Here is a 144,179-nt window from a genome sequence, read left to right as displayed (position 1 = left end):
CTTCTACACTGCCCGCAGCTGTCACAACCTTTGTACACTGCCCGGAGCTGTCACATTTTTTATACACTGCCCGGAGCTGTCACATCCCTCATACACTGCCCGGAGCTGTCACATCCCTCATACACTGCCCGGAGCTGTCACATCCCTTATACACTGCCCGGAGCTGTCACATCCCTTATACACTGCCCGGAGCTGTCACATCCCTTATACACTGCCCAGAGCTGTCACATGCCTTATACACTGCCTGCAGCTGTCACCTCCCTTATACACTGCCCGTAGCTGTCACCTCCCTTATACACTGCCCGTAGCTGTCACCTCCCTTATACACTGCCCGCAGCTGTCACATCCCTTAAACACTGCCCGGAGCTGTCACATACCTTATACACTGCCCGGAGCTGTCACAGCCCTTATACACTGCCCGGAGCTGTCACCTCCCTTATACACTGCCCGGAGCTGTCACATCCCTTATACACTGCCCGGAGCTGTCACATCCCTTATACACTGCCCGCAGCTGTTACATCCCTTATACACTGCCCGGAGCTGTCACAGCCCTTATACACTGCCCAGAGCTGTCACATCCCTCATACACTGCCCAGAGCTGCCACATCCCTGTTACACTGCCCGGAGCTGTCACATCCCTCATACACTGCCCAGAGCTGCCACATCCCTGTTACACTGCCCGGAGCTGTCACATCCCTCATACACTGCCTGGAGCTGTCACATCCCTTATACACTGCCCGGAGCTGTCACATCCCTTATACACTGCCCGGAGCTGTCACATCCCTTATACACTGCCCGGAGCTGTCACATCCCTTATACACTGCCCGCAGCTGTTACATCCCTTATACACTGCCCGGAGCTGTCACCTCCCTTATACACTGCCCGCAGCTGTCACATCCCTCATACACTGCCCATAGCTGTCACATCCCTCATACACTGCCCAGAGCTGCCACATCCCTCATACACTGCCCGGAGCTGTCACATCTCTCATACACTGCCAGGAGCTGTCACAGGCCTCATACACTGCCGGGAGCTGTCACGTCCCTCATACACTGCCCGAAGCTGTCACCTCCCTTCTACACTGCCCGCAGCTGTCACAACCTTTGTACACTGCCCGGAGCTGTCACATTTTTTATACACTGCCCGGAGCTGTCACATCCCTCATACACTGCCCGGAGCTGTCACATCCCTCATACACTGCCCGGAGCTGTCACATCCCTTATACACTGCCCGGAGCTGTCACATCGCTTATACACTGCCCAGAGCTGTCACATGCCTTATACACTGCCTGCAGCTGTCACCTCCCTTATACACTGCCCGTAGCTGTCACCTCCCTTATACACTGCCCGCAGCTGTCACATCCCTTAAACACTGCCCGGAGCTGTCACATACCTTATACACTGCCCGTAGCTGTCACAGCCCTTATACACTGCCCGGAGCTGTCACCTCCCTTATACACTGCCCGGAGCTGTCACATCCCTTTTACACTGCCCGGAGCTGTCACAGCCCTTATACACTGCCCGGAGCTGTCACATCCCTTATACACTGCCCGCAGCTGTCACATCCCTTATACACTGCCCGGAGCTGTCACATCCCTCATACACTGCCCGGTGCTGTCACATCCCTCATACACTGCCCGGAGCTGTCACATCCCTCATACACTGCCCGGAGCTGTCACAGCCCTTATACACTGCCCGGAGCTGTCAAAGCCCTTATAGACTGCCCGGAGCTGTCACATCCCTTATAGACTGCCCGGAGCTGTCACATCCCTTATAGACTGCCTGGAGCTGTCACATCCCTCATACACTGCCCGGAGCTGTCACATCCTTTATACACTGCCCAGAGCTGTCACATCCCTTATATACTGCCAGGAGCTGTCACCTCCCTTATACACTGCCCGCAGCTGTCATATCCCTCATACACTGCCCGCAGCTGTCACATGCCTCATACACTGCCCGCAGCTGTCACATCCCTCATACACTGCCCGCAGCTGTCACATCCCTTATACACTGCCCGCAGCTGTCACCTCCCTTATTCTATGCCCAGAGCTGTCACATCCTTTATACACTGCCCGGAGCTGTCACCTCCCTTATACACTGCCCGGAGCTGTCACATCCCTCATACACTGCCCGGAGCTGCCACATCTCTCATACACTGCCCGGAGCTGCCACATCTCTCATACACTGCCCATAGCTGTCACATCCCTCATACACTGCCCATAGCTGTCACATCCCTCATACACTGCCCAGAGCTGTCACATCCCTCATACACTGCCCAGAGCTGTCACATCTCTCATACACTGCCCGGAGCTGTCACATCTCTCATACACTGCCAGGAGCTGTCACAGGCCTCATACACTGCCGGGAGCTGTCACGTCCCTCATACACTGCCCGAAGCTGTCACCTCCCTTCTACACTGCCCGCAGCTGTCACAACCTTTGTACACTGCCCGGAGCTGTCACATTTTTTATACACTGCCCGGAGCTGTCACATCCCTCATACACTGCCCGGAGCTGTCACATCCCTCATACACTGCCCGGAGCTGTCACATCCCTCATACACTGCCCGGAGCTGTCACATCCCTTATACACTGCCCGGAGCTGTCACATCCCTTATACACTGCCCGTAGCTGTCACATCCCTTATACACTGCCCAGAGCTGTCACATGCCTTATACACTGCCTGCAGCTGTCACCTCCCTTATACACTGCCCGTAGCTGTCACCTCCCTTATACACAGCCCGCAGCTGTCACCTCCCTTAAACACTGCCCGGAGCTGTCACATACCTTATACACTGCCCGTAGCTGTCACAGCCCTTATACACTGCCTGGAGCTGTCACATCCCTTATACACTGCCCGGAGCTGTCACATCCCTTATACACTGCCCGCAGCTGTTACATTCCTTATACACTGCCCGGAGCTGTCACAGCCCTTATACACTGCCCAGAGCTGTCACATCCCTCATACACTGCCCAGAGCTGCCACATCCCTGTTACACTGCCCGGAGCTGTCACATCCCTCATACACTGCCCAGAGCTGCCACATCCCTGTTACACTGCCCGGAGCTGTCACATCCCTCATACACTGCCCAGAGCTGCCACATCCCTCATACACTGCCTGGAGCTGTCACATCCCTTATACACTGCCCGGAGCTGTCACATCCCTTATACACTGCCCGCAGCTGTTACATCCCTTATACACTGCCCACAGCTGTCACATCCCTCATACACTGCCCGGAGCTGTCACCTCCCTTATACACTGCCCGCAGCTGTCACAGCCCTCATACACTGCCCGGAGCTGTCACATCTCTCATACACTGCCCGGAGCTGCCACATCTCTCATACACTGCCCATAGCTGTCACATCCCTCATACACTGCCCATAGCTGTCACATCCCTCATACACTGCCCAGAGCTGCCACATCCCTCATACACTGCCCGGAGCTGTCACATCTCTCATACACTGCCCGGAGCTGTCACATCTCTCATACACTGCCAGGAGCTGTCACAGGCCTCATACACTGCCGGGAGCTGTCACGTCCCTCATACACTGCCCGAAGCTGTCACCTCCCTTCTACACTGCCCGCAGCTGTCACAACCTTTGTACACTGCCCGGAGCTGTCACATTTTTTATACACTGCCCGGAGCTGTCACATCCCTCATACACTGCCCGGAGCTGTCACATCCCTCATACACTGCCCGGAGCTGTCACATCCCTTATACACTGCCCGGAGCTGTCACATCCCTTATACACTGCCCAGAGCTGTCACATGCCTTATACACTGCCTGCAGCTGTCACCTCCCTTATACACTGCCCGTAGCTGTCACATCCCTCATACACTGCCCGCAGCTGTCACATCCCTTATACACTGCCCGGAGCTGTCACATCCCTCATACACTGCCCGCAGCTGTCACATCCCTTATACACTGCCCGCAGCTGTCACATCCCTTATACACTGCCCGCAGCTGTCACATCCCTTAAACACTGCCCGGAGCTGTCACATACCTTATACACTGCCCGTAGCTGTCACAGCCCTTATACACTGCCCGGAGCTGTCACCTCCCTTATACACTGCCCGGAGCTGTCACATCCCTTATACACTGCCCGGAGCTGCCACATCCCTTATACACTGCCCGGAGCTGTCACATCCCTTATACACTGCCCGGAGCTGTCACATCCCTCATACACTGCCCGGAGCTGTCACATCCCTCATACACTGCCCGGAGCTGTCACATCCCTCATACACTGCCCGGAGCTGTCACAGCCCTTATACACTGCCCGGAGCTGTCACATCCCTTATACACTGCCCGGAGCTGTCACATCCCTCATACACTGCCCGTAGCTGTCACCTCCCTTATACACTGCCCGCAGCTGTCACATCCCTTAAACACTGCCCGGAGCTGTCACATACCTTATACACTGCCCGGAGCTGTCACAGCCCTTATACACTGCCCGGAGCTGTCACCTCCCTTATACACTGCCCGGAGCTGTCACATCCCTTATACACTGCCCGGAGCTGTCACATCCCTTATACACTGCCCGCAGCTGTTACATCCCTTATACACTGCCCGGAGCTGTCACAGCCCTTATACACTGCCCAGAGCTGTCACATCCCTCATACACTGCCCAGAGCTGCCACATCCCTGTTACACTGCCCGGAGCTGTCACATCCCTCATACACTGCCCAGAGCTGCCACATCCCTGTTACACTGCCCGGAGCTGTCACATCCCTCATACACTGCCTGGAGCTGTCACATCCCTTATACACTGCCCGGAGCTGTCACATCCCTTATACACTGCCCGGAGCTGTCACATCCCTTATACACTGCCCGGAGCTGTCACATCCCTTATACACTGCCCGCAGCTGTTACATCCCTTATACACTGCCCGGAGCTGTCACCTCCCTTATACACTGCCCGCAGCTGTCACATCCCTCATACACTGCCCATAGCTGTCACATCCCTCATACACTGCCCAGAGCTGCCACATCCCTCATACACTGCCCGGAGCTGTCACATCTCTCATACACTGCCAGGAGCTGTCACAGGCCTCATACACTGCCGGGAGCTGTCACGTCCCTCATACACTGCCCGAAGCTGTCACCTCCCTTCTACACTGCCCGCAGCTGTCACAACCTTTGTACACTGCCCGGAGCTGTCACATTTTTTATACACTGCCCGGAGCTGTCACATCCCTCATACACTGCCCGGAGCTGTCACATCCCTCATACACTGCCCGGAGCTGTCACATCCCTTATACACTGCCCGGAGCTGTCACATCGCTTATACACTGCCCAGAGCTGTCACATGCCTTATACACTGCCTGCAGCTGTCACCTCCCTTATACACTGCCCGTAGCTGTCACCTCCCTTATACACTGCCCGCAGCTGTCACATCCCTTAAACACTGCCCGGAGCTGTCACATACCTTATACACTGCCCGTAGCTGTCACAGCCCTTATACACTGCCCGGAGCTGTCACCTCCCTTATACACTGCCCGGAGCTGTCACATCCCTTTTACACTGCCCGGAGCTGTCACAGCCCTTATACACTGCCCGGAGCTGTCACATCCCTTATACACTGCCCGCAGCTGTCACATCCCTTATACACTGCCCGGAGCTGTCACATCCCTCATACACTGCCCGGTGCTGTCACATCCCTCATACACTGCCCGGAGCTGTCACATCCCTCATACACTGCCCGGAGCTGTCACAGCCCTTATACACTGCCCGGAGCTGTCAAAGCCCTTATAGACTGCCCGGAGCTGTCACATCCCTTATAGACTGCCCGGAGCTGTCACATCCCTTATAGACTGCCTGGAGCTGTCACATCCCTCATACACTGCCCGGAGCTGTCACATCCTTTATACACTGCCCAGAGCTGTCACATCCCTTATATACTGCCAGGAGCTGTCACCTCCCTTATACACTGCCCGCAGCTGTCATATCCCTCATACACTGCCCGCAGCTGTCACATGCCTCATACACTGCCCGCAGCTGTCACATCCCTCATACACTGCCCGCAGCTGTCACATCCCTTATACACTGCCCGCAGCTGTCACCTCCCTTATTCTATGCCCAGAGCTGTCACATCCTTTATACACTGCCCGGAGCTGTCACCTCCCTTATACACTGCCCGGAGCTGTCACATCCCTCATACACTGCCCGGAGCTGCCACATCTCTCATACACTGCCCGGAGCTGCCACATCTCTCATACACTGCCCATAGCTGTCACATCCCTCATACACTGCCCATAGCTGTCACATCCCTCATACACTGCCCAGAGCTGTCACATCCCTCATACACTGCCCAGAGCTGTCACATCTCTCATACACTGCCCGGAGCTGTCACATCTCTCATACACTGCCAGGAGCTGTCACAGGCCTCATACACTGCCGGGAGCTGTCACGTCCCTCATACACTGCCCGAAGCTGTCACCTCCCTTCTACACTGCCCGCAGCTGTCACAACCTTTGTACACTGCCCGGAGCTGTCACATTTTTTATACACTGCCCGGAGCTGTCACATCCCTCATACACTGCCCGGAGCTGTCACATCCCTCATACACTGCCCGGAGCTGTCACATCCCTCATACACTGCCCGGAGCTGTCACATCCCTTATACACTGCCCGGAGCTGTCACATCCCTTATACACTGCCCGTAGCTGTCACATCCCTTATACACTGCCCAGAGCTGTCACATGCCTTATACACTGCCTGCAGCTGTCACCTCCCTTATACACTGCCCGTAGCTGTCACCTCCCTTATACACAGCCCGCAGCTGTCACCTCCCTTAAACACTGCCCGGAGCTGTCACATACCTTATACACTGCCCGTAGCTGTCACAGCCCTTATACACTGCCTGGAGCTGTCACATCCCTTATACACTGCCCGGAGCTGTCACATCCCTTATACACTGCCCGCAGCTGTTACATTCCTTATACACTGCCCGGAGCTGTCACAGCCCTTATACACTGCCCAGAGCTGTCACATCCCTCATACACTGCCCAGAGCTGCCACATCCCTGTTACACTGCCCGGAGCTGTCACATCCCTCATACACTGCCCAGAGCTGCCACATCCCTGTTACACTGCCCGGAGCTGTCACATCCCTCATACACTGCCCAGAGCTGCCACATCCCTCATACACTGCCTGGAGCTGTCACATCCCTTATACACTGCCCGGAGCTGTCACATCCCTTATACACTGCCCGCAGCTGTTACATCCCTTATACACTGCCCACAGCTGTCACATCCCTCATACACTGCCCGGAGCTGTCACCTCCCTTATACACTGCCCGCAGCTGTCACAGCCCTCATACACTGCCCGGAGCTGTCACATCTCTCATACACTGCCCGGAGCTGCCACATCTCTCATACACTGCCCATAGCTGTCACATCCCTCATACACTGCCCATAGCTGTCACATCCCTCATACACTGCCCAGAGCTGCCACATCCCTCATACACTGCCCGGAGCTGTCACATCTCTCATACACTGCCCGGAGCTGTCACATCTCTCATACACTGCCAGGAGCTGTCACAGGCCTCATACACTGCCGGGAGCTGTCACGTCCCTCATACACTGCCCGAAGCTGTCACCTCCCTTCTACACTGCCCGCAGCTGTCACAACCTTTGTACACTGCCCGGAGCTGTCACATTTTTTATACACTGCCCGGAGCTGTCACATCCCTCATACACTGCCCGGAGCTGTCACATCCCTCATACACTGCCCGGAGCTGTCACATCCCTTATACACTGCCCGGAGCTGTCACATCCCTTATACACTGCCCAGAGCTGTCACATGCCTTATACACTGCCTGCAGCTGTCACCTCCCTTATACACTGCCCGTAGCTGTCACATCCCTCATACACTGCCCGCAGCTGTCACATCCCTTATACACTGCCCGGAGCTGTCACATCCCTCATACACTGCCCGCAGCTGTCACATCCCTTATACACTGCCCGCAGCTGTCACATCCCTTATACACTGCCCGCAGCTGTCACATCCCTTAAACACTGCCCGGAGCTGTCACATACCTTATACACTGCCCGTAGCTGTCACAGCCCTTATACACTGCCCGGAGCTGTCACCTCCCTTATACACTGCCCGGAGCTGTCACATCCCTTATACACTGCCCGGAGCTGCCACATCCCTTATACACTGCCCGGAGCTGTCACATCCCTTATACACTGCCCGGAGCTGTCACATCCCTCATACACTGCCCGGAGCTGTCACATCCCTCATACACTGCCCGGAGCTGTCACATCCCTCATACACTGCCCGGAGCTGTCACAGCCCTTATACACTGCCCGAAGCTGTCAAAGCCCTTATACACTGCCCGGAGCTGTCACATCCCTTATAGACTGCCCGGAGCTGTCACATCCCTTATAGACTGCCTGGAGCTGTCACATCCCTCATACACTGCCCGGAGCTGTCACATCCTTTATACACTGCCCAGAGCTGTCACATCCCTTATATACTGCCAGGAGCTGTCACCTCCCTCATACACTGCCCGCAGCTGTCACATGCCTCATACACTGCCCGCAGCTGTCACATCCCTCATACACTGCCCGCAGCTGTCACATCCCTTATACACTGCCCGCAGCTGTCACCTCCCTAATTCTATGCCCGGAGCTGTCACATCCTTTATACGCTGCCCGGAGCTGTCACATCCTTTATACACTGCCCGGAGCTGTCACATCATTTATACACTGCCCGGAGCTGTCACATCCCTTATACACTGCCCGCAGCTGTCACCTCCCTTATTCTATGCCCGGAGCTGTCACATCCTTTATACGCTGCCCGGAGCTGTCATATCCCTCATACACTGCCCGCAGCTGTCACATGCCTTATACACTGCCCGCAGCTGTCACATCCCTTATACACTGCCCGGAGCTGTCACCTCCCTTATACACTGCCCGGAGCTGTCACCTCCCTTATACACTGCCCGGAGCTGTCTCATCCCTTATACACTGCCCGGAGTTGTCACCTCCCTTATACACTGCCCAGAGCTGTCACCTCCCTTATACACTGCCCGCAGCTGTCACATCCTTTATACACTGCCCGGAGCTGTCACATCCCTTATACACTGCCCGCAGCTGTCACCTCCCTTATACACTGCCCAGAGCTGTCACCTCCCTTATACACTGCCCGCAGCTGTCATATCCCTTATACACTGCCATCAGCTGTCACCTCCCTTATACACTGCCCGCAGCTGTCACCTCCCTTATTCTATGCCCGGAGCTGTCACATCCTTTATACGCTGCCCGGAGCTGTCATATCCCTTATACACTGCCCGCAGCTGTCACATTCCTTATACACTGCCCGCAGCTGTCACCTCCCTTAAACACTGCCCGGAGCAGTCACCTCCCTTATACACTGCCCGGACCTGTCACATCCCTTATATACTGCCCTCAGCTGTCACCTCCCTTATACACTGCCCATAGCTGTCACCTCCCTTATACACTGCCCGGAGCTGTCACATCCCTCATACACTGCCCGGAGCTGTCACATCCCTTATACACTGCCCGGAGCTGTCACATCCCTTATACACTGCCCAGAGCTGTCACATGCCTTATACACTGCCCGGAGCTGTCACATCCCTCATACACTGCCCGGAGCTGTCACATCCCTTATACACTGCCCGGAGCTGTCACATCCCTTATACACTGCCCAGAGCTGTCACATGCCTTATACACTGCCTGCAGCTGTCACCTCCCTCATACACTGCCCGCAGCTGTCACATCCCTTATACACTGCCCGGAGCTGTCACATCCCTCATACACTGCCCGCAGCTGTCACATCCCTTATACACTGCCCGCAGCTGTCACATCCCTTAAACACTGCCCGGAGCTGTCACATACCTTATACACTGCCCGTAGCTGTCACAGCCCTTATACACTGCCCGGAGCTGTCACCTCCCTTATACACTGCCCGGAGCTGTCACATCCCTTATACACTGCCCGGAGCTGTCACAGCCCTTATACACTGCCCGGAGCTGTCACATCCCTTATACACTGCCCGGAGCTTTCACATCCCTTATACACTGCCCGGAGCTGTCACATCCCTCATACACTGCCCGGAGCTGTCACATCCCTCATACACTGCCCGGAGCTGTCACATCCCTCATACACTGCCCGGAGCTGTCACAGCCCTTATACACTGCCCGGAGCTGTCAAAGCCCTTATACACTGCCCGGAGCTGTCACATCCCTTATAGACTGCCCGGAGCTGTCACATCCCTTATAGACTGCCTGGAGCTGTCACATCCCTCATACACTGCCCGGAGCTGTCACATCCTTTATACACTGCCCAGAGCTGTCACATCCCTTATATACTGCCAGGAGCTGTCACCTCCCTCATACACTGCCCGCAGCTGTCACATGCCTCATACACTGCCCGCAGCTGTCACATCCCTCATACACTGCCCGCAGCTGTCACATCCCTTATACACTGCCCGCAGCTGTCACCTCCCTTATTCTATGCCCGGAGCTGTCACATCCTTTATACGCTGCCCGGAGCTGTCACATCCTTTATACACTGCCCGGAGCTGTCACATCCCTTATACACTGCCCGCAGCTGTCACATCCCTTATACACTGCCCGGAGCTGTCACCTCCCTTATACACTGCCCGGAGCTGTCACATCCCTTATACACTGCCCAGAGCTGTCACATCCCTTATACACTGCCCTCAGCTGTGACCTCCCTTATACACTGCCCGGAGTTGTCACCTCCCTTATACACTGCCCATAGCTGTCACATCCCTTATACACTGCCCTCAGCTGTCACCTCCCTTATACACTGCCCAGAGCTGTCACCTCCCTTATACACTGCCCGCAGCTGTCATATCCCTTATACACTGCCATCAGCTGTCACCTCCCTTATACACTGCCCGCAGCTGTCACCTCCCTTATTCTATGCCCGGAGCTGTCACATCCTTTATACGCTGCCCGGAGCTGTCACATCCCTTATACACTGCCCGCAGCTGTCACCTCCCTTAAACACTGCCCGGAGCAGTCACCTCCCTTATACACTGCCCGGAGCTGTCACATCCCTTATATACTGCCCTCAGCTGTCACCTCCCTTATACACTGCCCATAGCTGTCACCTCCCTTATACACTGCCCGGAGCTGTCACATCCCTCATACACTGCCCGGAGCTGTCACATCCCTCTTACACTGCCCGCAGCTGTCACATCCCTCATACACTGCCCGCAGCTGTCACATCCCTCATACAATGCCTGCAGCTGTCACATCCCTCATACACTGCCCAGAGCTGCCACATCTCTCATACACTGCCAGGAGCTGTCACATCCCTCATACACTGCCAGGAGCTGTCACATCCCTCATACAATGCCCGCAGCTGTCACATCCCTCATACACTGCCCAGAGCTGCCACATCCCTCTTACACTGCCCGGAGCTGTCACATCTCTCATACACTGCGAGGAGCTGTCACCTCCATTATACACTGCCTAGAGTTGTCTCTTCCCTTATACACTGCCCGGAGCTGTCACCTCCCTTATACACTGCCCGCAGCTGTCTCATCCCTTATACACTGCCCGCAGCTGTCACATCCCTAATACACTGCCCGCAGCTGTCTCATCCCTTATACACTGCCCGCAGCTGTCACATCCCTTATACACTGCCCGGAGCTGTCACATCTTTCATACACTGCCCGCAGCTGTCACATCCCTCATACACTGCCCGCAGCTGTCACATCCCTTATACACTGCCCGGAGCTGTCACATCCTTTATACATTGCCCGCAGCTGTCACATCCCTCATACAATGCCCGCAGCTGTCACATCCCTGTTACACTGCCCGGAGCTGTCACATCCCTCATACACTGCCCAGAGCTGTCACATCCCTTATACACTGCCCGGAGCTGTCACCTCCCTTATACACTGCCCGGAGCTGTCACATCCCTTATACACTGCCCGCAGCTGTTACATCCCTTATACACTGCCCGGAGCTGTCACCTCCCTTATACACTGCCCGGAGCTGTCACATCCCTCATACACTGCCCAGAGCTGCCACATCCCTGTTACACTGCCCGGAGCTGTCACATCCCTCATACACTGCCCAGAGCTGCCACATCCCTGTTACACTGCCCGGAGCTGTCACATCCCTCATACACTGCCTGGAGCTGTCACATCCCTTATACACTGCCCGGAGCTGTCACATCCCTTATACACTGCCCGCAGCTGTTACATCCCTTATACACTGCCCGGAGCCGTCACAGCCCTCATACACTGCCCGCAGCTGTCACATCCCTCATACACTGCCCGGAGCTGCCACATCCCTGTTACACTGCCCGGAGCTGTCACATCCCTCATACACTGCCCGGAGCTGTCACATCCCTTATACACTGCCCGAAGCTGTCACATCCCTTATACACTGCCCACAGCTGTTACATCCCTTATACACTGCCCGCAGCTGCCACATCCCTCATACACTGCCCATAGCTGTCACATCCCTCATACACTGCCCGGAGCTGTCACATCTCTCATACACTGCCCGGAGCTGTCACATCTCTCATACACTGCCCATAGCTGTCACATCCCTCAAACACTGCCCAGAGCTGCCACATCCCTCATACACTGCCCATAGCTGTCACATCCCTCATACACTGCCCAGAGCTGCCACATCCCTCATACACTGCCCGGAGCTGTCACATCTCTCATACACTGCCAGGAGCTGTCACAGGCCTCATACACTGCAGGGAGCTGTCACGTCCCTCATACACTGCCCGAAGCTGTCACCTCCCTTCTACACTGCCCGCAGCTGTCACAACCTTTGTACACTGCCCGGAGCTGTCACATTTTTTATACACTGCCCGGAGCTGTCACATCCCTCATACACTGCCCGGAGCTGTCACATCCCTCATACACTGCCCGGAGCTGTCACATCCCTTATACACTGCCCGGAGCTGTCACATCCCTTATACACTGCCCAGAGCTGTCACATGCCTTATACACTGCCTGCAGCTGTCACCTCCCTTATACACTGCCCGTAGCTGTCACCTCCCTTATACACTGCAGGAAGCTGTCACATCCCTTAAACACTGCCCGGAGCTGTCACATACCTTATACACTGCCCGTAGCTGTCACAGCCCTTATACACTGCCCAGAGCTGTCACATGCCTTATACACTGCCTGCAGCTGTCACCTCCCTTATACACTGCCCGTAGCTGTCACCTCTCTTATACACTGCCCGCAGCTGTCACATCCCTTAAACACTGCCCGGAGCTGTCACATACCTTATACACTGCCCGGAGCTGTCACCTCCCTTATACACTGCCCAGAGCTGTCACCTCCCTTATACACTGCCCGGAGCTGTCACAGCCCTTATACACTGCCCAGGGCTGTCACATCCCTTATACACTGCCCGGAGCTGTCACATCCCTTATACACTGCCCGGAGCTGTCACATCCCTCATACACTGCCCGGAGCTGTCACATCCCTCATACACTGCCCGGAGCTGTCACATCCCTCATACACTGCCCGGAGCTGTCACATCCCTTATACACTGCCCGGAGCTGTCACATCCCTCATACACTGCCCGGAGCTGTCACAGCCCTTATACACTGCCCGGAGCTGTCAAAGCCCTTATACACTGCCCGGAGCTGTCACATCCCTTATAGACTGCCCGGAGCTGTCACATCCCTCATACACTGCCCGGAGCTGTCACATCCTTTATACACTGCCCAGAGCTGTCACATCCCTTATACACTGCCCGGAGCTGTCACATCCCTCATACACTGCCCGGAGCTGTCACAGCCCTTATACACTGCCCGGAGCTGTCAAAGCCCTTATACACTGCCCGGAGCTGTCACATCCCTTATAGACTGCCCGGAGCTGTCACATCCCTTATAGACTGCCTGGAGCTGTCACCTCCCTTATACACTGCCCGCAGCTGTCATATCCCTCATACACTGCCCGCAGCTGTCACATGCCTCATACACTGCCCGCAGCTGTCACATCCCTCATACACTGCCCGCAGCTGTCACATCCCTTATACACTGCCCGCAGCTGTCACCTCCCTTTTTCTATGCCCAGAGCTGTCACATCCTTTATACACTGCCCGGAGCTGTCACATCCTTTATACACTGCCCGGAGCTGTCACATCCTTTATACACTGCCCGGAGCTGTCACATCCTTTATACACTGCCCGGAGCTGTCACATCCTTTATACACTGCCCGGAGCTGTCACATCCCTTATACACTGCCCGCAGCTGTCACCTCCCTTATTCTATGCCCGGAGCTGTCACATCCTTTATACGCTGCCCGGAGCTGTCATATCCCTCATACACTGCCCGCAGCTGTCACATGCCTTATACACTGCCCGGAGCAGTCACCTCCCTTATACACTGCCCGGAGCTGTCACCTCCCTTATACACTGCCCGGAGCTGTCACCTCCCTTATACACTGCCCAGAGCTGTCACCTCCCTTATACACTGCCCAGAGCTGTCACCTCCCTTATACACTGCCCTCAGCTGTCACCTCCCTTATACACTGCCCGGAGCTGTCATATCCCTTATACACTGCCATCAGCTGTCACCTCCCTTATACACTGCCCGGAGCTGTCACATTCCTTATGCACTGCCCTCAGCTGTCACCTCCCTTATATACTGCCATCAGCTGTCACTCCCCTTATACACTGCCCATAGCTGTCACCTCCCTTATACACTGCCCGCAGCTGTCACCTCCCTTATACACTGCCCGCAGCTGTCACCTCCCTTATACACTGCCCGGAGCTGTCACCTCCCTTATACACTGCCCGGAGCTGTCACAGCCCTTATATACTGCCCGGAGCTGTCACCTCCCTTATACACTGCCCATAGCTGTCACATCCCTTATACACTGCCCGGACCTGTCACATTCCTTATACACTGCCCTCAGCTGTCACCTCCCTTATACACTGCCCATAGCTGTCACATCCCTCATACACTGCCCGCAGCTGTCACATTCCTTATACACTGCCCTCAGCTGTCACCTCCCTTATACACTGCCCATAGCTGTCACATCCCTCATACACTGCCCGCAGCTGTCACCTCCCTTATACACTGCCCGCAGCTGTCACCTCCCTTATACACTGCCCGGAGCTGTCACCTCCCTTATACACTGCCCGGAGCTGTCACAGCCCTTATATACTGCCCGGAGCTGTCACCTCCCTTATACACTGCCCGGACCTGTCACATTCCTTATACACTGCCCTCAGCTGTCACCTCCCTTATACTCTGCCCGGAGCTGTCACCTCCCTTATACACTGCCCGGAGCTGTCACATCCTTTATACACTGCCCGGACCTGTCACATCCCTTATACACTGCCCGCAGCTGTCACATCCCTTATACACTGCCCGGAGCTGTCACCTCCCTTATACACTGCCCGCAGCTGTCACCTCCCTTATTCTATGCCCGGAGCTGTCACATCCTTTATACACTGCCCGGAGCTGTCACATCCCTCATACACTGCCCGGAGCTGTCACATCCCTCATACACTGCCCGGAGCTGTCACATCCCTCATACACTGCCCGGAGCTGTCACATCCCTCATACACTGCCCGCAGCTGTCACCTCCCTTATACACTGCCCGCAGCTGTCACATCCCTTATACACTGCCCGCAGCTGTCACCTCCCTTATTCTATGCCCGGAGCTGTCACATCCTTTATACACTGCCCGGAGCTGTCACATCCCTCATACACTGCCCGGAGCTGTCACATCCCTTATACACTGCCCGGAGCTGTCACATCCCTCATACACTGCCCGGAGCTGTCACATCCCTTATACACTGCCCGGAGCTGTCACATCCCTTATACACTGCCCGGAGCTGTCACATCCCTTATAGACTGCCCGGAGCTGTCACATCCCTTATAGACTGCCCGGAGCTGTCACATCCCTTATAGACTGCCCGGAGCTGTCACATCCCTCATACACTGCCCGGAGCTGTCACATCCTTTATACACTGCCCAGAGCTGTCACCTCCCTTATACACTGCCCGGAGCTGTCACCTCCCTTATAGACTGCCCGGAGCTGTCACATCCCTTATAGACTGCCCGGAGCTGTCACATCCCTCATACACTGCCCGCAGCTGTCACATCCTTTATACGCTGCCCGGAGCTGTCACATCCTTCATATACTGCCCGGAGCTGTCACATCCCTTATACACTACCCGGAGCTGTCACATCCCTTATACACTGCCCGGAGCTGTCACATCCCTTATAGACTGCCCGGAGCTGTCACATCCCTTATAGACTGCCCGGAGCTGTCACATCCCTTATAGACTGCCCGGAGCTGTCACATCCTTTATACACTGCCCAGAGCTGTCACCTCCCTTATACACTGCCCGCAGCTGTCATATCCCTCATACACTGCCCGCAGCTGTCACATCCCTTATTCTATGCCCGGAGCTGTCACATCCTTTATACGCTGCCCGGAGCTGTCACATCCTTTATACGCTGCCCGGAGCTGTCACATCCTTTATACGCTGCCCGGAGCTGTCACATCCTTCATATACTGCCCGGAGCTGTCACATCCCTTGTACACTTCCCTCAGCTGTCACCTCCCTTATACACTGCCCGGAGCTGTCACCTCCCTTATACACTGCCCGGAGCTGTCACCTCCCTTATACACTGCCCATAGCTGTCACGTCCCTTATACACTGCCCATAGCTGTCACCTCCCTTATACACTGCCCGGAGCTGTCACGTCCCTTATACACTGCCCATAGCTGTCACCTCCCTTATACACTGCCCGGAGCTGTCACATCCCTTATACACTGCCCGGAGCTGTCACATCCCTTATACACTGCCCGGAGCTGTCACATCCCTTATACACTGCCCGGAGCTGTCACATCCCTTATACACTGCCCGGAGCTGTCACATCCCTTATACACTGCCCGGAGCTGTCACATCCCTTATACACTGCCCGGAGCTGTCACATCCCTTATACACTGCCCATAGCTGTCACCTCCCTTATACACTGCCCGGAGCTGTCACATCCCTTATACACTGCCCGGAGCTGTCACATCCCTTATACACTGCCCGGAGCTGTCACATCCCTTATACACTGCCCGGAGCTGTCACATCCCTTATACACTGCCCGGACCTGTCACATCCCTTATACACTGCCCGGAGCTGTCACATCCTTTATACACTGCCCGGAGCTGTCACATCCCTTATACACTGCCCGCAGCTGTCACATCCCTTAAACACTGCCCGCAGCTGTCACATCCCTTATACACTGCCCTCAGCTGTCACCTCCCTTATATACTGCCCTCAGCTGTCACATCCCTTATACACTGCCCGGAGCTGTCACATCCCTTATACACTGCCCGGACCTGTCACATCCCTTATACACTGCCCGGAGCTGTCACATCCCTTATACACTGCCCGGACCTGTCACATCCCTTATACACTGCCCGGAGCTGTCACATCCCTTATACACTGCCCGGAGCTGTCACCTCCCTTATACACTGCCAGCAACTGTCACCTCCCTTATTCTATGCCCGGAGCTGTCACATCCTTTATACACTGCCCGGAGCTGTCACATCCCTCATACACTGCCCGGAGCTGTCACTTCCCTTTATGCACTGCCCGGAGCTGTCACCTACCTTTATGCACTGCCCGGAGCTGTCAGATCCCTTATACAGTGCCCAGAGCTGTCAGATCCCTTAAACACTGCCCGCAGCTGTCACATCCCTTATACACTGCCCGCAGCTGTCACATCCCTTATACACTGCCCGCAGCTGTCACATCCCTTATACACTGCCCGGAGCTGTCACATCCCTTAAACACTGCCCGCAGCTGTCACATCCCTTATACACTGCCCGTAGCTGTCACTTCCCTTATACACTGCCCAGAGCTGTCACATCCCTTATACACTGCCCGCAGCTGTCAGATCCCTTATACACTGCCCGGAGCTGTCACATCCCTTATACACTGCCCGGAGCTGTCACAGCCCTTATATACTGCCCGGAGCTGTCACATCCCTTATACACTGCCCGCAGCTGTCAGATCCCTTATACACTGCCCGCAGCTGTCACATCCCTTATACACTGCCCGGAGCAGTCACAGCCCTTATACACTGCCCGAAGCTGTCACCTCCCTTATACACTGCCCGGAGCTGTCACCTCCCTTATACACTGCCCGGAGCTGTCACATCCCTTATACACTGCCCGTAGCTGTCACAGCCCTTATACACTGCCCGCAGCTGTCACCTCCCTTATACACTGCCCGGAGCTGTCACATCCCTCATACACTGCCCGCAGCTGTCACATCCCTTATACACTGCCCGGAGCTGTCACATCCCTTATACACTGCCCGGAGCTGTCAGATCCCTTATACACTGCCCGTAGCTGTGACCTCCCTTATACACTGCCCGGAGCTGTCACATCCCTCATACACTGCCCGGAGCTGTCACATCCCTTTATGCACTGCCCGGAGCTGTCACCTCCCTTTATGCACTGCCCGGAGCTGTCACATCCCTTATACACTGCCCGGAGCTGTCACATCCCTTAAACACTGCCCGCAGCTGTCAGATCCCTTATACACTGCCCGGAGCTGTCACATTTTATACACTGCCCGGAGCTGTCACCTCCCTTATACACTGCCCGGAGCTGTCACCTCCCTTATACACTGCCCGGAGCTGTCACCTCCCTTATACACTGCCCGGAGCTGTCACATCCTTTATACACTGCCCGGAGCTGTCACAGCCCTTATACACTGCCCGGAGCTGTCACCTCCCTTATACACTGCCCGCAGCTGTCACCTCCCTAATACACTGCCCGGAGCTGTCACAGCCCTTATACACTGCCCGGAGCTGTCACAGCCCTTATACACTGCCCGGAGCTGTCACATCCTTTATACACTGCCCGGAGCTGTCACATCCTTTATACACTGCCCGGAGCTGTCACATTTTATACACTGCCCGCAGCTGTCACAATCTTTATACACTGCCCGGAGCAGTCACATTTTATACACTGCCCGAAGCTGTCACCTCCCTTATACACTGCCCACAGCTGTCACATTTTATACACTGCCTGAAGCTGTCACATCCCTTATACACTGCCCGGAGCTGTCAGATCCCTTACACACTGCCTGGAGCTGTCACTTCCCTCATACACTGCCCGCAGCTGTCACCTCCCTTATACACTGCCCGCAGCTGTCACATCCCTCATACACTGCCCAGAGCTGTCACATCCCTTATTCTCTGCCCGCAGCTGTCACATCCCTCATACACTGCCCGGAGCTGTCACATCCCTTATACACTGCCCGCAGCTGTCGCAGCCCTCATACACTGCCCGGAGCTGTCACCTCCCTTATACACTGCCCGTAGCTGTCACCTCCCTTATACACTGCCCGCAGCTGTCACATCCCTCATACACTGCCCGCAGCTGTCACATCCCTTATTCTCTGCCCGCAGCTGTCACATCCCTTATACACTGCCCGCAGCTGTCACATCCCTCATACACTGCCCGGAGCTGTCACATCCCTCATACACTGCCGGGAGCTGTCACATTCCTCATACACTGCCCGGAGCTGTCACATCCCTTATACACTGTCCGGAGCTGTCACATCCCTTATTCTCTGCCCGCAGCTGTCACAGCCCTTGTACACTGCCCGGAGCTGTCACATCCCTTATACACTGCCCAGAGCTGTCACCTCCCTTATACACTGCCCGGAGCTGTCACAGCCCTCATACACTGCCCAGAGCTGTCACCTCCCTTATACACTGCCCGGAGCTGTCACATCCCTTATACACTGCCCGGAGCTGTCACATCCCTTATACACTGCCCGGAGCTGTGACCTCCCTTATACACTGCCCGGAGCTGTCACCTCCCTTATACACTGCCCGGAGCTGTCACCTCCCTTATACACTGCCCGGAGCTGTCACATCCCTTATACACTGCCCGCAGCTGTCACCTCCCTTATACACTGCCCGCAGCTGTCACCTCCCTTATACACTGCCCGGAGCTGTCACCTCCCTTATACACTGCCCGCAGCTGTCACATCCCTTATACACTGCCCGGAGCTGTCACATCCCTTATACACTGCCCGGAGCTGTCACCTCCCTTATACACTGCCCGGAGCTGTCACATCCCTCATACACTGACCGGAGCTGTCACATCCTTTATACACTGCCCGGAGCTGTCACATCCCTTATACACTGCCCGGAGCTGTCACCTCCCTTATACACTGCCCGGAGTTGTCAGATCCCTTATACACTGCCCGGAGTTGTCAGATCCCTTATACACTGCCCGGAGCTGTCACATCCCTTATACACTGCCCGGAGCTGTCAGATCCCTTATACACTGCCCGCAGCTGTCAGATCCCTTATACACTGCCCGCAGCTGTCACATCCCTTATACACTGCCCGGAGCTGTCACATCCCTTATATACTGCCCGGAGCTGTCACATCCCTTATACACTGCCCGCAGCTGTCACATCCCTTATACACTGCCCGCAGCTGTCACATCCCTTATACACTGCCCGGAGCTGTCACATCCCTTATACACTGCCCGGAGCTGTCACATCCCTTATACACTGCCCGCAGCTGTCAGATCCCTTATACACTGCCCGGAGCTGTCACATCCCTTATACACTGCCCGGAGCTGTCACAGCCCTTATATACTGCCCGGAGCTGTCACATCCCTTATACACTGCCCGGAGCTGTCACATCCCTTATACACTGCCCGGAGCTGTCACCTCCCTTATACACTGCCCGGAGCTGTCAGATCCCTTATACACTGCCCGCAGCTGTCAGATCCCTTATACACTGCCCGCAGCTGTCACATCCCTTATACACTGCCCGGAGCTGTCAGATCCCTTATACACTGCCCGCAGCTGTCAGATCCCTTATACACTGCCCGCAGCTGTCACATCCCTTATACACTGCCCGGAGCTGTCACATCCCTTATATACTGCCCAGAGCTGTCACATCCCTTATACACTGCCCGGAGCTGTCACCTCCCTTATACACTGCCCGGAGCTGTCACCTCCCTTATACACTGCCCGGAGCTGTCACCTCCCTTATACACTGCCCGGAGCTGTCACAGCCCTTATACACTGCCCGCAGCTGTCGCAGCCCTCATACACTGCCCGCAGCTGTCACATCCCTTATACACTGCCCGCAGCTGTCACCTCCCTTATACACTGCCCGGAGCTGTCACATCCCTCATACACTGCCCGCAGCTGTCACATCCCTTATACACTGCCCGGAGCTGTCACATCCCTTATACACTGCCCGGAGCTGTCAGATCCCTTATACACTGCCCGTAGCTGTGACCTCCCTTATACACTGCCCGGAGCTGTCACCTCCCTTATACACTGCCCGGAGCTGTCACATCCCTTATACACTGCCCGGAGCTGTCACATCCCTCATACACTGCCCGGAGCTGTCACATCCCTTTATGCACTGCCCGGAGCTGTCACCTCCCTTTATGCACTGCCCGGAGCTGTCACATCCCTTATACACTGCCCGGAGCTGTCACATCCCTTATACACTGCCCGGAGCTGTCACATCCCTTAAACACTGCCCGCAGCTGTCAGATCCCTTATACACTGCCCGGAGCTGTCACATTTTATACACTGCCCGGAGCTGTCACCTCCCTTATACACTGCCCGGAGCTGTCACCTCCCTTATACACTGCCCGGAGCTGTCACATCCCTTATACACTGCCCGGAGCTGTCACATCCTTTATACACTGCCCGGAGCTGTCACCTCCCTTATACACTGCCCGGAGCTGTCACCTCCCTTATACACTGCCCGCAGCTGTCACCTCCCTAATACACTGCCCGGAGCTGTCACAGCCCTTATACACTGCCCGCAGCTGTCACAGCCCTTGTACACTGCCCGGAGCTGTCACATCCTTTATACACTGCCCGGAGCTGTCACATCCTTTATACACTGCCCGGAGCTGTCACATTTTATACACTGCCCGCAGCTGTCACAATCTTTATACACTGCCCGGAGCAGTCACATTTTATACACTGCCCGAAGCTGTCACCTCCCTTATACACTGCCCGGAGCTGTCAGATCCCTTATACACTGCCTGGAGCTGTCACTTCCCTCATACACTGCCCGCAGCTGTCACCTCCCTTATACACTGCCCGCAGCTGTCACATCCCTCATACACTGCCCGGAGCTGTCACATCCCTTATACACTGCCCGCAGCTGTCGCAGCCCTCATACACTGCCCGGAGCTGTCACCTCCCTTATACACTGCCCGTAGCTGTCACCTCCCTTATACACTGCCCGCAGCTGTCACATCCCTCATACACTGCCCGGAGCTGTCACCTCCCTTATACACTGCCCAGAGCTGTCACATCCCTTATTCTCTGCCCGCAGCTGTCACATCCCTTATACACTGCCCGCAGCTGTCACATCCCTCATACACTGTCCGGAGCTGTCACATCCCTTATTCTCTGCCCGCAGCTGTCACAGCCCTTGTACACTGCCCGGAGCTGTCACAGCCCTTATACACTGCCCAGAGCTGTCACCTCCCTTATACACTGCCCGGAGCTGTCACATCCCTCATACACTGCCCGGAGCTGTCACAGCCCTCATACACTGCCCAGAGCTGTCACCTCCCTTATACACTGCCCGGAGCTGTCACCTCCCTTATACACTGCCCGCAGCTGTCACATCCCTTATACACTGCCCGCAGCTGTCACCTCCCTTATACACTGCCCGGAGCTGTCACCTCCCTTATACACTGCCCGGAGCTGTCACCTCCCTTATACACTGCCCGCAGCTGTCACATCCCTTATACACTGCCCGCAGCTGTCACATCCCTTATACACTGCCCGGAGCTGTCACATCCCTTATATACTGCCCGGAGCTGTCACATCCCTTATACACTGCCCGCAGCTGTCACATCCCTTATACACTGCCCGCAGCTGTCACCTCCCTTATACACTGCCCGCAGCTGTCAGATCCCTTATACACTGCCCGGAGCTGTCACATCCCTTATACACTGCCCGGAGCTGTCACAGCCCTTATATACTGCCCGGAGCTGTCACATCCCTTATACACTGCCCGGAGCTGTCACATCCCTTATACACTGCCCGGAGCAGTCACAGCTCTTATACACTGCCCGGAGCTGTCACCTCCCTTATACACTGCCCGGAGCTGTCACATCCCTTATACACTGCCCGGAGCTGTCACCTCCCTTATACACTGCCCGGAGCTGTCACCTCCTTTATACACTGCCCGCAGCTGTCACAGCCCTTATACACTGCCCTCAGCTGTCACCTCCCTTATACACTGCCCGGAGCTGTCACCTCCCTTATACACTGCCCATAGCTGTCACCTCCCTTATACACTGCCCGGAGCTGTCACAGCCCTTATACACTGCCCTCAGCTGTCACCTCCCTTATACACTGCCCGGAGCTGTCACCTCCCTTATACACTGCCCATAGCTGTCACCTCCCTTATACACTGCCCTCAGCTGTCACCTCCCTTATACACTGCCCGGAGCTGTCACATCCCTTATACACTGCCCGGAGCTGTCAGATCCCTTATACACTGCCTGTAGCTGTGACCTCCCTTATAGACTGCCCGGAGCTGTCACATCCCTCATACACTGCCCGGAGCTGTCACATCCCTTTATGCACTGCCCGGAGCTGTCACCTCCCTTTATGCACTGCCCGGAGCTGTCACATCCCTTATACACTGCCCGGAGCTGTCAGATCCCTTATACACTGCCCGCAGCTGTCACATCCCTTAAACACTGCCCGCAGCTGTCACATCCCTTATACACTGCCCGGAGCTGTCACATCCCTTAAACACTGCCCGGAGCTGTCACATCCCTTATACACTGCCCGCAGCTGTCACATCCCTTATACACTGCCCGCAGCTGTCACATCCCTTATACACTGCCCGCAGCTGTCACATCCCTTATACACTGCCCGCAGCTGTCACCTCCCTTATACACTGCCCACAGCTGTCACATTTTATACACTGCCTGAAGCTGTCACATCCCTTATACACTGCCCGGAGCTGTCAGATCCCTTATACACTGCCTGGAGCTGTCACTTCCCTCATACACTGCCCGCAGCTGTCACCTCCCTTATACACTGCCCGCAGCTGTCACATCCCTCATACACTGCCCAGAGCTGTCACATCCCTTATTCTCTGCCCGCAGCTGTCACATCCCTTATACACTGCCCGCAGCTGTCACATCCCTCATACACTGCCCGGAGCTGTCACATGCCTTATACACTGCCCGGAGCTGTCACATCCCTTATACACTGCCCGCAGCTGTCGCAGCCCTCATACACTGCCCGGAGCTGTCACCTCCCTTATACACTGCCCGTAGCTGTCACCTCCCTTATACACTGCCCACAGCTGTCACATCCCTTATACACTGCCCACAGCTGTCACATCCCTTATACACTGCCCGGAGCTGTCACATCCCTCATACACTGCCCGCAGCTGTCACATCCCTTATACACTGCCCGGAGCTGTCACATCCCTTATACACTGCCCGGAGCTGTCAGATCCCTTATACACTGCCCGTAGCTGTGACCTCCCTTATACACTGCCCGGAGCTGTCACATCCCTCATACACTGCCCGGAGCTGTCACATCCCTTTATGCACTGCCCGGAGCTGTCACCTCCCTTTATGCACTGCCCGGAGCTGTCACATCCCTTATACACTGCCCGGAGCTGTCACATCCCTTAAACACTGCCCGCAGCTGTCAGATCCCTTATACACTGCCCGGAGCTGTCACATTTTATACACTGCCCGGAGCTGTCACCTCCCTTATACACTGCCCGGAGCTGTCACATCCCTTATACACTGCCCGCAGCTGTCACATCCCTCATACACTGTCCGGAGCTGTCACATCCCTTATTCTCTGCCCGCAGCTGTCACCTCCCTTATACACTGCCCGGAGCTGTCACATCCCTTATTCTCTGCCCGCAGCTGTCACATCCCTTATACACTGCCCGCAGCTGTCACATCCCTCATACACTGTCCGGAGCTGTCACATCCCTTATTCTCTGCCCGCAGCTGTCACATCCCTTATACACTGCCCGGAGCTGTCACATCCCTTATATACTGCCCGGAGCTGTCACATCCCTTATACACTGCCCGCAGCTGTCACATCCCTTATACACTGCCCGCAGCTGTCAGATCCCTTATACACTGTCCGGAGCTGTCACAGCCCTTATATACTGCCCGGAGCTGTCACATCCCTTATACACTGCCCGCAGCTGTCACATCCCTTATACACTGCCCGGAGCTGTCACATCCCTTATACACTGCCCGGAGCTGTCACAGCCCTTATATACTGCCCGGAGCTGTCACATCCCTTATACACTGCTTGGAGCTGTCACCTCCCTTATACACTGCCCGCAGCTGTCACCTCCCTTATATACTGCCCGGAGCTGTCACAGCCCTTATACACTGCCCGCAGCTGTCGCAGCCCTCATACACTGCCCGGAGCTGTCACATCCCTTATACACTGCCCGGAGCTGTCACATCCCTTATACACTGCCCAGAGCTGTCACATCCCTCATACACTGCCCGCAGCTGTCAGATCCCTTATACACTGCCCGGAGCTGTCACATCCCTTATACACTGCCCGGAGCAGTCACAGCCCTTATACACTGCTTGGAGCTGTCAGATCCCTTATACACTGCCCGTAGCTGTGACCTCCCTTATAGACTGCCCGGAGCTGTCACCTCCCTTATACACTGCCCGCAGCTGTCACCTCCCTTATACACTGCCCGGAGCTGTCACATCCCTTATACACTGCCCGTAGCTGTCAGATCCCTTATACACTGCCCGTAGCTGTGACCTCCCTTATAGACTGCCCGGAGCTGTCACATCCCTCATACACTGCCCGCAGCTGTCACATCCCTTTATGCACTGCCCGGAGCTGTCACCTCCCTTTATGCACTGCCCGGAGCTGTCACATCCTTTATACACTGCCCGGAGCTGTCACAGCCCTTATACACTGCCCGGAGCTGTCACCTCCCTTATACACTGCCCGGAGCTGTCACATCCCTTATACACTGCCCGGAGCTGTCACATCCCTTATACACTGCCCGGAGCTGTCACCTCCCTTATACACTGCCCGGAGCTGTCACCTCCCTTATACACTGCCCGGAGCTGTCACCTCCCTTATACACTGCCCGCAGCTGTCAGATCCCTTATACACTGCCCGGAGCTGTCAGCTTCACCGTCCAGGTTTATCAGCTCCACCATCCAGGGTTGTCAGCTCCTCCATCCCGAGTTGTCACTTTCACAGTACAGGGTTATCAGCTCCACCGTCCAGGGTCGCCAGCTAAACTGTCCATGGTTGTCAGCTGCATCATCCAGGGTTTTCAGCTCCACCATCCAGGCTTGCTGCTCCACTGTCCAAGGTTGTCAGTTCCACCGTCCATGGTTGTCTGCTTTACCATCCAGGGATGTCAGCTCTACAGTCCAGGGATGTCAGCTCTACAGCCCAGGGTTGTCAGCTCCACAGCCCAGGGTTGTCAGCTCCACAGCCCAGGGTTGTCAGCTCCACCTCCAAGGTTGTCAGTTCCACAGTCAAGGGTTGGCAGCTTCACCTACAGGGTTGTCAGCCCCATGCTCCCGGGTTGTCAGCTCCACCGTGCAGGGTTGTCACTTTTCGTTATTGTCCAGGGTTTTTATTTCCACCCTCCAGGGTTGTCACTTCCACAATACAAGGCTATCAGTTCCAACGTCCAGGGTTGTCACTTTTTACTGTCCAGGTTTATCAGCTCCACCGTCTAGGGTTGTCAGCTGCAACATCCAGGGATGTCAGCTCCACCGTCCAGGGCTGTCACTTCTACAGTCCAGGGTTGTCAGCTCCACCGTCCAGGGTTGTCACTTTTTACTGTCCAGGTTTATCAGCTCCAACGTCCAGGGTTGTCAGCTCCACCATCCAAGGTTGTCAGCTCCACCGTCTAGGGTTGTCAGCTGCAACATCCAGGGATGTCAGCTCCACCGTCCAGGGCTGTCACTTCTACAGTCCAGGGTTGTCAGCTCCACCGTCCAGGGTTGTCAGCTCCACCGTCCAGGGTTGTCATTTTCACAGTACAGGGTTGTCAGCTCCACCGTCCAGGGTTGTCAGATGCATCATCCAGAGTTGTCAGCTCCATTATCCAGGGTTTTCAGCTCCACCATCCAGGGTTGCTGCTTCACTATCCAAGGTTGTCAGTTCCACCGTCCAAGGTTGTCAGCTCTACAGTCCAGGGATGTCAGCTCTACAGTCCAGGGATGTCAGCTCCACAGTCCAGGGTTGTCAGCTCCACAGTCCAGGGATGTCAGCTCTACAGTCCAGGGATGTCAGCTCCACAGTCCAGGGATGTCAGCTCCACAGTCCAGGGATGTCAGCTCCACAGTCCAGGGTTGTCAGCTCCACAGTCCAGGGTTGTCAGCTCCACAGTCCAGGGATGTCAGCTCTACAGTCCAGGGATGTCAGCTCCACAGTCCAGGGATGTCAGCTCCACAGTCCAGGGATGTCAGCTCCACAGTCCAGGGATGTCAGCTCCACAGTCCAGGGTTGTCAGCTCCACAGTCCAGGGTTGTCAGCTCCACAGTCCAGGGATGTCAGCTCCACAGTCCAGGGTTGTCAGCTCCACAGTCCAGGGTTGTCAGTTCCACTGTCCAAGGTTGTCAGCTCCACAGCCCAGGGTTGTCAGCTCCACAGCCCAGGGTTGTCAGCTCTACAGCCCAGGGTTGTCAGCTCCACAGCCCAGGGTTGTCAGCTCCACAGCCCAGGGTCGTCAGCTCCACAACCTAGGGTTGTCAGCCCCACTGTGCAGGGTTGTCAGCTCCACCGTCCAGGGTTGTCAGCTCCACCGTCCAGGGTTGTCAGCTCCACTGTCCAGGGTTGTCAGCTCCACCGTCCAGGGTTGTCAGCCCCACAGTCCAGGGTTGTCAGCCCCACCTTCCAGGGTTGTCACCTCCACCATACAGATTGTGTGCTTCCATATTTACGCCACACCCCCCCGCTTCTCCTCCCTCCCCCATCACTAGACTCCAGTTTCTGACCTTCCCTTATTGTGACATCCAGTAAGTAAACACCAGCGGCTCCGGGAATCACTTGTGTACGCAGCGGCTTCGGAGCGCAGAGTTCTTGGCAAAAACCTAATTCCACTGAAATTCTAAATTTATATTTAAAGCAAAACGAACCCTGGATGTGAAGCAGAGATGTCAAGGAGGCGGAGCCACGAAGAGCGCAACGTGCTGCAGTATCCAACGAGAGCGCATCAGCCTCCCCTCCAACCATGCTGGGGACCTAAGAACTGAGGCCATCAATGAGTGGTGGCACTTGTACAGTTGCCATTTGGTGGTTGTCTTCGTGTACAGTCAGCGTTTGGGGGGATGTCCACGTGTGTAGTCGGCATTTTGGGTATATCTTTGTGTACAGTCAGTGTTTGGGGGATTCCAGGTGTAGAGTCAGCATTTGGGGGATGTCCATATGTGCATTTGGCATTTGGGGGATGTCTATATGTACAGTCAACGTTTGAGGGATGTCTTCATTTACGGTGTTTGTGGATGTCCACTTGTACAGTCTGCGTTTGGGGGATATCTTTGTGTACAGTTGGCGTTTGGTGAATGTCCATGTGTACAGTCAGCATTTGGGAGATTTCCACTTGTATAGTCGGCGTTCGGGCGATGTCTACATGTACAGTCAGTGTTTCATGTATATCTTTGTGTACAGTCAGTGTTTAGGGGATTCCAGGTGTCAGCATTTGGGCGATGTCTACGTGTACAGTCGGTGTTTGGGAGACGTCTTAGTGTACAGTCAATGTTTGAGGGATGTCTTCATTTACAGTCAGCGTTTGGGAGATGTCCACTTGTACAGTCAGAGTTTGGGGGATGTTTACACATTAAATCAGTGTTTGGGAGATGTCTGCATGTACGGTCCATGTTTGGGGGATGCCAATGTTTACAGTCAGAATTTGGGAGATGTCCGCGTGTACAGTCGGCGTTTTGGAGATGTAGACAGTTATAGGGTGAAGTTGTGGATGGAGTATATCTCCCTCCCAGGCTCTTAATCTGGACAGGGTGGAGATCCAGTCCATAACTTCACCCTGGTTCTCAGGAACCTCAGCTGTAGGCACTGACCCCGTTACTGGGGCATAAAAGACTGCAGGTCTTTGGGGTCAGTGTCTGACAAGCTGAGGAGGGAGTACAACCTTACAGTGTGGACATTGAATGGACTTTTCTGTTGCTTTGCCTGGAGTGTACTTTAAATAATAAAACTGAAGTAAGTTTTATGCATCTTCCAGTTCCAGAGTGTCATTGCCGCCCCTACCCCCTGGAGGACTTTGCTACATATGGTGTTTGGATGCGGGCAGCAATCCTGACTGCTGAGGGCAATGGCATGACATCTGGTGAATGTCCTGCGTAAAGCCTGCGATCACGATGCAAGCGCCAACCCCAGCTATGGAGGAGCTGTTGGCGAGGATAGACCGGCTGACGGATGTCCACCTGAAACATCCTGCTTTGAGGAGGGACGGAGCTCCATCTACCGCCAAGCCCAGAGAGACTGCGCAGAAATTTCTGTAAAAGATGACTCCTGAGGATGATATTGAGGCCTATCTGACTGTGTTTGAGAGAACCGCCAAACAAGAGAAACTCCCTGAGGCTGAGTGGGTCGAGGTTCTAGCACCGTTCCTCACTGCGGAACCACAGAAGGCATACTGCGACCTCAGTAGTCACGAGGTAAACGACTATGCCAGGTTTGAAGCAGAGATCCTGGCTCATCTGGGTGTTACAGCGACGGTCTGGGCTCTAAGATTGCATAATTGGAGCTACAGGTCCGACCAATGAGCCAGGTTGCAAATGTTTGACCTGTACCATCTGGTAAAGAAATGGCTGGAACCGGAAGTTTGCACACCCACCCAGATGATCGATAAAGTCGTGGTGAATCATTATACCCATGCCCTGCCGGCAGATCTGCAACGCTGGGTCGGCCATGGAGGACCCAAGGATGCTAACAAGCTGGTAGATCTGGTCCACCGCTACAATGCGACTGAGAACTACCTCCAGGACGTCCATTCCATCCAGACCCCTGCTACAAGTTTCAGGCCTACACAGGGTAAGAGACCACTAGATGCCGGAGGAAAGCGGTGGCATGGCTGGAAGGAGGTAGGGCCACCGGAAGGGGCACCGTTGGAGTTAAAAGGCTCTGATAGCCCCAACCAGTCTCCTAAGCCAAAGAAACCAAGGCCTTTGAGGTGCTGGGGATGCCCAAGGCTCGGGCATGTGTTGGCTCAGTGCCCTATCACCAATGAGCCCATGGACTATGATGGTGCTTGGCACCAGTCGTTGTTCACAAGTCCTATCTGCAATGCCTCACAGAGACTAAAGAATGAGCCACAACTGTGTCACATAAGTGTAAACCACCATTCTGTGGAGGCTCTACTGGACTCGGGTAGCCTGATCACCTTAGTGCATGCCAGCCTGATAGCAGAAGGCTTCATACCGGGTAGGCACATGAGTGTGGTATGTATACACGGTGACACAAGGGTGTATCCTATGGCACAGTGTAACTTTGTAACTCGTGTCGGAACTGTGACCTACGATGTAGGTGTTGTCAAAGGGTTGATGCACAGCGTGATATTGGGGCGCGATGTTCCTGTATTCTGGGACTTGTGGGGAAAAATGATAATCCCTTCTAAAGAGACTGACGTAAACCCAGCTGACCTTACACCTCCGCAGGATAGCGGGGTAAATGTGGACGTTGAAACAGAGAATGTAACTTTTCCTTTACAGGTCTTGGCTGGAGATGACGCTGAAGAGGAAGCCTACCCCTCGGTTCAGGATGTGTCCGATCTGGAGGATGCGCCTGGGAACTTTGGGACAGCCCAGTTAAGGGACCCCACTCTTATCAATGCTAAAGAAAATGTCATAGTGATAAATGGTGTGTTACAGGCACCAGGTTCTGACCAACGGTTCCCCCACTTTGCCATGAATGATAACTTGTTGTATAGAGTAATAAAAATAACCGGGAAAGTGGAGGAACAGTTGGTCATGCCGAAGCCGTACAGGCATAAGGTGCTAGACTTGGCACATAACCATGTATTAGGGGGACATTTAGGAACTGATAAAACGCAGGATAGAATTCTTCAAAGGTTCTTCTGGCCAGGGGTGTACAAGGACATAGAGGAGTACTGTGAGCCGTGCCCCACCTGTCAGAGCACCGCTCCTGTGTCGCACGTCCGCAGTCCCTTAGTGCCTCTCCCGATTAGAGGTTCCCTTTGAGAGAATTGGAATGGATTTAGTGGGTCCCATAGTCTAGTCAGCTAGAGGGCATCAATACATTTTGATTGTGTTAGATTATGCCACCCGATACCCTGAGGCAATCCCTTTAAAAAGCCCTACTGCCAAAAACATTGTCCCTTATGTTCTCCAGAATAGGTCTTCCCCAGGAAATCCTCACGAACCAGGGGACCCCGTTTATGTCCAAAGTAACAAAAGAATTGTGTCACCTCTTTAAAATTGACTACATACGAACCTCACTATACCACCCTCAGATGGATGGGTTGGTGGAGAGGTGCAATAAGACCCTGAAGCCAATGCTAAAGCGGGTAGTAGAGAAAGATGGTCGGGACTGGGACCGTCTGTTACCTTATCTCATGTTTGCCATACGGGAGGTACCACAGGATTCTCGCCATTTGAGTTGCTATATGGTCGGCACCCCAGAGCTTTGTTGGATATAGCCAGAGAAACCTGGGAGACAGAGTCTACTCCCTATAGGGGTGTCATAGAGCACATGGCTCCGATGCAGGACCGCATCAATACTGTAATGCCCATTGTCAGGGAACACTTGCAGAGTGCCCAAGGGCCCAAAGCAGAGTGTACAATCGTTCTGCCAGGGTGAGAACTTTTTGCCCCGGTGACCGAGTTCTCATCTTGGTGCCTACTGTAGAGAGTAAATTCCTCACTAGATGGCAGGGTCCCTACGAAATCATTGAGAAGGTAGGCGACGTAAACTATAGAGTGCATCAGCCGGGGAAAAGGAAGCCGTATCAGTTGTACCATGTTAATTTAATAAAATTCTGGTAGGATAGAGAAGCGCCGCAGCCCTCCCTGCCCGATGTTAGAGTGGGTGAGGCCCTCTGGGTGTGCCAACGGCAGGAGGCAAAAGAGTTCCTACAAAGAAACAGAGACAAATTCTCTAACCGGCCCGGTCGTACACACATCATAACACAGGATATCATAACTGAACCCGGGAAGAAGGTAAACTTAAAACCATATAGGATTCCAGAAGCCCGTAGGGAAGCAGTTGCTGCCGAGGTGAAGCTCATGCTGGAATTAGAAGTGATAGAGGAATCAAAAAGCGAGTGGTCAAGCCCCATTGTGTTAGTCCCCAAACCAGACGGTACTTGGAGGTTTTGTAATGATTTCAGGAAGTTAAACGAAATCTCCCAATTTGATGCATATTCCATGCCCAGGGTTGATGAATTGAGAGACTGGGTAATGCCAGATATATCACCACTCTTGACCTCACCAAAGGGTACTGGCAAATCGCTCTGACTGACAAGGCAAAAGAGAAAACGGCCTTCTCAACCCCAGAGGGCTTGTTTCAGTACAAAGACATGCCGTTTGGGTTACATGGCGCGCCTGCTACCTTCCAAAGGCTAATGGATCGGATTTTGAGGTCTCACCGTAATCATTCTGCCGCATACCTAGACAATGTCGTAGTCTATAGTACCGGTTGGGAGAGTCAGCTTGGGAAGGTACAGGTGGTGATGGATGCCATAAAAGGGGCAGGTTTCACCTTAAAACCGGGAAAGTGTGCACTAGCCCTGGAGGAAGCCAAGTACCTTGGCTATGTTATTGGCCATGGCGTCATTAAACTCCAGGTCAACAGGGTGGAGGCAATACAGGCATGACCTAGACCTTTAACAAAAAAACTGGTCCGGGTACTACCATAGGTTTGTGCCTAACTTTGCCTCCATGGCAGCACCACTTACGGACTTGACAAAAGGAGACAAGTCAGTAATGGTGGCATGGACAGCCGAGGCCGAGCAGGCCTTTCAAAATTTAAGGTCATCCCTTTGCCAACAGCCGGTGTTGATAACGGTGGACTTCTCAAAAGAGTTCATTGTGCAGACGGATGCTTCTAATGTAGGGTTGGGTGCAGTGTTGTCCCAGTCCATAAATGGGGAAGAACATCCAGTACTGTATTTAAGCCGGAAACTGTCTCCTGCGGAGAAGAATTATGCTATTGTTGAACGGGAATGTTTAGCGGTAAAATGGGCACTAGAGACGTTAAAGTACTACCTCTTGGGGAGAGAATTCAAATTGGTGTCAGACCAGGCCCCCCTGACCTGGATGAAGCAAAATAAGGAAAAGAATGCGAGGGTAACAAGGCAGTTTCTCTCACTTCAGAACTTCAAGTTCACCCTCGAGTATAGACCAGGCAAGTCACAAGGTAACGCTGATGCCCTCTCTAGGGTGCATTGTCTGAAAACCCAGCCTGGAGAAGAGGGGGGGGGGGGGGATGTAGGCATTTAAAAGGTGACGTTGTGGATGGAGAATATCTCCCAGGCTTTTAGTCTGGACAGGGTGGCGCTCCAGTCCACAACTCTATCCTGATTCTTAGAAACCTCCGTTGTAGGCACTGATCCCGTTGCTGGAGCATAAAAGACTGCAGGTCTTTGGAGTCGGTATCTGAGAAGCTAAGAAGGGAATACAACCTTACAGCTTGGACCTGAGGAAACCTCTGAGCACCCTGCGTGGTGCATTATTGCATATGTTACGTTGAATGGACTTTTCTGTTGCTTTGCCTGGAGTGTACTTTAAAGAATAAAACTGAAGTAAGTTTTATGCATCTTCTGGTCCAGAGTGTCATTGCCCCCCCCCCCCCCCCCCGGAGGACTTTGTTACATGTACAGTCAGCATTTGGGGGATGACTACATGTACAGTTGGCGTTTAGATTGCATGAACCATGTGTTGGCTATCACAAGCTGATTTTCTTGGCAGAACTGTACTAGGTGATCACCGTCTTCGTTTCTTTTACTGATCCTGACTCATCTTGTGATGGCTGAATCTGAAGTCGCCCATAATGTAAATGACGTCCTCCTTTGGTGCTTCGTTTAGGGTTTTCTGGACGTTGGCATAAAAATCTTCAATGACTTCCTCATCGGCATCCATCATAGGGCATAGACCTGTGAGATTGGGATTTTCACTGGTTTACCATGTATCTGGATAGCAGTGTACGGTCGCTGATTGTTCTAGATCTTTCTACTACCTTTGAGGTCTGCTTGTTTGTTATGAGGGCTACTCCATTCCTCTTAATGTCCTATATCTGGGCTTGGGACCGGCGTATAAGGATGACTGCTACACAGCTGGGATAAATGGCCCTTTACAGAGCTTAGATCCTGGCAGATGAGCCTGAGAGTTGTCTGCGTCCGTCCGCTACACAACAGCTTCTATTCCAGGTTTCAGACATTTCCTTGTTTGTTGAGGAATATTCAATGTAACAAATGGGTTGAGTTATGCAAATTCTAAGATGGAAGCGCCACCTATTGGAAGGCAGCTCCCTGGCAGAGAACATCAGTCCAGAACACCGTGGTTCACAAAGAGTCGAGGGTCACAGTAAAACAGCACAAAGAACCAGACAGGCAGTACTGAGAAATGTATTAATCACTCAAGTTATTCAAAGCCTTTCAGATAAATCTCCGGTGTTTCTGGCTCACAGGATGAGGTCCGCTGCCAGAAACCACAAACACGGCAAACAGAGAAACAAAAAGCCCAGCAAGTCATCAAAGTAAAAAGGTCACCTGGGACAAACAATGGGCCTATTGAGAAAGGGATTACAGTAAATGCAAGCAGGGAAGGGGGAAGGAGGGGAACCAATACTTCACTTATTACTCCTAGTAGTACTTCTAACATTACGACTGTCACAATGCAATTACCACTGCTAAAATCAATGGCCACCTGCCCAATGGTACAATAATAAAGGATAACAGTTTACTAAATGCTTCACCCAGATGCTGCATAGCGAAGGCAAGGATGGTGATGGAGAAAAGAACATTGCCACTGGATGGTGGATGAGAACAGTACTAGATGGTGGAGGAGAACAATGCTAGACAGTGGAGAAAAACAATTATGGACCATGGTGGAGAATAATAATAATGGATGGTGGAGGAGAACAATGCTGGACCATAGTGAGGAACAATACTACTAGATGGCAGAGGAGAACAATACTGGATGGTGGACGAGAACAATGTTGGACCATGGTAAAGAACAATACTACTGGATAGTGGAGGTGAACAATGACAGTCAGGGGGGAAGAACAATGCTGGAACATGGAAGAACTGTACTATTGAATGGTGGAGGAGAACAATACTGGATGGTGTAGGAGGACAATGCCAGTCCGTGGAGAAGAACAATGCTGGACTATGGTTGAGAACAATACTACTGGATGATGGAGGAGAACAATACTAGATGGTGGAGGAGTACAATGCTGGATCATGGTTGAGAACAATACTACTAGGTGGTGGAGGAGAACAATGCCGGAGCGTGCTGGAGAACAATAATACGAGATGGCGGTGGAGAACAATGGAAGTCAGAGGGGAAGAACAATTTTGAACCACAGTGGAGAATAATACTACTGGATGGTGGAGGAGAACAATTATAGGCAATGATGGAGAGCAGTACTATTAGATGATGGAGGGGAACAATACTGGATGGTGGAGGAGAACAATGCCAGTCAGTGGAGAAGAACAATACTGGACCATGGTGGATAACAATACTACTGGATGATGCGGGAGAACAATACTGTATGGTGGAAGAGAACAATGCTGGACCATGGTGGAGAACAATACTACTGGATGGTGGAGGAAACAAATATTGGATGGTGGAGAACAACAATAATGGATGGTGGAGGACAATAATATTGGATGGTGGAGGAGAACAAAGCTGGACCATGGTAGAAAACAATACTACTGGATGATGGAGTACAACCATACAGGACTATGCTGGAGAACAATACTACTAGATAGTGGTGGAGAACAATGTGAGTCAGTGAAGGATAACCATGCTGGACCATGGTATAGAACAATGCAAATAGATGGTGGAAGACAGCAGTACTGGATTGTGGAGAAGAATGCTGGACCGTGATGGAGAACAATACTATTAGTTGGTGGAGGAGAACAATGCAAGTCAGTGGATAAAAACAATGCTGACCATGGTGGAGAACAATATTACTGGATGGTTGAGAACAATACTACTGGATAGTGGAGAAGAACAATACTAGATGTTGGAGGAGAACAATGCTGGATGATGCTGAAGAACATTAATACTTGATAGTGGAGGACAACAATACTGGACCATGAAGTTGAACAATACTACTGGATAGTGAAGGAGAACATTACCAGTTATGGGAGGAGGAGAAAAATACTACTGGATGGTGGAGGACAACAATATTGGATGGTGGAGGACAACAATACTGGATGGTGAAGAAGAAAATTGTTGGACCATGGGGTAGAACAATACTACTTGAACAGAACAATGCCAGTCAGTGGAGAAGAACAATGCTGGACCATGGAGGAGAACAATACTATTGGATGGTGGAGGACAACAATACTGGATTGTGGAGGGGAACAATACTGGATGGCGGAGGAGAACAATGCTGGGCCATGGTGTAGAACAATACTACTGGAACAGAACAATTCCAGTCAGTGGAGAAGGACAGTGCTGGACCATGGTCGAGAACAATACTACTGGATGCTGGAGGAGAATAATGACAGTTAGTGAAGAAGAACAATGCTGGACCATGGTGGAGAACAATACTACTGTATGGTCGAGGGGAGCAATACTGGATAGTGGAAGTGAACGATGCCAGTCAGTGAAGTAGAACAAAGCTGGACTATGGTGAAGAACAATACTACTGGATGATGGAGGAGAACAATACTAGATGGTGGAGAAGAACAATGCTGGATCATGGTTGAGAACAATACTACTAGATGGTGGAGGAGAACAATAACAGTCAGTGGAAAGAAACAATGCTAGACCATAGTGGAGAACAATACTACTGGACGGTGGAGGAGAACAATGCTGGAGCGTGCTGCAGAACAATACTATGGTGGAGAACAATGTAATTCAGAGGAGAAGAACAATTTTGAACCACGGTGGGGAATAATACTACTGGATGGTGGAGGAGAACAATGCTGAACCATGGTGGAGAACAATACTACTGGACGGTGGAGGACACCAATATTGGATGGTTGAGAACAACAATAGTGGAGCATGTTGGACCATGGTTGAGAACAATACTACTAGATGCTGGACCATGGTTCTCCTCCACCATCCAGTATTGTTGTCCTCCACCATCCAGTAGCATTGTTCTCCACCATGGTCCATCATTGTTCTTCTACATTGACTGGCATTGTTCTCCTCCACCATCTAGTGGTATTGTTCCCCATCATGGTCTTGCATTGTTCTCCTCCATCATTCAGAATTGTTGTCCTGTACCATTCAGTAGCATTGTTCTCCAGCATGGTCCAGCATTGTTCTCCTCCGCCATCCAGTATTGTTGTCCTCCATGACAATATTTCCCCCATGACAGTGTGACTGCAGCACCTCAGGCGGGCGTGTACCCTGCAGGCGATGCCATCTGATGAGCCTGGCATAGCGCTATCCCCAGTATGACAGTGTGACTGCTGCACCTGAAACGGAGCGTGGGCCCTACGGGCGCTGCTGTCTGGTGAGCCTGGCATAGCCCAATCCGCAGTATAACAGGGTGACTGCAGCACCTGAGGCAGGCGTGTACCCTGCAGGTGATGTCATCTGAAGAGCCGGGCATAGCTCTGTCCCCAGTATGGCAGTGTGACTGCAGCACCTAAGGCGGAGCAACACCCTGGTTACGCCCGAGGACGATGGGGATATAAGAGGAACGGTGTGGCGTGTGACCGCAGAGAGCCGAGTGCTAGTGATTTGTTGTCAATGAGCGCCAATGACCTGGACGGAGGACAAGGTGTAAACACCTGCAAAAAGGGGGCAGGTTGGCAGAGAAATACAGCCAACAACTACTGCAAGGGGTGGAGCAAGCCGATGCCAGGCTGATCTCATGGCAGCGCCCGCCGAGCCCACGCTCCGCTTTAGGTGCTGCAGTCACACTGCCATAATGGGGACAGAGCTATGCCAGGCTCATTAGATGGCATCACCTGCAGGGTACACGCCTGCCTCAGGTGCTGCAGTCACACTGTTATTCCTCGGATTGGGCTATGCCAGGCTCATCAGATGGCATCACCTGCAAGGTATACGCCTGCCTCAGGTGCTGAAGTCACACTGTTATACTGCGGATTGGGCTATGCCAGGCTCATCAGATGGCATCGCCTGCAAGGTATACATACGCCTGCCTCAGGTGCTGCAGTCACACTCTTATACTGTGGATTGGGCTATGCCAGGCTCACCAGACAGCAGCACCCGTAGGGCCCACGCTCCGCTTCAGGTGCAGCAGTCACACTGTCATACTGGGGATTGGGCTATGCCAGGCTCCTCTGATGGCAGCGCCAGCAGGGTACACGCCTGCCTTAAATGCTGCAGTCACACTGTTATACTGCGGATTGGGCTATGCCAGGCTTACCCGACGGCAGCGCCCGCCGGGCCCATGCTCCGCTTTAGGTGCTGCAGTCACACTGCCATACTGGGGACAGAGCTATGCCAGGCTCATCAGATGGCATCACCTGCAGGGTACACACCTGCCCCAGGTGTTGCAGTCACACTATAATTCTGCGGATTGGGCTATGCCAGGCTCATCAGATGGCATCACCTGCAGGGTACACGCCTGCCCCAGGTGCTGCAGTTACACTGTTATTCTGCGGATTGGGCTATGCCAGGCTCGCCGGACAGCAGCGCCTGTAGGGCCCACGCTCCGTTTCAGGTGCAGCAGTCACACTGTCATACTGGGGATTGGGCTATGCCAGGCTCATCAGATGGCATCGCCTGCAGGGTACACGCCCGCCTGAGGTGCAGCAGTCACACTGTCATACTGGGGATTGGGCTATGCCAGGCGATTTAGCAGCCAGAGGAGTTTATGTGCCCACATGGTGCCTCAACAGCAGCTTTACTGCAGAACTTGGTAGTGTCTGCCGTTGCAGTAAGAGCGCAGGCGGGTGGATGGCACACAGGAATTTGGCTGTCTTGGCACAACTCTGTTCCGGTCAGGCGCCAGTCTAGTACTGATCACCAAATATACAACACAGAGCAAAAATATCATCTTTCTGAAATAGTAAAATTAATCATTAACCCCTTCCCACCCCGGGGTGATTGTGTAATCAGATGGCGTATATATAGCGGGTCAGCGGAGCGAGCGGCCAGAACCGCAGCCCAGCATGAAGCTCTGCGCCATCGTACCCGGCATCCTCCTCGGCCTCCTGCCCCCGCTCCTCTCCTACCCACTGTGAGTACCACCAGCGGCCACCTATGGTGTATCTAATGTGTGATACCGTCTGCAGAGCCGTGTATCTAATCCTATCCTGTGTGATACTGTCTTCTGAGCTATGTATCTAATCCTATCCTGTGTGATACCGTCTGCTGAGCCATGTATCTAATCCTATCCTGTGTTATACCGTCTGCAGAGCTGTGTATCTAATCCTATCCTGTGTGATACTGCCTGCTGAGCCGTGTATCTAATCCTATCCTGTGTGATACTGTGCTGAGCCGTGTGTCTAATCCTCTGCTGTGAGATACTGTCTACTGAACCATGTATCTAATCCTATCCTGAGTGATACTGCCTGCTGAGCCATGTATCTAATCCTCTCCTGTGTAATACTGTCTGCTGAGCCGTGTATCTAATCCTCTCCTGTGTGATACTGTCTGCTGAGCCGTGTATCTAATCCTCTCCTGTGTGATACTGTCTGCTGAGCTGTGTATCTAATCCTCTCCTGTGTGATACTGCCTGCTGAGCCGTGTATCTAATCCTCTCCTGTGTGATACTGTCTGCTGAGCTGTGTATCTAATCCTATCCTGTGTGATACTGTCTTCTGAGCTGTGTATCTAATCCTATCCTGAGTGATACTGTGTGCTGAGCCGTGTATCTAATCCTATCCTGAGTGATACTGTCTGCTGAGCCATGTATCTAATCCTCTCCTGTGTGATACTGTCTGCTGAGCCGTGTATCTAATCCTCTCCTGTGTGATACTGTCTGCTGAGCCGTGTATCTAATCCTCTCCTGTGTGATACTGTCTGCTGTTGTTTTGGATACCAGTTTCTCCAGCAGGTTTCGGGGTGTTCTGTAGCATCCTAATTGTGTAGTATGGCATGCGCACGCCTTGCAACAACCAGTCAGACACAAGCTATAGGTCTCGGGTCTAAACCGTATCTGGGCGTACAATGCTCAGAGCCTCAGGTTTATTAAAACACATAATACCTGCCCATTATGGGCGTATAACATATGACATCGATAACATATATAGGTTTTCATTCGTTGGGCCATATAGAATCCCACACCCCTCTCAAGTCCAGTGTATGAGCCAGTCTTTGTCTCCTCAACATGTGGTCAGTCAAATTCTAGCTTCTTTGTCTCAGAAGTTGAGGGTGGGGGAGCGCTGGGAAAATACCCAAGGTGGATACAGTTCTTCAGTCTTACAGTATAGCAATGTGACTTTAATCCTTAAGAGGCTAAAGAGGAGCTTTACATTAGGGTAACCTTATAGAACACATCTTTCACCATGCCATTGTCCAGCAATTACCATAATGAAATGATGCCTCTACAGAGTTCAATCACTACAGCTGCGTAATACATCTAGTTTATACAAATCAATAGACATATTACACTAACTAATCATCATGTCTACGACACTGTATCTAATCCTCTGCTGTGTGATACTGTCTGCTGTATCTAATCCTCTCCTGTGTGATACTGTCTGCTGTATCTAATCCTCTCCTGTGTGATACTGTCTGCTGTATCTAATCCTCTCCTGTGTGATACTGTCTGCTGTATCTAATCCTCTCCTGTGTGATACTGTCTGCTGTATCTAATCCTCTCCTGCAAGATACTGTCTGCTGTATCTAATCCTCTCCTGCGTGTTACTGTCTGCTGTATCTTAACCTTTCCTGTGTGATACTGTCTGCTGTATCTAATCCTCTCCTGTGTGATACTGTGTGCTGTATCTAATCCTCTCCTGCGTGTTACTGTCTGCTGTATCTTAACCTTTCCTGTGTGATACTGTCTGCTGTATCTAATCCTCTCCTGTGTGATACTGTCTGCTGTATCTAATCCTCTCCTGCGTGTTACTGTCTGCTGTATCTTAACCTTTCCTGTGTGATACTGTCTGCTGTATCTAATCCTCTTCTGTGTGATACTGTCTGCTGTATCTAATCCTTTCCTGTGTGATACTGTCTGCTGTATCTAATCCTTTCCTGTGTGATACTGTCTGCTGAGCTGCTGTAACATAGTAACCGCCTGCAGGATGCTGTAAGACGTGTAATCGGGCCGTATCCCCGCTGACCGCTTGCCTGCGTCCAGTGAACGGGGCGGCCGCACCGATCCCCGTTGCTCCGCCTCTACCCACTGTAGGAGCACCCAAGACGCCTGGCTCTCCTCTCTGTGATGTCAGCTGAAAACAACTCCTTCCCGACTCCAATCTGATATTCCATGATGGAACGTAACATTATTACGCTCCAGGACCAACTAGTGAGCCCCCCATCACCGCGTCCTCCGGAGAGACATCCGTAGTCTCGCTGCTATTAGGCACGGCTCACACACACAATCCGGATTTCCCATGCGGGTTCCGGCAGTGTTATCTGCCTGTGACCCCGGCTGGCCACCCTGCGTACTTCCTTTTATGGTACTGCGGGTGACAGCGGACGCTCGCCGCCGGACATGCGCGGCACAGATTTATTCTTCTAAACATTTGTATTCCCCGCTAGGTGATGATGCAGGCGCCGCAGCCATCCACAAAGTCAACCGCAGGCGGTCTGCGGGTCAGATGGCCGTCCGCGTGGCGTCTGCAGCAAAATAGAGCATGCTGTGTTTTTCCCTCCGCTGGTGGACATCACAACTTGTTTCCTCCGGTGTGAAGGAAAGTGATTTCTACATATCAATGCACGCCGCTTGCTGCGGACACTAACCACGGATTCCACAGAAGAAATCAGGTCATATGACACAACCCTTACCGTAAAGAACGCCTTCTATGTTGTGTAGAAACCTTCTATCCTCTAGATGTAGAGAGCGCCCCCTTGTTACAGTCCTGGTATAACAGATGATAGGAGAGATCTCTGTACTAACCCCTGATATATCTATACATAGTTATTAGAGCGCCCCCTTGTTACAGTCCTGGTATAACAGATGATAGGAGAGATCTCTGTACTAACCCCTGATATATCTATACATAGTTATTAGAGCGCCCCCTTGTTACAGTCCTGGTATAACAGATGATAGGAGAGATCTCTGTACTAACCCCTGATATATCTATACATAGTTATTAGAGCGCCCCCTTGTTACAGTCCTGCGTATAATAGATGATGGGAGAGATCTCTGTACTGACCGCTGATAAATTATACATAGTTATTAGAGCGCCCCCTTGTTACAGTCCTGGGTATAATAGATGATGGGAGAGATCTCTGTACTGACCCCTGATATATCTATACATAGTTATTAGAGCGCCCCCTTGTTACAGTCCTGGGTATAATAGATGATGGGAGAGATCTCTGTACTGACCCCTGATATATCTATACATAGTTATTACAGCGCCCCCTTGTTACAGTCCTGGGTATAATAGATGATGGGAGAGATCTCTGTACTGACCCTGATATATCTATACATAGTTATTAGAGCGCCCCCTTGTTAGAGTCCACGGTATTATAGGTGATGGGGGAGATCTCTATACTGACCCCCGATATATCTTTACATAGTTATTAGAGCGCCCCTTGTTACACTCCTCTGTATAATAGATGATGGGGGATATCTCTGTTGTGACCCCTGATATATTATACATAGGTATTAGAGCGCCCCCTTGTTACAGTCCTGGGTATAATAGATGATGGGAGAGATCTCTGTACTGACCCCTGATATATTATACATAGTTATTAGAGCGACCCCTTGTTACAGTCCTGGGTATAATAGATGATGGAAGAGATCTCTGTACTGACCCCTGATATATTATACATAGTTATTAGAGCGCCCCCTTGTTACAGTCCTGGGTATAATAGATGATGGAGAGATCTCTGTACTGACCCCTGATATATCTATACATAGTTATTAGAGCGCCCCGTTACAGTCCTGGTATAATAGATGATGGGAGAGATCTCTGTACTGACCCCTGATATATTATACATAGGTATTAGAGCGCCCCCTTGTTACAGTCCTGGGTATAATAGATGATGGGAGAGATCTCTGTACTGACCCCTGATATATTATACATAGTTATTAGAGCGACCCCTTGTTACAGTCCTGGGTATAATAGATGATGGAAGAGATCTCTGTACTGACCCCTGATATATTATACATAGTTATTAGAGCGCCCCCTTGTTACAGTCCCGGGTATAATAGATGATGGAGAGATCTCTGTACTGACCCCTGATATATCTATACCTAGGTATTAGAGCGCCCCCTTGTTACAGTCCTGGGTATAAGAGATGATGGCAGAGATCTCTGTACAGACCCCTGATATATATATATATATATATATATATATATATATATATATACACTGTTATTAGAATGCCTCCTTGTTACAGTCCTGAGTATAATAGATGATGGGAGAGATCTCTGTACGGACCCCTGATATATTATACATAGTTATTAGAGCGCCCCCTTGTTACAGTCCTGGCTATAATAGATGATGGGAGAGATCTCTGTACTGACCCCTGATGTATCTATACATAGTTATTAGAGCGTCCCCTTGTTACAGTCCTGGGTGTAATAGATGATGGGAAAGATCTCTGTACTGACCCCTGATATATTATACATAGTTATTAGAGCGCCCCCTTGTTACAGTCCGGGGTATAATAGATGATAGGGGAGATCTCCGTACAGTCCTGGGTATAATAGATGATGGGTGAGATTTCTGTACTGACCTCTGATATGTCTATGCATAGTTATTAGAGCGCCCCCTTGTTACAGTCCGGGGTATAATAGATGATAGGGGAGATCTCCGTACAGTCCTGGGTATAATAGATGATGGGTGAGATTTCTGTACTGACCCTGATATATCTATACATAGTTATTAGAGCGCCCCCTTGTTACAGTCCTGGGTATAATAGATGATGGGAGAGGTATCTGTACTGACCCCTGATATATTATACATAGTTATTCGAGCGCCCCCTTGTTACAGTCCTGGGTATAATAGATGATGGAGAGTTCTCTGTACTGACCCCTGATATATCTATACATAGTTATTAGAGCGCCCCCTTGTTACCGTCCTGGGTATAATAGATGATGGGAGAGATCTCTGTACTGACCCCTGATATATCTATACATAGTTATTAGAGCGCCCCCTTGTTACCGTCCTGGGTATAATAGATGATGGGAGAGATCTCTGTACTGACCCCTGATATATTATACATAGTTATTAGAGCGCCCCCTTGTTACAGTCCTGGGTATAATAGATGATGGGAGAGATCTCTGTACTGACTCCTGATATATTATACATGGTTATTAGAGCGCCCCCTTGTTACAGTCCTGGGTATAATAGATGATGGGAGAGATCTCTGTACTGACCCCTGATATATCTATACATAGTTATTAGAGCACCCCCTTGTTACAGTCCTGGGTATAATAGATGATGGGAGAGATCTCTGTACTGACCCCTGATATATCTATACATAGTTATTAGAGCGCCCCCTTGTTACAGTCCTGGGTATAATAGATGATGGGAGAAATATCTGTACTGACCCCTGATATATCTATACATAGTTATTACAGCGCCCCCTTGTTACAGTCCTGGGTATAACAGATGATGGGAGAGATCTCTGTACTGACCCTGATATATCTATACATAGTTATTAGAGAGCCCCCTTGTTAGAGTCCACGGTATTATAGATGATGGGGGAGATCTCTATACTGACCCCCGATATATCTTTACATAGTTATTAGAGCGCCCCTTGTTACACTCCTCTGTATAATAGATGATGGGGGATATCTCTGTTGTGACCCCTGATATATTATACATAGTTATTAGAGCGACCCCTTGTTACAGTCCTGGGTATAATAGATGATGGAAGAGATCTCTGTACTGACCCCTGATATATTATACATAGTTATTAGAGCGCCCCCTTGTTACAGTCCTGGGTATAATAGATGATGGAGAGATCTCTGTACTGACCCCTGATATATCTATACATAGTTATTAGAGCGCCCCGTTACAGTCCTGGTATAATAGATGATGGGAGAGATCTCTGTACTGACCCCTGATATATCTATACCTAGGTATTAGAGCGCCCCCTTGTTACAGTCCTGGGTATAAGAGATGATGGCAGAGATCTCTGTACTGACCCCTGATATATATATATATATATATATATATATATATATATATATATATATATATATATATATATATATATATACACTGTTATTAGAATGCCTCCTTGTTACAGTCCTGAGTATAATAGATGATGGGAGAGATCTCTGTACGGACCCCTGATATATTATACATAGTTATTAGAGCGCCCCCTTGTTACAGTCCTGGCTATAATAGATGATGGGAGAGATCTCTGTACTGACCCCTGATGTATCTATACATAGTTATTAGAGCGCCCCCTTGTTACAGTCCTGGGTGTAATAGATGATGGGAAAGATCTCTGTACTGACCCCTGATATATTATACATAGTTATTAGAGCGCCCCCTTGTTACAGTCCGGGGTATAATAGATGATAGGGGAGATCTCCGTACAGTCCTGGGTATAATAGATGATGGGTGAGATCTCTGTACTGACCTCTGATATGTCTATGCATAGTTATTAGAGCGCCCCCTTGTTACAGTCCTCTGTATAATAGATGATGGAGAGTTCTCTGTACTGACCCCTGATATATCTATACATAGTTATTAGAGCGCCCCCTTGTTACCGTCCTGGGTATAATAGATGATGGGAGAGATCTCTGTACTGACCCCTGATATATTATACATAGTTATTAGAGCGCCCCCTTGTTACAGTCCTGGGTATAATAGATGATGGGAGAGATATCTGTACTGACTCCTGATATATTATACATGGTTATTAGAGCGCCCCCTTGTTACAGTCCTGGGTATAATAGATGATGGGAGAGATCTCTGTACTGACCCCTGATATATCTATACATAGTTATTAGAGCGCCCCCTTGTTACAGTCCTGGGTATAATAGATGATGGGAGAGATCTCTGTACTGACCCCTGATATATCTATACATAGTTATTAGAGCGCCCCCTTGTTACAGTCCTGGGTATAATAGATGATGGGAGAGATCTCTGTACTGACCCCTGATATATCTATACATAGTTATTACAGCGCCCCCTTGTTACAGTCCTGGGTATAACAGATGATGGGAGAGATCTCTGTACTGACCCTGATATATCTATACATAGTTATTAGAGCGCCCCCTTGTTAGAGTCCACGGTATTATAGATGATGGGGGAGATCTCTATACTGACCCCCGATATATCTTTACATAGTTATTAGAGCGCCCCTTGTTACACTCCTCTGTATAATAGATGATGGGGGATATCTCTGTTGTGACCCCTGATATATTATACATAGGTATTAGAGCGCCCCCTTGTTACAGTCCTGGGTATAATAGATGATGGGAGAGATCTCTGTACTGACCCCTGATATATTATACACAGTTATTAGAGCGACCCCTTGTTACAGTCCTGGGTATAATAGATGATGGAAGAGATCTCTGTACTGACCCCTGATATATTATACATAGTTATTAGAGCGCCCCCTTGTTACAGTCCTGGGTATAATAGATGATGGAGAGATCTCTGTACTGACCCCTGATATATCTATACATAGTTATTAGAGCGCCCCGTTACAGTCCTGGTATAATAGATGATGGGAGAGATCTGTGTACTGACCCCTGATATATCTATACCTAGGTATTAGAGCGCCCCCTTGTTACAGTCCTGGGTATAAGAGATGATGGCAGAGATCTCTGTACTGACCCCTGATGTATCTATACATAGTTATTAGAGCGCCCCCTTGTTACAGTCCTGGGTGTAATAGATGATGGGAAAGATCTCTGTACTGACCCCTGATATATTATACATAGTTATTAGAGCGCCCCCTTGTTACAGTCCGGGGTATAATAGATGATAGGGGAGATCTCCGTACAGTCCTGGGTATAATAGATGATGGGTGAGATCTCTGTACTGACCTCTGATATGTCTATGCATAGTTATTAGAGCGCCCCCTTGTTACAGTCCTCTGTATAATAGATGATGGAGAGTTCTCTGTACTGACCCCTGATATATCTATACATAGTTATTAGAGCGCCCCCTTGTTACCGTCCTGGGTATAATAGATGATGGGAGAGATCTCTGTACTGACCCCTGATATATCTATACATAGTTATTAGAGAGCTCCCTTGTTACAGTCCTGGGTATAATAGATGATGGGAGAGATCTCTGTACTGACCCCTGATATATTATACGTAGTTATTAGAGAGCTCCCTTGTTACAGTCCTGGGTATAATAGATGATGGGAGAGATCTTTGTACTGACCCCTGATATATCTATACATAGTTATTAGAGCGCCCCCTTGTTACCGTCCTGGGTATAATAGATGATGGGAGAGATCTCTGTACTGACCCCTGATATATCTATACATAGTTATTAGAGCACCCCCTTGTTACAGTCCTGGGTATAATAGATGATGGGAGAGATCTCTGTACTGACCCCTGATATATCTATACCTAGGTATTAGAGCGCCCCCTTGTTACAGTCCTGGGTATAAGAGATGATGGCAGAGATCTCTGTACAGACCCCTGATATATATATATATATATATATATATATATATATATATATATATACACTGTTATTAGAATGCCTCCTTGTTACAGTCCTGAGTATAATAGATGATGGGAGAGATCTCTGTACGGACCCCTGATATATTATACATAGTTATTAGAGCGCCCCCTTGTTACAGTCCTGGCTATAATAGATGATGGGAGAGATCTCTGTACTGACCCCTGATGTATCTATACATAGTTATTAGAGCGTCCCCTTGTTACAGTCCTGGGTGTAATAGATGATGGGAAAGATCTCTGTACTGACCCCTGATATATTATACATAGTTATTAGAGCGCCCCCTTGTTACAGTCCGGGGTATAATAGATGATAGGGGAGATCTCCGTACAGTCCTGGGTATAATAGATGATGGGTGAGATTTCTGTACTGACCTCTGATATGTCTATGCATAGTTATTAGAGCGCCCCCTTGTTACAGTCCGGGGTATAATAGATGATAGGGGAGATCTCCGTACAGTCCTGGGTATAATAGATGATGGGTGAGATTTCTGTACTGACCCTGATATATCTATACATAGTTATTAGAGCGCCCCCTTGTTACAGTCCTGGGTATAATAGATGATGGGAGAGGTATCTGTACTGACCCCTGATATATTATACATAGTTATTCGAGCGCCCCCTTGTTACAGTCCTGGGTATAATAGATGATGGAGAGTTCTCTGTACTGACCCCTGATATATCTATACATAGTTATTAGAGCGCCCCCTTGTTACCGTCCTGGGTATAATAGATGATGGGAGAGATCTCTGTACTGACCCCTGATATATCTATACATAGTTATTAGAGCGCCCCCTTGTTACCGTCCTGGGTATAATAGATGATGGGAGAGATCTCTGTACTGACCCCTGATATATTATACATAGTTATTAGAGCGCCCCCTTGTTACAGTCCTGGGTATAATAGATGATGGGAGAGATCTCTGTACTGACTCCTGATATATTATACATGGTTATTAGAGCGCCCCCTTGTTACAGTCCTGGGTATAATAGATGATGGGAGAGATCTCTGTACTGACCCCTGATATATCTATACATAGTTATTAGAGCACCCCCTTGTTACAGTCCTGGGTATAATAGATGATGGGAGAGATCTCTGTACTGACCCCTGATATATCTATACATAGTTATTAGAGCGCCCCCTTGTTACAGTCCTGGGTATAATAGATGATGGGAGAAATATCTGTACTGACCCCTGATATATCTATACATAGTTATTACAGCGCCCCCTTGTTACAGTCCTGGGTATAACAGATGATGGGAGAGATCTCTGTACTGACCCTGATATATCTATACATAGTTATTAGAGAGCCCCCTTGTTAGAGTCCACGGTATTATAGATGATGGGGGAGATCTCTATACTGACCCCCGATATATCTTTACATAGTTATTAGAGCGCCCCTTGTTACACTCCTCTGTATAATAGATGATGGGGGATATCTCTGTTGTGACCCCTGATATATTATACATAGTTATTAGAGCGACCCCTTGTTACAGTCCTGGGTATAATAGATGATGGAAGAGATCTCTGTACTGACCCCTGATATATTATACATAGTTATTAGAGCGCCCCCTTGTTACAGTCCTGGGTATAATAGATGATGGAGAGATCTCTGTACTGACCCCTGATATATCTATACATAGTTATTAGAGCGCCCCGTTACAGTCCTGGTATAATAGATGATGGGAGAGATCTCTGTACTGACCCCTGATATATCTATACCTAGGTATTAGAGCGCCCCCTTGTTACAGTCCTGGGTATAAGAGATGATGGCAGAGATCTCTGTACTGACCCCTGATATATATATATATATATATATATATATATATATATATATATATATATATACACTGTTATTAGAATGCCTCCTTGTTACAGTCCTGAGTATAATAGATGATGGGAGAGATCTCTGTACGGACCCCTGATATATTATACATAGTTATTAGAGCGCCCCCTTGTTACAGTCCTGGCTATAATAGATGATGGGAGAGATCTCTGTACTGACCCCTGATGTATCTATACATAGTTATTAGAGCGCCCCCTTGTTACAGTCCTGGGTGTAATAGATGATGGGAAAGATCTCTGTACTGACCCCTGATATATTATACATAGTTATTAGAGCGCCCCCTTGTTACAGTCCGGGGTATAATAGATGATAGGGGAGATCTCCGTACAGTCCTGGGTATAATAGATGATGGGTGAGATCTCTGTACTGACCTCTGATATGTCTATGCATAGTTATTAGAGCGCCCCCTTGTTACAGTCCTCTGTATAATAGATGATGGAGAGTTCTCTGTACTGACCCCTGATATATCTATACATAGTTATTAGAGCGCCCCCTTGTTACCGTCCTGGGTATAATAGATGATGGGAGAGATCTCTGTACTGACCCCTGATATATTATACATAGTTATTAGAGCGCCCCCTTGTTACAGTCCTGGGTATAATAGATGATGGGAGAGATATCTGTACTGACTCCTGATATATTATACATGGTTATTAGAGCGCCCCCTTGTTACAGTCCTGGGTATAATAGATGATGGGAGAGATCTCTGTACTGACCCCTGATATATCTATACATAGTTATTAGAGCGCCCCCTTGTTACAGTCCTGGGTATAATAGATGATGGGAGAGATCTCTGTACTGACCCCTGATATATCTATACATAGTTATTAGAGCGCCCCCTTGTTACAGTCCTGGGTATAATAGATGATGGGAGAGATCTCTGTACTGACCCCTGATATATCTATACATAGTTATTACAGCGCCCCCTTGTTACAGTCCTGGGTATAACAGATGATGGGAGAGATCTCTGTACTGACCCTGATATATCTATACATAGTTATTAGAGCGCCCCCTTGTTAGAGTCCACGGTATTATAGATGATGGGGGAGATCTCTATACTGACCCCCGATATATCTTTACATAGTTATTAGAGCGCCCCTTGTTACACTCCTCTGTATAATAGATGATGGGGGATATCTCTGTTGTGACCCCTGATATATTATACATAGGTATTAGAGCGCCCCCTTGTTACAGTCCTGGGTATAATAGATGATGGGAGAGATCTCTGTACTGACCCCTGATATATTATACACAGTTATTAGAGCGACCCCTTGTTACAGTCCTGGGTATAATAGATGATGGAAGAGATCTCTGTACTGACCCCTGATATATTATACATAGTTATTAGAGCGCCCCCTTGTTACAGTCCTGGGTATAATAGATGATGGAGAGATCTCTGTACTGACCCCTGATATATCTATACATAGTTATTAGAGCGCCCCGTTACAGTCCTGGTATAATAGATGATGGGAGAGATCTGTGTACTGACCCCTGATATATCTATACCTAGGTATTAGAGCGCCCCCTTGTTACAGTCCTGGGTATAAGAGATGATGGCAGAGATCTCTGTACTGACCCCTGATGTATCTATACATAGTTATTAGAGCGCCCCCTTGTTACAGTCCTGGGTGTAATAGATGATGGGAAAGATCTCTGTACTGACCCCTGATATATTATACATAGTTATTAGAGCGCCCCCTTGTTACAGTCCGGGGTATAATAGATGATAGGGGAGATCTCCGTACAGTCCTGGGTATAATAGATGATGGGTGAGATCTCTGTACTGACCTCTGATATGTCTATGCATAGTTATTAGAGCGCCCCCTTGTTACAGTCCTCTGTATAATAGATGATGGAGAGTTCTCTGTACTGACCCCTGATATATCTATACATAGTTATTAGAGCGCCCCCTTGTTACCGTCCTGGGTATAATAGATGATGGGAGAGATCTCTGTACTGACCCCTGATATATCTATACATAGTTATTAGAGAGCTCCCTTGTTACAGTCCTGGGTATAATAGATGATGGGAGAGATCTCTGTACTGACCCCTGATATATTATACGTAGTTATTAGAGAGCTCCCTTGTTACAGTCCTGGGTATAATAGATGATGGGAGAGATCTTTGTACTGACCCCTGATATATCTATACATAGTTATTAGAGCGCCCCCTTGTTACCGTCCTGGGTATAATAGATGATGGGAGAGATCTCTGTACTGACCCCTGATATATCTATACATAGTTATTAGAGCACCCCCTTGTTACAGTCCTGGGTATAATAGATGATGGGAGAGATCTCTGTACTGACCCCTGATATATCTATACATAGTTATTAGAGCGCCCCCTTGTTACAGTCCTGGGTATAATAGATGATGGGAGAAATATCTGTACTGACCCCTGATATATCTATACATAGTTATTACAGCGCCCCCTTGTTACAGTCCTGGGTATAACAGATGATGGGAGAGATCTCTGTACTGACCCTGATATATCTATACATAGTTATTAGAGAGCCCCCTTGTTAGAGTCCACGGTATTATAGATGATGGGGGAGATCTCTATACTGACCCCCGATATATCTTTACATAGTTATTAGAGCGCCCCTTGTTACACTCCTCTGTATAATAGATGATGGGGGATATCTCTGTTGTGACCCCTGATATATTATACATAGTTATTAGAGCGACCCCTTGTTACAGTCCTGGGTATAATAGATGATGGAAGAGATCTCTGTACTGACCCCTGATATATTATACATAGTTATTAGAGCGCCCCCTTGTTACAGTCCTGGGTATAATAGATGATGGAGAGATCTCTGTACTGATCCCTGATATATCTATACATAGTTATTAGAGCGCCCCGTTACAGTCCTGGTATAATAGATGATGGGAGAGATCTCTGTACTGACCCCTGATATATCTATACCTAGGTATTAGAGCGCCCCCTTGTTACAGTCCTGGGTATAAGAGATGATGGCAGAGATCTCTGTACTGACCCCTGATATATATATATATATATATATATATAATATATATATATATATATATATACACTGTTATTAGAATGCCTCCTTGTTACAGTCCTGAGTATAATAGATGATGGGAGAGATCTCTGTACGGACCCCTGATATATTATACATAGTTATTAGAGCGCCCCCTTGTTACAGTCCTGGCTATAATAGATGATGGGAGAGATCTCTGTACTGACCCCTGATGTATCTATACATAGTTATTAGAGCGCCCCCTTGTTACAGTCCTGGGTGTAATAGATGATGGGAAAGATCTCTGTACTGACCCCTGATATATTATACATAGTTATTAGAGCGCCCCCTTGTTACAGTCCGGGGTATAATAGATGATAGGGGAGATCTCCGTACAGTCCTGGGTATAATAGATGATGGGTGAGATCTCTGTACTGACCTCTGATATGTCTATGCATAGTTATTAGAGCGCCCCCTTGTTACAGTCCACTGTATAATAGATGATGGAGAGTTCTCTGTACTGACCCCTGATATATCTATACATAGTTATTAGAGCGCCCCCTTGTTACCGTCCTGGGTATAATAGATGATGGGAGAGATCTCTGTACTGACCCCTGATATATCTATACATAGTTATTAGAGCGCCCCCTTGTTACCGTCCTGGGTATAATAGATGATGGGAGAGATCTCTGTACTGACCCCTGATATATTATACATAGTTATTAGAGCGCCCCCTTGTTACAGTCCTGGGTATAATAGATGATGGGAGAGATCTCTGTACTGACTCCTGATATATTATACATGGTTATTAGAGCGCCCCCTTGTTACAGTCCTGGGTATAATAGATGATGGGAGAGATCTCTGTACTGACCCCTGATATATCTATACATAGTTATTAGAGCGCCCCCTTGTTACAGTCCTGGGTATAATAGATGATGGGAGAGATCTCTGTACTGACCCCTGATATATCTATACATAGTTATTAGAGCGCCCCCTTGTTACAGTCCTGGGTATAATAGATGATGGGAGAGATCTCTGTACTGACCCCTGATATATCTATACATAGTTATTACAGCGCCCCCTTGTTACAGTCCTGGGTATAACAGATGATGGGAGAGATCTCTGTACTGACCCTGATATATCTATACATAGTTATTAGAGCGCCCCCTTGTTAGAGTCCACGGTATTATAGATGATGGGGGAGATCTCTATACTGACCCCCGATATATCTTTACATAGTTATTAGAGCGCCCCTTGTTACACTCCTCTGTATAATAGATGATGGGGGATATCTCTGTTGTGACCCCTGATATATTATACATAGGTATTAGAGCGCCCCCTTGTTACAGTCCTGGGTATAATAGATGATGGGAGAGATCTCTGTACTGACCCCTGATATATTATACACAGTTATTAGAGCGACCCCTTGTTACAGTCCTGGGTATAATAGATGATGGAAGAGATCTCTGTACTGACCCCTGATATATTATACATAGTTATTAGAGCGCCCCCTTGTTACAGTCCTGGGTATAATAGATGATGGAGAGATCTCTGTACTGACCCCTGATATATCTATACATAGTTATTAGAGCACCCCGTTACAGTCCTGGTATAATAGATGATGGGAGAGATCTGTGTACTGACCCCTGATATATCTATACCTAGGTATTAGAGCGCCCCCTTGTTACAGTCCTGGGTATAAGAGATGATGGCAGAGATCTCTGTACTGACCCCTGATGTATCTATACATAGTTATTAGAGCGCCCCCTTGTTACAGTCCTGGGTGTAATAGATGATGGGAAAGATCTCTGTACTGACCCCTGATATATTATACATAGTTATTAGAGCGCCCCCTTGTTACAGTCCGGGGTATAATAGATGATAGGGGAGATCTCCGTACAGTCCTGGGTATAATAGATGATGGGTGAGATCTCTGTACTGACCTCTGATATGTCTATGCATAGTTATTAGAGCGCCCCCTTGTTACAGTCCTCTGTATAATAGATGATGGAGAGTTCTCTGTACTGACCCCTGATATATCTATACATAGTTATTAGAGCGCCCCCTTGTTACCGTCCTGGGTATAATAGATGATGGGAGAGATCTCTGTACTGACCCCTGATATATCTATACATAGTTATTAGAGCGCCCCCTTGTTACCGTCCTGGGTATAATAGATGATGGGAGAGATCTCTGTACTGACCCCTGATATATTATACATAGTTATTAGAGCGCCCCCTTGTTACAGTCCTGGGTATAATAGATGATGGGAGAGATCTCTGTACTGACTCCTGATATATTATACATAGTTATTAGAGCGCCCCCTTGTTACAGTCCTGGATATAATAGATGATGGGAGAGATCTCTGTACTGACTCCTGATATATTATACATAGTTATTAGAGCGCCCCCTTGTTACAGTCCTGGGTATAATAGATGATGGGGGAGATCTCCGTACAGTCCTGGGTATAATAGATGATGGGGGAGATCTCTGTACTGACCCCTGATATATGTATACATAGTTATTAGAGCGCCCCCTTGTTACAGTCCGGGGTATAATAGATGATGGAAGAGATCTCTGTACTGACCACTGATATATCTATACATAGTTATTAGAGCACCGCCTTGTTACAGTCCTGGGTATAATAGATGATGGGAGAGATCTCTGTACTGACCCCTGATATATCTATACATAGTTATTAGAGCGCCCCCTTGTTACAGTCCTGGGTATAATAGATGATGGGAGAGATCTCTGTACTGACCACTGATATATCTATACATAGTTATTAGAGCGCCCCATTGTTACAGTCCTGGGTACAATAGATGATGGGAGAGATCTCTGTACTGACCCCTGATATATCTATACATAGTTATTATAGCGCCCCCTTGTTACAGTCCTGGGTATAATAGGTAATGGGGGAGATCTCTGTACTGACCCCTGATATATCTATACATAGTTATTAGAGCATCCTCTTGTTACAGTCATGGGTATAATAGATGATGGGAGAGATCTCTGTACTGATCCCTGATATATTATACATAGTTATTAGAGCGCCCCCTTGTTACAGTCCTGGGTATAATAGATGATGGGAGAGATCTCTGTACTGACCCCTGATATATCTATACATGGTTATTAGAGCACCCTCTTGTTACAGTCATGGGTATAATAGATGATGGGAGAGATCTCTGTACTGATCCCTGATATATTAAACATAGTTATTAGAGCGCCCCCTTGTTACAGTCCTGGGTATAATAGATGATGGGAGAGGTATCTGTACTGACCCCTGATATATTATACATAGTTATTAGAGCGCCCCCTTGTTACAGTCCTGGGTATAATAGATGATGGGAGAGATCTCTGTACTGACCCCTGATATATTATACATAGTTATTAGAGCCCTCTTGTTACAGTCCTGGGTATAATAGATGATGGGAGAGATCTCTGTACTGACCCCTGATATATTATACATAGTTATTAGAGCGCCCCCTTGTTACAGTCCTGGGTATAATAGATGATAGGAGAGATCTCTGTACTGACCCCTGATATATCTATACATAGTTATTAGAGCGCCCCCTTGTTACAGTCCTGGGTATAATAGATGATGGGACAGATCTCTGTACTGACCCCTGATATATTATACATAGTCATTAGAGCGCCCCTTGTTACATTCCTGGGTATAATAGATGATAGGAGAGATCTCTGTACTGACCCCTGATATATCAATACATAGTTATTAGAGCGCCCCCTTGTTACAGTCCTGGGTATAATAGATGATGGGGGAGATCTCCGTACAGTCCTGGGTATAATAGATGATGGGGGAGATCTCTGTACTGACCCCTGATATATGTATACATAGTTATTAGAGCGCCCCCTTGTTACAGTCCGGGGTATATTAGATGATGGAAGAGATCTCTGTACTGACCACTGATATATCTATACATAGTTATTAGAGCACCGCCTTGTTACAGTCCTGGGTATAATAGATGATGGGAGAGATCTCTGTACTGACCCCTGATATATCTATACATAGTTATTAGAGCGCCCCCTTGTTACAGTCCTGGGTATAATAGATGATGGGAGAGATCTCTGTACTGACCACTGATATATCTATACATAGTTATTAGAGCGCCCCCTTGTTACAGTCCTGGGTACAATAGATGATGGGAGAGATCTCTGTACTGACCCCTGATATATCTATACATAGTTATTATAGCGCCCCCTTGTTACAGTCCTGGGTATAATAGGTAATGGGGGAGATCTCTGTACTGACCCCTGATATATCTATACATAGTTATTAGAGCATCCTCTTGTTACAGTCATGGGTATAATAGATGATGGGAGAGATCTCTGTACTGATCCCTGATATATTATACATAGTTATTAGAGCGCCCCCTTGTTACAGTCCTCTGTATAATAGATGATGGGAGAGATCTCTGTACTGACCCCTGATATATCTATACATGGTTATTAGAGCACCCTCTTGTTACAGTCATGGGTATAATAGATGATGGGAGAGATCTCTGTACTGATCCCTGATATATTATACATAGTTATTAGAGCGCCCCCTTGTTACAGTCCTGGGTATAATAGATGATGGGAGAGGTATCTGTACTGACCCCTGATATATTATACATAGTTATTAGAGCGCCCCCTTGTTACAGTCCTGGGTATAATAGATGATGGGAGAGATCTCTGTACTGACCCCTGATATATTATACATAGTTATTAGAGCCCTCTTGTTACAGTCCTGGGTATAATAGATGATGGGAGAGATCTCTGTACTGACCCCTGATATATTATACATAGTTATTAGAGCGCCCCCTTGTTACAGTACTGGGTATAATAGATGATAGGAGAGATCTCTGTACTGACCCCTGATATATCTATACATAGTTATTAGAGCGCCCCCTTGTTACAGTCCTGGGTATAATAGATGATGGGACAGATCTCTGTACTGACCCCTGATATATTATACATAGTCATTAGAGCGCCCCTTGTTACATTCCTGGGTATAATAGATGATAGGAGAGATCTCTGTACTGACCCCTGATATATCTATACATAGTTATTAGAGCGCCCCCTTGTTACAGTCCTGGGTATAATAGATGATGGGACAGATCTCTGTACTGACCCCTGATATATTATACATAGTCATTAGAGCGCCCCCTTGTTACAGTCCTGGGTATAATAGATGATGGCAGAGATCTCTGTACTGACCCCTGATATATTATACATAGTTATTAGAGCGCCCCCTTGTTACAGTCCTGGGTATAATAGATGATGGCAGAGATCTCTGTACTGACCCCTGATATATTATACATAGTTATTAGAGCGCCCCCTTGTTACAGTCCTGGGTATAATAGATGATGGCAGAGATCTCTGTACTGACCCCTGATATATTATACATAGTTATTAGAGCGCCCCCTTGTTACAGTCCTGGGTATAATAGATGATGGCAGAGATCTCTGTACTGACCCCTGATATATCTATACATAGTTATTAGAGCGCCCCCTTGTTACAGTCCTGGGTATAATAGATGATGGCAGAGATCTCTGTACTGACTATTGATATATCTATACATAGTTATTAGAGCGCCCCCTTGTTACAGTCCTGGGTATAATAGATGATGGGACAGATCTCTGTACTGACCCCTGATATATTATACATAGTCATTAGAGCGCCCCTTGTTACATTCCTGGGTATAATAGATGATAGGAGAGATCTCTGTACTGACCCCTGATATATCTATACATAGTTATTAGAGCGCCCCCTTGTTACAGTCCTGGGTATAATAGATGATGGGACAGATCTCTGTACTGACCCCTGATATATTATACATAGTCATTAGAGCGCCCCTTGTTACATTCCTGGGTATAATAGATGATAGGAGAGATCTCTGTACTGACCCCTGATATATCTATACATAGTTATTAGAGCGCCCCCTTGTTACAGTCCTGGGTATAATAGATGATGGGACAGATCTCTGTACTGACCCCTGATATATTATACATAGTCATTAGAGCGCCCCCTTGTTACAGTCCTGGGTATAATAGATGATGGCAGAGATCTCTGTACTGACCCCTGATATATTATACATAGTTATTAGAGCGCCCCCTTGTTACAGTCCTGGGTATAATAGATGATGGCAGAGATCTCTGTACTGACCCCTGATATATTATACATAGTTATTAGAGCGCCCCCTTGTTACAGTCCTGGGTATAATAGATGATGGGAGAGATCTCTGTACTGACCCCTGATATATTATACATAGTTATTAGAGCGCCCCCTTGTTACATTCCTGGGTATAATAGATGATAGGAGAGATCTCTGTACTGACCCCTGATATATCTATACATAGTTATTAGAGCGCCCCCTTGTTACAGTCCTGGGTATAATAGATGATGGGACAGATCTCTGTACTGACCCCTGATATATTATACATAGTCATTAGAGCGCCCCCTTGTTACAGTCCTGGGTATAATAGATGATGGCAGAGATCTCTGTACTGACCCCTGATATATTATACATAGTTATTAGAGCGCCCCCTTGTTACAGTCCTGGGTATAATAGATGATGGCAGAGATCTCTGTACTGACCCCTGATATATTATACATAGTTATTAGAGCGCCCCCTTGTTACAGTCCTGGGTATAATAGATGATGGGAGAGATCTCTGTACTGACCCCTGATATATTATACATAGTTATTAGAGCGCCCCCTTGTTACATTCCTGGGTATAATAGATGATAGGAGAGATCTCTGTACTGACCCCTGATATATCTATACATAGTTATTAGAGCGCCCCCTTGTTACAGTCCTGGGTATAATAGATGATGGGACAGATCTCTGTACTGACCCCTGATATATTATACATAGTTATTAGAGCGCCCCCTTGTTACAGTCCTGGGTATAATAGATGATGGCAGAGATCTCTGTACTGACCCCTGATATATTATACATAGTTATTAGAGCGCCCCCTTGTTACAGTCCTGGGTATAATAGATGATAGGAGAGATCTCTGTAACTCTATTTTATTAGAAAAATGAAAAACATAACAAAACAAGCCTTTTGGACTAAGCCAAGAAAACAACAGAAATGTCCAAGACAACATAAACAGGTTTGCTTCAAACTGTATCCATCGGACCTCCAGTATGCGCCCACTTCAGACTTCCTGGTAAGCCAGATCTTTTCTGGTTAGGGACCTTTTTTTCGGACTCCAGGTGTTCCTCAGGTATTTACCGTCCGTCTGGAAGCAGAATAGAAAAGGATGCAATTACTAACGAGGTCATACCCCACCAAGACCGATGCTGCACAAAGATGTGTTACAGAAATTGTAGCAGAAGCCACAGCAGGAGCTGCACCGACCATCTCTATTACAGCGTGAATATATACATCATTTGTGATCATTATACTCTCCAGAATACACTTTACTATACACAATATATATAGATTTTTTTTCCCTTCTTTCCCCTCCCCCGCTCTCTCCCCATGTGGCCTAAATATAAAACCCAAAAACAAAACCAGATCTCAAAAAGAAAACAACCCAAATACCCGCCTACAGAAATAATGGGCAGAAACAGAAACCTTTTTATTTAGTTATTTTAATATATATTTATACACATTTTTTTTTACTTTCTTCTTCTTTGTTTATACTAATACCGCACACCTTATACCCTACATACCACACACCTTATACCCTACATACCGCACACCTTATACCCTGCATACCGCACACCTTATACCCTACATACCATACACCTTATACCCTACATACCACACACCTTATACCCTACATACCACACACCTTATACCCTACATACCACACACCTTATACCCTATATACCATACACCTTATACCCTACATACCACACACCTTATACCCTACATACCGCACACCTTATACCCTGCATACCGCACACCTTATACCCTACATACCATACACCTTATACCCTACATACCACACACCTTATACCCTACATACCACACACCTTATACCCTACACACCACACACCTTATACCCTACATACCATACACCTTATACCCTACATACCATACACCTTATACCCTACATACCGCACACCTTATACCCTACATACCGCACACCTTATACCCTACATACCACACACCTTATACCCTACATACCACACACCTTATACCCTACATACCACACACCTTATACCCTACATACCGCACACCTTATACCCTACATACCGCACACCTTATACCCTACATACCGCACACCTTATACCCTGCATACCGCACACCTTATACCCTACATACCATACACCTTATACCCTACATACCACACACCTTATACCCTACATACCACACACCTTATACCCTACACACCACACACCTTATACCCTACATACCATACACCTTATACCCTACATACCATACACCTTATACCCTACATACCGCACACCTTATACCCTACATACCGCACACCTTATACCCTACATACCATACACCTTATACCCTACATACCGCACACCTTATACCCTACATACCATACACCTTATACCCTACATACCACACACCTTATACCCTACATACCGCACACCTTATACCCTGCATACCGCACACCTTATACCCTACATACCATACACCTTATACCCTACATACCACACACCTTATACCCTACATACCACACACCTTATACCCTACATACCACACACCTTATACCCTACATACCGTACACCTTATACCCTACATACCATACACCTTATACCCTACATACCACACACCTTATACCCTACATACCACACACCTTATACCCTACACACCACACACCTTATACCCTACATACCATACACCTTATACCCTACATACCATACACCTTATACCCTACATACCGCACACCTTATACCCTACATACCGCACACCTTATACCCTACATACCACACACCTTATACCCTACATACCGCACACCTTATACCCTACATACCGCACACCTTATACCCTACATACCACACACCTTATACCCTACATACCACACACCTTATACCCTACAGACCACACACCTTATACCCTACATACCACACACCTTATACCCTACATACCGCACACCTTATACCCTACATACCATACACCTTATACCCTACATACCACACACCTTATACCCTACATACCATACACCTTATACCCTACATACCGCACACCTTATACCCTACATACCGCACACCTTATACCCTACATACCATACACCTTATACCCTACATACCGCACACCTTATACCCTACATACCACACACCTTATACCCTACATACCACACACCTTATACCCTACATACCACACACCTTATACCCTACATACCGTACACCTTATACCCTACATACCATACACCTTATACCCTACATACCACACACCTTATACCCTACATACCACACACCTTATACCCTACATACCACACACCTTATACCCTACATACCACACACCTTATACCCTACACACCACACACCTTATACCCTACATACCGCACACCTTATACCCTACATACCGCACACCTTATACACTACATACCACACACCTTATACCCTACATACCACACACCTTATACCCTACATACCACACACCTTATACCCTACACACCACACACCTTATACCCTACATACCATACACCTTATACCCTACATACCATACACCTTATACCCTACATACCGCACACCTTATACCCTACATACCGCACACCTTATACCCTACATACCACACACCTTATACCCTACATACCACACACCTTATACCCTACATACCACACACCTTATACCCTACATACCACACACCTTATACCCTACATACCGCACACCTTATACCCTACATACCGCACACCTTATACCCTACATACCGCACACCTTATACCCTACACACCATACACCTTATACCCTACATACCATACACCTTATACCCTACATACCATACACCTTATACCCTACATACCATACACCTTATACCCTACATACCACACACCTTATACCCTACATACCACACACCTTATACCCTACATACCACACACCTTATACCCTACATACCACACACCTTATACCCTACATACCACACACCTTATACCCTACATACCACACACCTTATACCCTACATACCACACACCTTATACCCTACATACCACACACCTTATACCCTACATACCACACACCTTATACCCGACATACCACACACCTTATACCCTACACACCACACACCTTATACCCTACATACCACACACCTTATATCCTACACACCACACACCTTATACCCTACATACCATACACCTTATACCCTACATACCATACACCTTATACCCTACATACCATACACCTTATACCCTACATACCGCACACCTTATACCCTACATACCATACACCTTATACCCTACATACCACACACCTTATACCCTACATACCACACACCTTATACCCTACATACCACACACCTTATACCCTACATACCACACACCTTATACCCTACATACCACACACCTTATACCCTACATACCACACACCTTATACCCTACATACCACACACCTTATACCCTACATACCACACACCTTATACCCTACATACCACACACCTTATACCCTACACACCACACACCTTATACCCTACACACCATACACCTTATACCCTACATACCGCACACCTTATACCCTACATACCGCACACCTTATACCCTACATACCGCACACCTTATACCCTACATACCACACAGCTTATACCCTACATACCGCACACCTTATACCCTACATACCGCACACCTTATACCCTACATACCATACACCTTATACCCTACACACCATACACCTTATACCCTACATACCATACACCTTATACCCTACATACCGCACACCTTATACCCTACATACCGCACACCTTATACCCTACATACCACACACCTTATACCCTACATACCACACACCTTATACCCTACACACCACACACCTTATACCCTACATACCATACACCTTATACCCTACATACCGCACACCTTATACCCTACATACCGCACACCTTATACCCTACATACCACACACCTTATACCCTACATACCGCACACCTTATACCCTACATACCGCACACCTTATACCCTACATACCGCACACCTTATACCCTACATACCGCACACCTTATACCCTACATACCATACACCTTATACCCTACATACCGCACACCTTATACCCTACATACCACACACCTTATACCCTACACACCACACACCTTATACCCTACATACCATACACCTTATACCCTACATACCGCACCTTATACCCTACATACCGCACACCTTATACCCTACATACCATACACCTTATACCCTACATACCACACACCTTATACCCTACATACCATACACCTTATACCCTACATACCACACACCTTATACCCTACATACCGCACACCTTATACCCTACATACCATACACCTTATACCCTACATACCACACACCTTATACCCTACATACCACACACCTTATACCCTACACACCACACACCTTATACCCTACATACCATACACCTTATACCCTACATACCGCACACCTTATACCCTACATACCGCACACCTTATACCCTACATACCGCACACCTTATACCCTACATACCACACACCTTATACCCTACATACCGCACACCTTATACCCTACATACCATACACCTTATACCCTACATACCGCACACCTTATACCCTACATACCGCACACCTTATACCCTACATACCGCACACCTTATACCCTACATACCATACACCTTATACCCTACATACCATACACCTTATACCCTACACACCACACACCTTATACCCTACATACCGCACACCTTATACCCTACATACCGCACACCTTATACCCTACACACCACACACCTTATACCCTACATACCGCACACCTTATACCCTACACACCACACACCTTATACCCTACACGCCATACACCTTATACACTACACACCACACACCTTATACCCTACATACCACACACCTTATACCCTACATACCGCACACCTTATACCCTACATACCATACACCTTATACCCTACATACCACACACCTTATACCCTACATACCATACACCTTATACCCTACATACCATACACCTTATACCCTACATACCACACACCTTATACCCTACATACCGCACACCTTATACCCTACATACCACACACCTTATACCCTACATACCATACACCTTATACCCTACACACCACACACCTTATACCCTACATACCGCACACCTTATACCCTACACACCACACACCTTATACCCTACATACCACACACCTTATACCCTACACACCACACACCTTATACCCTACATACCATACACCTTATACCCTACATACCACACACATTATACCCTACATACCGCACACTTTATACCCTACATACCGCACACCTTATACCCTACATATCGCACACCTTATACCCTACATACCACACACCTTATACCCTACATACCACACACCTTATACCCTACATACCATACACCTTATACCCTACATACCATACACCTTATACCCTACATACCACACACCTTATACCCTACACACCACACACCTTATACCCTACATACCGCACCTTATACCTTACATACCGCACACCTTATACCCTACATACCACACACCTTATACCCTACATACCGCACCTTATACCTTACATACCGCACACCTTATACCCTACATACCGCACACCTTATACCCTACATACCACACACCTTATACCCTACATACCACACACCTTATACCCTACATACCACACACCTTATACCCTACATACCACACACCTTATACCCTACATACCGCACACCTTATACCCTACATACCGCACACCTTATACCCTACATACCGCACACCTTATACCCTACATACCGCACACCTTATACCCTACATACCGCACACCTTATACCCTACATACCGCACACCTTATACCCTACATACCACACACCTTATACCCTACATACCGCACCTTATACCTTACATACCGCACACCTTATACCCTACATACCGCACACCTTATACCCTACATACCGCACACCTTATACCCTACATACCGCACACCTTATACCATACATACCGCACCTTATACCCTACATACCACACACCTTATACCCTACATACCACACACCTTATACCCTACATACCGCACACCTTATACCCTACATACCACACACCTTATACCCTACATACCACACAGCTTATACCCTACACACCACACACCTTATACCCTACATACCACACACCTTATACCCTACATACCGCACACCTTATACCCTACATACCACACACCTTATACCCTACACACCACACACCTTATACCCTACATACCACACACCTTATACCCTACATACCACACACCTTATACCCTACATACCGCACCTTATACCTTACATACCGCACACCTTATACCCTACATACCGCACACCTTATACCCTACATACCGCACACCTTATACCCTACATACCGCACACCTTATACCCTACATACCGCACACCTTATACCCTACATACCATACACCTTATACCCTACATACCACACACCTTATACCCTACATACCGCACACCTTATACCCTACATACCATACACCTTATACCCTACATACCGCACACCTTATACCCTACATACCACACACCTTATACCCTACATACCATACACCTTATACCCTACATACCACACACCTTATACCCTACATACCACACACCTTATACCCTACATACCGCACACCTTATACCCTACATACCGCACACCTTATACCCTACATACCGCACACCTTATACCCTACATACCGCACACCTTATACCCTACATACCACACACCTTATACCCTACATACCACACAGCTTATACCCTACATACCACACACCTTATACCCTACATACCGCACACCTTATACCCTACATACCACACACCTTATACCCTACATACCACACACCTTATACCCGACATACCACACACCTTATACCCTACATACCACACACCTTATATCCTACATACCACACACCTTATACCATTAAGAAGCTCAGGTTCAGTGCTTACAAGCCCTCTTTTCTTCCTCTAGTAAATAAAACAAAAAGCTGTCAAGTGAAAAGAATAAAATTAGCCCATCACCGGGAAAGGAGACCCCAGGCTAGGGCACCCCAAAAGAAAGACCCCTCCATAGGCGAGAGGCCCTGAGTGCACCCAACCTGTTGAACTCCAAAGAACGCACCTTCACCAGGTCACCGAGGATGTCCCTACACACCACATCCACAGGAAGGATTTTTTGACGCGTCGAAACTAAACACTGCGCGTGCCACGTGTAGTACCTAACCACTAGACTAACTAGATATAATGTGCACCTGTCCCGTCCACCCAGATCTCTGAATGCCCCATAGGCCCACTCAGGATAGGAGAGGACAGCCAGCCTAGGCCAACCGATGGAAGCCCCTACCCTTCTGTAGACCTCTGTATTAAAGAGACACTGAAGTAAGAAATGCTCCATAGTTTCCACTACAGAGCCACACTCCTCCCGGGGACAGTCCCTCTCCTCCACCTTTCTGTACTTCAAGTTATCCCTCACATACAACTTACCATGGAAGGAGCGCCAGGCCAAATCCCAAAACTTCAATGGGACCCTTACTGAATTTAACAAAACTAACCCTACCTCTAGGTCCTGACCTGGGCAGTCCCTGAGGGCCAGTGGATTTTGGAAGCGGGTGACCAGAACCCTATTGTCAAGGAACCTCCTTGACAGAGTCCTAATCTCCTCAGCTCCCAAGCCCCAGCGACGGATAACCTTCAGAACCAGTGCAACGTAAGCCGGGAGATGTCCATGGGTTGAACGAAAATCTTTCACACGCCCTCCTGTCTCCCATTCCTGGAAGAAAGGCTGAAACCATGCCTTAGAGGAGACTACCCACAAAGGAGCCCTTCCTGTATTCCAGAAGTTTGCTATATTGGTTTTAAGAAAGGTATCCACTAGGAATACCACGGGGTTGACCATGCACAACCCCCCTAGGCTCCTTGTGCGGTATGTGACCTCCCGCTTTACTAGGTTCAGTCGGTTCCCCCACAACAGCTGGAAGAACAGACTATAGACCTGTGTCCAGAGAGGCTCCGGCAAGATACATACACTGCCCAAATAGATTGACAACGGGAGCAGGAAAGTCTTGATAAGGCTAACCCTTTCTCTCAGGGACAAAGACCATCCCTTCCACTGGTCAACCTTCTGACTGGCATCTTTCAGTTTACCGTCCCAATTTCTCCCTGGGTAATCACCCTGGCCAAATTGGATGCCTAAAACTTTTGCAAATTCTTGAGGCTCCAGGAGAGTGTCCGGGAGACTGAAATTAGGATCTCCTCCACCAGCCAGAGACTTTCACACTTGTCCCAATTGACTCGAGATCCAGAAGCCTCCGAATACCTAACCACCTACGACATCATCCATCCAGCCTCCTCCTTGGACAAGACAAAGACAGTGACATCGTCAGCGTAGGCCACCGCCCTAAGTGCAGACTCCGGCCCCTCCAGGCCCATCCCGACCCCCGCCAATGGTCTGCCACTCAACCGCCTTAAAAAGGGGTCAATTGCGAACGCATATAGCAACGGGCTCCACCCCAAAGGGGCGCCCGACCCAACCGTTCACCAGCCGGAAACTCTCAGCCCCTGCATAAAAAACTTTAAGCCAATCAATAAACCCTATTAGTAAACCATATCTCAGAGGGAATGACCAGAGGTACTCATGGTCAACCATCAAAGGCCTTGGCCTGATCCAAGGACAGCAAGAACCCTTTCAAAAGACTGGCCCTACCTTGTTCCACAGCCTCCCGGACACCCAGTACAGCACTAAAAGTACTTTGGCCAGGAACAGAGCAGTGCTGGTCCCCCGAAAGTAGTTTGGGTGCAAAATGCACCAGCCTGTTAAAAATGATCTTTGCAAGAACCTTCCGGTCCGTACTGAGAAGCGCTATGGGACGCCAATTCTCAATCTGGGATGGATCTTTACCCTTTGACAAAATGATCAGGGCCGACCTCCTCATTGACTCTGGCAGAATGCCCGAGGATAGACATTCATTAAATATCTCGGTCAACAGGGGAGCCAACAGCTCCTTAAAGGTTCTTTAAAACTCGGATGTTAGGCCATCCGGACCTGGCGTTTTCTTGAGCGCAAGCCCATCAAAGGCCAGTCTCACTTCCTCTTCCCTGATCGGTTCTGTCAAAACGTCAAGCGACGACACCACCCCCTGCTCAGGGATGGTATCAGCCAGGAAAGCCGACATCTTGACTCGATCTAGATCCTTCCTTGCCAAAAGGTGTGAGAAGAAAGATCTGACAACCTCCAGGATCCCTGAACAGGACCTTTTCAGAGATCCTGTACTATCAACCAGACCTGTTACCAACCTACTATTCACTGACAACTTACAGTTTCTGTAAGGGTCGGGGCGAGCGGAATTTCCCGAAATCCCTCTCAAAAACTAAAGCTGTGTGCCTATCATACTGACATCCCTTCAGCAAGGCTTTCACCTTGGTGGCCTCCTCACAGCTGCCCCCAGTCGAGACAATTTGCTTGAGTTTCCTCCTCAAAGGTTGATATAAACGGTACTGGTCAAACTTCTGAGGTTTGAAAGTTCACGGAAATACTTTGCAACCCGTTTCTTGAAGATCTCCCACCACTCTGACTTACTGTTACAAAGGCCCATCAGTGGAAGCTGGCTCTGCAGAAAATCCTCAGAGGACTGTCTTATTTCCTCCTCCTCCAGGAGTGCCGAATTTAACTTCCATAAACCTCTTCCCATCCGAGGGGTTTCTGAAACATTCAGAGAAAACATAATTAAACAGTGATCGGAGAATTCCACCTCCACCACCAGAATTGGTGAGGAGACAGCCTCCTCCTTAAAATAAAACCTATCTATTCTAGATCTACAACTACCCCGATAAAAAGTGAACCCCGTGTCGCCTGTGGTGTGCCGAACGTGGACATCCACCAGGCGAGCCTCACTCACTATATTATTCAAAGCGACGCTGTCGTAAGCCAACTTGTCTCTGGCACCTCCCCTATCACAGAGCCTCGAGACATTATTGAAATTCCCACCAAAGATCACCAGTCGGCTCGTAAAAAAAAAAGGGCTTGATCCTTATGAAGAGGTCCTTCCTCTCGTTCTTGCTCTGAGGACCATAAATATTTATGAGCCGAAGCTCTTGACCTCTCATAAGGACGTCCAAGACCAAGCACCTCCCCATTTCCACCTCGATTACCTGTCTGCATTCAACCGCTGCGGTTTTAAAAAGAACCGCCACCCCGCTATATGGCTCGGCCGCAAGAGACCAATAGGAGGGCCCATGCGTCCACTCCCTCTTTGCTTTATGGATACTGGCCAGGTCTGTTAGCCTGGTCTCTTGCAAAAACAAAATATCAGCTTCATTCCAGCTGAAAAAAATCAAAGGCCATAAAGCGAGCCATATCAGACTTAATGCTAGCGACATTAATGGTCGCCAACGTCAACGGGGTGAGTGCCGCCATCAAGGGTGATCGAGCTGGACAGCTCTCTTCTTTACACTACCCGATTCCCCACCAGAATCCCTACCATCCCTTTTTAAACACTCCGACATATCCATTTCTACAATATTTATATTTTTTTACATGATTGTTTATTTCTTTTTGCGAACCCCCCTCCAGATTCGGAGAGGAGCCCTCACCTTTGTCCCGTGGCACTGAGTCTCCCCTAACCCCCGGAGGAACTTGTGGCCCCCCAGGGGGGAGGGGAGCGACGTCCCCCACCAGCACTACTCTATTCCTTGGCTTCCCCCTCCTCCTCCTCCTCCTCCTCAGAGGGGAGCCGGTTTGGCCCTCCTTTAGCATCTGACCTGGAGGGGGAGAAGATTTCTTTTTCCCCTTCTTTTTATTCTGTTTACCCTTCTTACGTTTTTCCTTTTGCCATTCCCTACTCTCCTCATCTACACTCTCTTCTGGATGGGAACCTGATAGGGAACTGGACCTTTCCTCCTCCTCTCTCGCCAGTCTCCTGACCTCTTCCTCCAAATCGCTGCCCCTTATGTCCTCAGAGGTGGTCACTGGCCCTTGGGAAACAGGGACCAAGGTCATCCTACTGGATTCCCCCCCTTCCCCTGCCTCCTTTCGGGATATCTGGTGGGGGGTGTCTGGTCTTACTCTTCCACCTTTTTCCATCACCGGACCTCCAGACCCCCTAATTCCGCCCACCCCCTCTCCAGCTGAGGCCCCGCTGCCCCGGGGTACCCCAGTCGGATCAGGAGCAACATCAGCACGGGCACGCTGAGGATAGCGACTGAAGGGGTGTCCTAGGACACCACACAGGTTGCAGCGAATGTCTGTACACGAGGCGGCATGGTGACCCTCTCCCCCACACAATGTACACATCAGTTTGGTACATGCCGCACTGAAATGTGTGGGGTCACCGCACTTGTGACAGACCTTCGGCTGCCCCTGGTAAAAGGCCAGGATCCTATCTCTTCCCAAGAAAGCAGAGGAGGGAATGTGGGTGACAGAATTTTCGGACTGCCTCAATTTCACCAGGGAAGTCCAGGCTCCAGACCAGATGCCGTACTCGTTACGGTTCTTTGTGGGGTTGCCCTGCACCGCCCCATAACGAGATATCCAGGTCATGATGTCAATGAACGACAGTGACTCATTACGGGTTAAAACAGTCACTGACTTAACCGTGTCCTGGCGGGAAACGGGAATCGCCTCGAAATCCCGCCAGTCGGGCCTAGTCTGAACCAGCTCATAATTCGACCAGAAAACTTCAAGACCTTCTGACCGAACAAAGCTGATATCAAACTCCGAGGTGCCAAAAGGATGGATCAGGGCAAAGATGTCATATGCCCTGAAGCCCATATTCAGCAGGAGCTCAACCACCTTTCCCCGTTTTGGGCATGTATCTCTGCTACCTGTATGCCAAAGACAGACTACATTCCTTCTGGCCCCTGGTGGCTCGCTTGTTGGGAGCGACCAATTCCCTCTATTCTCTCGGAAGGCCCCAAGCCCGTGCCGCTGGATCCAGAACTCGAAGTTAACCTGCTCACCCTCTATATTGGCTGTCTTTTCTCCCCGCCTCAGGGCCTCCAAGAGACGCCGCTGTCAATTTCCCTTTCCAGCCCCACGGAAAAAGGCCTCTCTGCCCCCCGGTAACCGCTCCAGCATAACTTTTGGGGCCAGGCACCACCGGGAGGGGAGATGGGACAGACACAGCCCCTACCGCACCCCCCACTACGGCAACATCAGCCCTGGCCTGTTCCTGGGCACCAGTCCTATTATCTGTAGATAATGCAGCATCTTCACCAAAACCATCTGAAGACACAGCACCACGAACCATAGCACCAGATGGGTGGGCAATCATCCCCACAGCATCCCCACACCTTTCTGGACAAACCTCCCTCCCATCCCTAGACTCCTGCCTTTGTACCTCGGCAGAAGAGGTGACCAGGTTTTGAGCCTCCCCCCACAATCTAGGACCGACTACACCCTGCATGGACCCCTCAGTCACCATTATAATGGCCGGGCTAGTCTGCACAGCCGGACACCCTCCTGACTTTCCTAATTCAGAAGAAACACTCTTTACATCACTCACGGTTTCCCTTCCCACTGCATCTGCCACTACCATTCCCGACATCCTCTCCTCCCCTCCTGTGACTCCGGATCCACTACCATCCCCAGCATTCCTACTACCACCCTCCTCCTCTGCAACCACAGTAGATATTCTACACCCACCCTTATGTAGCCCCTTCCCCTGGACCTCCTTCGCACCTCCATGTCCCACCACCTGCATCCCTGTTGACACTAGTACCCCTGAAACAGGAGAAGCCTTCTTCACTCCAACTGCTATTTCACCTCCATGACCTGATGTCACCGATTTTGCCACTGTAACGTCACTAGGCTCCGCCCCCTTCCTAGATGCCGGCACCGCCGCCGATGCCCTTGTGTCCCATGCTGCCGAAGCAGCTGTGATCCCGTGCCCAGACTCTGACACCGCCGCTGATGTCTGCCTGCTCTGGGCATCAGGATTCACCTCTGATAAGGTGATAGCCTGCACCCCCTCCCCGGATGCCTGCGTGCTCCGGGGGGCGTGGTCTATCTCGGAAGACGGCACGCCACCCGCGAGCGTGCAGTCCATGGGAGTCTCAACACCCACCACAGCTGCCTGACTAAAAACGGATGCCATACCTTTCCCTCCCTGCTCAGCATCCAACACCATTTCTGGTACCGGGGTCGGCTGAGCAGGGGGGTCTTTCCCATCCTCCCCCTGGGTGCCACTGGGAAAGATTCTCTCCCTCTGATCCATTCCCGGGACCACCACAGATGCCGAGTCTGTTTGACCAGAGAGGCTAGGAAATGGTACAAAACGGGTGCATACGACCTGTCATTGCTGCTTGTTCTTCTGCTTGCCTTTTCCTGATGTTTCTTTGCACTCCTCAGGTAGGTCGTCCCCCGAAGAAAGATTAGACATATTAGTGGGGGGGATTCCATTCTTTTAATTTCTGCCATTAACCCTTTCCAATCCAATGTTGGGCCTGCCCTGACATCATAATTTCCCTCCAAAGCTCCGATGTCGGGGCAGGCCCGACACTGCAGTGCAGGAGTGCATCTTCACCCGATCATCAGACACATCGGGTGCAGATACACTCCTGCACTGGTCCTCATCGAAGACCCCTGAGGAGAAGGCACAAATACGCCATTACACCTGCCTCATCCTCCTCACTGTCAGACACAGAGCTTACTGCTAACTCCTTCCCAGAGAGGTTCCTCATGCTGTCCAATCTCTCTTGGTTGCTCAGTCTTTTTTAGATCCACCAGCATTCTGTAAAATGTACTCTTTTCTTGTGAGATGAAGCTTAATGGCCTCTCTCACCTTCCCCATCTCTTCTGATATTGTAACACGGTCCTTTCTCCTTGTAGCAGTCTCGGCCCGAGCCTTCAAAGATTTCAGCTCCATCTGCAGCTTCTTAAGCTTCTGACCGCATGCCTCAAATTCATTAGTACATAGATGAATTCTGGTACTATACTTGTTGGTGGTCTCCCCGGGACGGCGCCCACCCCACCCCTTGTACTGGATAAGGGAATCGCCACCATCCCGTCCTTGGGAAGACTCACCTTTCTTTCCAGGATGGCCTGCACTCTCCATGGAGTCTTGCTGCATCTGTCTCTAGGATCTTCTAAGGCCGGCTGCACACGGCCGTGACGGGCTCCGGCTGCACACGGCGCCCCCCAGAGACCCCATAATTACCTGGGTCCCGCATGAAGCTTCGGCGTGACGTGCCGAAGCGTCATGTGATACGCCGGCCACATCACAAGACACGCCCACAGCGTCACATGAAACGGGGCCGCGTCATATGACGCGGCGGCGGTGGGCGGAGAGGCGATTTCACGCTATCTTCCGCTGTGCTATAGCGGAAGATATCGTGAGCGGACGGCTTCCATTGACTGCAATGGAAGCCGACACGCCACGGGTGAGGACGGGAGATTTCACGGTGCGGAATTCCGCAATGGAATTCCGCACCGTGAGCATTGAGCTAGTAGGTTCGATAGAACCTAATAGCTGTGGGAAACGCGACGGATTTTCACCGCGTATTACACGGCGGAAATCCGTCCGTGGGAAGGAGGCCTAAGTCTCTCTCCTCCTGAGACCAGAAACACACCGCCATTCCCCGCTGGTCTCACCCGAGGAACGATGGAGGATGTGCTAGATTGCTAGAGCCTCTGCTAGATCCAGGGAGAGGGAGAGGCTCCAGACACGTCTGCTCAGCAGCTCAGCTCTGCTCAGACTGCAAGGCTCCACCTACTCCCAACCTACTCCAGCCCCCTTCTTGCAATCCAGGATAGAATAGATGATGGGGGAGATCTCTGTACTGCCCCCTCATATACATAGTTATTAGAGCACCCCCTTGTTACAGTCCTGGGTATAATAGATGATGGGAGAGATCTCTGTACTGACTCCTGATATATCTATACATAGTTATTAGAGCACCCCCTTGTTACAGTCCTGGGTATAATAGATGATGGGAGAGATCTCTGTACTGACCCCTAATATATTACACCTAGTTATTAGAGCACACCCTTGTTGCAGTCCTGGGTAGAATAGATGATGGGGAGATCTCTATACTGACCCCTGATATATTATGCATAGTTATTAGAGCGCCCCCTTGTTTCAGTCCTGGGTATAATAGATGATGGGAGAGATCTCTGTACTGACCCCTGATATTATACATAGTTATTAGAGCGCCCCCTTGTTACAGTCCTGGGTATAATAGATGATGGGAGAGATCTCTGTACTGACTCCTGATATATCTATACATAGTTATTAGAGCACCCCCTTGTTACAGTCCTGGGTATAATAGATGATGGGAGAGATCTCTGTACTGACCCCTAATATATTACACCTAGTTATTAGAGCACACCCTTGTTGCAGTCCTGGGTAGAATAGATGATGGGGAGATCTCTATACTGACCCCTGATATATTATGCATAGTTATTAGAGCGCCCCCTTGTTTCAGTCCTGGGTATAATAGATGATGGGGGAGATCTCTGTACTGACCCCTCATATACATAGTTATTAAAGCGCCCCCTTGTTATAGTCCTGGGTATAATAGATGATGGGAGAGATCTCTGTACTGACCCCTGATATATTATACATAGTTATTAGAGCGCCCCCTTGTTGCAGTCCTGGGTAGAATAGATGATGGAAGAAATCTCTGTACTGACCCCTGATGTATCTATACATAGTTATTAGAGAGCCCCCTGGTTATAGTCCTGGGTATAATAGATGGTGGGAGAGATCTCTGTACTGACCCCTGATATATTATACATAGTTATTAGAGCGCCCCTTGTTACAGTCCTGTGTATAATAGATGGTGGGAGAGATCTCTGTACTGACCCCATGATATATCTATACACAGTTATTAGAGCGCCCCCTTGTTACAGTTCTGAGTTTAATAAATGATGGAAGAGATCTCTGTACTGACCCCTGATATATTATACATAGTTATTAGAGCGCCCCCTTGTTACAGTCGTCTGTATAATAGATGATAGGAGAGTTCTCTGTACTGACCCCTGATATATCTATACATAGTTATTAGAGCGCCCCCTGGTTATAGTCCTGGGTATAATAGATGGTGGGAGAGATCTCTGTACTGACCCCTGATATATCTATACATAGTTATTAGAGCCCCCCTTGTTACAGTCTTGGGTATAATGCGTGATGAAAGAGATCTTTGTACTGACCCCTGATATATTATACATAGTTATTAGAGCGCCCCCTTGTTACAGTCCTGGGTATAATATATGATGGAAGAGATCTCTGTACTGTCCCCTTATGTATCTATACATAGTTATTAGAGCGCCCCCTTGTTACAGTCCTGATTATAATAGATGATGGGAGAGATCTCTATGCTGACCCCTGATATATTATACATAGTTATTAGAGCACCCCCTTGTTACAGTCCTAGGTATAATAGATGATGGGAGAGATCTCTGTACTGACCCCTGATATATCTATACATAGTTATTAGAGCGCCCCCTTGTTACAGTCCTAGGTATAATAGATGATGGGAGAGATCTTTGTACAGACCCCTGATATATCTATACATAGTTATTAGAGCGCCTCCTTGTTACAGTCCTGATTATAATAGATGATGGGAGAGGTCTCTGTACTAACCCCTGATAAATTATACATAGTTATTATAGTGCCCCCTTGTTACAGTCCTGCGTATAATAGATGATGGGAGAGATCTCTGTACTGACCTCTGATGTATCTTTACATAGTTATTAGAGCGCCCCTTGCTACAGCTCTGAGTATAAGAGATAATGAGAGAGATCTCTGTACTGACCCCTGATATATCTATACATAGTTATTAGAGCGCCCCCTTGTTACAGTCCTGGGTATAATAGATGATGGGAGAGATCTCTGTACTGACCCCTGATATATCTATACATAGTTATTAGAGCGCCCCCTTGTTACAGTCCTGGATATAATAGATGATGGGAGAGATCTCTGTTCTGACTCCTGATATATCTATACATAGTTATTAGAGCACCCCCTTGTTACAGTCCTGGGTATAATAGATGATGGGAGAGATCTCTGTACTGACCCCTGATATATCTATACATAGTTATTAGACGGCCCCCTTGCTACAGTTCTGAGTATAATAGATTATGAGAGAGATCTCTGTACTGACCCCTGATATATCTATACATAGTTATTAGAGCGCCCCCTTGTTACAGTCCTGGATATAATAGATGATGGGGGAGATCTCTGTACTGACCCCTGATATATCTATACATAGTTATTAGAGCGCCCCCTTGTTATAGTCCTGCATATAATAGATGATGGGAGAGATCTCTGTACTGACCCCTGATGTATCTATACATAGTTATTAGAGCGCCCCCCTGTAACAGTACTACATATAATAGATGATGGAAGACATTTTTTTACTGACCCCTGATGTATCTATACATAGCTATTAGAGCGCCCCACTGTTACAGTCCTGCATATAATAGATAATGAGAGAGATCTCTGTACTGACCCCTGATATATCTGTACATAGTTATTAGAGCGCCCCCTTGTTATAGTCCTGGGTATAATAGATGATGGGAGAGATCTCTGTACTGACCCCTGATGTATCTATACATAGTTATTAGAGCGCCCCCTTGTTACAGTCCTGATTATAATAGATGATGGAGAGATCTTTATACTGACCCCTAATATATTATACATAGTTATTAGAGCGCCCCCTTGTTACAGTCCTGGGTATAATAGATGATGGGAGAGATCTCTGTACTGACCCCTGATGTATCTATACATAGTTATTAGAGCGCCCCCTTGTTACAGTCCTGGGTATAATAGATGATGGGAGAGATCTCTGTACTGACCCCTGATATATCTATACATAGTTATTAGAGCGCACCCTTGTTACAGTCCTGGGTATAATAAATGATGGAAGAGATCTCTGTACTGACCCCTGATGTATCTATACATAGTTATTAGAGCGCCCCTTTGTTACAATCCTGGGTATAATAAATGATGGAAGAGATCTCTGTACTGACCCCTGATGTATCTATACATAGTTATTAGAGCGCCCCTTTGTTACAATCCTGGGTATAATAAATGATGGAAGAGATCTCTGTACTGACCCCTGATGTATCTGTACATGACTCTTAGGTCCCCTCCTCAGCTGTCTTTTTTCTAAAATAAATAACCCCGATTTTGTTTACCTCTTTGGGTATTGTAGTCCGCCAATTCATTACTTTAGTCGCCCCCTTTGTACCCACTCAAGCTCTGATATGTGCTCCTTGAGTACCGGTGCCCAAAACTGTCCACAATATTCCATGTGTGGTCTGACCACTGACTTGTAGAGAGGAAGAACAATATTCTCTTCACGTGCCCCATGACCTCTTCTGATGCCCCCATGATCCTATTTGCTTGCTCTTCAGCAGAGGGCAGAAGGGTGAGGAGGGTAAAGGGCACACGGGGCAGGTAAACTGTGTATTATAAAGTATATAAAGTGCCTCACGAGTCACTCACTTTCCATGTGCTTCTATTACAGGATAAAAGGGAGACCCAATGATACCGGTACCAACCTGTTCTCTGACCCTGACCCCGCCTACAACCTGCCAGGTGAGCGCCGCTGCCGATGTATTATACCTGCCTCAGTAGTAATATAATGACATGAGATCTGATGCCTTATACTAAAATCGGCCTGTAGATCATGCCCAAGGGGTAGTCACAGCCCGCCCCCTGCTGATGACATCACTGATGTAATGACATAAGATCCACCCACCTTATAATACAACCAGCTTGTACAACATGACTGAGTGGTAGTCACCACCCCGCCCCCTGCTGATGACATCACTGATATAATGACATAAGATCCACCCACCTTATAATACAACCAGCTTGTACAACATGACTGAGTGGTAGTCACCGCCCCGCCCCCTGCTGATGACATCACTGATGTAATGACATAAGATCCACCCACCTTATAATACAACCAGCTTGTACAACATGACTGAGTGGTAGTCACCGCCCCGCCCCCTACTGATGACATCACTGATATAATGACATAAGATCCACCCACCTTATAATACAACCAGCTTGTACAACATGACTGAGTGGTAGTCACCGCCCCGCCCCCTGCTGATGACATCACTGATGTAATGACATAAGATCCACCCACCTTATAATACAACCAGCTTGTACAACATGACTGAGTGGTAGTCACCACCCCGCCCCCTGCTGATGACATCACTGTACCCTCAGATAACTGATATGTATGGTTTTTATGGAGCCGCTGTTAGTTATCGCCACCTTTCTCTCAGTGTTCATGGTGTCTTCTCAGGAATGCCGGATCGCTGCACGGATGGAGGATTTGACGCCATCACGTTAGACGATAAAGGAGTCATGCATTACTTCAGAGGTAAGTCTTGTGAACTGACCGTAGGCTGACCGAGTCGTGGATGTCGTATGTTTCCTGCCTGGATCTGAAAGTTATTGTATTTTTAGGAGATTTGACGTGGATGGGATTCCAGGGACCGACGCAACGTATAAATGAGACCTGGCCCGGACTGACCGGACCGATAGATGCCGCATTCAGGAACCACAACGAGAAGAACCCTCTGGAACATCAGAGGATCTACCTGTTCAAGGTGCGGGGACAACCTGTGTATAGTGTCTGCTGTCACTGTATATACAGCACACCATCATCAGTGTCTATACACAGCAGCGTCATTGCTGTATATACAGGCGTGTACATAGATATACACTAAACGGCTCCGTTATTACAGCCTCCAGACCTTTACTAGAATTCCCAGACCTTTATTAGTGCCCTCAGCCCCTTCACTGCAGCCCGCAGCTACTGTATTAGAGCCCACAGTCCCTTTCTCGTGTAACGGTGTGGAGAGTATACAGAGAATGGCGCGATTGAGGAAAACATCCAGCGGAAGGGGATCCTGTGGACGGAAATAACTCATCACTGAAAGGGGTCGGAGGAGGATGTCAGGAATCATTCTGACCAACAGGCTGCACAGTCAGCTGAATACAACGCTGGAGCTCCAACTAACGTGTCCGAACGCACAACTTGCCGTTCCTCCGCACGGATGGTATAACAGCGGGCGACCAGTTCCAGCACCATTGTGTCTAAGAGAAACAGAAAGACTCCAGCGGGCAAAAGAGCGCAAAACTTGTATCAGTGAGCAGCAGGAAAACATCTCCTGGGCAGATGGATTCAGACCATGCGGATGGGAGGTCAGAATTTGGTGCAAGCAGCATGAATCGCTGACCCCTTCCTGTCCGCTGGTGCAGTAATGGTGGGGTCTGGTTTTCTTGATGCACCCGGGTCCTCTGACATCCATGGATGTTGTGGTTTTGAGAGCCAACACTCTAGTAGACGAGGTCTCTAATAACGAGGCCTTCAGTGTACACAGACATATATCTTGTACGAATTCATGCCGTTACCGGCCGCCATCTTGATGTTTTGCAGGGCGCACAAGTCTGGAGCTACTATGAAGGACAGCTGGTGACTGGTTTTCCACGTCTTATTAGCGAAGAGTTTCCTGGGATTCCAGACAAGCCGGACGCTGCGGTGGAGTGTCACCGGGGCGAATGCAGAACCGACAGCGCCATTTTCATTAAAGGTGAGTGTGATCTAGAGACTGGTAGGCCGTCAGCCATTGTGGCTGTGTGCGTCAGGCCTAGCTATATTATCATCCATTTTGTAAAGTTTCTCAGTCCCCGTTGCCTTTTGAATCTTCACATTTATTGTCTGACCTTACCCTGGACCAGAGTGAATACGCCCCTTCCATTCTTCTCGCTTTCCTGGCTCCACCTCTCTGTTTAGTTTAGAATTATCATGGGGGAACAAGATTGTGTTAGCAATTACTTGTTAATGAAGTCTAAGTCTACTAGAAGCTGGTTTCTCACAGACACGTCGGCTCCAAGGTTTAAATTAGGGAAAAATCTCTTAATGCGGATTTTTGGCGTGTGAAGGTACTAGCTTGATATGAATTATATTTTCAGAATTGGGCGGGTCAGCTGAATAAAACGCATCTAAACTCATTGAGGTGCGTGCCCCAGAACACCCCCAAATGGCGTATCCGCGTACCTGCTTATAATTTATGTGTCACGTTTGGTATTGCTGAGTAGATAAAATCATGACCGGAAATATACCAGGTATATATTCCCGATCGGAGAATCTCCTGCAGAGATATGGCCAAAATGGAGAATTATGGCTTTTTACAGGTATGTTTGCATGTACCCCTCATCTCTCCGAATGAGCTCATAGGGGGCGGGGGGTGATGTGTTTTAGGGAAACTTTAAAAACTGGGAGGTCAGAGAGACCCGGGGTTAGACCTTCAGAGGTGCGCTACGGCGTATGGACTTTCTCGTTTGTTCCCTGTGAGGGTGACTACCCACTACAGGTTTTTTTTCACTGCAAAATTTGCAGCGTTTTTTTTCCTGCAGGGTCTATAGAACTTGTAATGTTAAAATCGCGATCCCGCAAAATCGTGATTTCGTGGTAAATTGCGATTTTGCGCAATCGCAATTTTAACATTACAAGTCCCATAGACCCCTCCAGAAAAAAAAACGCTGCGAATTTCGCAGTGAAAAAAAACTGTAGTGGATAGTCACCCATATACATAGACTGCTGTATAATTATATATATATATATATATATATATATATATATATATATATATATAATATATATATATATATATATATACACTACCGTTCAAAAGTTTGGGGTCACCCAAACAATTTTGTGTTTTCCATGAAAAGTCCCACTTATTCCCCACCATGCGTTGTGAAATGAATAGACAATAGAGCCAAGACATTGACAAGGTTAGAAATAATGATTTGTATGTGAAATAACATCGTTTTTACATCAAACTTTGCTTTCGTCAAAGAATCCTCCTTTTGCAGCAATTCCAGCATTGCACACCTTTGACATTCTAGCTGTTAATTTGTTGAGGTAAGCTTGTGAAATTGCACCCCACGCTTCTAGAAGCATCTCCCACAAGTTGGATTGGTTGGATGGGCACTTCTGGCGTACCATACGGTCAAGCTGCTCCCACAACAGCTCAATGGGGTTCAGATCTGGTGACTGCGCTGGCCACTCCATTACCCATAGAATACCAGCTGCCTGCTTCTGCTGTAAATAGTTCTTGCACAATTTGGAGGTGTGTTTAGGGTCATTGTCCTGTTGTAGGATGAAATTGGTTCCAATCAAGCGCTGTCCACTGGGTATGGCATGGCGTTGCAAAAAGGAGTGATAGCCTTCCTTATTCAGAATCCCTTTTACCCTGTACAAATCTCCCACCTTACCAGCACCAAAGCAACCCCAGACCATCACATTACCTCCACCATGCTTAACAGATGGCGGCAGGCATTCTTCCAGCATCTTCTCATTTGTTCTGCGTCTCACAAACGTTCTTCTTTGTGATCCAAACACCTCAAACTTGGATTCATCCGTCCACAACACTTTTTTCCAGTCTTCCTCTGTCCAATGTCTGTGTTCTTTTGCCCATCTTAATCTTTTTCTTTTATTGGCCAGTCTCAGATATGGCTTTTTCTTTGCCACTCTGCCCTGAAGCCCAAAATCCCGCAGCCGCCTCTTCACTGTAGATGTTGACACTGGTGTTTTGCGGGTACTATTTAATGAAGATGCCAGTTGGGTACCTGTGAGGCGTCTGTTTCTCAAACTAGAGACTCTAATGTGCTTATCTTCTTGCTTAGTTGTGCAACGCGGCCTCCCACTTCTTTTTCTACTCTGGTTAGAGCCTGTTTGTGCTGTCCTCTGAAGGGCGTAGTACACACCGTTGTAGGAAATCTTCAATTTCTTAGCAATTTCTCGCATGGAATAGCCTTCATTTCTAAGAACAAGAATAGACTGTCGAGTTTCAGATGAAAGTTCTCTTTTTCTGGCCATTTTGAGCGTTTAATTGACCCCACAAATGTGATGCTCCAGAAACTCAATCTGCTCACAGGAAGGTCAGTTTTGTAGCTTCTGTAACGAGCTAGACTGTTTTCAGATGTGTGAACATGATTGCACAAGGGTTTTCTAATCATCAATTAGCCTTCTGAGCCAATGAGCAAACACATTGTACCATTAGAACACTGGAGTGATAGTTGCTGGAAATGGGCCTCTATTCACCTTTGTAGATATTGCACAAAAAACCAGACATTTGCAGCTAGAATAGTCATTTACCACATTAGCAATGTATAGAGTGCATTTGTTTAAAGTTAGGACTAGTTTAAAGTTATCTTCATTGAAAAGTACAGTGCTTTTCCTTCAAAAATAAGGACATTTCAATGTGACCCCAAACTTTTGAACGGTAGTGTATATATATATATATATATATATATATATATACTATAGTGGGTAGTCACCCTGACTTGGTTGAATCAGAGTGTTGGGCTGAACATCTTTGTTTTATTTCCTCCTTGTTGTATTTTAAGTACTGGCTGCAGTGTATACCTGTAAACCTTATCTCCACTCTAACATCTTTTTCTGTATTTTTTTGGATATATAAATATTTGCACTGCTAGTTTTTTTTAGAATAAATCTGCAATTTATTAGTCAAACCTTGTCTGTTTTAAAAACCATAACTCCGAAGATTATATTAATAATTCCTAGTCCAGGTTCCAGCTTGCCTGGGAAACAAAAGCTGGTGGTGGCAGTACGTATGTGGGTATTGTAGAGTGCTTGAGGCTTTACACTGAATCAGGGGGTGATTTGAGCTTTCGATCTGCATGCGTGCAGGAGCCTGGGAAAGCTGGGTACAAATCCATTTGTCTTCTAATGACTCCGTGCTTGCAATCTTGCTAAAGTGATCAATCAATGCTCTGCCATGACAAGCGGTCATAGCAGCGAGAGCGTTCGGAATAGTTGATCTGTGACAAACCGGTGATAGAGGTGGTACTGGTCGGGTTTCCCCCTCTCTCTCCATAACAGTGAGAATCTCTATGAGTGTTAATAAGCAAATAGGTGCAGCAGCTCTCCACTGGAATGCACCATGAGGTGCGAGGTGCGGGTCCGCTGTGCAAAGCTCAGCAAGTCCAGACTCCACGGACTAACAACGTCATCCAAATAGAAAGTAAGTTGAGCAGCACAACCGGTGATCCCAAATATACTTCTTTATTGATCCATATAGGGCAGAGCAGGCTCCACCATTATGGATCAATAAGCTACTACTATTTGGGATCACTGGTTGTGCTGCTCAACCTAATTTCTCTACGAGTGTTGTCTCACTGGGCACCAGAAACATTACAATTGCAATGAGCCCTGGCAGGAGGGTCTGTTGTCACCGTGGCAATGGTTCAAATCTCTCTCCCACCCAGCTACACTTCAGTGAAAATTTGGGAGACTTGGTGTTACGGGCTGGCCTCTGCTTCTTGGAATAGTGTCCTGATGTAGTGTGGTGTGTGTCCCGTAGAGAAGAGAGTCCAAGGAGGTAGAAAAGGTTAACCGAAAAACTCGATTGTTTATTGTGAAAACAGGCAAATGAAAGAGTTAACGTGCAAACATCCATACAGCTCATCCTTAATATCCTAGTTGAAGGTGGTGGCTGGAAGTACTGCTGCCCCTCTGTAAATCCCATACGGCTTGGAAAAATTCTTGCAACCTGAACTTGCCAGCCTTTATTATTCCACTGATCCAAGAATTTAGCTATCAAACAATGCTCTACACCCATTCCTTCTCTCCTCTCTGGTGGACACTGCTCTACACCCATTCCTTCTCTCTTCTCTGGAGGACACTGCTCTACACCCATTCCTTCACTCATCTCTAGAGGACACTGCACTACACCCATTCCTTCTCTCTTCTCTGGAGGACACTGCACTACACCCATTCCTTCTCTCTTCTCTGGAGGACACTGCTCTACACCCATTCCTTCTCTCCTCTCTGGTGGACACTGCTCTACACCCATTCCTTCTCTCTTCTCTGGAGGACACTGCACTACACCCATTCCTTCTCTCCCCTCTGGTGGACACTGCTCTACACCCATTCCTTCTCTCTTCTCTGGAGGACACTGCTCTACACCCATTCCTTCACTCATCTCTAGAGGACACTGCACTACACCCATTCCTTCTCTCTTCTCTGGAGGACACTGCACTACACCCATTCCTTCTCTCTTCTCTGGAGGACACTGCACTACACCCATTCCTTCTCTCTTCTCTGGAGGACACTGCACTACACCCATTCCTTCTCTCTTCTCTGGAGGACACTGCACTACACCCATTCCTTCTCTCTTCTCTCGAGGACACTGCTCTACACCCATTCCTTCTCTCTTCTCTCGAGGACACTGCTCTACACCCATTCCTTCTCTCCTCTCTGGTGGACACTGCTCTACACCCATTCCTTCTCTCTTCTCTGGAGGACACTGCACTACACCCATTCCTTCTCTCTTCTCTGGAGGACACTGCTCTACACCCATTCATTCTCTCTTCTCTGGAGGACACTGCACTACACCCATTCCTTCTCTCTTCTCTGGAGGACACTGCACTACACCCATTCCTTCTCTTTTCTCTGGAGGACACTGCACTACACCCATTCCTTCTCTCTTCTCTCGAGGACACTGCTCTACACCCATTCCTTCTTTCTTCTCTGGAGGACACTGCTCTACACCCATTCCTTCACTCATCTCTAGAGGACACTGCACTATACCCATTACTTCTCTCTTCTCTGGAGGACACTGCATTACACCCATTCCTTCTCTTTTCTCTGGAGGACACTGCTCTACACCCATTCCTTCTCTCTTCTCTAGAGGACACTGCACTACACCCATTCCTTCTCTCTTCTCTGGAGGACACTGCTCTACACCCATTCCTTCTCTCTTCTCTGGAGGACACTGCACTACACCCATTCCTTCTCTCTTCTCTGGAGGACACTGCTCTACACCCATTCCTTCTCTCTTCTCTGGAGGACACTGCACTACACCCATTCCTTCTCTCTTCTCTGGAGGACACTGCACTACACCCATTCCTTCTCTTTTCTCTGGAGGACACTGCACTACACCCATTCCTTCTCTCTTCTCTCGAGGACACTGCTCTACACCCATTCCTTCTTTCTTCTCTGGAGGACACTGCTCTACACCCATTCCTTCACTCATCTCTAGAGGACACTGCACTATACCCATTACTTCTCTCTTCTCTGGAGGACACTGCATTACACCCATTCCTTCTCTTTTCTCTAGAGGACACTGCTCTACACCCATTCCTTCTCTCTTCTCTAGAGGACACTGCACTACACCCATTCCTTCTCTCTTCTCTGGAGGACACTGCTCTACACCCATTCCTTCACTCATCTCTAGAGGACACTGCACTATACCCATTACTCCTCTCTTCTCTGGAGGACACTGCATTACACCCATTCCTTCTCTTTTCTCTGGAGGACACTGCTCTACACCCATTCCTTCTCTCTTCTCTGGAGGACACTGCTCTACATCCATTCCTTCTCTCTTCTCTGGAGGACACTGCTCTACACCCATTCCTTCTCTCTTCTCAGGAGGACACTGCTCTACACCCATTCCTTCTCTCCTCTCTGGTGGACACTGCTCTACACCCATTCCTTCTCTCTTCTCTGGAGGACACTGCACTATACCCATTCCTTCTCTCTTCTCTGGAGGACACTGCTCTACACCCATTCCTTCACTCATCTCTAGAGGACACTGCACTATACCCATTCCTTCTCTCTTCTCTGGAGGACACTGCACTACACCCATTCCTTCTCTCTTCTCTGGAGGACACTGCACTACACCCATTCCTTCTCTCTTCTCTGGAGGACACTGCACTACACCCATTCCTTCTCTTTTCTCTGGAGGACACTGCACTACACCCATTCCTTCTTTCTTCTCTCGAGGACACTGCTCTACACCCATTCCTTCTTTCTTCTCTGGAGGACACTGCTCTACACCCATTCCTTCACTCATCTCTAGAGGACACTGCACTATAGCCATTACTTCTCTCTTCTCTGGAGGGCACTGCATTACACCCATTCCTTCTCTTTTCTCTGGAGGACACTGCTCTACACCCATTCCTTCTCTCTCCTCTGTAGGACACTGCACTACAGCAGCACATCATCCTCAGGATCAGAGGCCAGCCTGTAGTCCCCCAATCTTTCACACTAGTATAGCTGGATGGGACAGAGACTTGTACGATTGCCACCATGACATCAGACCCGCCTGCCTTGTTTCATTGCAGACATTGTCCCCACGAAGAGAATTCTTCAGAGCAACAATACAATATCTTCGCAGCAAGCAATTCACACATAAAGCCGGTTCTGCTGATTTTTGTAGCATCCAGGCCCCCTGCCAGGTGTTATGTTAGGTGGCCAAGATGTTCAGCGCAGGACAGACAGGTGTGAGGCCGGGAACTTGTGAAAACAGCAACTAGAAGTTCACTGAAGATTCAGCAGCAGGTTACAGCCTATTTCTCCCACAGCAATCACAGTACTTGTAAGATTCCAGTATCTCCAATGTGTGTATCTCTGCACAAGCTCTGTCTATATGCCAACAGCTTAATCAGAGTGACCTTAGAGGCCCAGTTTCTCTCTTGTAGCTTCCACTTGCCTGTATCTCTTCACAATACTGCTTGTACCTTATCCAAACCTTGGGGTTCATTTTGGGTTCATTCTAGGTGTTCTTCACTCCTGCTGGACTCCACACATAGGCTCAGGCTCTTTTCTGTGCTGGCAACAATCCTGCAGTTTTGGGTGCTGTATGCTGCGGGAGAGGAGCAGGAGCTGACGGACTGATCTCTATTCTACTCCACTTACTGCTCTCTATATGCTCTGTACACTCACTACTCTCATCCAAACAAGAAGTTCCGGGTCTTATATGACCTCCGCTTGTAGAATTTTATTGCTCCAGCCCCTTCTCTAGCATAGATAGCTGCCAATCAGGACTGAGCTAACCAGAGGGGCTGACTGACAATAGGGGATGCCCCAGCCTCCGTGATAAGGCAGAGATTCACACATAAACAAATACAGTAAACATATAGATATGTGACACAGTCTCCCTTGGATGTTAGCATTACCAAGTAGTTCCAGTACTGGCTCACTACTTAATGAGAGGCTGAACAGCATAAAAATATGGCTCTCATACCTCCCAGCTTTTGAACAATGAAAAGAGAGACAACTGTAGTGGCAACTTTTTATGGCAGGCCACTCCTTCTGTATTCCATAATAGTTCCCTTCAATGACCCAGTAATAATGTCCCTCAATGACCCCCTTACAGGAATAGTGACCCCTTTAATGGCCTTGTGTGGTGCACAGTGTTAAGGCAGGAGAAATGCTCACGGTCACGACCTGAAATGCTCTCGCTCATGACCTGAAGGTTGTAGGTTCAATCACAGGTGGAAGGCTGACTCAACCTTCCATCCGAGGTCAGTAAAATGAGTACCCAGCTTGCTGGGGGGTAAAAGATGACTGGGGTAGGCAATAGCAAACCACCCTGCAAAAACAGTCTGCCAAGAAAATGTCACAGTGTGATGTCACCCTAGGAGTCAGTCATGACTCAGTGCTTGCACCAGGGGACTTACCATGGCCTCAATGGTAACTGTGACCCTGTTAGTCGCCCCAGTGGGAGTAGTATCCCCATAATGGTCCCAGTACTAACGCTGACCAACATAGTAGTCCCAGTAGTAATAGTGCCACCCAGTGGCCTCAGTAGTAATAGGGACCCTCTTAGTTGCCCCAGTCTTAATACTGACTCTCCCCCATCCGACAAACATTTAACTCACTTGTAGCCCCGTTCCAGTGGCAGCAGCGCAACTACTGTAATTAGTGTCACCTCTGACCTCTCCACCGGTGTCTGCATGCAGGAACACAGATGCCAAGGGAGTGGTTGCACTGATGACAGCAGCGGCGCGTTAAATGCTTGTTGGGGTAAAGGCAGGACATGACTCTTTCTGCCTGGCCTGGGACTGAGGAACAGCGTCCCAAATCCAGAACTGTCCTGCAGAATCCATGATGGTTGGGAGGCAAGTGACTCTCCCTGAGGTGAATGGTGCACCACTGAGCCGTATCTGTCCTCTCTCTTCCAGGTGACACTGTGTATACCTACAGCCATGATGAGAAGCCTGCAGTAAAGCAGCGTCAATGGGCCGGCCTCGGGACCTGCACCGCAGCCGCCAGGTGGAAGGAGAGATATTACTGCTTCAATGGCAACAACTTTACCCGATTCGATCCAGTGACTGGGCAGGTTCTGTCCCCGCAGCCGCTGGACATCAGAGATTACTTTGTCAGGTGTCCAGGGAGAGGTGAGTTTCTGGGGTACAAGGATAGAGGTAACACCCAATTTCCCAGAAGCACATAGTACAGCTTATAAATTTCCTTTGGCTTACTCAGTTTTCTCCACAAGCAGGAAAAGTTCCACTCCCGACCTGCAGTGAATACAAACAAAATAATCTTATCAGGCCATGTAAAGCAGCAGGCGATGTATAAATAAATCAGACCAAAGCAACCTCTGCAGGTCGGGGAGGTACTGTAGGACCCTGCACTGCATGGCCAATGAGATACTGAGGTATGGATAACCTCAACTCAGATGCAGGATTTTGGCCTTCTGGGACATCAGATCCATGCAGTGCCGGCCTTCATCATAGATATGTTACGCATGTGGCTGTCACACTTTACTGTAAACTGACCCATATGGCACCAGTCTCGGGACCTAATGTTTTATTCCTCCTCCCAGGACATGCACATGGCGTCCAGCAGAACGCAACCCTAATGTCCATCATGGATCGTTGCAGCAACAGATCTTTCGAGGCTTTCAGCTCTGATGACAATTCTCGCACCTACGCCTTCCGAGGTGACTCCTTGGACCTTTGGGATGGGAGGACTGGGCTTGTGTAGTGATCCACATGGATACTCTGAGTGGGGAGTAGGTGAGGGAAATTGGCCCTCTATGGGTCATCAGCTTCACTAACCCGTTATACCCTTCTTCATTCCAGGGGGTGTCTACTTTCGGTTGGACAGCAGGAAGGATGGCTGGCACCCCTGGCGTCTCAATCACAACTGGAGAAACCTGGATGGAGTCGTGGACGCCGCTTTCACCTATAAGAACCGGATGTATTTTATTCAGGTGTGTTGGTGCCACTATTGTGGGTCGTTGACATGGTCTGCTGGAAGGAGTTGGCATATACAGGGTGGAGCGCGGTAATTTGCTAATTTGGGAGTGAAATAAAAAAATAATGAACTTGTAAAAACTTTATTTTATATTTTATTTACATTGAACAGTAGTGGAATTTACAAATTATTTGGTTTTAAATATTGTATCTGGCAAATGTTGACCTTCGCTCTCCACACACTGCTGCATACGTTTTCTGAAGTTCTCATGCACTCTTTCAAGCATGTCGACTGGTATTCTGGCAATCTCAGCGTCAATATTGTTCCTTAGGTCTTCCAGGGTGTTGCTTTTTTGAGTTGCAGGTTGTGGCAGCGCTGTTGGTCGAAGAGAGGGGAGAGTGGGTGTTGCTTACAGTGGCTGACGGGAAGTTTGTCTGCAGCTGCTTTTCAGTTGCCATCATGCAGTGGACACGTGACGAGCGTTCATTTTGTGTTGAAGCGTATTTTTCAAATAACCACTCGATCATTGCAATGCAACGTATGCAGCAGTGTGTGGAGAGCGAAGGTCAACATTTGCCAGATACAATATTTAAAACCAAATAATTTGTAAATTCCACTACTGTTCAATGTAAATAAAATATAAAATAAAGTTTTTACAAGTCCATTATTTTTTTATTTCACTCCCAAATTAGCAAATTACCGCGCTCCCGTGAGGGACGGCTGAAGAAGTGGATGTGGCCACAAACAGGGTCAGATATGAGATCATTGAGGACAGGCTGTACACCAAGTAATAAGACCATCCATGGTGAAGATCTTATGGGAATGTTCATCCCCAAGCCCGACACCTGAAACACATCTGCTGAAAGGCCATGCAAAGATTCATGAGGAAACTTTAGTGTTCAGTGTTGACGAATCAACAATTATTCTATCCAATTGCTATCCTTGAAATTTGGATAACGAAGGGAGGAAGACCTGAGAAGACTCAGACCTCAAGGTTGGATTTCAGAAAGGCAGACTTTAATGAACTCAGAAAGACGATGGGAAGAATCCAATGGCCGGATGTTCTTAAGGACAGAAATGTCCAAGAAGATTGGGGAAATATTGTGAAATGAGATTCTCAAAGCACAATCGTTACCAATCCCTAAAAGAAGGAAGAATGGGAAGCATTTAAAGAGACCCGGATGGAGGAACACAGAACTTGTACATGTTAAAGAGGAAGAAAATATGTTTATCAAATGGAAAGAGGGGGAATATCTAAAGAAGAATATAATGGGGTCTGCAGAAACTGTAGGGAGAGTGTCAGAAGAACAAAAGCTGATAATGAACTGAGGCTTGTAAGAGAGGCCAAAAGCAATAAAAAAGGATTTGGGGTTCAAAAGCAAAAGAAAAGTCACAGATGCTATTGGATGCTTACAAGATGAAAATGGTGAATTGGTTAAGAATGATGTTGAGAAGGCTGAAATTTTAAATTCCTATTTTATATCTGTTTTCTCTCAGAAAGTAGATGTAACCTCAACTGATCTTCCCTGTGCTATAGGGGGAATAAAAGAATGCAGGCTATCTGTAAGCTGAGAGATGGTGAGGGAACACTTAGCTAACCAGGATGGTGAGCGGTCTGCAAATCATCTCCTATGAGGAACGGTTAAAGGATCTGGGAATGTTTAGCAGAAGATAAGGCTGAGAGGAGACTTCATAGCGGTCTACAAATATCTGAAGGGCTGTCACAGTGCAGAGGGATCAGCCCTATTCTCATCTATACAAGGAAAGACTAGAAGCAATGGGATGAAACTGAAAGGGAGGAGACATAGATTAGATATTAGACAGTGAGGGGGATCAATGAGTGGAACAGGTTGACAAGGGAGGTGGGGAGTTCTCCTTCAATGGAAGTCATTAGAGGCTGGACAAGTATCTGCCTGGGATGATTTAGTGATACTGCACTGAGCAGGGGGTTGGATCCGATGACCCAAGGTCCTTTCCAACTCTACCATTCTATGATTCAATGTTAGCTGCAGAGACTGTAGGTTTTGTGGTCTTACAGAGATGATCTGTGGTGTCTCGTTGATAAGCAAACCAACATCCTCCACATCTTTATTACAGTCTGGTTGTCATTATAACTCTTCAGCACAATGCAGTAGCATGTCCAGCATCTAATTGGCTTACAGCAGTATCTTCTTCTTCACGTAATCACAAACCTTCTCAATCAGTAAAAAGAAGAGGGCGGATCGGAGGGGGATCTGCTGTGAGAGGGGAGACAGCCAATCCTGGTAGCTCAGTGAGGAGGGAATGGGATCCTTTTACTGTAGTGATGCGTCACACAGGATTCAGTATGTCACTTAGTGACTACATTTAGAGAACAGGAATGACTTCTCTCCACTGTCTCTCTCTCTCTCAATTAGGGTTCCCAGATCATCGTTTACTTGACAGATCAGATATACATCCCGGTTGCAGGGTATCCAAAGACCATACAGGAAGAATGGGAGTTGCCCACGGTGACGGCGGTAGATGCAGCCTTTACCTGCCCGCACTCCAGTAATTTGTATCTCATCAGAGGTAAGTGTGTAGATTATATATATATATATATATATATATATATATATATATATATATATATATATATATAATAACCAGGTAGTATCTACGAGGCAAAACTACCCTCCTTCATGACTGGCATCTTTAGTACTTAGTGGAGCCCCTTTTGCTGTTATGAGCTGTTGCAGACATTATGTTTGGCAAGACAGCAGTGTTATCGGACCACACCGGTACCGGTCTGATGACCTCGCAGTCAGGTGCCAAATAGGTATATATGGAAGCCCGTGATGAGACGATAGCCAGTAATATCTATCAATACCATGAAAACACTCCATGTTATATCAAGGCGCGTCTTGTGAGAACCCACAGGAGATTCTGTTTAACTCAAGACATTGCCAGTTGTTATACAGAAAGAAAGAGGGCGCTATCACACAAAGGTTACAAACATTATCGATCATGAGGCTTACTGATGTCTACAAAACTCCCAAAGCTCTTAAGGTTCATCTAGACAAGACAATAGCTGCAATCAGGGTATTATTATCGCATTATACGCTATTTCTGTTGACTAACTGTATCTTTTTTTAAAGGAACGTTTATTTAGCCAAAATAGACAAATATACAGAAGCAGCAGACATCATAAAGAATGCACACCTTGCTGATACATCACAGTACATGAGAACTGAAAAAAAAGACAAAAGTGAAAACACTGAGTGCCTCGCATATTCGTGTGCATTTCTCATAAAACATAATACTTGGCTGCTCATTATCACATTTATTTATCAGCTACCCATAATGGAACAAACCCAAACCAGGGAGGGCCCCTAGCCTCGGAGCCCCGAAACACCAGGAGAAAAAGAAAAAAAAACAAGACAAAACAAAAACAAAAGGGGACAAAAAAAGAGAGAGAACACTCTCCCCCCTCCCCCAAACTTTAACCTTTCCCCCTTAAATGACAACCCTGCGCGACTCTTAAAGAAAAGAAGGATTAGCCCAAACAGTAGATCGGTTCCAGCGGGTATCCCTCACCATATCCATTCCCAGTATCTAGGCAGGCATCTCTGCTGCTGTTGCCGGACAGTTCACCCAGCCCCCCCCCCCCCCCCAAACTTTGTCAAACTTCTCAGGACATCCCCATGCCATATAAGTCAATTATACATTGGAAGCACAGAGTTCACCACCTGGATCTATGCGTTCCTGGTCGGCCTACCAGGGGGCTTCCAATTCAACAAAATCACCTTCTTAGCATAGAAAAACAGTAGCTTATATAAGGTGCGGGTTGCCACTGCCACTGGTAGGTCTCCAACAAGCCCAAAGAGGCACACCCCAGGGTGCATGATCCTCGGGGCCCCCAGGTGAGATTCCATAAATACAAGAATGTCCCCCCAGTAGTCTCGCATGACACCGCAGTCCCAGAACATGTGCATGATGGTCCCATCTGCAATTAGGCATCGGGGACAGGTCGCTGAGGGGAGCAGACCCATTACATGTGGCCTGGATGGGGTGTAGTATATACGGTGTAGGAACTTGACCTGGATAAGACTATCCCTCGCACTAATCAAAGGAGGAGACTACCTGTATCTTTATGCTAACATTATTTAGTATTGCTGTTCTTCCTATTGACTCCTCTTGTTACCGGCACTACAAAGCATAGGTTTTAGTCTTTTATATAAGGGCCAACAGTCCAATTAGATAACAAATACATACACTTATTGCATTCTGAAACTTATGGCGTTCTTGAAGAGTCTTACCCAGTTCCTCATGGACAACGGCTTCCAGGTCACTAATATGCTTGGGTGTGTGCTGCAGATGCCTTCTTCACATCCCACCAAAAGATCTTCTAAGGGGCTAAGTGACGGTCACCCAGGAATCTTCCAGGACTTCTTCTGAAGCCTTTGTGGACTGTGAGGTCTGTTTGGGTTCCTTATCCTTTTGGAAGGTCTGATGACGCCAGCCCTTCAGCTCCCTCACAGAAGGCATGACATCTTACTGATACCTGATGGAGTCCATCTTGTCCTCCACACACTTTTACAGCCCCAGATCATCAGCGAGCCACCACCATGCTTCACTGTAGGCAGGGGGTTCTCTTTAAGATCTGCTTCATTCTTCTTACTCCAGACATACTGCTGATCCAGAGAACTGAAAAGTTCCAGTTTTGTCTCATTGTTCCACAGAACAGAGTCCCAAAACTTCTTGCCTTATTTATATGTTTTTCAGCATATAGGAGTTGACGTTTCTGGTCTTGCGGGTCAGTAGAAGTGACGTCTTGGAGTTCTGGCATGAGAACCTACAGTGTTTTGTATGAGCCTTACTGTGCCAATGGAAACCTCAGTGCTGCTGCCACCAGATCTCGCTGCAGGTCTTTTGCAGTCACTGGAGGGTTGTTGACCACTTGCCTCCTCAGGGCAGCTGGTGATAACACCCTCTTTCTGCCACCTCCAGGTGTTTCTGTATCTTTGAGCTTGTGAGCTGCTTTCAGGAACATTCAGCCCCTTTCTATCTTGCTGTATCTTTTTCGATGCTTGTACAAGGCAATGATCTCTTCTCTCTCTCTATAGTTAGCCCACGTGTTGCTGGTAGTGGTATCACAACACAGATTTAGGATAAAATACAGCAGAAGGAGTTACAAAAAATACACAATATTTATTAAGAAACAAAAGAATGAAAATGAGACGATTCATAAGGTTAGATAAACAATTAAACTGTTTCCGTAGAACCGCCTCTTGCTTCAACGTCTTACCGGAGCTGGAGAGGAGCCGCAGGGGTAGTAGCCATGCAGCGCACTAGAGAGTAGTCAGATGGAAGCCAAGAATCTGTAATGGGAGTCTTGGTGCAGTACAATTGATGAGGCGGGTAACATAGTCAGGAGGAAAAAACAGGAGTTGGTATCGGGAAGTCTTGTGGCAATAGCAGGCAAATAAAAATAAATAAATCTCGGCATTTGTATAGCGCCAACTTATTCCGCAGCGCTTCCAGGTAATTATTACTTATTACCCCCCACCAAGCTGGGATCTCATTTTACTGACCTCGGAAGGATGGAAGGCTGAGTCAACCTTGAGCCAATAGAATAATCTCGTACTAAGGGAGTGGCAGGGCCAGACTTTTATAGGAAGTGCAATCAAAAACAGAGGCGGGGTCAGGACCAGGAGGTGGGAACTAGAGAACTAGGATCAGGGAGCAAGGCTTAGGTATGCAGGAGAACTTGTTCAGCATCCAAAGGCAGTTCTTTAGTAAAAGCTGGTCCCAGGGTCCAAGCACAATGTCTCCTTTACACAATACCAGTGTTCACAATGCTAACCCTTGCTTATAGCAGGCCTGCTAACGTATTGTCCCTAGTAGTGTGCACTCCTTTACTGAGACTAGCCTCACTTACGGCTCAGTGACATTAAACCTTTGGAAGTCCTGTACGTTCTTGATCCATGGCTTTATATCAGAATCACGTTCTCTCTTTCCCCCTGGTCTCAGGGCAGGAGACAGGCTCCGATCTCTCAATTCAGTGCCTGCTGAGCTCCAAGGGGTTCAGGCCTCTGCTATCTTGTGCCATCTCCTTTGCAGATCTTTGCACCCTTACCGATGATACTTCCACAGCCCCCACTGCTCACAGCACTCCCAGCAGCACCTCAGCTTGTGTCAACAGTTTCTGCACTCTCCCACACACTATGGAGCAGCATTATGCCCTTCATATAGTGCCTGGGACACCTAGAATGTTCAAGCTTATCCTCTGCACTTTAGGGACAGGGCTTAATAAACTGACATCACTTGGGTTGGGGCTTATCAGGGACAGCCATAGTGTTTTTCTCTAATAAGAGGAGAATGGGGCAGCACTCTTCTCTCTTACACAGTCAACTAAGCCTTTGCCAGTCCAGGTATCTGATGTGTTTTATGTCAAGCACACCTGATATAATTAATGAAGCCCTTTATTAGTGGCATCAAGTGCACCTGAGACAACACCTGATTTTTAAATGTGTGCTCATATGAAAGATTCTGTTCAGACAGGAAGTGGCTTGGCCTTAGTTTCTACTGTGCACCAAAAACTGGCATTAACTATGTCAACTGAGAGGTGGTTTTAAATTCTACAAAGGTCCCTGAAAGATCTCCAGATTTATCATCCAGAAGGAGGCACTGTCATTATATTTTGAGACTAATGTAAGTTTGCACTGTCTAACAAGTAGACAGGATTAGTCCATCCGCCCCTGTGTGTGCATCCACTGACCAGCCTTCATTTTTTTACAGGGAACAAGCTCACTCTGGTGGATCTCAATACTCGGAAATGCAGTGGAGAAGACCAGACCATCATCCACGTTATGCTGGACGCCGCCATGTGTAACAGTCACGGGCTGTATCTCTTCTATGGTTCATCCTTCTTCCACTACAAGAATGTAGAGGAACTGCTGTCCTCCAAGGTGGCCCCGAGTCCCGGGAGCATCGCGTCCCACTTTCTAGACTGCTAGATCCACTCCCAGACCATCTACCAAGAGTGATGGCACTGTCATCCTCCAAGGTGGCCCCGAGTCTTGGGAGCATCGTGTCCCACTTCCTAGACTGTTAGATCCACACCCAGACCATCTACCAATAGCGATGCCACCACCATCCTCCAAGGTGGCTCTGAGCCCCTAGAGCATCGTGTCCCACTTCCTAGACTGCTAGATTCACACCCAGACCATCTACCAAGAGTGAGGCCACTGCCGTCCTCCAAGGTGGCCCCGAGAGCATTGCGCCCCACTACCTAAACTGCTAAATCCATACCCAGACCATCTACCAGGAGTGATGCCTCCGCCATGCTCCAAGGTGGTCACGAGCCCCGGGAGCGTCGCGTCCAACTTCCTAGACTGCTAGATCCACACCCAGACCACCTATCAAGAGCGATGCCACTGCTGTCCTCTAGTGCCACCAGATCTCAGTAGTAGACGTGACAGAGAACTGCCCTCCCATTGAATGTACTAAATCTATATCTACCATACGTTATTGCTCACTCTTACCCGGTCACTTTGTGCTGAACCATAATACAATAAACTCATATACTGTCAGAATAAAGTGTCTCCTGACTGGTAATACATAGATGTCAGCACAATGGAGTGCTACAGGTATATTCGTGTTCCGAATTAAAGGGGTTACGTTTTGAGCTGCTTGCAGAATGATTGACACATCAGACAGCCCTTTGTGTAACCGTGACAACTTCTTTATGTATTACCATACAGTAATATTTAGAGTTTACTTTTGTGCTTTTGAGGTCTCCATCTCTAGAAACGAGAGTACAAGGTAAAGATGAAAACACCCATGCCACATCTTCTGCCAGTAAGAATGTTGGCACCAGCCGTATGCCCAGGTCAAGTACCAATGCCAGTAGCCATGTGCCCAGGCCAGTACTAGTAGCAACAGTCATATATCATTACCAATCCCTAAAAGAAGGAAGAATGGGAAGCATTTAAAGAGACCGGGATGGATGAACACAGAACTTGTACACATGCTAAAGAGAAAGAAAAATATGGAAAGAGGAGGAATATCTAAAGAAGAATATAATGGGGTCTGCAGAAACTGTAGGGCAAGTGTCAGAGAAGAGAAAGCTGGTAATGAATTGAGGCTTGCCTGTAACCAACAGAATTAATTCTCTCCAACACTTCGAACAGACCCAGAAATCTTGGGGCGAGCTTATAAGATGGGATTCTCAGCCTGATATGTTTGGAGGAAAGCCACATTTTATCCCCTGGGACAAACTGTGGAGAGAACCGACGACTGCAATCAGCAAACCTCTTCATGGAAGCGACTGACCTCTCCAGATTAACCTTGGTCTCCTGCCAAATCTTGGCAAAGCTCTCTGCTGAAGAAGCTGCTGCTGGAACCTTGGAAGTGGTGGAGACTGGCAGGGGAACTCTGGGTTGATGCCCATATACTATGAAGAAGGGAGAAGCCTTCATGGAGTCGCTGACGTGCTGGTTATGCCCAGGACAGAAGGCTGACCCAATCATCCTGGTGGGCATTGGTAAAATGGCAGAGATATCCGGTCAGGATTTGCTTGGTACGCTCCACCTGCCGTTAGACTGGGTGATAAGCCGAAGAGAAGTCTAATGATAAGTCCATCAGTTTACAAAGACATCAGACACAATATGCTTGGGAAAGCCGTGGAGGCGGAAAATGTGTTTAATGAATTTCTCAGCAAGTTGACTGGCAAACGGCAAACTGGGCAGAGGCACAAAATGGGCCATTTTAGAAAATCAGTCCACTACTACCCATATAACAGTACAGCCATTGGACGGAGGTAAATCTGTAATAAAGTCCATGGCATAATGCTGCCATGGAGCCTCAGGTATGGATAATGGACACAAGAGCCCTGCGGGTCACAGTTTCTGTGGTTTATACTGGGTGCAGGAACTGCAGGAAGACACAATCTCAGATATCCCCCACCATCAACGGCCACCAGTACCAATGGGGAATTAACTTGCTGGTCTTGCGTTGCCCAGAATGACCAGCTAATTTGGAACAGTAACCCCAGGATAGGACACCTCTCCTATTGGCCTCAGACACGAATGTCTTCCCTGGCGGGATATCCTGGACCCATACAGGAGCTACGGACACAAATCTGGCAGGTTCAATGATAAATTGCAGAATTTACTCTGTCATTACAGTCAAATGGCCTGCATAGCGCGTCCGCTTTAATATTGTGGTGGGAAGGCCGAATATACAATATAAAAATCGAACTGTGTGAAAAACAAGGCTCGTCGAGCTTGACAGAGATTAAGCTGCTGTGCGGTCTGAAGATACGTCAGATTGTTATGGTTGGTGTAAATTATGATGGGCTGTGAGGCTCCCTCCGGCAGATACAGCCAAAATTCCAGAGCCATCTTTATGGCCAGTAGCTCCTGGTCCCCTATAGAGTAATTCTGCACTGCTGTGGAATATGACTGAGACGAGAAGGCTACATTTAGAGCTTGAAAAGCAGACTCTGTCTCTGGGTACCACTGCTTGGCATCAGCTCCCTTACGGGTGGGAGCCGAGATGGGAGAAGTCAGGGAGGAGACGTGCGGGATAAACTGCAGATAATAGTTCGCAAAGACCAGGAATTATTGGATTGCTGGAGGGACGAGGGCAATTCAACACTGCAGAGACTTTCTCAGCGTCCATCTCCAAATCCTGCTTGGCCACAATGTATCCCAAGAAGGAAAGCGACTCACTTTTGAAGATGCATTTCCCCAATTTAGCAAACAGATGGTTCTCTCTTAATCATTGGAGCTTTGTGCGAACCTGCCTCCGCTGGGATTGTATATCCGAGGAAAAAAATCAGGATATCGTCCAAGTACATGGCAGGGGAGAAGGACTTACGGATGAGCCCTTTGGCCAGGTTGTCCTTAACATATTCAGCCATGGTCTGGGTCTCAGGCAGAGAAAGAGGGTATACTCTACTTCGAGGAGGCACAGAACCAGGCACCAGCTCAATAGGACAATCATAGGGGCGATGCTGTGGCAGACATTCAGCCTCTTTCTTGTCAAAGACATCCACAAAACCATAATAAGTGACCTAGAGGACAGGATGAACAGGATGCAAGCACTTGGTATAGCAGGTATTACCCCAACTTAACCCTTTGCAATCCAATTTTGGATTCAGGGTTTCCTAGGGGGCTTTCTCTTTCCGCCATTATACAATGGCGCCATCTGCTGGCTAGAGCCAGTACTGTGGTATCGGACATGCTGGAGAGGCCCCTGACAACAGAGAGGCCAGTAATCTACAGTAAGGATACCCTGCCAGACGTCTTCTGACATCAGAGCTGTACAGCCTTCAAATCAGAATGTCTTCAGACGTCAGACAGTGGATTGGAAAGGGTTAATACCTCACCAATACTCCAGTCCAAGGTGGGGTTATGTAATCGTAGCCACTGCAAACCCAGGAGTAGAGAGCTGGTTGCCCCAGAAAGCACCAGCAGGGAAATCCTCCCAGAATGGAGGGTGCCAATCCTCAACTCCAGCGGCTCCATGACAAACTGGATCATATCCGAGAGGGTACTGCCGTTGAATGTGGTTACTACGAGACGCCGGACAGGAATCCGGTGGTGGTTCGCCAAAGCTTGCTGAAGGAAATTACCAGAAGAGACAGACTCCAGGAAGGCCACCACTGAAATCTGGACATTGAAAACAACCAGGGTTATAGGTAAGTTCAACCTGAGAGACGAGCAATCCTCACCTAGGCTAGCCTCTCCTTCAGCCCTAGGTGGAGGAGTTTCCCGGTTTGAGGGAACAAGTGTGAACAAGGTGACCTGGAGAACTGCAATACATGCAAAAATTCTTTATACAACTCCTCGGATAGTCTGAGCCGATCCACCGGCATAAGCTCAGTCTTGCTAGACTGAGTAGTGGTTGGTGGGTAGACAAGTGGTCTCTGGAAGCGAGGAGCCAGACGGATTGATCTCCTTTCTTGCATAACCTCCCTAGATGTTTCTTGGAATCGTAGGTAAATCCTTGTAGCCAAAGAAGTCAGAACGTCCAGAGAGGTAGGAACCTCAGGACTGAATGCAACAGCAAAGGAGCATACTGTGAGGTAGATAGATATATAGCTATTAGATAGATGGATAGTGTGATGCAGAGACTTTAGGCTGTCGGACATTCTGTGTGTCTCTGTTACATTGTTATGTCAGCCCATTCAGTATGCTGCCAGTATGGCGGTCATTGTATCTAGTTAGCTAGCATTGTAATTTGCCAGGATACTGGGGAAGATGCTTCAAGCCTCCCCTCCCTTGTATCTGGCCAGCCTTGTGATCTCCAAGAGGACAGGAAACCCTTTGTTCCACTGGCCATAAACTAGCTAATGACAAGGGAATGCTAATATGCCCCCTGCTGGGGTGGAGCGACACCTTCCTCACTTCACACAGCTAAAGCGCTGCCTGGATTTAATCAATGTTGTTGGGTCATCTGAAGCCCAATATGAAATCATTTCAGAATTAGGTGGCCCAGCCAAGTAAAACACATCGACATGCACTGAGGTCCAGAACCGCATACCTGGGAATATGTGTGTCTGAAACCATCCGGGCTCACACCGTGTGCAAAATCAGGACTGCCTACATCCCCGGTCGGAGGGCCTCATGCCGAGATATGGCTGGAATGGGGAATTAGCATTTCTCCACAAGGGATGCCGGACTCCACCACAACCCTCCTGGGTGACATCAGAGGGGGTGGGAGTGTTCTGAGGGACCCTTTATAATTTGGGGTGCACCAACCCTAGTTGTCAATCCACGGGGATATCCTGAGGTATATGCACTATCCCTTTGTTTCTGGGACCCTGGCAATCAGACCATTGGACCGACATCCAAGTTGGTTACTTTTGTTTCATTTCTCCTGTTTATTGTATTTATTTATTTTTTCAAATGATTTTTGTTGGGTTTTACGTTGTGAGAGACAGATAGCATGGGGAATTATAAAGCACATCAATATGCAGAACTCTCCCCGTATGTCCATGCCATCATATAACACACTATTCATATATAGTATAATGGGAATATAAACTGATATGATTGTATTCTACAAGCAGCGCCGCGGGGCTCCACCTCTCTGCATTTAGCTTGGCTCCCATTGGCAATAATATCTCCCTAAGTGTAATGATCAGCAGTCACCTCATGTACATCTGTGGAGCTGGGGGGTGGGGGTGATTTCCATCTTCTGGTGATAGCTAGCTGAGCTACAAGTAGACAATGACGAGTCCATGCTCTAGATCTTAGTGGAATTAAATTACATTCTAGTAATAATGGGGCCGTTTTGGGTTCTGTTGGCATTCGTATGTGAATTGGAAGGCCTCTTTCCAGAATGGCTGCATCAAAGGACACTCCCAGAAAATATGGAAAATTGTTCCCACTTGTTTGCATTCTCCCCAACATTGGTTACTGACATCCCCAAAGCTCCTAGCCAGGTTGAATGGGGTATAGTAGCACCTCGTTAGCACTTTATAGTGGGTTTGTAATTAAAGTAGACCTGTTAACCCACTTAAAGGAAGACCTCCCCGTGTGACTGACATACATTCTCTCAGGTCTCTCCCAGTTTCGCCGGTGAACCTTCTTCATTTCTCCCATCTTCCCTGATAAAATATTGTAGCATTTCCTTGTGAGGGATCTTTGGGTTACGGGAGTTCTAGTTAAGAAAGGGATCAGCTTATTCGGGAATGCACATTCTAAAAATTGAGATTTGCTCAGAAAAGAGTGGAAGTCGTTTGTGGAGAGGTTGGAAAGGGATGGTCTTTTATCCGCTGTTAGATCGGATCAGTTTGCTACCCGTCTGATCCATTCCTTGAGATACAAGTTAGGGATAAGGGGGTAGAGGATGTCTATGGGTAGGGCCACAGGTTTCCTCTCGAGCAGTTTTATATTTGTAAGCGAGACGATTCCCGGCCTGAAGGGATGCCACCATGGGGGATGACATGGAGTGTATGTCGAGATGAAGGTCTGGATATATAATACTGAGAATAGAGGCCTTAAGGAAGGAATCGAAGGATTGTTCTTCCATATATCTCCACGGTGGTCTCTGGGGACACTCCACCCATAATGCTGCTTGATTTATATTTGTAGCTTGGTAGTAGGACTACAGATTGGCTACTCCTAGGCCTCCAGGTCTTTTCCCTCCCCACACAAAATGTAACATTTGTTTTTGGAATTCATCTGTAAGGCTGGGTTCACACTGGGCGGATTTGCCGTGGAAATTCCGTCCAGATTTTCTCTGCGGCCGCTAATCCTGTGATTAGCCAGCCATGTGGACGAGATTTCTCAGAAATCTCGTCCACCCAGGACGGCAAATCTGCGGCGGCAAAGCCAGCAGAAGCCGACACTGCGGAGCGATTTCACCAGCCACAGCATGTTTGTTTTGTGTTTTCTTCCGCTGCGGCCGCTTTCCTCTATAGGAGAGCCGGCTGCAGCAAAAAAGCAACTGGCCAGGCCGCTGCAAAACCTGCGGTTAAGTGCCACGGGTTTTGAAGCAGCAGATTCCTGGCGTAAATCTTGCGTTTTTTTGCTGCGTCCAAACTGCGAGATTTCCACCCAGAATCCAGCATGTGTGAACCCAGCCTAACATTGTGCGGGATAGGACAAACCAAGGTGCGAAAAACATATAGGATCTTAGCCAACACCGCCATCTGGTACTAGACTATTCTTCCAAACCATGATGGCTCCTGTTCAAGACCGGTCAATTCTGATTGCAGTGACAGAAGGATTGAAATGTAGGGAAATAATATCTTTTAGTCGGAGACACAATTTTATGCCCAAATCGGGAATCCTGGAAGACCATTGGGACACAAGTCCCCTCTGCATATCTGCTTTTAGGGATGTGTTAATGATTAAGATCTGGGATTTCCTAATATTTAGCTTGTAGTATGAGGCCTTTCCAAATGATCTCACAATACTTTCCACTGCCCTCAGGGAGCTGAGGGGATTCGTCAGGGTCATGAGCACATCGCCAGCGAATACTCCAATTTTGTGTTGCCTGTTTTCCATTGAATAACCCTGAATTTTCAAAGAGAGTTTTATCAATTCTGCCAGGGGTTCCATAATGGATATACATATTAATGGAGGGCGTCCCTGGCGGGTGCCATTGGTTATTTGGAATGACAGAGCCCCATCAAGACTCTAGCAGATGGAGTCATGTATAAAGCTTGGATTGCTCTAAGGAAATCTCCTTTTATACTAAATTTTGGAGTGAGGCGAAGGCAACCTCCCAATGGAGTCTATCGAACGCCTTCTCTGCATCCAGGGCAAGGAGGAGAGAAGGTGCGTGACCCGACCCCATCTCTGCAATCACAGGTAGTGCTCTCCTGGTGCCGTCCGCAGCTTGTCTGCCTCTGACAAATCCCACCTGGTGTATAATACTAGGTAAGATCTCGAAGAGCCTCGTGGCTAAAATTTTGGAATACATTTTTGTGTCCGTGTTTAGCAGTGACTTTGGTCTGAAGTTAGCCGGGGAATCTGTGGTTTTGCCCGTGGACATGGCCTCATTGAATGTTATAGTATGGGACCGAGACAATATCTTTGGGAAAATCTTATAATATTCATTTGAGAAACCATCTGGTCCCGGGGATTTAAATGTCAGGACAGGGTCCGGGATGCTGGAAGTCCCTGAGGAAACCTGCTAAACCCCAGGGCGACCACTGGGCGGCGGTCCCTACACTCAGCTAGGGAAGCGGGACACAGGGACGACAAACACTGGAGACAAACAAACAGTAGAATGGTCAGACTATCCGGGTCGGCGATAGGAGGGTACGCGGTACTAAGGGGTCAGGCAAAAAACTAAGTCAGATCCAGAAAGCAGAAAGTCAGAAAGCCGGGGTCACAACAGGAGTCAAACAATATGCGGGTGCAGCTGGAAGACCAAACTAACACCGGCAAGGATCAGCACACTGACAGGTTCAAATCCTGTCAGAGCTCCCTGTAAAGGAAATGAAAACCCCAGAGGTGAGGGGGACACAAAAACATTTCACTGGAAAAAAGCCAAAAATGCAGTACCTGATAAGGTGTAAAGCAGGCACGATCACCATAAGACCAGCATAATGGCCATAAGATCGGCACAATGGCCATAGGATCGGCACAATGGCTATATGATCGGCACAATGACCATAAGATCGGCACAATGGCCATAAGATCGGCAAAATGACCATAAGATCGGCACAATGGCCATAAGATCGGCACAATGACCATAAGATCGGCACAATGGCCATAAGATCGGCACAATGGCCATAAGATCGGCACAATGACCATAAGATCGGCACAATGGCCATAAGATCGGCACAATGACCATAAGATCGGCACAATGGCCATAGGATCGGCACAATGGCTATATGATCGGCACAATGACCATAAGATCGGCACAATGACCATAAGATCGGCACAATGGCCATAAGATCGGCACAATGGCCATAAGATCGGCACAATGACCATAAGATCGGCACAATGGCCATAAGATCGGCACAATGACCATAAGATCGGCACAATGGCCATAGGATCGGCACAATGGCTATATGATCGGCACAATGACCATAAGATCGGCACAATGACCATAAGATCGGCACAATGGCCATAAGATCGGCACAGTGACCATAAGATCGGCACAATGGCCGTAGGACCTAACAATATGCAGCAAGTCAGACTATAAACCAGAGGAGCTAAACTGTCCTCTGCAGACCTACATGCAGCCGCCCACTCAACCAGCCCAGACCTCGTTTCCATGGTTGCCGTCTAATTTTCGCCGTCTAATGGCCAAATTAGACGCGCTTGCGCAGTCCGGGTCTTCTGCTTTTCTCAATGGGGCTCCGTGTAGCCCCGCCCCGTCACGTGCCGATTCCAGCCAATCAGGAGGCTGGAATCGGCAATGGACCGCACAGAAGCCCTGCGGTCCACCGAGGGAGAAGATGCCGGCGGCCATCTTCACCGGGTAAGTAAGAAGTCACCGGAGCGCGGGGATTCAGGTAAGCGCTGTCCAGTGTTCTTTTTTAACCCCTGCATCGGGGTTGTCTCGCGCCGAACGGGGGGCAGGGGGGGGGGGGGGGTTGAAAAAAAAAAAAAAACCCGTTTCGGCGCGGGACAACCCCTTTAATGACCACTCACGGTAGAATGTGAATTGAATGCAGTATCAGCACACAGGGAGATACCGCAGTAGGAGGAAGAAAAGAAAAAAAAACTAGTCTGTCATGTGAATGTGCAGAATGCAAATTTCAAATGAAAGCCTGAAGAAGCATGCAAACAGCCAGAATCGAAGGGGTGGAGCTAGATGATGTAAAAGTACGTAATGGGTCATCCCTCTCTGGTCCACAAGGAGGAGGGGTAAGAGTCTTGGGTTGTAAGGAAAAATTGTTTTTTTTTTTAATTTGATGATACATTGCAGGCAGGAACAGATTAATAATGAATTTGCTTAACGGATATCACATTTCCAATATGGATAGATGTTTGTGGATTATTCTGCCCTGATGTAACTCATGTCTCTGTTATTGGTGCTGACATCTTACAAGCCTTATCTGCATCCATCAAATGGATCGGTACGGGTTGAGACCTCAGGTGCCGGTTCAGAAGAGTTTTGTAAACTAACTGCTCTCTTGGTGGATCCGGCTCATGTGTTTGCCTGACAGCCGTTGCAGAAACTCAGCTTTCCGCAGGTCCTGACAAATGGTGGGCCACCTCCAAGACAGACATAGGGAAATTGAATGTACCCCCTATGATGGTATACCTGAAGCCAGGATACACACCCGTGGGACAAACAGTATCCCTTTAGATTCCCACAAGAAAATGTTGTTGGGGAACAAGTGGGAGACTTGGTTCCAATTAGGGCTTTATGCAAGGTATGTCCTCCAGCTTCTCAAGAAAAAGACACAAAAAGGTCATAGGGACACCTACCACATGATCCATGACCTCCGCGAGGGGAACAAGGTTACGGTTCTGAACTACCCCCTAGTGGTCCTCACCCCTCATGACATCCAGAGCATATGCACACAAGTGCGACCCAAGCACTTATTTCTGGCCTGTCAGATCCGGCTACAATGCGCCCTTCTCATGCCTTCTAGCTTCTCTTTTCAATGTTGTAATTCCTCTTCTTCCATTTGAGTACCCTGGTTCGGATGCGGGAGGGGGAGGCATAGGTGATCTGGGTATTACAGATCAGCTATTATTAAATTCTTTGCTACAAGATTCTGATCCATGTGAAATAGAACATCAACACGATTATTTAGTACTGATACAGTAAGAAACTGCAGGTATGCAAACAGTTACCGGAACCTCTGTTGACAATGTATATGTTCAGCTTTTTGCAGATGGTACCAGGGTGAGAATTGATGACTCCACATCGGATATGCAGTGGTCACACAACAAGATGTCCTAGAAGCAGAAGCTCTGCCTCCGCATGTCTCAGCACAAGAAGCGGAACTGAAGGCCCTCACTGAGGCGAGTAGAGTGGCGAAAGGTAAGACGGCGACCATTTACACTGACTCCTGGTATGCATCTGGCATAGCTCATGATTACGGCCCAATATGGAAGGCCAGACAGTTTTTTTACCTCAGCAGGACAACCAATTGAGAATGGTGCAGCGGTGCAGAGTCTCATGGAGGCCCTACTACTACCTGACAATTTAATCGAAAATTGGAAAAAAGCTCCCGGCGCTGCGGAGTCTCCGATAACTCCGGTATCTCCGTACCACATACATTTTAAAAGTATTTAATGCAATGCGTTTCGGCATCTTCATTTGCCTTTCTCAAGCATATGTATGAACAGCTGCAGGGCCACGGAGCGCATAAATGTGTCATCCTGAGGACGCCATCAGCGCTACTATCGGAGAGGTCGGAGCTGCAGATTGCTCTAGATGTTACAAGGTGTCTATGTGACTACGGGGCGAGGACACGGATGCTCATCCTCCTCATCATCCCCGAGAAGGCTTAGGGTGGATCGACCCCTGCAACCCTTGGTGAATACCATTCCAGCTTACCTCAAAGACAGTAAAAATGGGCTACATTCTGTTCCGAATATCATGAAAAAGAGGATATGGATGGATGAACTGTGCTGTAGTGGGCCTGCAGTGTAGTTGGCCTGTGCTGTAGTCGGTCTGCGGTGTGGGTGGCCTGTGCTGTAGTCGGCCTGAGGTGTAGTTGGCCTGTGGTGTGGTCGGCCTGTGCTGTAGTCGGCTTGCGGTGTAGTCGGCCTGCGGTGTGGTCGGCCTGCGGTGTGGGTGGCCTGCGGTGTGGTCGGCCTGCGATGTGGTCGGCCTGTGCTGTGGTCGGCCTGTGCTGTAGTTGGCCTGCGGTGTGGGTGGCCTGCGGTGTGGGTGGCCTGTGGTGTAGTTGGCCTGTGCTGTAGTCGGCCTGCGGTGTAGTCGGCCTGCGGTGTGGGCGGCCAGCGGTGTGGGCGGCCTGTGGTGTGGGCGGCCTGTGGTGTGGGCGGCCTGCGGTGTGGTCGGCCGGCGGTGTAGATCGCCTGTGCTGTAGTTGGCCTGTGGTGTAGTCGGCCTGCGGTGCGGTCGGCCTGCGGTGTGGTTGGCCTGTGTGGTCGGCCTGCGGTGCGGTTGGCCTATGTGGTCGGCCTGCGGTGTAGTCGGCCTGCGGTGTTGGCGGCCTGCGGTGTGGTCGGCCTGCGGTGTGGTCGGCCTGTGCTGTGGTCGGCCTGTGCTGTAGTCGGCCTGCGGTGTGGGTGGCCTGCGGTGTGGGTGGCCTGCGGTGTGGGTGGCCTGTGGTGTAGTTGGCCTGTGCTGTAGTCGGCCTGCGGTGTAGTCGGCCTGCGGTGTGGGTGGCCTGCGGTGTGGGTGGCCTGCGGTGTGGTCGGCCTGCGGTTTGGGCGGCCTGCGGTTTTGGCGGCCTGCGGTTTGGGCGGCCAGCGGTTTGGGCGGCCTGCGGTGTGGGCGGCCTGCGGTGTGGGCGGCCTGCGGTGTGGGCGGCCTGTGCTGTAGTGGGCCTGCAGTGTAGTCGGTCTGCGGTATAGTCGGCCTGTGGTGTGGTCGGCCTGTGCTGTAGTCGGCCTGCGGTGTGGGCGGCCTGCGGTGTAGTTGGCCTGTAGTGTAGTCGGCCTGCGGTGCGGTTGGCCTGTGGTGTAGTTGGCCTGCGGTGCGGTTGGCCTGTGCTGTAGTCGGCCTGCGGTGCGGTTGGCCTGTAGTGTAGTCGGCCTGTGGTGTAGTCGGCCTGCGGTGTGGTTGGCCTGTGTGGTCGGCCTGCGGTGCGGTTGGCCTATGTGGTCGGCCTGCGGTGTAGTCGGCCTGCGGTGTGGGCGGCCTGTGCTGTAGTGGGCCTGCAGTGTAGTTGGCCTGTGCTGTAGTCGGCCTGCGGTGTGGTCGGCCTGTGCTGTAGTCGGCCTGTGGTGTGGTCGGCCTGTGCTGTAGTCGGCCTGCAGTGTAGTCGGCCTGTGGTGTGGTCGGCCTGCGGTGTGGGTGGCCTGCAGTGTGGGTGGCCTGCGGTGTGGTCGGCCTGCGGTGTGGTCGGCCTGCGGTTTGGGCGGCCTGCGGTTTGGGCGGCCTGCGGTGTGGTTGGCCTGTGGTGTGGGCGGCCTGCGGTGTGGGCGGCCTGTGCTGTAGTGGGCCTGCAGTGTAGTTGGCCTGTGCTGTAGTCGGCCTGCGGTGTGGGTGGCCTGTGCTGTAGTCGGCCTGCGGTATAGTCGGCCTGTGGTGTGGTCGGCCTGCGGTGTGGGCGGCATGCGGTGTAGTTGGCCTGCGGTGCGGTTGGCCTGCGGTGTAGTTGGCCTGCGGTGCGGTTGGCCTGTGGTGTAGTTGGCCTGCGGTGCGGTTGGCCTGTGCTGTAGTCGGCCTGCGGTGCGGTTGGCCTGTGGTGTAGTCGGCCTGTGGTGTAGGCGGCCTCTATTGGTGCACACCACACACCATACAGGCGGTTGGCTTTCATCTAATACACGCGGCATTATTCTCCTGCGTTAGAGGAATTTATCTTCAGGTTTATTCAGCTTTTATTTGAACATAATTGTTCTGTTTTTGATGAAGAATATTATTTACAAGCTGCAGGAGCCCCAATGGGGCCCCAATACCCAGCAGCCATTGCCATCCTGACGAAGAGCGGGTGGGAATCTACTTCTATGTATTCTCGATGCGAGCCATATGATGGCCGTGCGGTGTGCGCTGTATGGAGGACATCGCCGTTATCTTGGACGATGATATGATGGCCGTGCGGTGTTCGCTGTATGGAGGACATCGCTGTTATCTGGGACGATGATATGATGGCCGTGCGGTGCGGTGTGCGCTGTATGGAGGACATCGCCGTTATCTGGGACGATGATATGATGGCCGTGCGGTGCGGTGTGCGCTGTATGGAGGACATCACCGTTATCTGGGACAATGCGATATATGATGGCCGTGCGGTGCGGTGTGCGCTGTATGGAGGACATCGCTGTTATCTGGGACGATGATATGATGGCCGTGCGGTGTGGTGTGCGCTGTATGGAGGACATCGCCGTTATCTGGGACGATGATATGATGGCCGTGCGGTGTGCGCTGTATGGAGGACATCGCCGTTATCTGGGACGATGATATGATGGCCGTGCGGTGTGCGCTGTATGGAGGACATCGCCGTTATCTGGGACGATGATATGATGACCGTGTGGTGTGCGCTGTATGGAGGACATCGCCGTTATCTGAGACGATGATATGATGGCCGTGCGGTGTGCGCTGTATGGAGGACATCGCTGTTATCTTGGACGATGATATGATGGCCGTGTGGTGTGCGCTGTATGGAGGACATCGCTGTTATCTGGGACGATGCGATATATGATGGCCGTGCGGTGCGGTGTGCGCTGTATGAAGGACATCGCCGTTATCTGGGACGATGATATGATGGCCGTGTGGTGTGCGCTGTATGGAGGACATCGCCGTTATCTGGGACGATGATATGATGGCCGTGCGGTGTGCGCTGTATGGAGGACATCGCCGTTATCTGGGACGATGATATGATGGCCGTACGGTGCGGTGTACGCTGCATGGAGGACATCGCCGTTATCTGGGACGATGCGATATATGATGGCCGTGCGGTGCGGTGTATGGAGGACATCGCCGTTATCTGGGACGATGATATGATGGCCGTGCGGTGCGGTGTGCGCTGTATGGAGGACATCGCCGTTATCTGGGACGATGCGATATATGATGGCCGTGCGGTGCGGTGTGCGCTGTATGGAGGACATCGCTGTTATCTTGGACGATGATATGATGGCCGTGCGGTGTATGGAGGACATCGCCGTTATCTGGGACGATGATATGATGGCCGTGCGGTGCGGTGTGCGCTGTATGGAGGACATCGCCGTTATCTGGGCCGATGCGATATATGATGGCCGTGCGGTGTGCGCTGTATGGAGGACATCGCCGTTATCTGGGACGATGCGATATATGATGGCCGTGCGGTGCGGTGTGCGCTGTATGGAGGACATCGCTGTTATCTTGGACGATGATATGATGGCCGTGCGGTGCGGTGTGCGCTGTATGGAGGACATCGCCGTTATCTGGGACGATGATATGATGGCCGTGCGGTGCGGTGTGCGCTGTATGGAGGACATCGCCGTTATCTGGGACGATACGATATATGATGGCCGTGCGGTGTGGAGTGCGCTGTATGGAGGACATCGCCGTTATCTGGGACGATGATATGATGGCCGTGCGGTGCGGTGTGCGCTGTATGGAGGACATCGCCGTTATCTGGGACGATGATATGATGGCCGTGCGGTGCGGTGTGCGCTGTATGGAGGACATCGCCGTTATCTGGGACGATACGATATATGATGGCCGTGCGGTGTGGAGTGCGCTGTATGGAGGACATCGCCGTTATCTGGGACGATGATATGATGGCCGTGCGGTGCGGTGTACGCTGCATGGAGGACATCGCCGTTATCTGGGACGATGCGATATATGATGGCCATGCGGTGCGGTGTGCGCTGTATGGAGGACATCGCCGTTATCTGGGACGATGATATGATGGCCGTGCGGTGTGCGCTGTATGGAGGACTTCGCATTTATCTGGGACGATGATATGATGGCCGTGCGGTGCGGTGTGCGCTGCATGGAGGACATCGCCGTTATCTGGGACGATGCGATATATGATGGCCGTGCGCTGTGCGCTGCATGGAGGACATCGCCGTTATCTGGGACGATGCAATATATGATGGCCGTGCGGTGCGGTGTATGGAGGACATCGCCGTTATCTGGGACGATGATATGATGGCCGTGCGGTGCGGTGTGCGCTGTATGGAGGACATCGCCGTTATCTGGGACGATGCGATATATGATGGCCGTGCGGTGCGGTGTGCGCTGTATGGAGGACATCGCTGTTATCTTGGACGATGATATGATGGCCGTGCGGTGCGGTGTATGGAGGACATCGCCGTTATCTGGGACGATGATATGATGGCCGTGCGGTGTGCGCTGTATGGAGGACATCGCCGTTATCTGGGACGATGATATGATGGCCGTGCGGTGCGGTGTGCGCTGTATGGAGGACATCGCCGTTATCTGGGCCGATGCGATATATGATGGCCGTGCGGTGTGCGCTGTATGGAGGACATCGCCGTTATCTGGGACGATGCGATATATGATGGCCGTGCGGTGCGGTGTGCGCTGTATGGAGGACATCGCTGTTATCTTGGACGATGATATGATGGCCGTGCGGTGCGGTGTGCGCTGTATGGAGGACATCGCCGTTATCTGGGACGATGATATGATGGCCGTGCGGTGCGGTGTGCGCTGTATGGAGGACATCGCCGTTATCTGGGACGATACGATATATGATGGCCGTGCGGTGTGGAGTGCGCTGTATGGAGGACATCGCCGTTATCTGGGACGATGCGATATATGATGGCCGTGCGGTGTGCGCTGTATGGAGGACATCGCCGTTATCTGGGACGATGATATGATGGCCGTGCGGTGCGGTGTGCGCTGTATGCAGGACATCGCCGTTATCTGGGACGATGATATGATGGCCGTGCGGTGCGGTGTACGCTGCATGGAGGACATCGCCGTTATCTGGGACGATGATATGATGGCCGTGCGGTGTGCGCTGTATGGAGGACTTCGCATTTATCTGGGACGATGATATGATGGCCGTGCGGTGCGGTGTGCGCTGCATGGAGGACATCGCCGTTATCTGGGACGATGCGATATATGATGGCCGTGCGCTGTGCGCTGTATGGAGGACATCGCTGTTATCTGGGACGATGATATGATGGCCGTGCAGTGCGGTGTGCGCTGTATGGAGGACATCGCCGTTATCTGGGACGATGCGATATATGATGGCCGTGCGGTGTGCGCTGTATGGAGGACATCGCTGTTATCTGGGACGATGCGATATATGATGGCCGTGTGGTGTGCGCTGTATGGAGGACATCGCTGTTATCTGGGACGATGCGATATATGATGGCCGTGCGGTGCGGTGTGCGCTGTATGGAGGACATCGCCGTTATCTGGGACGATGCGATATATGATGGCCGTGCGGTGTGGTGTGCGCTGTATGGAGGACATCGCCGTTATCTTGGACGATGATATGATGGCCGTGCGGTGCGGTGTGCGCTGTATGGAGGACATCGCTGTTATCTGGGACGATGCAATATATGATGGCCGTGCGGTGCGGTGTGCGCTGTATGGAGGACATCGCTGTTATCTGGGACGATGATATGATGGCCGTGTGGTGTGCGCTGTATGGAGGACATCACCGTTATCTGGGACGATGATATGATGGCCGTGCGGTGTGCGCTGTATGGAGGACATCGCCGTTATCTGGGACGATGATATGATGGCCGTGCGGTGTGCGCTGTATGGAGGACATCGCCGTTATCTTGGACGATGCGATATATGATGGCCGTGCGGTGCGGTGTGCGCTGTATGGAGGAGATCGCCGTTTTCTGGGACGATGCGATATATGATGGCCGTGCGGTGTGCGCTGTATGGAGGACATCGCTGTTATCTCGGACGATGATATGATGGCCGTGCGGTGCGGTGTGCGCTGTATGGAGGACATCGCCGTTATCTGGGACGATCATATGATGGCCGTGTGGTGTGCGCTGTATGGAGGACATCGCCGTTATCTGGGACGATGCGATATATGATGGCCGTGCGGTGTGCGCTGTATGGAGGACATCGCCGTTATCTGGGACGATCATATGATGGCCGTGTGGTGTGCGCTGTATGGAGGACATCGCTGTTATCTGGGACGATGCAATATATGATGGCCGTGTGGTGTGCGCTGTATGGAGGACATCGCTGTTATCTGGGACGATGCAATATATGATGGCCGTGCGGTGTGCGCTGTATGGAGGCCATCGCCGTTATCTGGGACGATACGATATATGATGGCCGTGCGGTGTGGAGTGCGCTGTATGGAGGACATCGCCGTTATCTGGGACGATGATATGATGGCCGTGCGGTGCGGTGTGCGCTGTATGCAGGACATCGCCGTTATCTGGGACGATGATATGATGGCCGTGCGGTGCGGTGTACGCTGCATGGAGGACATCGCCGTTATCTGGGACGATGCGATATATGATGGCCATGCGGTGCGGTGTGCGCTGTATGGAGGACATCGCCGTTATCTGGGACGATGATATGATGGCCGTGCGGTGTGCGCTGTATGGAGGACTTCGCATTTATCTGGGACGATGATATGATGGCCGTGCGGTGCGGTGTGCGCTGCATGGAGGACATCGCCGTTATCTGGGACGATGCGATATATGATGGCCGTGCGCTGTGCGCTGTATGGAGGACATCGCTGTTATCTGGGACGATGATATGATGGCCGTGCGGTGCGGTGTGCGCTGTATGGAGGACATCACCGTTATCTGGGACGATGCAATATATGATGGCCGTGCGGTGTGCGCTGTATGGAGGACATCGCTGTTATCTGGGACGATGATATGATGGCCGTGCAGTGCGGTGTGCGCTGTATGGAGGACATCGCCGTTATCTGGGACGATGCGATATATGATGGCCGTGCGGTGTGCGCTGTATGGAGGACATCGCTGTTATCTGGGACGATGCGATATATGATGGCCGTGTGGTGTGCGCTGTATGGAGGACATCGCTGTTATCTGGGACGATGCGATATATGATGGCCGTGTGGTGTGCGCTGTATGGAGGACATCGCCGTTATCTTGGACGATGATATGATGGCCGTGCGGTGCGGTGTGCGCTGTATGGAGGACATCGCTGTTATCTGGGACGATGCAATATATGATGGCCGTGCGGTGTGGTGTGCGCTGTATGGAGGACATCGCTGTTATCTGGGACGATGATATGATGGCCGTGTGGTGTGCGCTGTATGGAGGACATCACCGTTATCTGGGACGATGATATGATGGCCGTGCGGTGTGCGCTGTATGGAGGACATCGCCGTTATCTGGGACGATGATATGATGGCCGTGCGGTGTGCGCTGTATGGAGGACATCGCCGTTATCTTGGACGATGCGATATATGATGGCCGTGCGGTGCGGTGTGCGCTGTATGGAGGAGATCGCCGTTTTCTGGGACGATGCGATATATGATGGCCGTGCGGTGTGCGCTGTATGGAGGACATCGCTGTTATCTCGGACGATGATATGATGGCCGTGCGGTGCGGTGTGCGCTGTATGGAGGACATCGCCGTTATCTGGGACGATCATATGATGGCCGTGTGGTGTGCGCTGTATGGAGGACATCGCCGTTATCTGGGACGATGCGATATATGATGGCCGTGCGGTGTGCGCTGTATGGAGGACATCGCTGTTATCTGGGACGATGCAATATATGATGGCCGTGTGGTGTGCGCTGTATGGAGGACATCGCCGTTATCTGGGACGATGCAATATATGATGGCCGTGCGGTGTGCGCTGTATGGAGGCCATCGCCGTTATCTGGGACGATGCAATATATGATGGCCGTGCGGTGTGCGCTGTATGGAGGACATCACCGTTATCTGGGACGATGATATGATGGCCGTGCGGTGTGCGCTGTATGGAGGACATCGCCGTTATCTGGGACGATGATATGATGGCCGTGCGGTGTGCGCTGTATGGAGGACATCGCCGTTATCTGGGACGATGATATGATGGCCGTGTGGTGTGCGCTGTATGGAGGACATCGCCGTTATCTGGGACGATGCGATATATGATGGCCGTGCGGTGTGCGCTGTATGGAGGCCATCGCCGTTATCTGGGACGATGCAATATATGATGGCCGTGCGGTGTGGTGTGCGCTGTATGGAGGACATCACCGTTATCTGGGATGATGATATGATGGCCGTGCGGTGTGCGCTGTATGGAGGCCATCGCCGTTATCTGGGACGATGCAGATATGATGGCCGTGCGGTGTGCGCTGTATGGAGGACATCACCGTTATCTGGGACGATGATATGATGGCCGTGCGGTGCGGTGTGCGCTGTATGGAGGACATCGCCGTTTTCTGGGACGATGCAATATATGATGGCCGTGTGGTGTGCGCTGTATGGAGGACATCGCCGTTATCTGGGACGATGCGATATATGATGGCCGTGCGGTGCGGTGTGCGCTGTATGGAGGACATCGCCGTTATCTGGGACGATGATATGATGGCCGTGCGGTGTGCGCTGTATGGAGGAGATCGCCGTTATCTGGGACGATGCGATATATGATGGCCGTGCGGTGCGGTGTGCGCTGTATGGAGGACATCGCCGTTATCTTGGACGATGATATGATGGCCGTGCGGTGCGGTGTGCGCTGTATGGAGGCCATCGCCGTTATCTGGGACGATGCAGATATGATGGCCGTGCGGTGTGCGCTGTATGGAGGACATCGCCGTTATCTGGGACGATGCGATATATGATGGCCGTGCGGTGTGCGCTGTATGGAGGACATCCCCGTTATCTGGGACGATGCGATATATGATGGCCGTGCGGTGCGGTGTGCGCTGTATGGAGGACATCGCCGTTATCTTGGACGATGATATGATGGCCGTGCGGTGCGGTGTGCGCTGTATGGAGGCCATCGCCGTTATCTGGGACGATGCAGATATGATGGCCGTGCGGTGTGCGCTGTATGGAGGACATCGCCGTTATCTGGGACGATGCGATATATGATGGCCGTGCGGTGTGCGCTGTATGGAGGACATCGCCGTTATCTTGGACGATGATATGATGGCCGTGCGGTGTGCGCTGTATGGAGGACATCGCCGTTATCTTGGACGATGATATGATGGCCGTGCGGTGCGGTGTGCGCTGTATGGAGGACATCGCCGTTATCTTGGACGATGATATGATGGCCGTGCGGTGCGGTGTGCGCTGTATGGAGGACATCGCCGTTATCTGGGACGATGCAATATATGATGGCCGTGCGGTGCGGTGTGCGTAGTATGGAGGACATCGCCGTTATCTTGGACGATGATATGATGGCCGTGCGGTGCGGTGTGCGCTGTATGGAGGACATCGCCGTTATCTGGGACGATGCGATATATGATGGCCGTGCGGTGTGCGCTGTATGGAGGACATCGCCGTTATCTGGGACGATCATATGATGGCCGTGCGGTGTGGAGTGCGCTGTATGGAGGACATCGCCGTTATCTGGGACGATGATATGATGGCCGTGCGGTGTGCGCTGTATGGAGGACATCGCCGTTATCTGGGACGATGATATGATGGCCGTGCGGTGCGGTGTGCGCTATATGGAGGACATCGCCGTTATCTGGGACGATGCGATATATGATGGCCGTGCGGTGTGCGCTGTATGGAGGACATCGCCGTTATCTGGGACGATGATATGATGGCCGTGCGGTGTGCGCTGTATGGAGGACATCGCCGTTATCTGGGACGATGATATGATGGCCGTGCGGTGTGCGCTGTATGGAGGACATCGCCGTTATCTGGGACGATATATGATGGCCGTGCGGTGTGCGCTGTATGGAGGACATCGCCGTTATCTGGGACGATATATGATGGCCGTGCGGTGTGCGCTGTATGGAGGACATCGCCGTTATCTGGGACTATACGATATATGATGGCCGTGCGGTGTGCGCTGTATGGAGGACATCGCCGTTATCTGGGACGATGCGATATATGATGGCCGTGTGGTGCGGTGTGCGCTGTATGGAGGACATCGCCGTTATCTGGGACGATGATATGATGGCCGTGCGGTGTGCGCTGTATGGAGGACATCGCTGTTATCTTGGACGATGATATGATGGCCGTGCGGTGTGCGCTGTATGGAGGACATCGCCGTTATCTGGGACGATGATATGATGGCCGTGCGGTGTGCGCTGTATGGAGGACATCCCCGTTATCTGGGACAATGCGATATATGATGGCCGTGCGGTGTGCGCTGTATGGAGGACATCGCTGTTATCTGGGACGATGATATGATGGCCGTGCGGTGCGGTGTGCGCTGTATGGAGGACATCGCTGTTATCTGGGACGATGATATGATGGCCGTGCGGTGTGCGCTGTATGGAGGACATCGCCGTTATCTGGGACGATGATATGATGGCCGTGCGGTGTGCGCTGTATGGAGGACATCGCCGTTATCTGGGACGATGATATGATGGCCATGCGGTGCGGTGTGCGCTGTATGGAGGACATCGCTGTTATCTGGGACGATGATATGATGGCCGTGTGGTGTGCGCTGTATGGAGGACATCACCGTTATCTGGGACGATGATATGATGGCCGTGCGGTGTGCGCTGTATGGAGGACATCGCCGTTATCTGGGACGATGCAATATATGATGGCCGTGTGGTGTGCGCTGTATGGAGGACATCGCTGTTATCTGGGACGATGCAATATATGATGGCCGTGCGGTGTGGTGTGCGCTGTATGGAGGACATCGCTGTTATCTGGGACGATGATATGATGGCCGTGTGGTGTGCGCTGTATGGAGGACATCACCGTTATCTGGGACGATGATATGATGGCCGTGCGGTGTGCGCTGTATGGAGGACATCGCCGTTATCTGGGACGATGATATGATGGCCGTGCGGTGTGCGCTGTATGGAGGACATCGCCGTTATCTTGGACGATGCGATATATGATGGCCGTGCGGTGCGGTGTGCGCTGTATGGAGGAGATCGCCGTTTTCTGGGACGATGCGATATATGATGGCCGTGCGGTGTGCGCTGTATGGGGGACATCGCTGTTATCTCGGACGATGATATGATGGCCGTGCGGTGCGGTGTGCGCTGTATGGAGGACATCGCCGTTATCTGGGACGATCATATGATGGCCGTGTGGTGTGCGCTGTATGGAGGACATCGCCGTTATCTGGGACGATGCGATATATGATGGCCGTGCGGTGTGCGCTGTATGGAGGACATCGCTGTTATCTGGGACGATGCAATATATGATGGCCGTGTGGTGTGCGCTGTATGGAGGACATCGCTGTTATCTGGGACGATGCAATATATGATGGCCGTGCGGTGTGCGCTGTATGGAGGCCATCGCCGTTATCTGGGACGATGCAATATATGATGGCCGTGCGGTGTGCGCTGTATGGAGGACATCACCGTTATCTGGGACGATGATATGATGGCCGTGCGGTGTGCGCTGTATGGAGGACATCGCCGTTATCTGGGACGATGATATGATGGCCGTGCGGTGTGCGCTGTATGGAGGACATCGCCGTTATCTGGGACGATGATATGATGGCCGTGTGGTGTGCGCTGTATGGAGGACATCGCCGTTATCTGGGACGATGCGATATATGATGGCCGTGCGGTGTGCGCTGTATGGAGGCCATCGCCGTTATCTGGGACGATGCAATATATGATGGCCGTGCGGTGTGGTGTGCGCTGTATGGAGGACATCACCGTTATCTGGGATGATGATATGATGGCCGTGCGGTGTGCGCTGTATGGAGGCCATCGCCGTTATCTGGGACGATGCAGATATGATGGCCGTGCGGTGTGCGCTGTATGGAGGACATCACCGTTATCTGGGACGATGATATGATGGCCGTGCGGTGCGGTGTGCGCTGTATGGAGGACATCGCCGTTTTCTGGGACGATGCAATATATGATGGCCGTGTGGTGTGCGCTGTATGGAGGACATCGCCGTTATCTGGGACGATGCGATATATGATGGCCGTGCGGTGCGGTGTGCGCTGTATGGAGGACATCGCCGTTATCTGGGACGATGATATGATGGCCGTGCGGTGTGCGCTGTATGGAGGAGATCGCCGTTATCTGGGACGATGCGATATATGATGGCCGTGCGGTGCGGTGTGCGCTGTATGGAGGACATCGCCGTTATCTTGGACGATGATATGATGGCCGTGCGGTGCGGTGTGCGCTGTATGGAGGCCATCGCCGTTATCTGGGACGATGCAGATATGATGGCCGTGCGGTGTGCGCTGTATGGAGGACATCGCCGTTATCTGGGACGATGCGATATATGATGGCCGTGCGGTGTGCGCTGTATGGAGGACATCCCCGTTATCTGGGACGATGCGATATATGATGGCCGTGCGGTGCGGTGTGCGCTGTATGGAGGACATCGCCGTTATCTTGGACGATGATATGATGGCCGTGCGGTGCGGTGTGCGCTGTATGGAGGCCATCGCCGTTATCTGGGACGATGCAGATATGATGGCCGTGCGGTGTGCGCTGTATGGAGGACATCGCCGTTATCTGGGACGATGCGATATATGATGGCCGTGCGGTGTGCGCTGTATGGAGGACATCGCCGTTATCTTGGACGATGATATGATGGCCGTGCGGTGTGCGCTGTATGGAGGACATCGCCGTTATCTTGGACGATGATATGATGGCCGTGCGGTGCGGTGTGCGCTGTATGGAGGACATCGCCGTTATCTTGGACGATGATATGATGGCCGTGCGGTGCGGTGTGCGCTGTATGGAGGACATCGCCGTTATCTGGGACGATGCAATATATGATGGCCGTGCGGTGCGGTGTGCGTAGTATGGAGGACATCGCCGTTATCTTGGACGATGATATGATGGCCGTGCGGTGCGGTGTGCGCTGTATGGAGGACATCGCCGTTATCTGGGACGATCATATGATGGCCGTGCGGTGTGGAGTGCGCTGTATGGAGGACATCGCCGTTATCTGGGACGATGATATGATGGCCGTGCGGTGTGCGCTGTATGGAGGACATCGCCGTTATCTGGGACGATGATATGATGGCCGTGCGGTGCGGTGTGCGCTATATGGAGGACATCGCCGTTATCTGGGACGATGCGATATATGATGGCCGTGCGGTGTGCGCTGTATGGAGGACATCGCCGTTATCTGGGACGATGATATGATGGCCGTGCGGTGTGCGCTGTATGGAGGACATCGCCGTTATCTGGGACGATGATATGATGGCCGTGCGGTGTGCGCTGTATGGAGGACATCGCCGTTATCTGGGACGATATATGATGGCCGTGCGGTGTGCGCTGTATGGAGGACATCGCCGTTATCTGGGACGATATATGATGGCCGTGCGGTGTGCGCTGTATGCAGGACATCGCTGTTATCTGGGACGATGATATGATGGCCGTGCGGTGTGGTGTGCGCTGTATGGAGGACATCGCCGTTATCTGTGACGATGATATGATGGCCGTGTGGTGCGGTGTGCGCTGTATGGAGGACATCGCCGTTATCTGGGACGATGATATGATGGCCGTGCGGTGTGCGCTGTATGGAGGACATCGCTGTTATCTTGGACGATGATATGATGGCCGTGCGGTGTGCGCTGTATGGAGGACATCGCCGTTATCTGGGACGATGATATGATGGCCGTGCGGTGTGCGCTGTATGGAGGACATCCCCGTTATCTGGGACAATGCGATATATGATGGCCGTGCGGTGTGCGCTGTATGGAGGACATCGCTGTTATCTGGGACGATGATATGATGGCCGTGCGGTGCGGTGTGCGCTGTATGGAGGACATCGCTGTTATCTGGGACGATGATATGATGGCCGTGCGGTGTGCGCTGTATGGAGGACATCGCCGTTATCTGGGACGATGATATGATGGCCGTGCGGTGTGCGCTGTATGGAGGACATCGCCGTTATCTGGGACGATGATATGATGGCCATGCGGTGCGGTGTGCGCTGTATGGAGGACATCGCCGTTATCTGGGACGATGCGATATATGATGGCCGTGCGGTGTGCGCTGTATGGAGGACATCGCCGTTATCTGGGACGATGATATGATGGCCGTGCGGTGTGCGCTGTATGGAGGACATCGCCGTTTTCTGGGACGATATATGATGGCCGTGCGGTGTGCGCTGTATGGAGGACATCGCCGTTATCTGGGACGATGCGATATATGATGGCCGTGCGGTGCGGTGTATGGAGGACATCGCCGTTATCTGGGACGATGATATGATGGCCGTGCGGTGCGGTGTGCGCTGTATGGAGGACATCGCCGTTATCTGGGACGATGATATGATGGCCGTGCGGTGCGGTGTGCGCTGTATGGAGGACATCGCCGTTATCTGGGACGATGCGATATATGATGGCCGTGCGGTGCGGTGTGCGCTGTATGGAGGACATCGCCGTTATCTGGGACGATGATATGATGGCCGTGCGGTGCGGTGTGCGCTGTATGGAGGACATCGCCGTTATCTGGGACGATGATATGATGGCCGTGCGGTGCGGTGTGCGCTGTATGGAGGACATCGCCGTTATCTGGGACGATGATATGATGGCCGTGCTGTGCGGTGTGCGCTGTATGGAGGACATCGCTGTTATCTGGGACGATACGATATATGATGGGCGTGCGGTGCGGTGTGCGCTGTATGCAGGACATCGCCGTTATCTGGGACGATGATATGATGGCCGTGCGGTGTGGTGTGCGCTGTATGGAGGACTTCGCATTTATCTGGGACGATGATATGATGGCCGTGCGGTGCGGTGTGCGCTGCATGGAGGACATCGCCGTTATCTGGGACGATGATATGATGGCCGTGCGGTGCGGTGTGCGCTGTATGGAGGACATCGCCGTTATCTGGGACGATGATATGATGGCCGTGTGGTGTGCGCTGTATGGAGGACATCGCCGTTATCTGGGACGATCATATGATGGCCGTGCGGTGCGGTGTGCGCTGTATGGAGGACATCGCCGTTATCTGGGACGATGATATGATGGCCGTGCGGTGTGCGCTGTATGGAGGACATCGCCGTTATCTGGGACGATGATATGATGGCCGTGCGGTGTGCGCTGTATGGAGGACATCGCCGTTATCTGGGACGATGATATGATGGCCGTGCGGTGTGCGCTGTATGGAGGACATCGCCGTTATCTTGGACGATGATATGATGGCCGTGCGGTGCGGTGTGCGCTGTATGGAGGACATCGCCGTTATCTGGGACGATGTTATGATGGCCGTGCGGTGTGCGCTGTATGGAGGACATCCCCGTTATCTGGGACAATGCGATATATGATGGCCGTGCGGTGTGCGCTGTATGGAGGACATCGCTGTTATCTGGGACGATGATATGATGGCCGTGCGGTGTGCGCTGTATGCAGGACATCGCCGTTATCTGGGACGATGATATGACGGCCGTGCGGTGTGGAGTGCGCTGTATGGAGGACATCACCGTTATCTGGGACGATGATATGATGGCCGTGCGGTGTGCGCTGTATGGAGGACATCGCCGTTATCTGGGACGATGATATGATGGCCGTGCGGTGTGCGCTGTATGGAGGACATCGCCGTTATCTGGGACGATGATATGATGGCCGTGCGGTGCGGTGTGCGCTATATGGAGGACATCGCCGTTATCTGGGACGATGCGATATATGATGGCCGTGCGGTGTGCGCTGTATGGAGGACATCGCCGTTATCTGGGATGATGATATGATGGCCGTGCGGTGTGCGCTGTATGGAGGACATCGCCGTTTTCTGGGACGATATATGATGGCCGTGCGGTGTGCGCTGTATGGAGGACATCGCCGTTATCTGGGACGATGCGATATATGATGGCCGTGCGGTGCGGTGTATGGAGGACATCGCCGTTATCTGGGACGATGATATGATGGCCGTGCGGTGCGGTGTGCGCTGTATGGAGGACATCGCCGTTATCTGGGACGATGATATGATGGCCGTGCGGTGTGCGCTGTATGGAGGACATCGCCGTTATCTGGGACGATGATATGATGGCCGTGCGGTGCGGTGTATGGAGGACATCGCCGTTATCTGGGACGATGCGATATATGATGGCCGTGCGGTGTGCGCTGTATGCAGGACATCGCCGTTATCTGGGACGATGATATGATGGCCGTGCGGTGCGGTGTACGCTGCATGGAGGACATCGCCGTTATCTGGGACGATGCGATATATGATGGCCGTGCGGTGCGGTGTGCGCTGTATGGAGGACATCGCCGTTATCTGGGACGATGATATGATGGCCGTGCGGTGTGCGCTGTATGGAGGACTTCGCATTTATCTGGGACGATGATATGATGGCCGTGCGGTGCGGTGTGCGCTGCATGGAGGACATCGCCGTTATCTGGGACGATGATATGATGGCCGTGCGGTGCGGTGTGCGCTGTATGGAGGACATCGCTGTTATCTGGGACGATGCGATATATGATGGCCGTGCGGTGTGCGCTGTATGGAGGACATCGCCGTTATCTTGGACGATGATATGATGGCCGTGCGGTGCGGTGTGCGCTGTATGGAGGACATCGCCGTTATCTGGGACGATCATATGATGGCCGTGCGGTGCGGTGTATGGAGGACATCGCCGTTATCTGTGACGATGATATGATGGCCGTGCGGTGTGCGCTGTATGGAGGACATCGCCGTTATCTGGGACGATGATATGATGGCCGTGCGGTGCGGTGTGCGCTATATGGAGGACATCGCCGTTATCTGGGACGATGCGATATATGATGGCCGTGCGGTGTGCGCTGTATGGAGGACATCGCCGTTATCTGGGACGATGTTATGATGGCCGTGCGGTGTGCGCTGTATGGAGGACATCGCCGTTATCTTGGACGATGATATGATGGCCGTGCGGTGCGGTGTGCGCTGTATGGAGGACATTGCCGTTATCTGGGACGATGCAATATATGATGGCCGTGCGGTGCGGTGTGCGCTGTATGGAGGACATCGCCGTTATCTTGGACGATGATATGATGGCCGTGCGGTGTGCGCTGTATGGAGGACATCGCCGTTATCTTGGACGATGATATGATGGCCGTGCGGTGCGGTGTGCGCTGTATGGAGGACATCGCCGTTATCTGGGACGATCATATGATGGCCGTGCGGTGTGGAGTGCGCTGTATGGAGGACATCGCCGTTATCTGGGACGATGATATGATGGCCGTGCGGTGCGGTGTATGGAGGACATCGCCGTTATCTGTGACGATGATATGATGGCCGTGCGGTGTGCGCTGTATGGAGGACATCGCCGTTATCTGGGACGATGATATGATGGCCGTGCGGTGCGGTGTGCGCTATATGGAGGACATCGCCGTTATCTGGGACGATGCGATATATGATGGCCGTGCGGTGTGCGCTGTATGGAGGACATTGCCGTTATCTGGGACGATGATATGATGGCCGTGCGGTGTGCGCTGTATGGAGGACATCGCCGTTATCTGGGACGATGATATGATGGCCGTGCGGTGTGCGCTGTATGGAGGACATCGCCGTTATCTGGGACGATATATGATGGCCGTGCGGTGTGCGCTGTATGGAGGACATCGCCGTTATCTGGGACGATGATATGATGGCCGTGCGGTGTGCGCTGTATGGAGGACATCGCCGTTATCTGGGACGATGATATGATGGCCGTGCGGTGTGCGCTGTATGGAGGACATCGCCGTTATCTGGGACGATATATGATGGCCGTGCGGTGTGCGCTGTATGGAGGACATCGCCGTTATCTGGGACGATATATGATGGCCGTGCGGTGTGCGCTGTATGGAGGACATCGCCGTTATCTGGGACTATACGATATATGATGGCCGTGCGGTGTGCGCTGTATGGGGGACATCGCCGTTATCTGGGACGATGCGATATATGATGGCCGTGTGGTGCGGTGTGCGCTGTATGGAGGACATCGCCGTTATCTGGGACGATGATATGATGGCCGTGCGGTGCGGTGTGCGCTGTATGGAGGACATCGCTGTTATCTTGGACGATGATATGATGGCCGTGCGGTGTGCGCTGTATGGAGGACATCGCCGTTATCTGGGACGATGATATGATGGCCGTGCGGTGTGCGCTGTATGGAGGACATCCCCGTTATCTGGGACAATGCGATATATGATGGCCGTGCGGTGTGCGCTGTATGGAGGACATCGCTGTTATCTGGGACGATGACATGATGGCCGTGCGGTGTGCGCTGTATGCAGGACATCGCCGTTATCTGGGACGATGATATGACGGCCGTGCGGTGTGGAGTGCGCTGTATGGAGGACATCACCGTTATCTGGGACGATGCAATATATGATGGCCGTGCGGTGTGCGCTGTATGGAGGACATCGCCGTTATCTGGGACGATGATATGATGGCCGTGCGGTGTGCGCTGTATGGAGGACATCGCCGTTATCTGGGACGATGCAATATATGATGGCCGTGCGGTGTGCGCTGTATGGAGGACATCGCCGTTATCTGGGACGATGATATGATGGCCGTGCGGTGCGGTGTGCGCTATATGGAGGACATCGCCGTTATCTGGGACGATGCGATATATGATGGCCGTGCGGTGTGCGCTGTATGGAGGACATCGCCGTTATCTGGGACGATGATATGATGGCCGTGCGGTGTGCGCTGTATGGAGGACATCGCCGTTATCTGGGACGATATATGATGGCCGTGCGGTGTGCGCTGTATGGAGGACATCGCCGTTTTCTGGGACGATATATGATGGCCGTGCAGTGTGCGCTGTATGGAGGACATCGCCGTTATCTGGGACGATGATATGATGGGCGTGTGGTGCGGTGTGCGCTGTATGGAGGACATCGCCGTTATCTGGGACTATACGATATATGATGGCCGTGCGGTGTGCGCTGTATGGAGGACATCGCCGTTATCTGGGACGATGCAATATATGATGGCCGTGTGGCGCGGTGTGCGCTGTATGGAGGACATCGCCGTTATCTGGGACGATGATATGATGGCCGTGCGGTGCGGTGTGCGCTGTATGGAGGACATCGCTGTTATCTTGGACGATGATATGATGGCCGTGCGGTGTGCGCTGTATGGAGGACATCGCCGTTATCTGGGACGATGATATGATGGCCGTGTGGTGTGCGCTGTATGGAGGACATCGCCGTTATCTGGGACGATGATATGATGGCCGTGCGGTGCGGTGTATGGAGGACATCCCCGTTATCTGGGACAATGCGATATATGATGGCCGTGCGGTGTGCGCTGTATGGAGGACATCGCTGTTATCTGGGACGATGCAATATATGATGGCCGTGCGGTGTGCGCTGTATGGAGGACATCCCCGTTATCTGGGACAATGCGATATATGATGGCCGTGCGGTGTGCGCTGTATGGAGGACATCGCTGTTATCTGGGACGATGCAATATATGATGGCCGTGCGGTGTGCGCTGTATGCAGGACATCGCCGTTATCTGGGACGATGATATGATGGCCGTGCGGTGCGGTGTGCGCTGTATGGAGGACATCGCCGTTATCTGGGACGATGATATGATGGCCGTGCGGTGTGCGCTGTATGGAGGACATCGCCGTTATCTGGGACGATGATATGATGGCCGTGCTGTGCGGTGTGCGCTGTATGGAGGACATCGCTGTTATCTTGGACGATGATATGATGGCCGTGCGGTGTGCGCTGTATGGAGGGCATCGCCGTTATCTTGGACGATGATATGATGGCCAAGCGGTGTGGTGTGCGCTGTATGGAGGACATCGCCGTTATCTGAGACGATGATATGATGGCCGTGCGGTGTGCGCTGTATGGAGGACATCGCTGTTATCTGGGACGATGATATGATGGCCGCGCGGTGTGCGCTGTATGGAGGACATGCCGTTATCTGGGACGATGATATGATGGCCGTGCGGTGCGGTGTGCGCTGTATGGAGGACATCGCCGTTATCTGGGACGATGCAATATATGATGGCCGTGCGGTGCGGTGTGCGCTGTATGGAGGACATCGCTGTTATCTTGGACGATGATATGATGGCCGTGTGGTGTGCGCTGTATGGAGGACATCGCCGTTATCTGGGACGATGATATGATGGCCGTGCGGTGTGCGCTGTATGGAGGACATCGCCGTTATCTGGGACGATGATATGATGGCCGTGTGGTGTGCGCTGTATGGAGGACATCGCCGTTATCTGGGACGATGATATGATGGCTGTGCGGTGCGGTGTGCGCTGTATGGAGGACATCGCCGTTATCTGGGACGATGCAATATATGATGGCCGTGCCGTGCGGTGTGCGCTGTATGGAGGACATCGCCGTTATCTGGGACGATGATATGATGGCCGTGCGGTGTGCGCTGTATGGAGGACATCGCTGTTATCTGGGAAGATGATATGATGGCCGTGCGGTGTGCGCTGTATGGAGGACATCACCGTTTTCTGGGACGATGCGATATATGATGGCCGTGCGGTGTGCGCTGTATGGAGGACATCGCTGTTATCTGGGGCGATGATATGATGGCTGTGCGGTGCGGTGTGCGCTGTATGGAGGACATCGCCGTTATCTGGGACGATGCAATATATGATGGCCGTGCCGTGCGGTGTGCGCTGTATGGAGGACATCGCCGTTATCTGGGACGATGATATGATGGCCGTGCGGTGTGCGCTGTATGGAGGACATCGCCGTTATCTGGGACGATGATATGATGGCCGTGCGGTGTGCGCTGTATGGAGGACATCGCTGTTATCTGGGAAGATGATATGATGGCCGTGCGGTGTGCGCTGTATGGAGGAGATCGCCGTTTTCTGGGACGATGCGATATATGATGGCCGTGCGGTGTGCGCTGTATGGAGGACATCGCCGTTATCTGGGACGATGATATGATGGCCGTGCGGTGTGCGCTGTATGGAGGACATCGCCGTTATCTGGGACGATGCGATATATGATGGCCGTGCGGTGTGCGCTGTATGGAGGACATCGCCGTTATCTGGGACGATGCGATATATGATGGCCGTGCGGTGTGCGCTGTATGGAGGACATCGCCGTTATCTGGGACAATGATATGATGGCCGTGCGGTGCGGTGTGCGCTGTATGGAGGACATCGCCGTTATCTGGGACGATGATATGATGGCCGTGCGGTGTGCGCTGTATGGAGGACATCGCCGTTATCTGGGACGATGATATGGTGGACGTGCGGTGCGGTGTGCGCTGTATGGAGGACATCGCCGTTATCTGGGACGATGATATGATGGCCGTGCGGTGTGCGCTGTATGGAGGACATCGCCGTTATCTGGGACGATGATATGATGGCCGTGCGGTGCGGTGTGCGCTGTATGGAGGACATCGCCGTTATCTGGGACGATGATATGATGGCCGTGCGGTGTGCGCTGTATGGAGGACATCGCCGTTATCTGGGACGATGATATGGTGGACGTGCGGTGCGGTGTGCGCTGTATGGAGGACATCGCCGTTATCTGGGACGATGATATGATGGCCGTGCGGTGTGCGCTGTATGGAGGACATCGCCGTTATCTGGGACGATGATATGATGGCCGTGCGGTGCGGTGTGCGCTGTATGGAGGACATCGCCGTTATCTGGGACGATGCGATATATGATGGCCGTGCGGTGTGGTGTGCGCTGTATGGAGGACATCGCCGTTATCTGGGACGATGCAGATATGATGGCCGTGTGGTGTGCGCTGTATGGAGGACATCGCCGTTATCTGGGACGATGATATGATGGCCGTGCGGTGCGGTGTGCGCTGTATGGAGGACATCGCCGTTATCTGGGACGATGATATGATGGCCGTGCGGTGTGCGCTGTATGGAGGACATCACCGTTATCTGGGACGATGATATGATGGCCGTGCGGTGCGGTGTGCGCTGTATGGAGGCCATCGCCGTTATCTGGGACGATGCAGATATGATGGCCGTGTGGTGTGCGCTGTATGGAGGACATCACCGTTATCTGGGACGATGATATGATGGCCGTGCGGTGCGGTGTGCGCTGTATGGAGGCCATCGCCGTTACCTGGGACGATGCAGATATGATGGCCGTGTGGTGTGCGCTGTATGGAGGACATCGCCGTTATCTGGGACGATGATATGATGGCCGTGTGGTGTGCGCTGTATGGAGGACATCGCCGTTATCTGGGACGATGCAATATATGATGGCCGTGTGGTGTGCGCTGTATGGAGGACATCGCCGTTATCTGGGACGATGCGATATATGATGGCCGTGCGGTGTGCGCTGTATGGAGGACATCGCTGTTATCTGGGACGATGATATGATGGCCGTGCGGTGTGCGCTGTATGGAGGACATCGCTGTTATCTGGGACGATGATATGATGGCCGTGCGGTGTGGTGTGCGCTGTATGGAGGACATCGCCGTTATCTGGGACGATGCGATATATGATGGCCGTGCGGTGTGGTGTGCGCTGTATGGAGGACATCGCCGTTATCTTGGACGATGATATGATGGCCGTGCGGTGTGGTGTGCGCTGTATGGAGGACATGCCGTTATCTGGGACGATGCAGATATGATGGCCGTGCGGTGCGGTGTGCGCTGTATGGAGGACATCGCCGTTATCTGTGACGATGCGATATATGATGGCCATGCGGTGTGCGCTGTATGGAGGACATCGCCGTTATTTGGGACGATACGATATATGATGGCCGTGCGGTGTGCGCTGTATGGAGGACATCGCCGTTATCTGGGACGATGATATGATGGCCGTGTGGTGTGCGCTGTATGGAGGACATCGCCGTTATCTGGGACGATGATATGATGGCCGTGCGGTGCGGTGTGCGCTGTATGGAGGCCATCGCCGTTATCTGGGACGATGCAGATATGATGGCCGTGCGGTGTGCGCTGTATGGAGGACATCGCCGTTATCTTGGACGATGATATGATGGCCGTGCGGTGCGGTGTGCGCTGTATGGAGGCCATCGCCGTTATCTGGGACGATGCAGATATGATGGCCGTGCGGTGTGCGCTGTATGGAGGACATCGCCGTTATCTGGGACGATGCGATATATGATGGCCGTGCGGTGCGGTGTGCGCTGTATGGAGGACATCGCCGTTATCTTGGACGATGATATGATGGCCGTGCGGTGCGGTGTGCGCTGTATGGAGGACATCGCCGTTATCTGTGACGATGATATGATGGCCGTGCGGTGTGCGCTGTATGGAGGACATCGCCGTTATCTGGGAGGATATATGATGGCCGTGCGGTGTGCGCTGTATGGAGGACATCGCCGTTATCTGGGACGATGATATGATGGCCGTGTGGTGTGGCTGTATGGAGGACATCGCCGTTATCTGGGACGATGATATGATGGCCGTGCGGTGCGGTGTGCGCTGTATGGAGGACATAGCCGTTATCTGGGACGATGATATGATGGCCGTGTGGTGTGCGCTGTATGGAGGACATCGCCGTTATCTGGGACGATGATATGATGGCCGTGCGGTGTACGCTGTATGGAGGACATCCCCGTTATCTGGGACAATGCGATATATGATGGCCGTGCGGTGTGCGCTGTATGGAGGACATCGCCGTTATCTGGGACGATGATATGATGGCCGTGCGGTGCGGTGTGCGCTGTATGGAGGACATCGCCGTTATCTGGGACGATGATATGATGGCCGTGCGGTGTTCGCTGTATGGAGGACATCGCTGTTATCTGGGACGATGATATGATGGCCGTGCGGTGCGGTGTGCGCTGTATGAAGGACATCGCCGTTATCTGGGACGATGATATGATGGCCGTGTGGTGTGCGCTGTATGGAGGACATCGCCGTTATCTGGGACGATGCGATATATGATGGCCGTGCGGTGTGGTGTGCGCTGTATGGAGGACATCGCCGTTATCTGAGACGATGATATGATGGCCGTGCGGTGCGGTGTATGGAGGACATCGCTGTTATCTGGGACGATGATATGATGGCCGTGCGGTGTGCGCTGTATGGAGGACATCGCCGTTATCTGGGACGATGATATGATGGCCGTGCGGTGCGGTGTGCGCTGTATGGAGGACATCGCTGTTATCTTGGACGATGATATGATGGCCGTGTGGTGTGCGCTGTATGGAGGACATCGCCGTTATCTGGGACGATGATATGATGGCCGTGCGGTGTGGTGTGCACTGTATGGAGGACATCGCCGTTATCTGAGACGATGATATGATGGCCGTGCGGTGCGGTGTGCGCTGTATGGAGGACATCGCTGTTATCTTGGACGATGATATGATGGCCGTGTGGTGTGCGCTGTATGGAGGACATCGCCGTTATCTGGGACGATGATATGCTGGCCGTGTGGTGTGCGCTGTATGGAGGACATCCCTGTTATCTGGGACGATGATATGATGGCTGTGCGGTGCGGTGTGCGCTGTATGGAGGACATCGCCGTTATCTGGGACGATGCAATATATGATGGCCGTGCGGTGTGCGCTGTATGGAGGCCATCGCCGTTATCTGGGACGATGCAATATATGATGGCCGTGCGGTGTGCGCTGTATGGAGGACATCGCCGTTATCTGGGACGATGATATGATGGCCGTGCGGTGCGGTGTGCGCTGTATGGAGGACATCGCCGTTATCTGGGACGATGATATGATGGCCGTGCGGTGTGCGCTGTATGGAGGACATCGCCGTTATCTGGGACGATGATATGGTGGACGTGCGGTGCGGTGTGCGCTGTATGGAGGACATCGCCGTTATCTGGGACGATGATATGATGGCCGTGCGGTGTGCGCTGTATGGAGGACATCGCCGTTATCTGGGACGATGATATGATGGCCGTGCGGTGCGGTGTGCGCTGTAAGGAGGACATCGCCGTTATCTGGGACGATGCGATATATGATGGCCGTGCGGTGCAGTGTGCGCTGTATGGAGGACATCGCCGTTATCTTGGACGATGATATGATGGCCGTGCGGTGCGGTGTGCGCTGTATGGAGGACATCGCCGTTATCTGTGACGATGCGATATATGATGGCCATGCGGTGTGCGCTGTATGGAGGACATCGCCGTTATCTGGGATGATGATATGATGGGCGTGCGGTGTGCGCTGTATGGAGGACATCGCCGTTATCTGGGACGATGATATGATGGCCGTGCGGTGTGCGCTGTATGGAGGACATCGCCGTTATCTGGGACGATGATATGATGGGCGTGCGGTGTGGAGTGCGCTGTATGGAGGACATCGCCGTTATCTGGGATGATGATATGATGGCCGTGCGGTGTGCGCTGTATGGAGGACATCGCCGTTATCTGGGACGATGATATGATGGGCGTGCGGTGTGGAGTGCGCTGTATGGAGGACATCGCCGTTATCTGGGACGATACGATACATGATGGCCGTGCGGTGCGGTGTGCGCTGTATGGAGGACATCGCCGTTATCTGGGACGATGATATGATGGGCGTGCGGTGTGGAGTGCGCTGTATGGAGGACATCGCCGTTATCTGGGATGATGATATGATGGGCGTGCGGTGTGCGCTGTATGGAGGACATCGCCGTTATCTGGGACGATGATATGATGGGCGTGCGGTGTGGAGTGCGCTGTATGGAGGACATCGCCGTTATCTGGGACTATACGATATATGATGGCCGTGCAGTGTGCGCTATATGGAGGACATCACCGTTATCTGGGACGATGCGATATATGATGGCCGTGCGGTGTGGTGTGCGCTGTATGGAGGACATCGCCGTTATCTGGGACGATGCGATATATGATGGCCGTGTGGTGCGGTGTGCGCTGTATGGAGGACATCGCTGTTATCTTGGACGATGATATGATGGCCGTGCGGTGCGGTGTGCGCTGTATGGAGGACATCGCTGTTATCTGGGACGATGATATGATGGCCGTGCGGTGTGCGCTGTATGCAGGACATCGCTGTTATCTGGGACGATGATATGATGGCCGTGCGGTGCGGTGTGCGCTGTATGGAGGACATCGCCGTTATCTGGGACGATGATATGATGGCCGTGCGGTGTGGTGTGCGCTGTATGGAGGCCATCGCCGTTATCTGGGACTATACGATATATGATGGCCGTGCGGTGCGGTGTGCGCTGTATGGAGGACATCGCCGTTATCTGGGACTATACGATATATGATGGCCGTGCGGTGTGGTGTGCGCTGTATGGAGGACATCGCCGTTATCTTGGACGATGATATGATGACCGTGTGGTGTGCGCTGTATGGAGGACATCGCCGTTATCTGTGACGATGATATGATGGCCGTGTGGTGCGGTGTGCGCTGTATGGAGGACATCGCCGTTATGTGGGACGATGATATGATGGCCGTGCGGTGTGCGCTGTATGGAGGACATCGCTGTTATCTGGGACGATGATATGATGGCCGTGCGGTGCGGTGTGCGCTGTATGGAGGACATCGCCGTTATCTTGGACGATGATATGATGGCCGTGCGGTGTGCGCTGTATGGAGGACATCGCTGTTATCTGGGACGATGATATGATGGCCGTGTGGTGCGGTGTGCGCTGTATGGAGGACATCGCTGTTATCTGGGACGATGATATGATGGCCGTGCGGTGCGGTGTGCGCTGTATGGAGGACATCACCGTTATCTGGGACGATGATATGATGGCCGTGCGGTGTGCGCTGTATGGAGGACATCGCTGTTATCTGGGACGATGATATGATGGCCGTGTGGTGTGCGCTGTATGGAGGACATCGCCGTTATCTGGGACGATGATATGATGGCCGTGCGGTGCGGTGTGCGCTGTATGGAGGACATCGCTGTTATCTGGGACGATGATATGATGGCCGTGTGGTGTGCGCTGTATGGAGGACATCGCCGTTATCTGGGACGATGATATGATGGCCGTGCGGTGCGGTGTGCGCTGTATGGAGGACATCGCTGTTATCTGGGACGATGATATGATGGCTGTGCGGTGCGGTGCGCGCTGTATGGAGGACATCGCCGTTATCTGGGACGATGCAATATATGATGGCCGTGCGGTGTGCGCTGTATGGAGGACATGCCGTTATCTGGGACGATGCAATATATGATGGCCGTGCGGTGCGGTGTGCGCTGTATGGAGGACACCGCCGTTATCTGGGACGATGATATGATGGCCGTGCGGTGCAGTGTGCGCTGTATGGAGGACATCGCCGTTATCTGGGACGATGATATGGTGGCCGTGCGGTGTGCGCTGTATGGAGGACATCGCCGTTATCTGGGACGATGATATGATGGCCGTGCGGTGCGGTGTGCGCTGTATGGAGGACATCGCCGTTATCTGGGACGATGATATGATGGCCGTGCGGTGTGCGCTGTATGGAGGACATCGCCGTTATCTGGGACGATGATATGATGGCCGTGCGGTGTGCGCTGTATGGAGGCCATCGCCGTTATCTGGGACGATGATATGATGGCCGTGTGGTGTGCGCTGTATGGAGGACATCGCCGTTATCTGGGACGATGCGATATATGATGGCCGTGCGGTGTGCGCTGTATGGAGGACATCGCCGTTATCTGGGACGATGCAATATATGATGGCCGTGTGGTGTGCGCTGTTTGGAGGACATCGCCGTTATCTGGGACGATGCAATATATGATGGCCGTGCGGTGCGGTGTGCGCTGTATGGAGGACATCGCCGTTATCTGGGACGATGATATGATGGCCGTGTGGTGCGGTGTGCGCTGTATGGAGGACATCGCCGTTATCTGGGACGATGATATGGTGGCCGTGCGGTGTGCGCTGTATGGAGGACATCGCCGTTATCTGGGACGATGATATGATGGCCGTGCGGTGTGCGCTGTATGGAGGACATCGCTGTTATCTGGGACGATGATATGATGGCCGTGCGGTGCGGTGTGCGCTGTATGGAGGACATCACCGTTATCTGGGACGATGATATGATGGCCGTGTGGTGTGCGCTGTATGGAGGACATCGCTGTTATCTGGGACGATGATATGATGGCCGTGTGGTGCGGTGTGCGCTGTATGGAGGACATCGCTGTTATCTGTGACGATGATATGATGGCCGTGCGGTGCGGTTTGCGCTGTATGGAGGACATCGCCGTTATCTGGGACGATGCAATATATGATGGCCGTGCGGTGCGGTGTGCGCTGTATGGAGGACATCGCCGTTATCTGGGACGATGATATGATGGCCGTGTGGTGCGGTGTGCGCTGTATGGAGGACATCGCCGTTATCTGGGACGATGATATGGTGGCCGTGCGGTGTGCGCTGTATGGAGGACATCGCCGTTATCTGGGACGATGATATGATGGCCGTGCGGTGTGCGCTGTATGGAGGACATCGCTGTTATCTGGGACGATGATATGATGGCCGTGCGGTGCGGTGTGCGCTGTATGGAGGACATCACCGTTATCTGGGACGATGATATGATGGCCGTGTGGTGTGCGCTGTATGGAGGACATCGCCGTTATCTGGGACGATGATATGATGGCCGTGCGGTGCGGTGTATGGAGGACATCGCCGTTATCTGGGACGATGATATGATGGCCGTGTGGTGTGCGCTGTATGGAGGACATCGCCGTTATCTGGGACGATGATATGATGGCCGTGCGGTGCGGTGTGCGCTGTATGGAGGACATCGCTGTTATCTGGGACGATGATATGATGGCCGTGTGGTGTGCGCTGTATGGAGGACATCGCCGTTATCTGGGACGATGATATGATGGCCGTGCGGTGCGGTGTGCGCTGTATGGAGGACATCGCTGTTATCTGGGACGATGATATGATGGCTGTGCGGTGCGGTGCGCGCTGTATGGAGGACATCGCCGTTATCTGGGACGATGCAATATATGATGGCCGTGCGGTGTGTGCTGTATGGAGGACATGCCGTTATCTGGGACGATGCGATATATGATGGCAGTGCGGTGCGGTGTGCGCTGTATGGAGGACATCGCCGTTATCTGGGACGATGATATGATGGCCGTGCGGTGTGCGCTGTATGGAGGACACCGCCGTTATCTGGGACGATGATATGATGGCCGTGCGGTGCAGTGTGCGCTGTATGGAGGACATCGCCGTTATCTGGGACGATGATATGGTGGCCGTGCGGTGTGCGCTGTATGGAGGACATCGCCGTTATCTGGGACGATGATATGATGGCCGTGCGGTGTGCGCTGTATGGAGGACATCGCCGTTATCTGGGACGATGATATGATGGCCGTGCGGTGTGCGCTGTATGGAGGACATCGCCGTTATCTGGGACGATGATATGATGGCCGTGCGGTGTGCGCTGTATGGAGGACATCACCGTTATCTGGGACGATGATATGATGGCCGTGTGGTGCGGTGTGCGCTGTATGGAGGACATCGCCGTTATCTGGGACGATGATATGATGGCCGTGCGGTGTGCGCTGTATGGAGGACATCGCCGTTATCTGGGACGATGATATGATGGCCGTGCGGTGTGGAGTGCGCTGTATGGAGGACATCGCCGTTATCTGGGACGATGATATGATGGCCGTGCGGTGCGGTGTGCGCTGTATGGAGGCCATCGCCGTTATCTGGGACGATGATATGATGGCCGTGTGGTGTGCGCTGTATGGAGGACATCGCCGTTATCTGGGACGATGCGATATATGATGGCCGTGCGGTGTGCGCTGTATGGAGGACATCGCCGTTATCTGGGACGATGCAATATATGATGGCCGTGTGGTGTGCGCTGTATGGAGGACATCGCCGTTATCTGGGACGATGCAATATATGATGGCCGTGCGGTGCGGTGTGCGCTGTATGGAGGACATCGCCGTTATCTGGGACGATGCGATATATGATGGCCGTGCGGTGTGCGCTGTATGGAGGACATCGCTGTTATCTGGGACGATGATATGATGGCCGTGCGGTGTGCGCTGTATGGAGGCCATCGCCGTTATCTGGGACGATGCGATATATGATGGCCGTGCGGTGTGCGCTGTATGGAGGGCATCGCCGTTATCTTGGACGATGATATGATGGCCGTGCGGTGCGGTGTGCGCTGTATGGAGGACATCGCCGTTATCTGGGACGATGATATGATGGCCGTGCGGTGTGCGCTGTATGGAGGACATGCCGTTATCTGGGACGATGATATGATGGCCGTGCGGTGCGGTGTGCGCTGTATGGAGGACATCGCCGTTATCTGGGACGATGATATGGTGGCCGTGCGGTGTGCGCTGTATGGAGGACATCGCCGTTATCTGGGACGATGATATGATGGCCGTGCGGTGTGCGCTGTATGGAGGACATGGCTGTTATCTGGGACGATGATATGATGGCCGTGCGGTGCGGTGTATGGAGGACATGCCGTTATCTGGGACGATGCGATATATGATGGCCGTGTGGTGTGCGCTGTATGGAGGACATGCCGTTATCTGGGACGATGCGATATATGATGGCCGTGTGGTGTGCGCTGTATGGAGGACATGCCGTTATCTGGGACGATGCGATATATGATGGCCGTGCGGTGTGCGCTGTATGGAGGACATCGCTGTTATCTGGGACGATGATATGATGGCCGTGCGGTGTGCGCTGTATGGAGGACATCACCGTTATCTGGGACGATGATATGATGGCCGTGCGGTGTGCGCTGTATGGAGGACATCGCTGTTATCTGGGACGATGCGATATATGATGGCCGTGCGGTGTGCGCTGTATGGAGGACATCGCCGTTATCTGGGACGATGCGATATATGATGGCCGTGCGGTGCGGTGTGCGCTGTATGGAGGACATCGGCGTTATCTGGGACGATGATATGATGGCCGTGCGGTGTGCGCTGTATGGAGGACATCGCCGTTATCTGGGACGATGCAGATATGAAGGAGGAGAACAATAAAAGGATGAGAGATTCTTCTGACTACATCAACAATAATGAGTTCAACCCCAACTTCACTGTGGCCCCGAATGAGGACGAGGTCTGGCATGTGGATCTGACCTTGAGGGGTAATATATAGATACACGTCTCTACAACAAACCCGCTGGAAGTGCCCACACCAAGCATGGAAAACGCTATACCGTACGGAGAAATGGTACGGCTACAGAGCGTGCCATACAGAACAAGGATGGAACAGAGCAACAGAACATAAAGGCGAACCCCTCCAGAAAGAACAGAACATAGAGGCGAACCCCTCCAGAAAGAACAGAACGTAAGGCAAAACCCTCCAGAAGAAATAGAACATAAAGGCGAACCCCTCCAGAAAGAACAGAACATAAGGGCGAACCCCTCCAGAAAGAACAGAACATAAGGGCGAACCCCTCCAGAAAGAACAGAACATAAAGGCGAACCCCTCCAGAAAGAACAGAACATAAGGGCGAACCCCTCCAGAAAGAACAGAACATAAGGGCGAACCCCTCCAGAAAGAACAGAACATAGAGGCGAACCCCTCCAGAAAGAACAGAACATAAAGGCGAACCCCTCCAGAAAGAAAAGAACATAAAGGCGAACCCCTCCAGAAAGAACAGAACATAAAGGCGAACCCCTCCAGAAAGAAAAGAACATAAAGGCGAACCCCTCCAGAAAGAAAAGAACATAAAGGCGAACCCCTCCAGAAAGAACAGAACATAAAGGCGAACCCCTCCAGAAAGAAAAGAACATAAAGGCGAACCCCTCCAGAAAGAACAGAACATAGAGGCGAACCCCTCCAGAAAGAACAGAACGTAAGGCAACCCCCTCCAGAAAGAACAGAACATAAAGGCAAACCCCCTCCAGAAAGAACAGAACATAGAGGCGAACCCCTCCAGAAAGAGCAGAACATAAAGGCGAACCTCTCCAGAAAGAACAGAACATAAAGGCGAACCTCTCCAGAAAGAACAAAACATAAAGGTGAACCTCTCCAGAAAGAACAGAACATAAAGGCGAACCTCTCCAGAAAGAACAGAACATAAAGGCGAACCTCTCCAGAAAGAACAGAACATAAAGGCGTACCCCCTCCAGAAAGAACAGAACATAAAGGCGAACCTCTCTAGAAAGAACAGAACATAAAGGCGAACCTCTCCAGAAAGAACAGAACATAAATGCGAACCCCTCCAGAAAGAACAGAACGTAAGGCAAACCCCTCCAGAAAGAACAGAACATAAAGGCGAACCTTTCCAGAAAGAACAGAACATAAAGGCGAACCTCTCCAGAAAGAACAGAACATAAAGGTGAACCCCTCCAGAAAGAACAGAACATAAAGGCGAACCTCTCCAGAAAGAACAGAACATAAAGGCGAACCTCTGCAGAAAGAACAGAACATAAAGGCAAACCTCTCCAGAAAGAACAGAACATAAAGGCGAACACCTCCAGAAAGAACAGAACATAAAGGCGAACCTCTCCAGAAAGAACAGAACATAAAGGCGAACCCCTACAGAAAGAACAGAACGTAAGGCGAACCCCACCAGAAGGAATAGAGCATAAAGGTGAACAGAAAGAACAGAACATAAAGGCGAACCCCTCCAGAAAGAACAGAACATAGAGGCGAACCCCTCCAGAAAGAACAGAACATAAAGGTGAATCTCTCCAGAAAGAACAGAACAAAAAGGCGAACCCCTCCAGAAAGAACAGAACGTAAGGCGAACTTCTCCAGAAAGAACAGAACATAAAGGTGAATCTCTCCAGAAAGAACAGAACAAAAAGGCGAACCTCTCCAGAAAGAACAGAACATAAAGGCGAACCTGTCCAGAAAGAACAGAACATAAAGGCGAACCCCTACAGAAAGAACAGAACATAAAGGCGAACCTCTGCAGAAAGAAAAGAACATAAAGGCGAACCTCTCCAGAAAGAACAGAACATAAAGGTGAACCCCTCCAGAAAGAACAGAACATAAAGGCGAACCCCTCCAGAAAGCTCCATCTTCGGGCGCCCAACGCCGCGGGTTGTCTCAATCATGAAGATGTGACATTAAGGAGAAAAGGAAATCGTGATAAGATTGTGTTCTCCTACAGCAGAGATTGTCATAAAAGAAGAGATCTGTTCTGTCATCACCTCCCTGTCCGACAACAAGAGGAGTCCCTAAACAGGATATTGGGAAGAGGTGTAAAGACCTCGGTGAGCTTTCTCCAAGATCCTGTTAACAACCCTCCACAATGGACACTCCAGAAGGTTCTGTCACATGCAGCATGCCCCGGTGAAGCGCCTCCTCCAGCCGCCGCAAGCCTCCGCCAGCCTCCGCCACCCTCCTCCAGCCTCTGCCAGCCTCTGCTAGCCTCCGCCAGCATCCTCCAGCCTCTGCAAGCCTCAGCCAGCCACCTCCAGCCTTCTCCAGCCTCCGCCAGCCTCCACCACCCTCCTCCAGCCCCCGCCAGCCTCCTCCAGCCCCCGCCAGCCTCCTCCAGCCTCCGCCACCCTCCTCCAGCCTCTGCCAGCCTCCAGCCTCTGCCAGCCTCCGCCAGCCACCTCCAGCCTACTCCAGCCTCCGCCAACCGCCGCCATCCTCCTGCAGCCTCCTCCAGCCTCTTCCAACCGCCACCACCCTCCTCCAGCCTTCGCCACCCTCCTCCAGCCTTTGCCAACCGGCACCACCCTCCTCCAGCCTCTGCCAGTCTCCGCCAGCCTCCGCCACCCTCCTCCACCCTCCACCAGCCACCACCAGCCTCTGCCAGCCTCCGCCACCCTCCTCCAGCCTCAGCCAGCCTCCTCCAGCCTCTGCCAGCCTCCGCCACCCTCCTCCAACCGCCGACATCCTCCTGCAGCCTCCTCCAGCCTCTGCTAACCGCCACCACCCTCCTCCAGCCCCCGCCAGCCTCCGCCACCCTCCTCCAGCCTCCTCCAGCCTCTGCCAGCCTCTGCCAGCCTCTGCCAGCCTCCGCCAGCATCCTCCAGCCTCTGCCAGCCTCAGCCAGCGACCTCCAGCCTTCTCCAGCCTCCGCCAGCCTCCACCACCCTCCTCCAGCCCCCGCCAGCCTCCTCCAGCCTCAGCCACCCTCCTCCAGCCTCCGCCACCCTCCTCCAGCCTCTGCCAGCCTCCAGCCTCTGCCAGCCTCCGCCAGCCACCTCCAGCCTACTCCAGCCTCCAGCAGCCTCCGCCAACCGCCGCCATCCTCCTGCAGCCTCCTCCAGCCTCTGCCAACTGCCACCACCCTCCTCCAGCCTTCGCCACCCTCCTCCAGCCTTTGCCAACCGGCACCACCCTCCTCCAGCCTCTGCCAGTCTCCGCCAGCCTCCGCCACCCTCCTCCACCCTCCACCAGCAACCACCAGCCTCCTCCAGCCTCTGCCAGCCTCCGCCACCCTCCTCCACCCTCCTCCAGCCTCTGCCAGCCTCCGCCACCCTCCTCCAGCCTCCGCCAACCGCCGACATCCTCCTGCAGCCTCCTCCAGCCTCTGCTAACCGCCACCACCCTTCTCCAGCCCCCGCCAGCCTCCTCCAGCCTCCGCCACCCTCCTCCAGCCTCCTCCAGCCTCTGCCAGCCTCCGCCAGCATCCTCCAGCCTCTGCCAGCCTCAGCCAGCCACCTCCAGCCTTCTCCAGCCTCCGCCAGCCTCCACCACCCTCCTCCAGCCCCCGCCAGCCTCCTTCAGCCTCCGCTGCTCTCCTCCAGCCTCCGCCACCCTCCTCCAGCCTCCGCCACCCTCCGCCACCCTCCTCCAGCCTCTGCCAGCCTCCAGCCTCTGCCAGCCTCCGCCAGCCACCTCCAGCCTACTCCAGCCTCCAGCAGCCTCCGCCAACCGCCGCCATCCTCCTGCAGCCTCCTCCAGCCTCTGCCAGCTGCCACCACCCTCCTCCAGCCTTCGCCACCCTCCTCCAGCCTTTGCCAACCGGCACCACCCTCCTCCAGCCTCTGCCAGTCTCCGCCACCCTCCTCCACCCTCCACCAGCCACCACCAGCCTCCTCCAGCCTCTGCCAGCCTCCGCCACCCTCCTCCACCCTCCTCCAGCCTCAGCCAGCCTCCTCCAGCCTCTGCCAGCCTCCGCCACCCTCCTCCAGCCTCCGCCAACCGCCGACATCCTCCTGCAGCCTCCTCCAGCCTCTGCTAACCGCCACCACCCTCCTCCAGCCCCCGCCAGCCTCCTCCAGCCTCTGCCAGCCCCCGCCAGCCTCCTCCAGCCCCCGCCAGCCGCCTCCAGCCTCCGCCACACTCCTCCAGCCTCAGCCACCCTCCTCCAGCCTCTGCCAGCCTCCGCCACCCTCCTTCAGCCTCTGCCAGCCTCCGCCAGCCACCTCCAGCCTACTCCAGCCTTCAGCAGCCTCCGCCAACCGCCGCCATCCTCCTGCAGCCTCCTTCAGCCTCTGCCAACCGCCACCACCCTCCTCCAGCCTTCGCCACCCTCCTCCAGCCTTTGCCAACCGGCACCACCCTCCTCCAGCCTCTGCCAGTCTCCGCCAGCCTCCGCCAGCCTCCGCCACCCTCCTCCACCCTCCTCCACCCTCCTCCACCCACCACCAGCCTCCTCCAGCCTCTGCCAGCCTCCGCCACCCTCCACCAGCCACCACCAGCCACCACCAGCCTCCTCCAGCCTCTGCCAGCCTCCGCCACCCTCCTCCACCCTCCTCCAGCCTCAGCCAGCCTCTGCCAGCCTCTGCCACCCTCCTCCAGCCTCCGCCAACCGCCGACATCCTCCTGCAGCCTCCTCCAGCCTCTGCTAACAACCGCCACCACCCTCCTCCAGCCCCCGCCAGCCTCCTCCAGCCTCCGCCACCCTCCTCCAGCCTCCTCCAGCCTCTGCCAGCCTCCGCCAGCATCCTTCAGCCTCTGCCAGCCTCAGCCAGCCACCTCCAGCCTTCTCCAGCCTCAGCCAGCCTCCTCCAGCCTCTGCCACCCTCCTCCAGCCTCTGCCAACTGCCGACATCCTCCTGCAGCCTCCTCCAGCCTCTGCTAACCGCCACCACCCTCCTCCAGCCTCCGCCACCCTCCTCCAGCCTCCTCCAGCCTCTGCCAGCCTCTGCCAGCCTCCGCCAGCATCCTCCAGCCTCTGCCAGCCTCAGCCAGCCACCTCCAGCCTTCTCCAGCCTCCGCCAGCCTCCTCCAGCCCCCGCCACCCTCCTCCAGCCCCCGCCACCCTCCTCCAGCCTCTGCCAGCCTCCGCCACCCTCCTCCAGCCTCTGCCAGCCACCTCCAGCCTACTCCAGCCTTCAGCAGCCTCCGCCAACTGCCGCCATGCTCCTACAGCCTCCTTCAGCCTCTGCCAACTGGCACCACCCTCCTCCAGCCTTTGCCAACCGGCACCACCCTCCTCCAGCCTCTGCCAGTCTCCGCCAGCCTCCGTTACCCTCCTCCACCCTCCACCAGCCACCACCAGCCTCCTCCAGCCTCTGCCAGCCTCCGCCACCCTCCACCAGCCACCACCAGCCTCCTCCAGCCTCTGCCAGCCTCCGCCACCCTCCTCCACCCTCCACCAGCCACCACCAGCCTCCTCCAGCCTCTGCCAGTCTCCGCCAGCCTCCTCCACCCTCCGCCAGCCTCCACCAGCCACCACCACC

General features: G+C 50.8%; 1 protein-coding gene and 1 long non-coding RNA gene across 2 annotated transcripts; one reads left to right on the top strand and one right to left on the bottom strand.

Moving 5' to 3' along the window:
- The first annotated feature begins 39,308 nt into the window (after nucleotides 1–39,308).
- On the top strand, nucleotides 39,309–97,350 carry LOC136591937 (hemopexin-like). The gene is made up of 10 exons (XM_066588560.1): nucleotides 39,309–39,379; nucleotides 78,283–78,353; nucleotides 79,075–79,152; nucleotides 79,239–79,381; nucleotides 80,215–80,368; nucleotides 88,776–88,991; nucleotides 89,423–89,539; nucleotides 89,682–89,812; nucleotides 92,193–92,346; nucleotides 96,556–97,350. Exons 1-10 carry the CDS (start codon nucleotides 39,312–39,314, stop codon nucleotides 96,771–96,773), a joined length of 1,350 nt encoding a protein of 449 aa, XP_066444657.1. The 5' UTR covers nucleotides 39,309–39,311; the 3' UTR covers nucleotides 96,774–97,350.
- On the bottom strand, nucleotides 59,767–69,781 carry LOC136591969 (uncharacterized). Its single transcript, XR_010788070.1, has 2 exons — nucleotides 69,392–69,781; nucleotides 59,767–59,997 (listed from the first exon to the last, which is right to left on the bottom strand). It is a non-coding gene; the product is annotated as an uncharacterized lncRNA (long non-coding RNA).
- Nucleotides 97,351–144,179: the final 46,829 nt, after the last annotated feature.

The sequence above is a fragment of the Eleutherodactylus coqui genome, chromosome 1 (genome assembly GCF_035609145.1).
Source record: "Eleutherodactylus coqui strain aEleCoq1 chromosome 1, aEleCoq1.hap1, whole genome shotgun sequence".
In the NCBI taxonomy this organism is placed as follows: Eukaryota; Metazoa; Chordata; class Amphibia; order Anura; family Eleutherodactylidae; genus Eleutherodactylus; species Eleutherodactylus coqui.
The sequence above is the reverse complement of the archived record's forward strand: the minus strand, read 5'-3'. Positions and strand labels throughout refer to the sequence as shown.

Coding starts and splice junctions, on each gene's coding strand:
- LOC136591937 (XM_066588560.1), top strand. CDS start 39,312: ATGAAGCTCTGCGCCATCGTACCCGGCATCCTCCTCGGCCTCCTGCCC. Junction 39,380..78,282: donor CCGCTCCTCTCCTACCCACT/GTGAGTACCACC, acceptor CTTCTATTACAG/GATAAAAGGGAGACCCAATG. Junction 78,354..79,074: donor CCCCGCCTACAACCTGCCAG/GTGAGCGCCGCT, acceptor GTGTCTTCTCAG/GAATGCCGGATCGCTGCACG.